At 42.3% G+C, this 144,179-nt stretch overlaps 1 protein-coding gene across 2 annotated transcripts; it reads right to left on the bottom strand.

Moving 5' to 3' along the window:
* Positions 1-2,366: 2,366 nt before the first annotated feature.
* Positions 2,367-66,478, bottom strand: CPEB4 (cytoplasmic polyadenylation element binding protein 4). Of its 2 annotated transcripts, XM_082837165.1 has the most exons (9): positions 64,009-66,478; positions 46,815-46,896; positions 28,246-28,296; positions 17,399-17,572; positions 12,927-13,016; positions 12,443-12,561; positions 10,931-11,045; positions 9,233-9,414; positions 2,367-6,758 (listed from the first exon to the last, which is right to left on the bottom strand). In XM_082837165.1, exons 1-9 carry the CDS (start codon positions 65,131-65,133, stop codon positions 6,531-6,533), a joined length of 2,166 nt encoding a protein of 721 aa, XP_082693291.1. In that variant the 5' UTR covers positions 65,134-66,478; the 3' UTR covers positions 2,367-6,530. The 2 variants fall into 2 exon arrangements, with proteins under 2 accessions (XP_082693291.1, XP_082693292.1); XM_082837166.1 differs by lacking the exon at positions 28,246-28,296.
* Between the last annotated feature and the right edge of the window lie 77,701 nt (positions 66,479-144,179).

Here is a 144,179-nt window from a genome sequence, read left to right on the forward strand (position 1 = left end):
ATTTTCTGAATTCTTAAGTGTATTTGAAGCCTGTGGTCCCTATTCTCAGAGCATGGGGTGTGGGGTGTGTGCTGGGGGAGGTTGGCAAAGGAAATTTCTGATGGAGGGAAATGACATGCATTATCAGAAAGGTAGACAGTGCACCACAGATTCAGAGTACAGGTTGCTTGGGTGACGTGGTATTTGTGGCACTCGTGAGACATAAGGGTCAATCTGAGTCAGCGAGGAGCATAATCAAAATAGCATTGCAAGGTGATAGCTTCTGCTGCAGAGTAAACTCTTTTTCTTCTGGGGTGGGAGCAGAGGGAAGAGGGAAGAAAGGAGGTGAACTGGAAATGGGACAGGGGTCAGAGGCTAGGCAAGTATGTCGAACCCAAGTTCAATGCAGACCATAGCAACAGCCAAAGATATGACTCAGGCGGGGCAGGAACAGGAGCCCTTGCAGAATACAATCCAAAGTGGGGTTCTAAGGCTGACACCAGCAAACGTACTACCAAGTAGAGCAGTGCACCCAAAGTATGTGCCATGGGATCCTGCATTACCTGGAAACAGAGTCTACGGTCAAAGCAGCTCAGGGGGAAAACGCTTGAAACAAAGCAACTAGGTTTCTTCACTGTAGAACTTCTCAAAGCCTTAATAAGTCAATTGCCTATTTTCCAAGAAACAGGATGCTTTATTTTCAGTGCTAATTTAATGACAGAACTTTTTATTTTTTTTGTCCTTTTCTCGTGGTAAGGACTATCTTAATGCTCTGAAGATGAGAATCTGGGAAACAAATATTAAGAGTTTCTTGTTTATTATTCTGTCATTACATACTTCAGAAAAATAATTACCCTTTCAATGTGTTTAACTCACTTCATTGACACCTTCAATGTTCCTTAATTTTTAAAATCAGGAACTTATTTTCCCAAGGACTTTCTTTCTCTGACTTTAAGTATTTCTCAAACTTTAAAAAAAAAAAAAACTTATTTTCCTTCTGAACTGTGTATGAATACAAACCCATTACCAAAAGAAGTTATGACATAACTTCATTGTTAAGGACCGTTAAGAATGGAGTAAAGAGCTTTCCTTGTTGGGTGGGTTTAGGTAAGCTACCATTGAATAAAATAAGAAAATGCAGCCCTTATAACCTCACACAACCTTTCCAGATTCACTATTCCATGACTTAAGACACCAGAAGTACTACACCTACATATTATTTCAAGATACCATTGTTACATCACTTATAGTTGATATATCACTTGCCTAAAATAAATATTTCCTCAAATAAAGAAACGAAATCTACTCATTTTTTTTTCCACCCTCTGCTACAGTGCTGAAACCATGCCAGCATGCCCAGGGATACAGTAGAGGTGGCAACCAAATGTCACCCACATCTCCTATGTCCTTGGGGCTTTCTCAGGGGCCCTTCACTGAACTCTGACCTTAAGTTTTGGCTACTGCCAGCCAAAGCTTCTGTGACCTAGTACTCCTGGGAGGTCCTAGGCACTGCTGGTTCAGCCTGAACTCTCAGAAACCCCTACAGTTGGAGGAGTTGTATATTGGGAATATTTAGACAACTTAGAAGCAAAAGACCTCCAGAGTCCGTTTGTCTCAGGACAAGAACTGCTTCTTCTGGTCTTAGGAATACAATACCCAAGGTAAGAAAGAGCAGAAATTAAATTTGACAAAGCAGGATATATTCAGTGTTATGTTTTATGCTATAATAAACCCTTAAAAGCTTGGAAATGCACTCTAAAATACAAATGACTAACACATCACAGTATTCAGTAGTCCACATGATTTATGGACCAACCCAAAGATAATACTTTCAATTCACATGCTCTACTGATTTTAATCCCAGAGGCCACATCCTGTGATGTCAGGATCTAGGGAGGAACTAGGTGGTTAAAATTCCAGAGAGACTTGTTAACAACCCAGATCCTCTTGTTAGAGTGGCCAGAAATCAAGGTTCTTCACTGACAAAGACCCAAAACTAAACCTCTCAAATACTGACCTTCCCTATTAAGTAAACATGTGTTCCCTTACTTTCATTGGACATTTGGCCTCAAAGCAGATGACTGAACGCTCGGATCCTGGGCTTAGGCCTCACACACATGCTGAAGGCTACAAATGAAAAGACCTCTGCAGGGCAGCGTGTGAACTAACAGTGCAGGCCAAAGACGACCACCCCTGACATTTATGGGTTTACATAAGCAAGGCACACTTGCCAGGAGTACTTATACGACCGGACATCTTTTCATTTCAGTTTCTTCTGCTTTGGCCAAAGAGTACATTCCTCCTATTTTTAAATGTTATATCCCCAACCATGGAAGCATAATCTACTTATGTTGAAAATAAATAAGTATATTAAAAGAAAGCTGAGTTAAAAGTTTTATTCATTCAACATCTCACATTACAAATATTTAAAAATTATATGCATACTGGTATAAATAGTCATTTGCAAACTATTTAATAACATTAATTTTCCACTAGCACTTCAACAAATGAACTCTTTTAAAAAAGGAACTGTGTTATATAACTTAAGAGTAGAACATACAAAAATAGGAACTTAACGTGAAAATGACTTTAATAAAAAATGAATTACCCTTATTTAAAATGCTATAATAAATACTACAACCTCCCCATACACAGTAAAAACTATATGGAAATTCAGCCAAGTAGTACAATTAACTGACATACTTAAATAACTTTTCCTTCTGATAATATGAGCAATACACTGGAAAAAAAAAATTAGGGATTAGTAAAAACTAGACACCCACTTGCTAAAAGTTTCACTTCCAAAAAATATAACAAAAATCTGATGAAAATTATAAAAACTAATTATACTTTAAATTTTAAAAATATAAAAAATAAAACAGTTGAATACAATATTGTCCCAATTCTTACAATGCTATCAATCACAGTAGCTTTAAAATAAGATAATAAAATAAAGCAAATGACCAAAACCTCTTTTATTCCATTTTTAAAAATAATCTCAAATTTACATTAGTAGAAAGATTGAGTTCTGATTCTTTTCTTTAGAAACACCAGCAAGAAAGAGGATTACTCTTAACAGTAGAAAATGACATTTTTAAATGTCTGTAATTAAAAACAAAGAATTACACTGCAAAGATCTTTCAAAAGTTTGAAATAAGTATTGCACATAACTTGAAGTTAACTTGCCACAATTCATCACATTCAAGTTTTAAATCACCTTTTAACAGAAGATTCAACTCTTCAAAACAAAAAGGGTGAATTATCAAGTCTTTCCAACAGCACTCTCATAAAATGCTAAATTCATTCACTGCAAGTTTTATTTTGCATTCTGCAGAGGTCTGTGTATGGAGAAGTATATATATTTTACCGAAGCTTGGGGACCAGAAGGGGAAGGGAGAGGGTTCCTTTACATAGAAAATAATCAGAAACACTTTATTTTACATTGCAAAAATAACCATGTAATTACTCTGTAACTACATTGTAAGTACATGGCTGGTGCCATGCTAGTGCGCTAGAACTACATGCTTGGTACATTGAAGTGATACCCTAAAATCTGTAAACTAATTACATGTTAATTATGTTTTGAGTTACATGGTAACTCCCAACTACAATCCCATGTAATCTGAAGGACATGTAATCAATAAAGTCCAGAGTAATAGATAATAATTGTTTATGCCCTGTAAATTGAAGTGTAACCAAATAATCTGTAAACACGCTTGTCACACAATCACAAGTAAATATTAGTAGAATAACAATTTCTTACATTAGTCATGCATACTAACATTACACACCTGTCCCACGGCAGGCTATTTTTTTTTCTTTATATATAATTTAAAAGAGCAGACATCTCTGAATCAAACACTTAACACCAATTTATTAATATTAAAAATGGCTAAACATTCACCAAAAATGTCTGCGTTATGAATAATTTTAAAAACTTAGTAAGAAGCTGTAGACAATTTTGTTATTTTAAATTTCTACCCTATGCTTATGCATTTCATTTTTTTTTTAAGGAACTACAGTGTTATCTGTCATTTTCATGCGAATTTTTTTTCATTAATTTGTGACTTTACATAGACTATTTCTTAAATTATAGGTACACCAATAGCTGGTGCTGGGGAAGGATGTTTAAGCAACATGCTTTCTCTTCTCTGCAGACTCTAAAATAGCATTGCCAGTGCACAACATTCATAATTTAAAATGTATGCAGAGCACTGAAATGTATAAAAAGCAGAATATAAGAAAATAAAATTTATTAAAATTATTTATATTAAAAAATGAAGTATATGAAGATCTCTCAGTAATAAAAGTACAAAAAGCTACTCTTTGCAATATGAAAAATTGAGGTATTGCATAAAGAGATATCCCGTCAGTGAAAAGTGTGCCTAAAAATGTTCACTGTTGGAAAAACAAGATATACAAAAGTAGTGCATAACAAATATACATTATGTGCATGACAAAATAAGTTAGCTACAAAAACACTGTACCGAAATTCAGCAGGTCATGTACAAAGGGAAAAATTATTATTCAAAGCTAGTTCTTATTTCTTGTTAGCTCATCACACCTGTTTACTGAGTAGGAACAGCACGATAGCACACCCCAAGCCACCTACAAGCACTGAAAAGAATAAGAAGAGGCAAATGAACATTCCAATTAGAATTGTGTCGTTCAGGAGAAAAGAAAAAAAAGTCCCTGACCAGCTACGCAAGAGCACCCTCCATTCACATGACCGCTTTCAATATTTGCAGGGGATTCTTTCAAAGCAGCTCCCTTTCTGTATCTAACAGACAGCAAATGCCTCCATTTTGACCTTTGGAACTTAATAGGTATATAGTTCATTAAAGCCTGGATTAAAAATAAAGGACTGCTTTTCCAGATCAGTAGGGGTCATCAGCCAGGTGGTTCCACCGCACTCCTGGGGCAAGTCTTTGGTTTTGAAGGATCCAAGATGGTACTGTTAGGTAGCACAACTAGCAAGATTGCCATTAGATTTTTTTTTTTTTAATGTTTTGCACACTGATGATAATCCTTTTCATGGTGGATAGGGCATTTCATAAGAGAATGTCCATAAAAATAAAAGTTACTTCCATGACCAGGGCTTCAAGAGACTATTTTCAATTTACCCCTGAAGCATACTGTTCAACACATCATAACGCCTTTCAAAAGCTAGTTTTATTTATAATAAAGCATGCATTACTTGATGAAGTTGGCACTTCAAACACTGACTATGTCCCATGCTAAGTTCTGAAACTGTAATGTTATTTTATTTTATAGGAAGAGTAAGATAAACAGACGTACCTTTGCACAGATTTACACAGTTACTTAGTTCAACAGTGCAAAACACTTTGCAACTACTTAACTTTTTTTAAACTTTTTTTTTTCGTTTTCTATGTTACAACTAAATTACAGGATACCCAAAGTAACTTTAAATCTAAAAGTAAGCCAATCGGCAGCCAATTTGAATATTGGTTTTGTCTTCCAGTTTGGGCTACACACGGTAGTCGAACACAAAATCAAAAATGATATCCTTGAGGTATCTCTAGATCTGTTTTTTTTTAACGTCAAAATGGAGAGCAAAGGCTGACACCTGATGAGTGTTAGTAAATTAGGATATAGAGTTTATATATAACATCAAAAATAAAATTTATATATTTGTTCTTTAGGAGAGGAAATGCTAGTTTTCCCACCAGTTGTCATTAACTCTAGCTTTGGTAGGTTTCCTGGGGCTGTGACCAGATAAGTAAAAGTTTAAAAATAAATAAGTGCACTCCCCTCAGAAGTAAATGTACCCAATTTTTATATTCTAAATTTAAAAACCTGTTTAAAAGAAAATAAACCTAGCTCTGCCTACTTTACTATTTTTTTTTTCTGATGTGGTAGTAACTTTGCGGCATAACGAAATCACATTCCGCCTCTAAACCCTTAAAATTAGTTATAATGCTGCTTCAATCTTGCTCATGCATTTGTGTTTGCTTTAACACGCTCTCTCCTGTTAATAATTGTTAACTTCTTCCATTGCTGTTAAAAGAATAAAAAGGGGACGGAAAAAAAGAGAGAGGCAAAAAATATGAAAGAAAAGAAAGAGAAAGGCAAAAGCACTTCCCTGGGGGAAACCCCGCGTCAGGAGAGATTGATAGTGTTATTGTTATGTGGTTATTTTAATAAAAGTATTCTTATCTGTTACCTTATTAACAATAATTTAATTAAAAACCCAAAATACTCTATTGTTTCATTTCTCTTTTAATATTTCTCTCTCTCCTCTAAGAAAATGTTGCGGGAAGTTTGGATCCTCTTGGTCTCCAGCAAAACAAGAGAATGAAACTTCCATGCAACATGATGGCAATACGAAAAAGGAGTTCATACATATTGTTTTCAGTGACACGAGAATCTACAAAACGCCTATATTATAGGTCATTCTTTCCATTAGACTTATTGTTAAGTTACAGACTGCACAAAAGGACATGCCAGCATGAAGAGGTTGAGGAAGGGGGCAGAATTAACAGAAGAGTGCACTTATTCTGAGGCCTGAAAATGAGCACTGTAGTTATCCTTTAGTTCCAGCGGAATGAAATATGTCGAGGACGGTCACCGCCTTCCTTCACCAGGGGCTTGTGGAATTCCCTGCCAGCGCGAGAATGAATAGCAGCCCAGCAATATTCACAGTAATACTGCAGACAGGTAACATTAGCACAGAAAAATGGAGCAAATTTTCCCCCACAACGGGCCCCCTGACATTCATCACACAGCTGATCGTCCAAGACATATGGCTTAACTTCCACCTGCAATCAAAAATAAAACAAGGGTGTTTACATTTCTCAGTGAATGGACCAGGCAACTCTTATACCGTGTACGTACATTTCCATCCACTGTCTGAATGAGTCTGTGCCAAGGTACCCCAAAGGAAGAGTCAATAATTCTTTTACTGAAATTAGCTGCCATCGTTTAAGAAACTGGTAAGGCTTTTATGCCCATTGTTTTACATTTTTGTCTTATTAAATAAACAGTTTTCAAATGAAAAGCAAGATCCCAGCAGAAAGTTAAGAGTGAAGCCAAGTTAACGTTTACGAACATTATGAGGTTAAACCCACAGGAGAGTTTTCATAGACACAAACCGTCACTTTAATTAGTGGATCTGGATTCTTGTCATATGTGGAATTATAATTTACACAAGACCAACTGAGAGATTCCCAGTGCCACAAAATAGCGCTTCAATGTACAAATCAGAGGGAAGCTGCCTGCCTTCTGCATCACAAGCCTCTGAGTTGTAATAAGGTTTGGGTCATGGTTTCTATTTACAGTGTACACATCTTGGGTTATAATCACAAACCTCGAACTCCAGGAAAACACGATGCAGCCATAGTACTCATAATCTAAAACCTTGCTTTGTTCTTTGTCAGGAAGAATGGTTTACTTCAGTCTAAAAGTCAGAGGTGAATTTATAAAACTGGGTCTGTTCCAGTGTTCAATAGGCCAATGTCATTTGAGCCTCTCAAGCATTAAAAATAACCTGGCTATTAATTCTCCAGTGGGAAAAGAGTTGGTTATTTTTAGTCTTGGAGAGACTCATGATTGAAACTCCCTTATACCAGGCTATGACTACCACTGGTGCCATCCACTTCTGACAAGGAATCCTGAACAAGGTTAGCTGTGAACAAAAAGAGAAGAATGATATGGAAGGCAGGAAGAGCAGACGTAATCAGAGGATTAGGCTTCTGGCCCCGAGGCCATTCCATAACATCTACAGAACGGCAGGAACACTGGTCAAAGAATTGGATCGTAGAGGAAAACAAATTACGTCTGAATTTCTAATGGCTAACCTTACAACTCTGAAACCCATGATGGAATGAAGCGATGAGGTGGGAGTGTCCGTTTACTCAGATGTACATATTTTTTAGTGTGAATAAAAAACAAGGAGGCATGTTAACATATACTGCAACTAATCCTGCCCCCCTCCTCCATGTTTACAGTAGAATGTATACCTTTCTCCTTAATATATTCACAGTATGATGACCACTACCATGGGAAACTTTCAGCTGCCACCGATGTGGAATGTACATGAAATGGAACATAAGCAGTAAGTGTAAACCACTAGTGACTTGATAGTTTCTACGTACTGAATTGAGAAAGGCACAATACAGTCAATCAACAAAGACTTTTCTGAGCACAATGCCTTGGAGTGTTGGATACCTAAGTCAGCCCTAATGAAAGTGCCAGTCTGCCATGAAATGAGGAGCTGACACCAGAATGTAAATCAACACATTGCTTTCTTCATCAAGAAGGTCTTTCTATGAAAAAATCTCAACTGAACTATAAACACTGTGCTTATTAATGCAGCAGATTCACATTCTGGTGTAAATTCTTATGTCACCACAAACTCCTAACAAACCATTTACCAACTGGCAGTCGGTTCACAAGCCGTATTTTGAGTAGTACTGGTGTAGGATAGAGTTCCATCCACCAGAACATAAATCCATGAGGACAGGAACTTCTTGCCCTAGGCACTAAAATGTTTGTTGAATGCATGAAACACAAAAATAAGAAATTCGTGAATGCAAAGAAAAAAGACATATACTGGAACACACAGTCTCAAATACAATACATTAAAAAACAGAAGAGTTAACTTTGAGGGTTTTTTTCCAGGCTTTTGATTCGGAGGATAAACACAACAAAGAGGAATATAAAGTGTGAAAATAATGCTAATGAACTACTACCTAATTTCAGGCAGTAAAATAGATTACAGATGAAAGGATTCTGAGCTCTTCTACTTAATCTGTTACAATGAAATATTTCTCATACATGCCGTCCTAGAAATGAATTTACTCAATCATTTGTTACATAGGAAAATAGGGCTTGCTGAGGTATTTTTGATATCCCAGGTTTAAAAAAAAAACCGTGAGGAGATCTCAAGGGTGTTCATGTTTGTATAGTTGATATAACATAGTACAAAGGATTCGGTAAATATGCACTGAATGACTAACTGAGTAAGTGAATGGATGGAGGTGATACCTTAGGAAAGATTAAATGGACTCAAGCAAAGTGACTGTAATGTTCTGGTTAGGCTATTCAGAAAACTAAGAGACAGAAGAAATTCATATGAAACTCTTAGATGTATCCCAGAGCATGCATCTAATGGGTCCTACGGGAATAACTATCAGCTGTCAGTTTACTGTCACATAAAATTCCCCCACTCCAAGCTTGGTGATGACATAGACGGCCATTTCTAGAACTTGCCAGAATGTAGTCCAGGACTTACCCGTTTATCTATCTCTCCATGCTGCAGCTGCACGAAGCGGGCACTGATAGCAGCTATGTAACTCTGTTGATTAGAGAATGCGACTCGCCCAGCTCCTTTTGGGTATTTCAGCTCAGGGTCGGTATCAATCCCAGCATAGCACACGCCTCCATACAGCCGGTCCATTATCATGGCAAGCTCCACTACATACGGAAGGAGCAAATGGGACATTTGAAATCAGGAAAATTCATCTGGCTCTTACATCGAAAGCAGTTCATCTGTCTGTCATTACAATAATTATTAAAATGAAACTAGTTATTATAACCAGTTGTACATGTGTTCATCTTTAACCTACTGTAACTAAGGGCAGGGACTCTGCTGAGTATTTCACATATGTTCACTTTTAATCTACACAACAACCCTATGAAGTAGGTAGTAATTTTCTGGGGAAACTGAGGCACAGAGCGGATGATTCATCTGTGCAAAGTCATGGGTAGTTAAGTGATTGTGCTGCACTTGGCACCCTGGTCTATCTGCTCTACGCCACGATGCACCATATATTTACCAGTTAACAATGTACTGCTTAATATAAATGATCATTTGAACACTAGAAAGCTGATTGGCAGGCTCTTTGGGGGTCCTTTGAGCATATTTCCAACAAAATCCTTTTTACCTTTCCTTACCGTGTAGCTATTTGCCAATTTTTCACATAGAAGCTTGAAGTAGTGCTTCCCTGGTGGCGCAGTGGTTAACAATCTGCCTGCCAATGCAGGGGACACGGGTTCGAGCCCTGGTCCTGGAAGATCCCACGTGCCGCGGAGCAACTAAGCCCGTGCACCACAACTACTGAGCCCGCGCTCTAGAGCCCGCATGCCACAACTACCAAGCCTGCGAACCACAACTGCTGAAGTCCGTGCGCCTAGAGCCCGTGCTCCGCAACAAGAAAAGCCACCACAGTGAGAAGCCCGTGCACCACAGTGAAGAGCAGCCCCCCTCGCTGCAACTAGAGAAAGCCCGCACGTAGCAACAAAGACCCAACGCGGTCAAAAATAAATAAAAAATAATCAATTAAAAAAAAAAGAAACTTGAAGTAATAAATGCATCTTCTTCTCCATGAAATGTTACAATTTTGAAACTGCATTCATGTTCATTTTATGTTCTTTATCTCACTTATACTATTAAACCTCAAATTACTTGAAGTTGGGGATGAAATTTCTTCTGTAAGCACTGCTCTGAAAACACAATGCACTGCTAAGAACCCTGCTGTATTTCAGAGCTCAGTAAGCAGCTGTTGAGCACATGGGGACATGGAAAACAAACAGCAAACATCTCGATACCTAACCCATCCCTGAAGGGTTTTTTTCTCTCAGATGATGATGAGAGCGATGAGCATTAGCATTACAAGACCGTGCACTAAGCACTAGGCATCCACAATCTCATTTAATCCTCAAAGCAACTCTCCATAAAGGACATACTTATAACTCCACTTGACAGATGAGGAAATTGAGAATTAGAGAAATTAATTTGAGCAGGGTTACTCAGCTATTAACTGGAAGCAGAGCACATGAATTCAAGCCCAGTTACTTGGATTCCAGAACTCTCACTCCTAGACATGAACTCAAATGCTTATGGAGAATTTATCCTGAAAAATCTGTATATTTCTTATGCTAACGGATAAATAGGGTTTTTTTGTTTGTTTGTTTCTTTGTTTAATCATACCAGCTCGCAATGGTCGGGGAACACCACCAACAAATATAGTTTTTCGTGGGTCAAGAGGCTGTGAACCATCCATCACAAAGTCACTGTCACTGAGATTCCAAGGCCGAATCTGTACCTAGAGAGTGTGCAAACCAGAATGTCTCATTCTCAACACAGACAATTTATGGAGAAAGGAAGTTTAAAATTATTGCAGAGTATTTTACTTTTAAAAGCAATAATCCATGTCATTACAAATCAATAAAACTGGAAAACTAGAAAAGACTTACAAGTAGCATATTCCAACCTTTCATTTCACATTTAAGAGTAAACTAACCAAGGTGGAAAGTTCAATTTAGTTGCCTATTATAACCCAAATCACTTAACACTAACATGCCCTTAATTATCTGTAAGTTAATTAACTACTTTACAGCTTATTTGGGCCCCTCTCCTACACAGCACCCCAGTAGCCATATAATTTAAATTTAGCACGGTATTGGATGTTGATTAGTATTCAGTGCTATGTGAACTAGGACTGTGTGTCCAATCCTATGTCCAGGAAATGCAAACTACTCCTGATACTAACAAATCTGTTACATTGTTTCAAAAAGCATTTCAAAATAAAAATATTGATGATATCTGCAGTAAGCTTTTTATGATAAAACACTTCAGTGTGTCCATTACAACAACCAAGGATCAAGTACCTCAATTCAATTGTTTGCGTGTATAAACTGTTACCAATGCCCACACCAAAGGCTAAGGGGTTGATAGTGGGGTATTCCCAACAGGTACACCAAACTAAGTCCCAAGGCCAGAAGGTCCCAAATTTAAATACCTAAATTTAGGGACTGGCAGGGAACAAGCAAGTCAAATAGAGTCTAGCCACATAAGAATTCTGGGACAACCCTAAGACACTAAGAGGAGCTCCACAAATCACTGTTTGAGCTGAGCCCACTGGCGCCTCCATCCTGAACTGGACCCCATCACTAGGTACTGGCTGAGTGATACCAGATTGTTGGTTTGCCAGATTTGTCGAAACAGGCTAGTTGCTACTATTCCTAAAGACTAAATTTTATAATAAAGAAAAACTTCTTCAAAAAGAAACAATATGCAATGTACATTTATGTATATACATAATTCATTTTACCTGGCGAGTACCATATGCAAAAAGTTAAGGATAGTATTGGGTAAAATCTTGATCAAAGAGAGGCAGGAGAAAGACAGATCTATTTGTGATTTGAGTTCTGTCATTCAGAGGAAATTCAGCTACTTTATATTTACCAAATGCATTTCCAGGTGAAGTCTTTTAATAGAAAGATTCACCAATATTTTAACTAACCAAAAATTCAATGTCAAAATAATGTGCACAAATATACAGAATGTCAATGTAAGGAACCTGACAAAAACAAAACTTTTTCATTTCGATTCTACTTAAAATGTGTCAATTAACAGATACATTAAGATGTCTGTGGGTTTTTCAGAGCTAACAAATAGAGGCAAAGATGAGAAGCTATTTTCATGCTAGACTGCACTTACTGGCTTGTCTTTGATAGTGGGACTTGATACACAAAGGTAGAGTTTTCCATCTTCTTCAATACATGCATCAATGAGAGCCTGAACAGAGCTTTCATCTTGAAATAGCAGGAATGCATAGCCTAATAAAAAAAAATTTTGAAAGGCTTATATTTTTCCTATTTTTTAAATAATTCTTCGAGGGAAAGGAAGCATAAAACTAAGGAAGGGAAAAGGTGTAGAAAAAAATGAAAACAAACAGAAACCCCTAAAAGTTAAATCTCACCCTAAATCTGATAATATCAACATAAAGTTCAGTTTGGTATTATCTTGAAACCTCTTTTAGAGTAAAATTAAATCTGAATTGAAAGTACATACTAAATACAAATTTTAAAGACATATTTGGGAAAATGTAAGTTTAACAATGAAAAATTGTACAGGGAAGGTAAACATTTATGAAAAGAACATAAGGAGAAACTATGCATGTATATTGAATATTGAAAATTACCTTTAGGAGGAAAATAGGATTTGCTCTCTGCTTTATGAGGCCAATCCACAATCAAAGGGCCAAAGCGACGAAAACTAGCTGTGATCTCATCTAATGAACAACAAACCGAAAAAGTAGATTTAAATATTTTTATGTTCATTTTTGGGAAATAGTTTAGAAAAAAAGTTTCCTATCTACTATTTACAAGAATAGTACACCAAGACCTCCCACATCTCCTTCATCTGGATTCCCCTTACTGTTAACATTTTGTGTGTTTGTCTTCCGCCTCTTCCCCTTCTATCTATGCATGAATCTATCTACCTATCTACCTATCTATCTATCTATCTATCTATCTATCTATCTATCTATCTATCATCTTTTTCTGACATGACGCTCTATTACCCCCAAACACAACTACTGGTACCTGCTCAAAGCAAGGTCACTCCCTTATGTACCACCAAACAACGCCGCTTCCAATCAGGAAATCAACATTGATGCAACACTCCCAATTCACAGACTCCATCCCAATTTTAAACTATCACAATATATCTCTTTTTTCCTTTCTGATCCAGAATCCTATCCAGAACCATGCTACATTTAGATGTCATGTCCCAGGTCATCAGTCTTTTTCAGTTTACAATAGTTCCTCATTCTTTCCTGTCTTTTACATGCTTAGTAGCTTTAAAATATACAGACCATTCATTCTGCAGGATGGCTCTCAACCTGGGTCGGTACTGTTTCCTCATGACCTATGCATTCCAAACAGGAAAACCACCATAATGATGCTATGTCATCCTGTCCTTTCACTAGGTATGTTAATCTTGTTCAGCTAGTCAAATTGATACCTGCCTGGATTCTCCACCAAAAAGAAACCATTTTCCCCTTTGAATCTGATTAGTATTTTGTGGGGGAATATTGTGTTATCCATTAATATCCTGTTCCCTCATTAGACTTGGCATCCACTGAAGACTCCTACCTATATCAACTACCACAATGATTACTGCCAAATGCTGATTACCTATTTCTATCAATCCTTCTACATTTACTAGTTAGTATTATACAATAAGGAAGAGTTTTCCCTTCTCCCCCATTTATTTAGTCATGTATTTATTTATACCAGTATGGACCTATTTTATTCAGTGGGTTGTAATCTGATTCTCTCCTCATTTATTTTGATGTTCAATCTGTCTTCAAAATTGTCCCTGATTTGGCCAGTGGGGGTTCCTATGTCCTTTTGACCTATCCCCCCATCATCCTTCAAGGGCTTCCATACTTCCTGGCCCAAGAAGATACTCCAGGCTTTCATCTTGTTCTTTCTCTGCCCTACCCTTAGAATTAGCCGTTTCTCCCCCCACACCCCAAGAAATCCTCATTCCTTTCAGTGACAAAAGATATTCAGAAACTGAGATATAGTCATTGCTAGTGGATATTTATTATTTCTAATTCTTCTCAGAGGACCAAGCTAAGAAATACATGAATATACACACAGATATATTTACAACTGTTTCTGTATCTGTGTACATTTATAAAAATGAGTTCATACTGGCAATTGCAAAGTCCACTCCAACACCCCATGTTTTTCTCTAGCCTTCCCCCCTCCCCATGTTTGTAAATTCCCTTCTCGCTATGAGAAACCAAGTTCTCATCATCCTCAATATGTTGGCTTCCTTGCTCAGCGTAACCCATCTTTCAGCTAGCTGCCCTGGCTGTCTCCTCTACCTTCCACCTCTGCACCCTAGCCCTTACTGCCCTGATTTATTGGGCACCATGCACACTGCTGCCGAGGCCTCCGAGCAGGCCCCTCCATGTGTATACCTACACATGCCCTCCACTTGGCACCCTCTTCCCCCTCACCAACCATCTTCCTTGGACACCAATATCTCTGAGCCTTATGAAGAAGGTAAAGGAAGGGCACGTGGGATGGACAAGGAAGACTTGATCATATTTTCCTATTAATGTAAATGATACCAGTTATGCTATATTATATATTTGGAGAACTAATGAGTAGACCATAGGAAAATAAATTTCCAGGGAACTTCTAGAAAGAGTAGGTAAGCATATGTAGATAAGACCTGGGAGTAGGGCAGGAACAGAAAAGAGAGATGAGAAACACGTTCAAATTTCAGTCTGGTAGAACTGTTCTCATCTCCTCCAGATTGTGAAACAGTAGTCTGTTCGAACAGCTATGATGCCTGTTGCTACGGTACCATTTAGGTCGTGTGAGACTGATAAATAGGGGAATGATGTCAGTGTAACCTAGACATTATACGGGTTCACAAATGACTTTTCCTAAGCAAGGTGAGCTAGCATAGTGGGAGAACCATAACCTTCAGCAGGAAAGGAAAAAGCCCCCAGCTTGTGTGATGTGCAGGTAGGAGCCCTCTCAGCTCTATTATAAGAAAATAAAAAATGAGCACAGCAACCAAGCCTCTCTGGTCAGAGAGGTGTCCCCCCAACCTTGCAGGGCTCTTATCTCCTGCGAGTTTCCGTTCCTCATCTGCTCAGAGGTCCACTTTCATCTGCATTGCCTCCAAGCTAGCAAGCCAGCATTTCTGCTCTATTGGTTTTGTGCATTTTCAATATTCCTTGAGGCAGCCTCTAACCATACTGAGCTGCTTGCCTGAACTGTCCAAGTTATTTCCAAGGTACTAATTCTCTTTTTGTTAGTGCTTCTGGTACAAAATTCATTAGGTTCTAAATGATCTGCCTCTAGCCCCTTTTGCCCCATAAACTCTGTGATTCTTAGTGCACAACTCTGCAGAACACAGTATTCTTCATGAATAGGTATTTCACATTTTAATAGAAAGGGCTGCCTGCCTAAATTGCTACCAACTTATCAACATACATGGTCTTGAGGATAAAGTAAGATGACTAACACAATTCCCATTAATTTTGCTCAGTTTAAACCACCTCCTTTGCCAAACTGGTCAAATTTACCTGTGCCTCTAAGAATTTTAGGAACGATACATTTAAGATTGCTTAGTAATTTTCCTAAAAGATACAGACTAACTAGGCCAGAGAAGGAGCTTATCCCGAGCAAGGTCAGATAAAATTCAGTCTCCTCTTTCTGTATACAAGCATATAATTTCCTCATTGAAGTCCATCCAGGGCTCAGGAGTGTTAAAGATTTGACCTCTAAAGGCTCATAAAACCTAGAATCCATAATGCTAAGGAAAGTGAAAGTGACGATTCCAGCTAGAGAAAAGAAAAGGTCACACTCAGGAGCCTACTGGAGTGAACATCATGATGAGGTGTTCAACCCAGGATGAACACTTTGAACAGAAGCTATGCCTTCTGACGACAGAACGGAGATTGAGCCAGTCTGGCCTGAAATTTCAGCACAGCTTCCTCCAGGACATTTTATCATAGACACACATACACAAAAAAACCCTGTGTTTATTTCAATCTTTGGCTGTTTTGAAGCCATTTTTGTTTCAATCTTCCAAAAGACTGATCATCTTAAGGAAAATGTAGTGGCTCAGTAAGTTTAATCTCAATCTAAATGGGAAGTTATTAAACCTCATTATTAGACCTTATAGATTTTTAGAGAAAACTCTTCTATCCTCCGTAACATTTCTTTCCATTTCCATTCAGGAAACCAAGACAAAATAGATCAGGAACAAAGAGCAAGCAAGGATGTATGGTTGCTATATGGTCGCTACTTTGACTTTTGTCAGGGTCACTTAGACCCACAGGTGAATAAAATACTTCTGGACAATAGTCTTCTATGTCTTTTTGCATGACTGGCTCCTTATTCAGGTCTCAGCTCAAATACCATGTCCTCAAAGAGGATTTCTTTAACCACCTAATCTCACAAGTCTCCCTTCTGAGACTTCACTACATCACATCAACCTGTTTTCTTTTCAGTACTTATTCTCTAATATTTTCACACATTTTTTATCCCCCTTCCCCCGCTAGAATGTCAACTCTATGCGAGCAGGGGCTTTCTATCTTGTTTACTACTTTAAACAATCCTAAGAACAGTGCATAACATTCAGAAAGCATGTAAATATTTGACAAGTGAAAAAATACTCAGAAAATGATACGACTCCAGGCTATATTTTTCAAAAGTTCAGGCTTATTCTAAGATTTTAAACAATTAAGTGTACATTTATAGAGCACTCATAAAAGGTAGAAAATAGGAAAATGAATAATTGAATTTGGCCAAGGAAGGACACACAGACAAAAATGCAGTTAGCATCTGTGTTTGCCCGCAGCAGAATCCTTGAGAGGTTTTCCCAGTGATGTTTGCTCTTTTTGATTTAGTCCAGCCACTTGCTTCAGCGGGTTCCCAAAGTCCTGCTCCCTTTCCTTCCGTGAACTAACCTGACGTGTTGTGTTAGGAAGACAGGACAAGAGAACAATGCAATCACAACTGAACACCTGGAGCCAGATAAGACTGTTATTATAATAACAGCAACCATTTCCTATGCATTACCTACTATGTGCCACAGTCTGGGCACCATGCTATAAACGGCTCTTTCTAAATATACCTTCATCGATGTCAGGAGGTAATCCGCCCACAAACACCTTGCGAGAATATCGTTCTACTCTTTCTCCATTCTGGTGAGTGAAGCAGTGAGGTGAACCCAGGCCACTATGAAGAGGTTGATCCCCACGGCCATCATCCAAGAATCCATCTTCCATTGGAAACAGTGAAGACTGACCTGGAACAGAAAGCAGGAAAAAAAAAGCTAACAGAAAATGTTCCTTGCCACTGATTATCTTACACAAGAAACAAGGAAAACAGCAGATCCAATAAAACTGCTGCTTTTATTTTTCTCACTGAACAACAAATCACTTAGACATGCTCTTGAATTTCCATCACCTTAAGGTCCCAATTGAGTCAGGGAGAAAGTACATGGTTCAACAGAGGGCTGCTCAACCATCCCACTGGGATCTGGAAACTTGAGTGAGGTGAAAGTACAATAGGAGACAGCACTCTTTTGAAAGCAGTTGGCAGCAGACTGCACCATCTTGGCAGGGCCCCATGGCCACTGGCAACCTACACATGTACACTAAGGATTAAATTTGACCATCAGATGCTAGATCACTTAAATTTCTTTAAAACATCATACAATATAGCCTGCCCAATTTCCTCTAAGAATGTCCCTAAAATGAACAAGTTGATTTTCAAAGTGAGCACTCAGTTTACCTTAACTAATGGCATGCCATCAAAGTCCACTTGATGCTGTTATCCAATTTTGTTGGCTAGTCTTACAGAATTTAAGATTTTTAGGCATGCTAAAGATAAATTTTCTTTTAGTTGAGTAATTATCAGCTGGTACAGGTAGTGTCTAATTCGAAAAACTAGTCATTACGTTTGCTGTTAGAAAATACTATCATACAGAATATAAAAACAGAAAAGACCAGAGATGCCAATGTGGTTAATATTCTTCCCATACTTACCTGTCAGTAAACTATGAACGTATAAATCATAAGCAAAGCAAAGAGCTACAAAGAACTGTAGAATCTCTCAAGCACTGTTTTGTCACTTTTCAGGCTGCCAATTTACTTCTAGGTACTACATAAGGAATTCGTTAATGGATTCTGCAGAAATATATCTTAAGTGCTCTTCTTTTACTGAAACATTCCAATATCCTTTTGTCACCACACTTGTCTTCCTTTCAACTTTCATTATTAAACACAACTGACAGTATATTTGTTATGAATTTACCCTATAAAACCACAGTTCAAAAGAGTTATATAATGAAGATAAAAAGTGACTCTAAAATTGGAGGTTATTTCTGGATCTTCAAAAGTCACTTATATTTTAAAGCTACGTTATTTAACTGTCTAACTTACTTTCTTATAAAAAGGCAAAACTATAGTACAGGAGGCAAAAAATAAAGTTTATTCAGGCAGGCACTCTAGGAAATGATTCTTTGAAATTCTCTAAAATGTGTAGAGCTTCCCCCCCAATGTTTGAAATTTATAGGATTAGTCATCTATTTAGTTAGTCTCATTTTATTATGCTCAGTAATAAATAGACAAATAAATAAAAATTTTTGAAAGCAGATTTAAGCTATTCAAGCATAACTGAACCTCCAATATAATCAGGTATTTTGGGACCAGTCATACTATATTCTCCTTTTTAAAGATTCTTAATTTTGTTCTCCTAAGAAATTCCTTTCACAAAGAAAAAGGGAAACAAATCTTCAGATATAAATAAGGTGAGTTTGAAATTATTTCAATTCAAACCCAAATCCTACCATTCTGACTCCTTCAAATTAGAATGTCTATAATGTTAACTATAACACATAAAGTATGTATTGATCACAGCTATGTTTCATTCCCCCTACCCGCTTCCCAACAAGGGTTAGAAATTGAGCAAACTTGGGTCCTCTCCAAATACAACTGATACATTCAAAAGTTAGAAACAATAATGTTACCTCTCCTTCGCCCATATGTCCTTGCTGCATGTCAAATGAGAAAACAAAAAAACAAAAAAACAACCTTTCAAACATTGTCAAAAGAATCAACTGTGATTTCATCTACCAGCTTTAGAAACTGAAAAAAATTGGCTGTATTCCTCATTTCCTGGTAAGCATCTCAAAAAAAATATGGAATTTGGATGGTGAGAGGTCAATTTAATGCATTCCTTCTTTTTTAAGTTCTTCAAGGACACTGTAAAAAGTGTATTGAGCCTTACTTGTTTTAAGGGAAGCTTTCTGCTCTGTCACCCAATGTCCAAACTAGTATGAAACTAAGGGATATGTAACATGATCTAAACCAACTCCTACCATATTGATCTTAATTTCTCCCAGAATTCCCTGCTAACTAGCCATTCAGTAGATATTTCAATATTTAATTCATGACTTTTTCGCCACTACAGGATAAACAGCAGTTTTATACTATTTCTCAATTATTCCCTAATAAAGAAACTCATAACAAATGAAGTCTTTAGGAAATTTATAAACTTCCTTTTAGCCAGCTTCTTGTCCCTAACCAAATCTTCCACCATGGCCCAAATGTTGAAAAGTAAAAAGTTTGGCATTTTATCACAAAGTAGGTTCCAACCAAGAAGAGAAGAAAAAGAATATAATATAGTATAATACAATATAATATAGACTTATAATTATTATATGTATATACCTGAATACTCAGAAAATGGCAGTATAAATTTCAAATCAGGAAACTTCTGAGAAAATGTCTTCCCTCAAACAAACTGGAACTTGTATGTGCAGTTTGTCCAAATACCCTAATTCTATTCAACAAACATTTCTTGAATGCATGCCTGATCTTGCTAAACACTATGAATGAATTGCACATGGGTCTGACTACATGGAACTTAAAGGCCAGGTGGCCACATAAGCAAATAACGGTAATGTAACCATTACAGCAATAGGCATGTTAAGTGTTAGGTGCAACGGAAGCAGAGGAGGAGGAGAAACTCGTTCTGATTAAAGAGACAGAGAGGGGAGGGTGTGGCTCTGAGATGGACCTTAAAGGGAAAACAGAGAAAGGGCATTGCAAGACCTGGCAGTGGCATGAATAGGGGTGCTGTAATGCTCAAGGAAAGATGCCGAGAATAGCAGCATATGCAACAAGTGAGGTCTCTTGACTGGAAAGGAAGTTTAAACAGGAAGCTGGGATAGGTTTTCCAGTTAGAAATTATAGCACATTTTAAGAGATCACTACACTAACTGGTCAGGGTTTTCATTCTTAGCCCTCTCGATAAATGCTAAGTAAGCACAGCTCAGTTATAACTGAGTTATAACTTAGAAGTACCATGTACCTATTTTCCAAAATGAAATTATGTCTCATACCAAAATAATTTCTATCATTACTAGATAACATTGAATTTCACCAAAGTACTTAGGCAAATGGATTAAAACCAGTAAAATCTCCCTCAGCTGTTAGATTTTCACTTTAATAGTTCTTAAATTTGGGGTGGCAGTGGATGTATTTTCTCACTTAGTGAACCTGACAGAGGTTAGAAAGACAAAAATATCACAGAAGTAGTTGTTTAAGAATATTCTATTCATACAACTGCTTCAAAGACAAGGGAGTTTGGGGAAATTACTTATTTGAATATCTTGGTTCTGTCAATCTTAAAAAGTTGATTGATGCTTCTTGGATTTCTGAGAAAACAGATATTTGAAAAGAGTGGGCTTTTAAAAGCTACAAAATTAACATTAAAAAATCTCATAGCTTCCGCTATTTCAAAAATAAGTAGAGTTTCAGGAACAGTAAAGGCTATATAGATCAAAAGCAAAAATCAAATACTCTCCAAGTCTTCAAACGTGTACTTTCAAACTTTGATTCTGTACCACAAAATTAAGCTGCTTAATATAAAAGAATTCATGATTAAATTCCACGATTAGATTCTAAAAACTATATTTAGAAACATTTTCCCACATTTAGGGAAAACAGGTTACAGGTGTACAATGCTTATAGCTACAAAAACTGCCTAATCAAATAGGCAAATTAATATAAAGTATTACCAAAAAATAAAAACAATGACATTCTGGAGCACAGAAAATGAGAATGTTTAAATTTTTTATTTCCACTTATTATAATGCTATACATTATTTTAATGTAGATTTTTGACATATGACACATATACAGGAAAGTTGACAAATCGTAAGTGTACAGTTCAATGAACTTTCCATACCATGAACACACCTATGTAACCAGAACCCAGACATTAACAGAATGAATGGTAAGTGGTACCACTTCATCTATGTACAAAAGCGGTACTTAAGCACAATTCTCTCACCTATTTCAAATTATACTTGGTGAAACACATTATGATGAAATACTTGTAACACAGAGCTTCACCACTTTCCTGAGGAAAATGTCAGATTTCCAATCTTATGATTGCAAGTGTTGCACATTATTTGATGTTTTTCAAATACTGGAGGAAGCGGCAGTTAAAAAAAAAAATCACTTTAAATATGTTTAAAGAAATCTATATTTTGAAAAACTTCTGGCTAAATCAGCTAAAATAAACCCTGCTTAGAATTTTCCGTGAATTACCAAAGAGTATATACACTGTTAAAAGTTTTCAAAAAAGCATACTATTATTAAATAAAAATCTTCTAGTTCCCATCAGAGTTAAGATTAATACTATTTATATGTTTATCTTTTATATTTATTATTTAGTTTTGATTTATATAATTTAATGTTCAGTATTAAAATGATTCAAGAATTTTTTTAATGGGCTGGAAACATTATGGCTATAAATTTTTATAACTTCTGGATGCACGTTGTTATTAGATCTATGATAAATACTTTATTTCCAAAGTGTCTTTACAAGATTGCTTAAAAATGCCCTATATTCATCAGTAAATTCCCTCTAGTAAAATTTCAGTAGTCTGGCATTCTAGACTTGCAAAAAGGTACAGAAAGACTTACCGGGTCTTTTTCAATACACATTATATATATATTTCATTATAAAACTGAAAATATCATTTATTTATCTCTTTAAAAGTATCTTTTTCTCACGTTATAACATTTGTTAGGCACAAAAGGAACAAATTATCCATAATAGTGATATGTTCATAACAAAAAGTGCAGCCATTTAAAAAATATGGCACATATTCATGTGTTCATATTAAAGCTCTCTAAAATGTAGTTTGCATGAGGTGCCTAAGTGTGTATTGTATGATTCTTATTACGTGAACTTAAAAATAAAGGAAATATAAACAGATATGTGGGAATGTACACAAATGTTTTTTCTAGAAACAACCACAAGAACCTTTGAGGATACGGACTGGGATGGGGAAAGAAGGAATGATTCCACTTCTTGTTTTATCCTTTTCTGCACCATTTAAATTTATTACTACTGTGTACACTATATTACTATATTTGCTAATGGACCCTTTTGGGTTTTCTTCTTGGTACTTACATTAAAAACAAACAAATGATATATTAAAGAAAAGCATCCTTTCCTACACGAGGGCATCTAATCAACTCTGTAAATAACAGGACTTTATGACTAGCTTTTAGTGGGCAATGAAAGACTGATCCTATTCACACCACCTCTGGCCTACCTCAGGCTCTCCATCTACCTCTCACTGCCCCCATGTTGAGAAGGCAGATAGCAATGCTACTTGGAAAAACAAGGGGAGAGGGCTCAGATTAAAAGATGTTATCAAATAACTGACTTTTCCAGTAGCACCAAAAAAAAAAAAAAAAGTATGTGGGGGAATCAAATTAGTAAGTCAGTTAAAAAGATATAAATCAAAGGCTGGAAGCTAAAAGGAGTTGATATGTTAACAAAAGAATAAAGGTGGTAGAACCCAAAAGCAGAAAATCATCACAAAGACCAAAGCATACAATTCAACAGAGATGCGAAGAATCATTTTAAAGGATTTTATAAATCACCTCCTAATTTATTAACGGGCTCATTGTCACAACATTACTTTAGATGTATGCTTAAGAGAATTTCCTATGTCACACTGGCTTCTGTTTATACTAGCCTGCTGGCATTAACAATATTCAAAGAATATTGATAAGGTATAATAAAGATACGAGAGGATTATTTATAAAGAGCTATCTTACAGAAGGGCAGAGTATGAATGTAATTCTAGTTTCTGTATATCCCTAATCCTCAGTTTCTTATTTATAAAAATGGAGAAATGAAGAGAGAATCATAAAAGATGCCACATGTATATATGATGGTCAGACAGATGCTCAGTAAATAATTTTCTTCCTCAAAAGTAAACTCATATGTATAAATTCTTAGATTGGTGTTCAACAGTTACTTTCAGCTTTCCATTACTATTCCAAGGCTAACAACTGTAGAGCACTTTAGAGTTTATAGTCTGCTTTCATATTGTCTTTCTCAAGAAGGGATCTCTCAACATGCTCCTTACTGTAGCAACTAGAACCATATTATATACATTTTCAGCAAGTGACTATAATCTACATTTCTCCTGGGTAAATTTTCCCCTCCCTTTTCATAGATTTCTGCCCCACCCCCGTCCCCTTTAAGCAAAAATCTTCTCCCTTTCCTTCCAAAGAACTATAATTAAGAGGTGTTGTTCTATGCTAACCTTTAAAAGATCTCTTACTAATCTTCTCTTCTGGGAGGAGCAAACGTTTTAGCTGATGCTTCTAAGGGAGACACATCCACAGAGGCTAGGAAATACATACATACATGCACCTGTTCGAAACTAATTTACTGGATTGGCCAAAAAGTTCATTCAGTTTTAAGTAAAAATGAAAGACGCATTTTTCATTTTCATGAAGAACTTTATTGAACAACGTGTTCACTGACTGAATGAACTTTTTGGCCAACCCAATATTTTGCTGTTCTATAACTTTCCCTGCCACAAGGTTCATTTTTGAAGCAGCTAATCCTAAGGGCTAAAGCAGTGAAATGGGAGGTTAGGGAAAAAAGTACCATGCACAAGCACTTTTATACAGAGGTAGTGGTGGTTAAATATTAGTTTTCTTGGATAAAATAAAGCTTCAAGTTGGGTAAAAAGAATATTAATCATTTAATCTGATATCTATCTCAGAGCTAAACCAAGACACACCAGAGGAATATAAGGTGAGTCTGGCCTATGCTTAGCACTCCTTTCGGACTTAGCTGAGAAACTGAGTAAGTTTCAGCCTTGCTTATCATAACATAAAATGGATATTCTAACTATCTTCCTACTATGTACAAGATTAACTAGGAAACGGCATCTGTTACGGGATGAATAGTGCTCCCTCCTCAAAATTCATATGCTGAAGTCCTGACCCCCAGAACCTCAGAATGTGACTGTATTTAAAAGAGGACCTTTAAAGAGGTGGTTAAGGTTAAATGAGGTCACCGGGGTTGGCCCTGATCCAATGACTGGTGTCCTTACAAGAGATTAGGACACAGACTTGCACACAGGGGAAAATCATGTAAAGACAAGGAAAAGACAGCTACCATACAAGCCAAGGAGAGAGGCCTCAGAAGAAATCAACCTTGTTGACACTTTGATCTCAGACTTCCGGCCTCCAAGACTGGAAATAAATTTCTGTCTAAGCCACTCAGTCTGTGGTACTTGTTAACAGTAGTCCTAGCAAACTAATCCCATATCCAGAAAGTAGCTAGAAAATTGTTTTGTTTTGTTTTGTTTTAATACATTTAAAATCCAAGGATTTTCCCCAAGAATGCCCCTCAAAAATATCTCTACGACTAATAACAACAATAATAATTCCCTAGAACATGCAATTATTATTTGTTGAATTATACTGGCAGTGTCTTTTAAAAGTCATGAGTGGTAATATGAAGGTAACTGCATAATCTGAAAACTGATGACTGAGCATAGCCAAGGGGAAAAAAGAAAGCAATCTGAATCTGATCCACTGGATAAGTAAGCTCTTTTTATCTTTGTACATGCAAATTCCAATATTATTCCAATATAAATTGCTGAAGCTAGTAGACTGACTACTCTGAATCTTTTTTTCTTTTTATTTATTTAGGATTTAAACCCCACTTCTTTCCAAAACGCTTTGTGATTGCTTGAAAATTTGAAAACAAGTTATACAATAAAAATCATGTCAAAATTCAAATGTCGATGTGAGAACCGTCTTTCACATTTTTATTCAAACAAAGCAAGAAATGGTTCTCAACTCAACAGAGGCTTGGAAGAAAAAGCTCTGAAAGTTATAGTTGAAGCAAAGTAGAGTACAGCTATATAATCACCTTTCTAAAGGTTTTTAAAAGCCTGAGTAGACTATTTAGGTGGACAGGAAAGAACAGCTCCTGATGGTTCCTTAAAGTCTTAAAATTGAATAATGAATATAAAGCAACACAACATATTTGGCTTTTATTTTCAGTTTTAAGAAAAAGCTGAATGGATGTAAGATGCAAAGGGACTGTATTTAAAAGTAAATAAAGTTTCAGGTTATTGCTCTTAATAATAGACAAAGAAAGCATGTTCGTTCATAGACAATCATAATCCCTTGTTTTGTATTTTTTTCCCTTGTAAATCTTTAGCACTAATATTCCCAATCCCCCCAAAATGACATTCTAATTATTTAATTTGACTACATGCCAGGTGCTATGCTAAATGATTGCACATGCACTTAAATCTCCACCACAGTCCTGTGAAATGGGTAGCATTTGTGATTTTTAAGTTTATCTTCATTAAACATAATGAATGGATTATACTAGATTTTCAATATGGGGATCCCCAAAACCTGAGCTATACTGAGAACAAAGCTACTAAGAATCAACATATGAATGAGATCAATTTATCTATAGAAGCAATCCACCATAGAAGATGGTTCATACATTTGACTGAAGAGAATGGGCAATGCCTAAGGACTGTCTTAACATCCCTCCACCCCCACCTTGCTTTAATTTCAAGATTTTTAAGCAGTCTTCCAAAACCTGCACTTTGCTATCAGAGAATGGGTCTATCAGTAAATTCTAGCATCTGGTCTACCCAGAAGTTGTACTCCTCATTATGAATGCATAAATTGGCACCCGGTCCTAGTTGGCTTGTTATTAAGAACTACCACTTGATCAAATCTGACAAAATCAAGTTCCGGGACCTTGCAAAGCTGAATACTGGATCTGAGAGCATGGCAGCCATAACCCCATATTCTGGGTCTTGCCTGAGGAGCCAGCAAGTTTCCCCTCTTTGACATCTCTTTGTTCTTTGTCATCCTATCTTTCAGTCTGAGGTAATGCTAACCTCAGTCAGTATACTTCTATAACAAAATTTCCATGTCTACAACAGTAAAAACCATCTAGTCTCCTTCTAGAATCTATGGGCCAATAAAATTTCAAAACATAAACATTCAGAGGGGAAAGTTACCTTTCTTTTTTCTTTGCCAAGTAAGGGTTGTTAAAACATAATCTATTCTTAAAAGAAAGAATATTAACGGGGCGGGGGGGAGGGGAGGTAAAAGGAAAGAATCTCATAAAAGATTCAAAAAATATTAAGTGAATTGGGCTTTAAGGAAAACCCACTAGAGAGTGTTTCTTTTTCTCATCTCAACAAAGATGACCCCAGGGGCAACTGATCTAATTTAGCGACTTCATGAAGCAATTGGGACAACAAAGAGTTGATCACTTTGCCTAAGATCACACAACAGTATCTCAAATCTTGGTTCCCTGCAATTTCCAGCACTTGACTCTGGAACTCGTTCCACAGGAAAAGATGAAACCATGCTACAATGGCAAGCCTTATATTACCCCCCCTTATCCTGATGCCACCGTCACCACTGTGTTTGGTTTTCGGTCTACACACATTTACACTGAGATATTATATTTTGGCATTATTTCTGGCAAATGTAGCATGAAAAGACGAAAGACTAATGAACAAGTGAGGTTTTTACAAACCATATAGTCTCCAGAGGATCTAATGCACCCAGCAACTCTCATAAATCAAATCTCCTTCTAACATTCTTGGCTCAACAATCTTACATTCTACAGAACACTGATTTTAAACACTAAGCAAAAAGAAATCCAGTCATAAAAGCAATTTTTAATTCCTCATTCATACTATAGCATGGACAAGCAGTAGGATTTTTTGGTTTTGCTTTGTTTGGGGAATGAGCAGAATATAGTTATTTGGTCAAGAGTAATTCACAGAAGTGGTGGGACTGAAAATGAGTTTTGGCAATTGGAAGGCATTAAGAACACACAAATTTGAAATCCATATTCAACAGTAAAAGAGTGGAAAAGAAGTAAACAAGACTTCTGTATTCCACCCAATTATTTTAAACTATAGTACTACAAAAAAGACAATTTTTAATTCTTTAATTCCTTCTGTGAGTAGATGGCCCCTCCTTCCGTGTGAAATTTAGTTTGCTTCAGAATATGCACATAAAAAGAGAACTCAACAGCGCAGTGGTAATATTTAGAATAGGCAAGGAGAATTTACCGAAGGCACTGCAAAGGCTAATAAAACTTCATTTCTCTTGTTGTCATTAGACAGCAAACAGTGAATGACCTTGTCCTTTGCAGTGTCAAGCCCTGTGGTCTCAGGCTGTTTTGTCTGACTTTCGATCTCTGATTATCTCCCCTTTCTCCTGGAACACTTTTCCAACTACATGGAAATGGTTTTTATGTTGACATTTCAAAGGTCACTCTACAGAAGCTAACATTGGATTAAGCCATTCTTTATGTGTCATTATGGGAGTCTCATTTATTCTCATTGTCACCAGTTTCAAGACAGCAAACTAGCTGGCTCTCAAAGTTTAAAAAAAGTTCCTGCTCTAATTTGGAGGAATAATAATTATCCATAAAATAGGTGATAGATTAATAGCAACTTGCATATTCATTACAGAGCAAACTAATGTCATTTCTCCACCTGCTGAGGCTTAACTACTGTATTTTCTACCCAGTACTAACTTGTTACAGTTCTTTGAACTTCACTAAGGTGAATCAATTATCACTTACCATTAATAAGCAGAGAGCTATCGGATCCTGGATATGAATAGTTTAGACGACCTGAGGGTAAAAGAAGGCCGTTACTAAATTTATTTTTTTTCATAGATGGTTTAACTGTATTCAACAAAGCTGAATTAATTGTTTAATAGGTATTTAAAAAGCCGTATTATGAGATAAAACTTAGCTGTGCTAATAAACACACAGAGTCAGTTGACATATCAAACAGCATATTCACAAACATTCAAAAAGGGAAAGTTTCAAAGTGGGAAAATAAAATACCCCTTATATTTAACTATTCGGTTATTCTAATTTCCAAATCCCCATCCAAAGGAAATTTTTTATACCATTATGTTCTCATACCAACTCATAATAACAATCTTCATATTTTTTCCCCATAAATGTGCAATTTTTCTTTCATGTGTAGTTTTTCATAGCTTTTTAAAAGTATGTAGTTAGCAGTAGCATTTTTTTATATAATTCGTAACAAAAGTGCCAGTCTTATGCCTACATGTACAGACACACTAATGGGTTTAAATTCAAATTTCAGGGAGTAAGTACAGAAGGTAAAGAGGCACATTTCATTGTACTTACACATGAAGAAAATATCAAAGCACATAGCACAATGCCCAGAGGCACAATAGCATTCAGCAAATGCTGGGTTAATTTCCTTCGAATTTTGAACCTAAAATGGGCACCCAAGACACCCTCCAGAAAAGGGTTTGTGAAAGTCTAAAATTTTGGGAGGATGCTCTACCTTCCAAATTGGTAGCCACAAATAAAGGGGGGGGGGGAATGCATTTCTGTTTTGCAAGAGTTTCTACATGCAAGTTGAGGTAGCTAGACTACACATCATGTAACTAGTTCTATGCTATAAGTTACAAAACTCACTATGACAACATTTTCATGTCTCCATATTCCCCATGCCCTTCATAAGAATGGTGGAGAACCCTCAAGTCTTATTCATCTAAGGAATGGATAGGGGAGCTTCACTGTTAATTACCCACCACTGTCTAGCACTCTATACATCAGGAGCAGTGTGAGAATTTAAAATTGACTCAGAATTACAAACATTCCAATTAGGAAACCAGCAGTCTAAACTCTGACTCCACAGAACCACAACAGACTCTCTAAGACAATGAAAAGGTGGGTAAGCAGAGGCTCTCCCAGGCCTGGAGGCTGGGGCAAGCCTTTCAAGATGCCAGGAAGACTCCACCTAGTTCCAGAGAACACTGCGGGAGCCAGATCTAATACGTGGTCCTATCAATCCACCAGCCACACATTTACAACTCTTTAAAAAGGAACTTTAGACCACAACTATCCTTCAGTCTCTCAAAATCCTACTTCTTTGAAATAGTCTCCACAGAAATAAACTCATGCCATGAAAAGAGAAAACTGTTCTCTGTGGCTAAAAGCTTTAATTAATCCACGTGCAAACCTTGGAGTCTCATGTGAAACAAAATCTGAACTTAATTTTTCTACCATTTAACACCAAATACAAGGATTTAAAAAATTAAGTTGTTAATTGCTCCACTTAAAATTTCAGCATGTTCCTACTTAGGGAAGAGAGGTAGGGATGAAGACGGGCAAGGAGGAGGTGAAAATTAATTTTGATATTTCAATTTCTTCCTAAAAATTGGCTTCATTATTTAATACTCATATGCACACAGTCAAGTATCCAAATCCAGTGAATTCCAGCTGAACTGCTTTAACTACAAGCCCAGATCATATGACCTGTCACAAGTAATATCTTTAATAAAGCATAGACTTGAGATGCTGGAACAAGAACATGACCTTAACTGTTAAAAACTTGGGAGGGAGGGAGGGAGGGAGTGCTGTTTCTGAATCACTTGACTCAAAGTAGCAGCTGATTTTCCATGATGGAACATTTGCATTAATTTTGTAGCTGTAAAACCCTCTGGTAAATGAATTAACAGCTATCACTCATACCATTTTTATTTATCATAAAACATGTTTTAAAAAGATGATATAAGTCAACACAGAAACAAAAATATTTAACAATATTAACTGAAGTTAAGAAAATGTTTTTCTATTTCTAAGAAGATACTCTAATTGGGTATCTAATTGAAGATACTCTAACACTCCAACTGAAACCAGGGCTGTTCCATATGAACTATAATGCTTCTTACTTGATACTAAGGAAGGATAATTAACGATGAGGATCCAAAAAACAAATTCCCAAACTAGCTGGCCCAGTTTAACAAATCAAGTTCCACCTTATCAGAAACTCACCTTTGGGGTACCTTTTACGGAGAGAGAGATAAGAATATTTCAACTTGACAGGCACAAAAATATCCCTTAACTCAGTTCTCTCAGAGTCTGCCTCAACACACACCTCCTAAAGAGATGCCACCCTCCACCCCCAAGGTAGGTAACGTTTGAGACTTTTTCTGATCCTTAGACTTCTAAATGCAGTAGTTCTAACCTTCAGCTAAGACAATAGAGCACTGAAGAATCAGTGGCAAAATTCACAGTTTAACTCTCAAAGTGATACTTGTTTTTATTTTTTGACCTGTTCTCATGAGTCCTGTCAGGCTGGAATTAGTTCTGGCCTCTGAGTAGTAAAGATACCTGTAATATTGTGTTAAACCAGCAGCAATGCCTTCTACTTCAATTTTAAAATATTAGCAGTGACATTAAGAAACCTTTGAAAAAAACTTTCATAATGCTTCCCTATCCTACCTGCCCTTTCCTTCTATAAATTTCTTCTGTAATTAAAATATCTAGAGTCATCCACTCTTGACATCTATTATGGAGAATATATATCACTTCCTTTCTGGAAATTCTCTGAAAGCTCCCATTATAAGTGCCATGGGACAAGTGCCTTGTCTTCTACAAGCCTTTCACCTTCTCCCTGTACCCCTTTTATTTCTGCTCTAATATTCTCTCTGCTCTACGGATGCTAATTTTCACCGGCATTTTTGCACTTTCTATTCCATGGCTAGATTACTGACAATCCCCTCCCTCCCTCTGAGACAGTGGCCCTCTTTCTTTGTTTCCAATGGAGGATATTTTCAAATCTTTTTTTGTTTGCTTGTTTGTTTTTCAAATTTTTTTCCAGGGCGCCTTTCCCAAAAAGGAAACCCCTTGTTATATTAACTCACCAGATTTTATTTCTATCTATATTGCAACAGCCAACCTTCTCACGTAATCATTTCAGCTACTGGCTAACTTTCTTATCTCTTTTAAGTAGTAGCCCCCTTTAGGAACTAGAGCTTTTTTTTTTCCCCTGATAGAACACAGCTTGTGGGATTTCAGTTCCCCAACCAGGGACTGAAGTTGGGCCACGGCAGTGAAAGCCCAGAATCCTAACCACTAGGCCACCAGGGAACTCCCAAGAGCTTTTTTTTTTTTTTAAAACGTAGGTACCTCGAGTTTCCTGTTTGGGCACCAGGTAAGCATTTAATTAGTTCATTCCACTGAACTTAAAACACCAGCACTTCACAAATGAATAAAGTGAAGTAAAATAAAAATCCCTGCGATATCTAAATATGAATATAACCCAGTGTTTGTGGGTTTTGTTTCATTGGTTTCTTTGATAACTCATCTATCTATAAACATACCTCAGGTTTGGGCACATCTAGAATTGAATTCCTCAAGGGAGAAGGAAGGCATTAGGATTTCAGGCAAGTAAACCTATTTAGTGGATAAAATTCAATCTTTGGAGGCTCTTGGTATTGATTGTGTTATAAATGCAAAGAAATACTGCCAGCTCAGCAGTCCTAACCTTAAGGGACGCAATTGACAGGAAAAGCAGTCATCTCTGGAGGCCAGCTGTGGCATTTGGAGCCAGAAGCCTGGCATACATCATGCAAAAGGCATAGACTATATTTGGTGACATGACTCAACCTAGCCAAATATAGGCAACTGATACAGTGTGACTCTGGGGAACTACACTACCAAATTCTACAGCCTAGAAAAGATTCAGACTCGAACTAGGCAATTGTATGCTAAGCATTTGCGAGTTGGAAAGAACCAATATTTATCAACCAGAATGACTAAGAATTGCTGGGGGGAGGAGGTGCTCAAAACAACAGTGTATATTATCATATTCTTTTAAGACACTAACTAAAGTAACTGAGTTAATGAGATGGAAGGAGAAAAGACTAGAAGGAAATACTCTAAAATGTTTCCATTATTTTCAAAATTAGGTAAAGTACCCTTGTTTTCTAAAATTTAACCCAGATACTATTGCTACCGATGATTCAGCAGTAAATGATACAATAAATGTTGCCATTTCAAACACACAAGCAACGAAAAATATCAAATGGTCTATAGCACTATTAGATTTCATGCTATGGCCTTCTCTTTTTCAGTCATGCCAGCATTGTTGGGGTCATGGTACAGGCCAAGGAATGATAACAGGGGATAACTCTGCAAGGTTGTCTAAAATATAGCCATGCAGTCCAAAGAAGTGACAAGAAGCATGAAATTCTGGGTTAGTATTTTTATTGACTCACAGTATAAAAACCTAGACACTCCAACAAAAAAGGAGAGGTTTTCAGTGGACATCGTTAAAAATTTCTCATAGGGAAAGGATAGGCATGGACTTAGGTCCATTTCTAAAACCGATTAAAAGGTTTATGCACATGACACAACACACACACACACACACACACACATACATACATACACACATATACATTACTTGTTATTGTTTAACTAGAGATGCTTCTCCTGATTTTGCTCCTGCTAATTTTATTTAGCTCATATCTAAGTAAGCCAAAGCTATACTGCCATAAATAATTTTTTAAAGGAGGTGCTGTAACTGCCTTTCTGCATCTGCTGTTTTTACCAACACTGCCTGAGACTTGCAGCAAGATGGCGCTGTGGGGGCCTGGATGACGCAAGCAAGGTCCAAGAAATGTGGAATAAATTCAATTTCTGAATACCAGCTTTATACTCACACAAACGCAGAACACGTATCAATATGAACTAATAAAAATGTGCTCACTATGTTCTATCATTTAATGATACAAGGATAATCATTTTTAATAATTTCTTCCAATGACCTAAAAGTAACTCCCCAAATCATAATCAGTAACCTTATTCTACCCCCTGACCTATCTGTGATACAACCGACTTCCAGTAAAGACGTTTCCACTCAAAACTACAAAGGAGATACTGGCTGGGGCTGACATCAACTGGATGGAGAGTCTTGCCCCCTCCAAAAGAGCCATTTAAATTACACACAGTTTAGGCTACACAAAACCCCTCTCCAGGACAGATTTGACTTTCAGTTTAAAGACCGGGGCTTGTAAAAACTACTTGACTTCTCTTGCCTACCTCTCTAGGTTCATCTCTCACAATGCCATTTCCCTTCCCACATGAGGTACTCTGCACGTTCAGAACTACAAGCCCATTAACTTTTACTTCTGGGTCCCTCCCTCTGTCTGGAACGCCTTCCTTTCTCTTTGGCCCCAGTATTTCACCACTCAAGCCTCTGCCGTTCTGTCCAGGTAGCTTCTTTCTTAGGCCTCACATCCTATGGAAAGTTCCTGCCTCAAGCCACGGGCTCCCTGGTTCAGACAGCCTTATGGGCTCCATAGAGCACGCTTTACACTTATTATACTATATATATATATATATATATATATATATTTTTTTTTTTTTTTTTTTTTTTTTTTTTTTGCGGTACACGGGCCTCTCACTGTTGTGGCCTCTCCCATTGCGGAGCACAGGCTCCAGACGCGCAGGCTCAGCGGCCATGGTTCACGGGCCCAGCTGCTCCGCGGTATGTGGGATCTTCCCGGACCGGGGCACGAACCCGTGTCCCCTGCATCGGCAGGCGGACTCTCAACCACTGCGCCACCAGGGAAGCCCTATACTATATTTAAATCACCTATCTCTAAGCTCTGTTCCTAGTCTAGGGCAACAAAATCTTTGAGGATAGATTTCACGTCTTGCATCCCGGAGCTTAGAGCAGAGAAAGGTACTCAATAAATAGCTGTTGAATAAGTGAATAAAACAAAGCTAGCAGCTGGTGGTCTCTCTGCCATGAAACACCCAGTGAAAAGTGCAGAGTCGGACCAATCCCATCTTGTGAGCTAGGTCAAATTACTCAGTTTCTCTGAAGTAAAACAGAGATATTTCTATTTACATGTGACAAATTCATGAGATAATTTTTGCAGAAAGCCCAGAAAATTCTCCCAGTATAGAGTATGTGCTCAATTAATATTAATTCCTTTTCTGTCACTAACTTATAAGCCAAAGATAACCAACAGTTTTCTACTTGTGAGAGAAAGAAAGGAAGGATTCCTCTTAGCCAAATAAGACCCAAACTGGAACCTTGGAGAAGGGAGTGGCTATCTGCGGGATTTTTGGCTTCAGAGAAATGAGAGTTTGCTAACGTTCTGAGTTACAAACAAGGATATCACTCTTCTCTGGGGGAGAGAAGAGAAAAAACCTAACTCTTTACTTTTATGATAGCCAAACAGGCAAAGTAGCAGAAATATTTTAGGAAATGTGAAAATTCAAAGGAACTTAAAAATGTTCCTTTTAACAAAAGCCAAGGAGGATCTCTTCTGTACCAATAGCTCAGATCTAATTTTTCAATTGTGATAGGATAGCTGAAAACCAGAATGTATAGTGGCCAAAAAAAAAAAAAAAGAAAAGAACCTCTATCTTTAAGGTAAGTAAAGCAATGGGATTTGTTTCTACAGATTGAGGAAGGGTTCGGAATAAAAGAAGGTTTCATAACAAAAGAAGGTTTGCTTTGACTATAACTCAGGGCAGGTGCAAAGATGGAAGATCTAAAAGCATCTAAGAATTTCAGGCAGAAGGGAATGTCTAGAGAGTCACTAGCAAAGAGCTGACCCAATTAAGGAATTTGAAAGATTTCCTACTGCCAGTAAATCCAACAACAAACCAGCAAGCAGGAAGGCAGGCTATTTTTATCCCTGCCAGAGGCCTTCTGACTCTGGATGCTGCATTTAGAGGACAGAGCAACAAGATAACTTGCCTTAAGAGGATGTTATGATACCAGTGATAAATGGCAATATTTTAAGCTTTAAAAAATTAGGCATAGCTTTTATCTGCAGTAAACCAGCCAAAGCCAGTTAAAAAAAAAAGAAAGATAATATAATGGAAAGAAAAGTGGAAAAACAGACCAATGGATAGTAGAAAAGCTGTAATAATCCAGAAACAAAGCCAAGGCAGTAAATTAAAATTCTACCTTGCAAGAAGGTTGATTAAAAGAAGCATGTGTTATAAGAGACATATTTTAAAAGAACCAGTGAATAAAAATAAATAATTGTAGAAGTGGCCAGAAGGTAAAGATGATGTTGAGCAACGGCTCTCTGTACTGACATGAAGAAGACCAAGACAAACTTAGGAAATCCCTAGGTACTATAAACTAAGTTACTTGCAAATGATTGAGAACTTTAGAGATGAAATAAGCCATTCTTAACACTGGTTACTTAAGTGCAAACCCCAAAAAGCCATCAGCAAAGTCAGTAGTTGGCTTTCTGCATACATATCATCAACCCTAATCACTTACTTAATATAAATTCTGATGACTTTATTGAACCTTCATGAAGAATGCACTTGGATTTCATGCCTAATCTGATTTCATCTTTTGTTGTCTCAAAAGGCCAGTTCTTATTTTCCTTTATCAATACTAAAGGCACTGAGTCTTCCTCGTATTAATTAGCCCTCAAAACTAAAAAGCAGGCTGTTCAAAGATAACCGCAAATTATTTGGAGAATAAGTTGCATGAGGCCAAGAGTCTTAGTTTTTATTTCCTGATATATCCCAACAGCCTGAAACAGTGCTTGATATTTATTTGTTTTAAGAACAGCCTCCCACAGCTTCAGACTTTACATACATATCTAAAGTGGTTCTCAAAGTAGAGGGAGGCTGAGGTTGAGGAGGGAGAGAGTCTATCTGAATCACTTCCAGAACACATATGCTTAAGTCTCACGACAGACCTGGTGAATCAGAATCAGCGAAAAGAATAAGCCAGCTTGAAAAAGTTCCCTCAGTGATTCTATTTTGACCTCCACCCTCCAAGAGGCACCCTTCAATAAGAAATCAGCAGGTGTGAGATCTGAATCTTTTACAGAAGATTATGATAAAATACAGATTTTAAATTCTGTCCCCAGTCTCCTACAGAGAAATTAAGAAACCTGAATGCCTGCTCTCTGTCTAAAGTATACTAAGACAAACTTTTTTAATGTTTGTTTCCCTCACAAATGCTACACAATAAATACCTAAGCTACTGAACCAGAAGTCAGAGGCTATGTGTTCCTATCTTGATTCTCTAGGCACCAGTTAGTCGAGTGACTTTACAAAAGCGGTTGTATCTCTCTGAACTGCAGTTTCTGCAACCGTATATTGGAGATCGCAAAACTCACATGGAAGGTTATTATAAGGATTTAAATTAGAGATAATTCTCAGAAGTGGCAAAGAATAAAAGCCAGAGAAATGGTATCAGAAGTAACTGCCCTTTCACTTGAAACTGGTTGTTAACACTGTTTCCTATACAGAATGTCCAGGTCTACCTCAAAAAAGAAATATGCAGCTCAGCATCAAATGTGTCCTGTGGTCTACTACTACTCAGGACACGGAATACACTCAAATGTGTGTGGAGCTGGAATACAAGCAGAAGCTAAAATGTAAGGTACTTCCAAACCATGTGGTTGAAGAAAGCCATCTCCCCCTCCTAACAAGGGCTACCATGTTACTCCACTCCAGGGTGCACCCCTCCTGTCACAGGGCTCCCCCTGCCCCCTGGCACTGTGCCAGATGTAGCCTGACAAGTCCACACTCCTAGACATGCCTCAAAAGGCAATAAGATGGCTTCAGATGCCAGAGACAACATTCCAAAATGCTACTTGGTGGAGATGATAATCTAGGATAAGGTAAGCGACTCCTCCTCACTCCTCTTTGTCCTCGTCCCCACTATTTCCTCTATTAAATTCCTTTTTTTGTTATGTTCTTTTTTGGTAATGGGGGACATTCTAATGGTACGAGTTTAAAGCGGAACAATTAGAGAAGTTCTCTACAGCAGTGTTTCATAACCTCCCATGATTATTAAGACCTACTTCAATCAAAATATTTCAGAGGCTCCCCACCATAACACCTGAAGCCCTCAAGCCCCACGCCAGTGGATACTACAAGTAAAACAACCACAACAAAAACCCTTAATAATAAAAGGCTACTATGAATTCAGCATCACCTTTAAATATATTTTCATTGTATTACATCAGCATCCATGTGCTTTTGGAAGATAATCATGTAACACATACATGACAAATCTATCATCTAACTAGAATGCTTGGTTCTAATAGGTTCCTAGACCCCATCAAGTAATTCCCATGGCTGAAGAGGCCCGTGGTCCACAAATTGAGAACAGAAACATTATATCAAGCCAAGTTTAAACAACTGCTTCCTTGACATAGTATTTTTGGGCCTATCTCAAAAAGAAAAAATGCAGTCTAGAAACAAAGCCTTCACTCAACTGAATAAATTTGATTGATTTCTGGTTCTATCCCTTCTTACAAGCTACTCAATATTAAATGCTGCCACACCCCAACTCACATGAAATCCATGATACTTTCAGTCATTCAACTATAAAAACCTTCAACTTTGTCACTGAGAAATACCATGCCAGAGAGACTGCGTGGAATTGCTGATAGCAACTTAAAGATCACTAAATTCAATCCCTCCATTTCCTCCTGCAGGTAGAGAAACCAGGATCTAGAGGGAAGTGACTGACTTAAGCCATGTAACTGTTAATGGCAAAACCAGGTCTTAATACACTCCTAAATGCTTCTCTTTATTTTTAACAATTTGGTAAAGTCTATTATAAGCTAACAACTTCTGATCTTTTACAATAAAGAGATCAAGTGGCCAATTTAAATATCTCCATTTAATTAACCATGCCAGACATTTATTATTTGGAATACTATAGCCAGTAGAAGTTAGACTTTTTTTCTTTTCTAGATTCTTTATACTAATTAACACTAATTACTCATGGCTGCTCTTCAGAATGAAGATCTGCACTTTAGTGCTGGTTTCTCAAGAATTAAAAAAGGGTCCTCTAATTGGTTGATTCCTCCTTCTCTTCCCAATGCATAACAACTGGCATCAGCCCAGTTGGATTCCAAAGAGATTATGGAACTGCTCTCCCTTCGGAATTCCACTAATGTTCTTAATTGACTGGTTACCAGGTAATACCCAGAATAAAACAAAGCCTTGCTTTTAGAACAGAGTGTGCTAGTGTGGGACTGAATTCAGACTCGGTCTATCAGACAAGATAATGAAGCCCAGAGGCAGCCTAGCCATCTCCATATCTGATTTGAAAAGTAGTAACTAGTTTAAAACTAGCTAAAAGGTATTCCTTTTGCAAATTTTTACTGCTGAACTGCAACAAATGCATCAAGTTTTTTCTCTTTTCCCTCTTGTAACTTAGGTAATGAGGATAGTGGCAACATGAGGGGAAAAAACTAAGGAGTAGTGAATAAAGAAATTCACAAATCAGGTATACACAGCTGCTAAGTGAATCAACTGCCTACAATATTCAGGTAGAAATTCCATGCCTGTCAGGAAGAAATAATTTTGTGGCACAATTGTGCAACTATTCTGCTTCCTGTTGTTAAATTGAATGCAAAGAGAATCTTGCATATTTTTATGACAGCTATGAATCAGGTGGCATTGCTTCCACTCCCTTAAAGTCAGCAAATAACATATTCCAGGATTATATAACAGGATTAAAGAAAGTCTTAAGACCTTCACAGACAACTCACCATTGTATTTACTCCATAATCAAAAAGGCTTTCATTATGCAGATTATTAGCATATAGGGCTGTTCTAGTAGCTGTCAGGAAATGAAACAGCAAGTCACCTCTCTACAGAATTTTATAATATAGAAGGAAAAAACAGAAAAATAATAAGTGACACTATCAAAAGGTACAATATATTATTAATTTGGACATGGTGCATGAACAAAACGGATCTCTGTAAATGTTCTGGACCTCCTTCTACTTTTTTACACGGTAGGGAGGTCCCTAATATTTGACACTGACAAACTGCTGACAAAATCTGAAAACCTTACTACTTGAATTTATTCAGATTTCATTTCTGAATGGAAAATATTTTTGTCTGTCCACATGGTAATATCTATACTTACTAAGCTGTACACAGTACTTAGTGTGAAAATGTACAAGATCACAGAAAAGCACTCACTAATGTGCTACCTGACTGCTGCTTGTTTTTTGATTTGGTATTTCTAAGTGTTAACTGTCACATATAGTTTATTCCTTTACCAATCCCTGCCCTGAATGTGAGTCTAACAAAATCAAGTTACAACAGCCATAAAGTACGTGAGCCTTAATACAGTTGTAAAGAAAAAAAAAAAAAAGTTAATGAGTTAAAAGCACCTTTGAAAGAAATCGTTAGGCTCTTCAACCTTCTAATAACATAAAAAGTTTACTGTCATTTTCCCCTCTGCCCCCCTTTACCCTCATCTCTCACCCAGGTAAAAGCAGAGTTGCAACAATGTTTTAAGATACCTACTCAGTTTTCCTGGGCTCAAGACTCTCTGTGCTCAATGTTCAGGATTAAGATAAGGGACTGCTTGAGTAATTATGGGCCCCCATCACTGATGACATACGACAAATTCCCCCTTTGTGACAACTGCTCGTATGATTTTCGGAACAAATAAGAACAAGGGTCAATATTCTATCACAAACACATGGAGGGCAGAGGACAGAGGACCACTACTTTGTACTTACGAGTACATATTATATTAAAAATAGGGCAGATGAGGATCTGGCCAAGGCACAGGAGCATTTAGTATGAACCAAGTTGGTTTCACTTCAGAGCCTAGAGTAAGGAAGACTTCAATCCAAGGCTACGAGCACATCCGTGTTCACAAACATCACATTTTGTCCTCCCAGGCATTGCCCTTTCCCCTCCTCCCCTTGAAAAATTTAAAACAAAATAAAACAAAACAAAAAACAACAGCAATCCTCAACGTGGAAAAGTATAGTCACACAGTTTGAAACCGACACCTCTGTAAACTCTGCCTGCACTGTGCTGTGAGGAATCAGAAAAATCCTGACCAACAGTAAACCAAAAAGGAGACAGTGGGTCCGAATTACGAATACACCCTGCACCAGTAATACACAGAAAATCATGCCCCAGCACTTTGCCCCCTTCTTCCTCACAAAGGAAGTTACCTCAACACAGAAGCCCAGGTCCCATCCTACGGCACAACTAAATCAAGCAAAAGAGAAAGAATGTTTAGGATGTTCCATTTCAGCAGTCAGGAAAGGGAGAGTGGGGAAGAAGAGGAAACCACCTCACTTCTAATAGCCACACGCGAAGTTCAACTGTAGCCACGTCTATGAACTGTATTCTTTGCTGTGTGCCTTACTCCATTACTCATGAAGCTTCTAGGCGTAAGGCAATTTTCTGCTCCCCAGAGACTGCAGCCACTCCCCTGCTATGCTGCTTTGAATTACTTGGTATCACCCAAGCAGAGCAAGAAAGAACCAGCCGAGTTCAGGAAGGCTCCAGCCAGGTTTACAGGGCTGCTGCCTGGAAGACTCTGAATCTTCAACACTTGTAATATTTAAAGATCCCCCAATTCACCAGAAGACATTTGATACCACATAATGGTAATTTGTTAAGAAGGAGAAATTTGATTATGAATCCAAGTAAAATTTAGCCGTTTTGCTTTATCCGTGTCTTCTTTATGGTACTTTGTATCATGGCCCATTAAATATCCCTTGAAGAAAAACGTCCATCTAATCCTTTAAAAAGGTGACTGGGGAGTGGGGTGCAGAGCAGTGCATAGTTGTCTCTCCTCAAATTGCCACAGGCAAACTGATTTAAATAGGAAAAGGTTAAATACTGTAAGAGATTACATCTCCCCACAACTATTTCAAATAAATCATTTAAATAATATTACAGCAACAGAACTTATTCGGTAAAAGTCCCTTTCATTTTTTAGAACTGTATTTACTCTGAAACTCAGATTTATAACTGAATGATATTGTCAGCAATTCTCATGGAAGGTTTCCAGAGCTATCTCAGTGTACACAAAGTCAGTATACAATATCTGTTCAAAACATCTGTATCGGTATACAACATCTGTTCTTGAAAATACCGAGCTAAGTGACTGCAATTTGGAGTATAGGAATATTAAAACAATTGTGGATCGAAGGAAAATTTAAGGTTTTCTGGTTATTATTTATGATATCTTTTTAAAGCAGCACTAACTTCATTCCTTCCCCTACTATAAAGATATAGAATTTAAATAATTATCCCAACAGTCACTCTCTCCCACAGTGACATAAAAAATCTTATAGAAAATTAACAAAACTGGCTTTGTATACTAAACTTTCAACTGAGTTTCATGATTTTCTTCTAGAGATTATTATAAATGGTTCTGCTTAGCAGCAAAGAAAAGAGGCACAGATGGAATCATCACTTGCCCACTCGTTGAAGCATTTGTTTCAAACAAATTCACAGCCATGAAAAATAGTTTGGAGAGGGCCCCTAATTTAATGTGTAGATAAGGAAAAAAAAAATCTCAGAAGTATTTTAAAATGCAAGGTCACAGTACCTTCAGCAGTCTGGAATTAAATGCATAGCATTTTTGGAGTAGGTCCAGCTCTTAAAATAAGTTCTTATTAAATTAATGCATGAGGCAAGTGAGGCAGTAAGGTCTAACACACTCCCACTACTTACTTGACTGACACATGCAATAGGTTTCTCGGGCACAACGGGAATATGTAAAAGACTGGCACTTTAAACAACTTGCATTTCTGAATGCAATCATCATTGCCCACATGCAAATTAAGTATTTAAAATGCCTGAAACTCAGAGGGACTGGGGTAGATATGCTGAGCTTCCCCTTCCAAAAACTGGAAGCAAGATACTTCCTATAACAATATGAAGAGTGGAAGACTCTAATTTCACAGTATTCTGAAGAAAAATAAAATGATATTCTGATTCATAATTTAGTTAATTAATATCTGAAGAACAACTATATAATGTTTTGACAATTTACAGATTGCCTTTGTTCTCTCAATAATTTTGCTGTCTCATTTGGCTTTCTAGTGAAATGAAGCAAACTGGATATTAAATTGTTTTCGTATATATGATTTAAAACACTCAACCACTACTATGAAACTCTGAATTGTTCTACTCTGACATCTGATAATTTTCAAATACTCGTTTTTGTCTCTTTATTCCAGTGCTGTCTCCCTCTGCTTCCATTCCATGAACTACTGCTTCTTGGTTTATACATATATTCCTTTATTCCCTTCACATACAGGAAAGAAAATTTTAAAAGTCTCCTTAATTTTTAGAGGTTTCTCCTACTGTACACTGAATGTAATACCACTTCATGAATCTTTATTTCACTGTGTCCAAACTATGCTTCATAAGGGCTGAAAACAGATGCACTCGCACGTGTTTTTAATCGATTTCATGCTGCTCCATTTCTAAACAATAAGTAGCAATTTCACAGGCAGGAAAAAACATAAATAACAGTAAGATACAATACCTCCCAAATAATCATCTCAGCATCTACAATAGTAAAAGATTTTCCTGTCCAGGTGAAGAAAATACTTGATAAGCCTAATAATTATAGTAGCAATGCACAAGCTGCCATCTCAGAGATCAAAATTCAAAAATTAGTCTACAGAGCAGGCTCTTAGCTTGTAAGACTGGGTGTGCAGTGAGGAAAATGAAATCGTTCTCTGGGGAAGAAGTGCTACAGACTGTCACTTGTGTTGGTTATGGAGAAGGCAGTACATAATTTTGTGGATAAAAATACTACATACAGACATGCCAGCTGATCAGTGAAAGGACATGGAGATAAGGCAGAGGGAGGACCCTTTTCTTCTCCAAGAGGTAAACCTCTGTACATGGAGAAAATGACAGTAGCCTTAAAATTCTTAGAAAAACTATTTTTAAATGAACTGTAAAAATATATATATATAAATTATGAAATGAAGGCTAGCTATTTGTTTGCACATTTCTTTAAAAACAAAAGGTTGCTAAACAAGCCAACTGGAATCAACAGCATATTCATAAAAGATAAACTCAAAAATTATATTTGGAAGTTCCTAGGCATATTAACATCTTGTCTGTTGATGGCAAAAATAAAATAAAATTTTAAACCCACTTCATTAAGGGAGATTTTTTTCTTTTTTCCCAAAAGGATAAGGCAAATTCAATTTGGGGTTTCTTTTTTTTAATTTAAATAAATAATACAGCCTTAACGACTTCATTCAATTGACAGGTCTTGTATCAATTTTAGGCTTCATTATTTAAACACATACACACAAACGACATATCTATGAGGAATTGCAAATGAAAATAAAAATAAATGAAAAACAACAACAACAATAAATAAATGAAGTCATTCATAATATATTTTATGATTATTTTTAAGATAAAACTAACCCAAATATAAAACCTGCCTCCATATGATAGTTTTTTAAAAACAATTTTCAAATTAATTTTTTGAAAGGCATATTATTCTATACTAGTCTCATAGAAATAATGCCCATTTTCTGTTTTATCTGTTTCTAAGGAAGCAGAGCTCATGAAGAGGCTATTTATTCATTTTCAAAATGGACAGGCAGTTTTATATACTTACTTTAAAAGGACAATGTGTTAGATTTTTTAAAGATATTCAGCTTTTATTATCACCTTTAAACAAAATTTCACAATAGAACCACTGTTAAAATCAAACACAGTTTTCCTAAAATAGCTATCTAAATCAGAGGCGAGTTTGACAAGAAATAAAGTATTCCCCTGAGCAAAACTGCACTGCGATAGACTACAATGGTATAAAGTTCATCATCTTGGTTTAAAAAAAAAAAAAAAATCAAACATAACTGCAGTCTGGCATTTTAGGACCATGAACTCATCTGTGAATTCCTTACTTCTCTTAGAAGGAAAAAATACACAAAGTTCATTTAATATGCTTAAGTCTCCTTGGCACTCATATTGAAACCGGTTTTCTCATTTCATAAGCATGAAAACAGACTTAATAGATGTTTAGTAATACTCGATACCATTTATTGAGTGTCTTCTCAATGAACTGGCAGTATGCTGTATTTTATAGACACATGATATCATTTAATCCTCATAACCACCACAAGACTATAGTGGCAGAATGGCAATTTATTTTTTTTTTTTATGGTACGCGGGCCTCTCACTGTTGTGGCCTTTCCTGTTGCGGAGCACAGGCTCCGGTCGCGCAGGCTCAGCGGCCATGGCTCACGGGCACGTGGGATCCTCCCGGATCGGGGCACGAACCCGTGTCCCCTGCATCGGCAGGCAGACTCTCAACCACTGCGCCACCAGGGGAGCCCCAGAATGGCAATTTAAATCCAGGTCTATGTGACTGCAAGACCCATGGTCTTTCCATCATGCCACACTTCCTCTTTTATGTCATAATTTCACAAAACATTTGTGTTCCCACGTTAGGTCAATCAGTTAATTTTTTCTGTCACCAGACTTAACTTTTAATTATCTCTACAGAATCAGCCTAAAGAAACCTAATTTAGGTAAAAAGTGGTAAGAATAAATTTAAAAGGGAATATAGAATAAAGGCAGAAGTGTACACAATGAGCCACTTAGCAAACTAGAAGAAAAAATAAACCTGAGTTGTCCTCACTGTATCCGATAAACCAAGGAAATGTTGTTAATTCTATTAGAATAATGTGTGCAAACTCTTACATAAATACTAGTTAGAAGCTTACTTCTTAGAAGCATCACATAATAAAGTGTTTATACTGCTGCCATTTGTAAACTGTTTTCTCTGATAAAAGACATAGGTACTTATCATGAAAATGAGTTCTAATTATTATCCCTATTATCTAGTACATAAGAGAAGAGGCTCTCAAAAAAAAAAAAGTTGCTGAGGAAATCAATTAAGGAAAAAAAGTGTCCTTTAGAAACTTTTTCTGTACTTAACTTTTCATTCTGAAACAATCATAGATTCACATCAAGTTACAAAGAGTAGTACAGATAGATTCTGTGTACCCTTTTTCCAGTGTTCTCAACTGGGAACATCTTACATAACTATAGTACAAAACCAGGAAAGTGAGACTGTATAATTCACAGACTACTCAGATTTCTCCTTTAGCTACTTTATTTTAAAGTGTGCAGTTTTTCTGGTGCTAGACAGGGCCTTAGACTCTCCTAATTTTTCTGATGGGAAAACAAAGGTTCGAAGAGGCTGAAGGACTAGCCAAAGTCAGAATGCTAAGAAGTGACCAAAAAAAAAAAGCCAATTCTGAGAGACCTCTTTCCTCAGAAACAAAGTATGCAATCAGATTACAGGCCATCAGAATTCCCTGAGGAATTCAGTCAAGCCCTTCAAAATAATCCCACTTCAAAGTTAGTTCATCAGATGGACACATATTTTTTCACATATTATTTTTCATTTCTCCAGACCTCAAAAAAATTCCTCATAAAAAAATTTATTGTTATAGGTTTGCTGAAAAATAGTATTACTGCATCAGTAATATGATAAACCAAACTCAAAGGAAAACTAGGCCAAGCTGGTTACCACTTGAAGTCACAGGCTCTTTGCCACCTTTGATCCCAGCACAAAGCTGTGTTGGCACAAAGCAGGCTCAGAAACATTGGATGAATGAATGAATGAATGAATGAGCGAACGAACAAACAACTTGTGACAGGACCAAATATATCAAACAACCCAAATGTCTTTAAAAAATAAATAAACTCTTCAGTCTAGTAAAACGAGATTTTTTGCAGAAAAGTATTTTATTTTGTGGGGTAGTTTTCACAAAATCAGAGCTAGAATGGCCCTTAGAGAACATCTAATCTGCTCATTCTCAACTCTGGCTACACAGGAACATCACGTGAGACACTAAAAAATATCATAAGCCCCACCCCACACTTGGGATGGGGTCCAGGCACCTGTATTTTTAAAGCTCCCCATTATTAAGTCCCTTACCATAAGAGTGGTTCTAAGTCCCCTATTAAAGATGAAGGAATTGAGGCCTAGTCAAACTGCAATATCTTATTCAGGGTAAAAGAAGTGAGACCAGAATCCAAGTGGGAATAGCACTACTTTTTTTTTTAACATAATACAGAAAAAGTATTTCAAGAACTACAAAGCTTCATTTTAACTTTGAAACTGTTGGCCATTTTAAAAAACATGAAACTAGGCCAAAAAATCTATCAACATTTGAACTCTTCCTAGTGTATAGGCACTGTCATTGGTGAACAGACATAAAGGTTTTGCGGCACTTAGCAGGTTTTGCCTGAGAGATAAAAAAAAAAAATTAGGAGTATGGTTCCCATCTTTCCAGTTAACTGCCCTCCCTTAGCAATTAGTAACTCTTGTAGGTAGTTCCTTAATTGGTATTGTGAAGGGCTTACAGCGGATGCGCATAAAATGTTTGTTTTTGAACAAAAAGAGGTACATGTATAAAATTGATGGAACTGACTGGATATAAAATATGAATCTATAATATTTGCCATATTGCTCATCATGTTACATAGATAATACACATTTTAAACTATTTACTAAAATCAAATAGTTACATTTGGAAAATTACCTTTAATCGAATCATTTTCAGCTCTCATTATGTCAATGAGTGAACTCTCCAGTGAGTGCATGTCAAAAGTCCTGGGACGATCCTGTAAACACAAACAGCCACAAACCACTTTTAAGACAGCATTTAATTATAAAAGAGGATAATAAACTGTATTTGATGGGACACATCAAAAAGTGGCAATTTTCCTCCCTCTCTGTATAAGGCACATTATTACTACATTTTATTTTTAACACTTCCAAAACACCAAAACCACAAAAGTTAGGTACCCAGGGCTCAGCAAAGATTGATTTGATTTCTAATAATAATTTCAATAAAAGCATAACTTTCATGAACAAAGCAAAAACAAACTAATTTTCATATGATTAAGAATATTAAATAAATGTAAAAATAGAATTCATAATCTTTCTCTGTCACTTAAGATTGCAGTCATGTGGCAAAGCTTCCCAAACTTGCTCCAGCAGTAATCAGTACTGAGGTGGCATCTACATGTGCTATTCAGAATAGCTATATTTACTTATAAGCCAAGATCTGAAAATAATCATCAAATGTCTGTAAGACCACTAAGTGGTCTTACAAAGTATTCTTGTGCAAGTATGTGCAAAGTATGCTTGATTTTTCTGCCATTAAAGGAAAGACAGGGTGTGGAGAACACTGCTGGTCTAAACCCCGGCTTAACGAAATGCACTTCATGAGTGGGTGAGGAATCTGAAAATATACAACCACCCCAACTGCTGGGGCATTCTTCAGGACAAAAAGTACTAGAGATAACTAAAATTAAAGTTTAGCTTGACAGTGAAAAGTAGATGAAAAAGTTTTCAAGTTAAATACTGAAGGAGAAGAAGTAATACATGTTTCTGACCCACCTTAAGAATAAATAAACACATTAACACATATAAAGACCACAGCAACGGTATTAAAGAAAAGGAGGTTTCCAAAGCCCTCTTTATTACATTTTCTCTCTCATTACTTTTTTTTTTTTTGGCGGTACGCGGGCCTCTCACTGTTGTGGCCTCTCCCATTGCGGAGCACAGGCTCCGGACGTGCAGGCTCAGCGGCCATGGCTCACGGGCCCAGCCGCTCCGTGGCATGTGGGATCTTCCCGGACCGGGGCATGAACCCGTGTCCCCTGCATCGGCAGGCGGACTCTCAACCACTGCACCACCAGGAAGGCCCTCTCTCATTACTTTTTAACTCAAAGCTTTGGCTTTGTAAAAGGATTCGCCTCATTTTATCCCTTATTTTTTTTTCCACACTTGTTGGGATCTCACTTTTCCACCTTCCAGCTTCTCTAGAACTTTAAGGTTGATAGGGCAAAAGTAGTCCTTTTGATCATCCTGACATTTCTCCTTTGTCCTTCCATAACACTACTCACCCTGTACTATTATTATCCTTCCATAAAATAGGGACCACCCCTCCTGACCCCACCCACCACACAGATATCCAGTAATATTCACTGAATTGTTTTACGATACAAACTTTTTTTTTTTACTTCTGCAACCTGAGGGGTCCAAGGGCAGTTACACTGGGATATAATCCATATTTAAAGTAGAGAGCATTACAGGTTTTTTTCCCCGGGGTGCTGGGGGATGAAGATGGGAGGGGAGCAGATGCCTTAACATGCTCTTCGGCTCCAAACTGGTATGGCTCTTCCAGAATATCTTTCCCACTTTTCCTCCTGATCCTTTCCTCATTGTCCTCATCTTCTCAATACGGTCCATAGAGAGGCAGGAGGACGGGTGGCCAGAATGAGAATTTCTAAGGTTAGTGTTCATGACAAGGAAAAACTCTTCTGTTTTTATCCTTCCTCATCTCAAGCCATGAATTAAATCAAAACCTTATTGCACATTCTTTCGGAAGCCAGGTGGATTTGAGGCATAACTGGAGAAACAAGTTAAGACAAAATTCCGCTGTCTCTTTCTGCAGTAGTTGGATTTGTCCTCCCTCCAACAATCTATGCACCACACTCAAAATCAGGCCAGCCACTATCTCTTCTCCACAACAAAACCAGTCTTGGAGACACTAATGCTCAGTGTCTGTTCCCTTGCCTATGTTCTCTGTCAGTTTCCCAAGGGTAGGAAGTATGTCTTACATCAAAAGTTCCCAATGTTTGTAACTCCCAAAGGGTGATGGGTGTGCCAAGATATCATCTCCTCAACCCACAGGACTGCCCAGAGGGCCTGATGTGGCAGGAACTCCCTGGCAGATGATTTCTATTTCTATATTATCATTTTCTATGCGTGCCATGATGTGAAACAGGTTGAGAAGCCTTGTTCCACACATCTGTATCACTGTGCCTCACACAGGGCCTGGCAGCTTAGAAAGCCTGCGTATGTTTCCTCAACTGAGGAATGAATGAATTCCTTCAAGTAGTTTATTTTAAATGTTGGAAATATTTCTTTTCTCCTATTTCCTTATCTTGAGGTTTGTTTTTATACATCCCCTTTCCGGCTATAGAGTTGTAGGGGGTTTTCTGGGTCAAAATGTAATGGTGGTGGGGAGAGATGGAAGAGGAGACCTCAGCCTTTTTTTTTTTTTTAATGCAACTAAAGTAGTAAGCAACCTGTGAACTTCCAGAACTTGCATTTTGCCAATCACTGAATGACAAGAGCACGCAAGAGAATCAGTCAATAAAGAATATTATACAGTGTTTTTGTTTGTTTTATGACAGCTGTTTCCATCCAGTAAGTAAAGAAGCCTCCTTTTCACGTATAATTTAGCGAAGCCACTTCATACCGCCCCCCCAGCCTATTGCCTAGAATATAAAGATTTTTGCTAAAATAACCACTGACTTCTAATTGGTACCTTAAAACTAAAATCCTAAATGAATATTTAAATTTTCAGTAATGCTTTGTGGGATTAAAAAACAAACAAACAAAAAGCCCTCTATCCTTTTTACACTTATACTAGCTTTCCTTTCATTCGTCACGGTTTAATACAAGGATGATAAATAAATACCAATATACAAACTCTGATCAACTGGTACTGACTCTCAGATGCAATGTGTTGAGAAGAATTTCAGGCTCTGAATGGAATTAGAAGAAAACAGTGTCTCAACAGACACTTGTAAGTGCAAGATACAGACCCAATGGCACAAGCACCACATTTTTGCCAACCCTGGTCTAATATGTACTCCTCCCCACGATCCAACCTTATTCGCAATTACAATTATTATAAACTACTTTACGTTTGTATAACACTTTGTTTCTTATGATGCTATGGTAATTCAGAGTTTCAAGCCACATATTTTGTCAAGTAAACATTCTGTTCTCAGAGAGGGTCCAAAGTTTATCATTCTTGATTTCTCCCTCACTGACTTTTTTCTGTCTATTTTAAGTATCTAATTTTACAAAAAGGACCAAAATGTAAATGTCTGTGTCATTAAGAAGTAGGTGGAGGGGTACAGACACAAATAAACCCAAGGAATAAGAACAGCACGAACAATGTTGGTTTTCCTGCCCAAGAACCAAAGTGACAAGTCAAGAGTGCTTTGATTGCTGTATTTCATCCTTTGATTTTTCCTTTCTGGCTTGCTAATTGAGCCAAATATCAAAACCACTTACTTGTTTTCTAGAATCCATTTCCCAGAAAGTAAACTAACTATAAAATAGAAACCTTGTTAAGTGACAGCTCTTCTTGATTGAACTTGAGCTGATGATCAAAATATGAACATCAGCCTAAATCAGTGGAACCGAGCATTAGGCACTAGGAAGCCTGCAGTGTCATGTGAGCTTGGCATTTTCATCCTCTAGACCCTTTTCCTGATCCGAAAAAGGAAAGAGTTTGATTAGATCTCTAATATTCCTTTCCCACAAACAAAATACACTTGTATTCTAGCTTTCCGATATCCTAAGATAGTCTGTGCTCTTTCAAGATTTGCAGTTTAAATTATGATGAGTATGGAAGGAATCAAAGATGTGAACAAGAATGACTGATCAAAGTTTATCACTTCTTGCCCACAAAAAGGTGGGGGGGGGTCAATGACTGATTAATAAGAAAATGAACTTTTATAGTCTTAAAAGGACAGTCACTGCGTTTTCATTATGCTAAACATAATGCAAAATAAGAAGCATTTTCCAAAAAACTTACTTAAAACAATTTATTGAAGGGGGATGTCCTGATTTCCAATAAAAGTCCAAAGACTCTATTGTAAAACAAAAAAACACTCATCTGCTTCAACCCACTGCTGCCAGTTTCTCTTGGCAGACTACAGAAATAAAAAGCAGAAAAGCAGAGCTACCCTTTACTGAGCATCTACTGAGTACCTGACATTATTCTAGGTACTTTTTAAATACTGTCTTAATTAATGTTCAAACCTCCTTTTAAGTTAGATTGTATTATTCTCTTTTTTTTTTTTTTTTTTTTTTTTTTTTGCGGTACGCGGGCCTCTCACTGTCGTGGCCTCTCCCATTGCAGAGCACAGGCTCCGGATGCACAGGCTCAGCGGCCATGCCTCAAGGGCCCAGCCGCTCCACGGCACGTGGGATCTTCCCAGACCGGGGCACGAACCCATGTCCCCTGCATTGGCAGGTGGACTCTCAACCACTGCGCCACCGGGGAAGCCCTATTATTCTCATTTTAATGACAAAAACTAAGACTAGAGAAAATCCACAGTTTACTGCACAGACAGGTTACTGCCTAGTTCAGCAGCTTAGTCAGGATGCAAGCCCAAGTTTCACTCCAAAGCAAATGGGCTGCCTTGGGTAAAGTAATGGTCATGGCAGTCAAAAGACCACATTAGTTAAGATATATATTAGAATAAATGAGATACTCTGTCTGCCATAAGGGTCCTAGGGGCAGGAATGTGCTGGCTAGTACCTGGCAAACAGTAGGCACTAAAATATTACTCAATAAATGAAAGAAAGAACAAAAATTATGTATAAGAGTAATATAGGATAATATCGGAGATACTAAAAACATAAGAAGAGATAAAGAAGCTTTATCTTCCTTCTTCCTGTTGAGATGACAGATAGATGTGGTCCACAAATTAAAGACCTAACACAAATGCATCTCTAGGTTAACTACGGCCAACCACAGGAGCAGAAGTGGTAGTAATAGCAATAATAATAGTACCAGCAGCTAACGTTTAACAAGCTCTAATGCTTTACATGCATATTCTCATTTATTCCTCACAAAAATCCTATAAGTTAAGTGTTAAGTTATTATTCCATTTCACAGATGAAAAAAGTGAAGTTTAGCATGATTAAGTAACTTTACCAACATCAGGTAATGGACAAGGCAGAATTTGAACCCAGGCCTTCTGACTCTAGAACATGTGAGCTTAATAATCATGAATGAAAATAAAAGACCATCAATTATTTTCAAGGCTCAGCAAAGCAAACTTGATTACAATGTGTAGACCTCTTTTTATTTTGTAAAAATTAGTTGTATTTAATATATTGAGTTGTAACTTGTTGGTTTCAGTTTCTGTCATCTCTACTTCACAGGACAATTTCTAAAGGAAAAACCACACAAGCCACTATGAAAATCAAAGTTGATAAAAATAACCTTCTGACAAAACAAATTAGTATTTCAAACAGCAGGACCTGTCCTTTTAATATACACCTGAATAATCCTGACTGCCACAGCAAAATAGGAAGACCTACGTAAGCAAAGAACTGATGACACGTCTTTTTATAACATCCCAGAGTAGCCACAAGAAGGACGTGAACCTGTTGGGTCTATTACAATCAGGATGAACAACCAGATTGCAATTATGCCACAAACCAAAATTATCATTTTTGTAGCTTTTAAAAAAAAAATCCAGATGGATAATGTAAGCCAGTGTTTCTCATACTTAAGAGTATATCAGAATCATCTGGAGGTCCTGTCAAAACAGACTACCGGGTCAACCCGCCAAGTTTCTCATTCAGTAGGTCTGGGTAGGGTCCAAGAATTCACATTTCTAACAAGTTTCTAAGTGAAGACAGGGACCACACTTTGAGAACCACTGAGTTAAGCAATTCCATTCCACAGGTTAACTTCATTAGATACTTGGGGGTGTGAGTTGTAGCTTACATCCTGTTGACAGCTGTGATGCAGTCCAGCTTAAATATTCTACATCAACCATTCTAAGGTTTCCTTATGAAGAGAAAGGGCTTTGCTCTCAAAACCCAAATCAAAGCCCTCTCTTCCAAGCTCTAAGATGCATAAATAGGAAAAAAGATTACAATTCAGTTCAGTTTCAACAGAACAACCACCTTGACCACTCCACTAATTGTTCCTGTCTTCTTATACTTGAGTTAGTATGTTTTAGCATTACTAGACCTGGTCTAAAACACAAAATGTACTTAATTGAACGTGCCCACATTATTAAGAACCAAAGCCAAAATTCAGCTACTCCCTTTACTCATTGCCCTCCTATAAAGACATACATTACTGTGAGCATCACTTCTCAGACTGCTAGGTATCTGTATCAGCTTATGGAAGTTTCTCTTTCCGGCTTAAACTTTCCCTGGTGAAGAAGGGAAAGGAAAATATTTTGGTTTGAAAGGCAAAGTCTATGCCAGTGTATAGCTGCCAAAATAAATAGGAAGTCTGAGATGCCAGCACAGCCCATAATTAATCAAAGGTAACTCTGGGAGTTTTAATCCAAAATTTGCCAAAATGTAAGTATTTTTCTTGGATTAAGTATTTAAGCCCACAGATACCAAAGGTTGGCGATATAGTCAGCTTTCAAGATTCCACTATCAGATGACCCTTCCATCCCTGTGCAGGCACAAGTCCCTTTTTCCCCATATCCCCCGAGAACGCTGACAGCCCACATGATATTGACAAGTTCTGTTACAGCTACCCACCCCCTCTGCCACTGGACTGCGAGCTCCACTCACCTCCACAGCCACAGACTGTAGCAACTGTGCAGCATCCAGTAAGTCCCTCATCATCGTTACCATCATCATTAAAGCGGCTAACATGTCCCTCCTGGCTCCGTGTTGTGTCTCAGATGAATGATGTATGATTTATGTACATTAGTTCCTCACAACCATCATGTAAAGTGGATACAATTATCACCCCCATTTTAGGCAAATGAGTTCTGAGAAGTTAACTACTTGCCCTCAAAGTCACAAAGTAAGTGGTGGAGTCTGACTTCAGAGCAGAAGCTCAGAAAAGTGGTCCATTTAAATGAGCTTTGTCATGACCTAGAAATTCCAGTCTATCAACACCTGCAAGGTATGAAATCCTTCACTGTATACAGGGTCTGAATGCAGAGAACAAGTGTCAGAGGTTAAAGTGAAAGAGGTAATTACCTGAAGTAGGAGAAACCACATTTAATAGCATCTCATATTTCTTAGCAGGATCCCTCTTCAGTCAGTGCTTTCTCATTAGGACCGCTTTATAATGAGGCAGAGTCTTCCAGATCTTGGGCTACCAAGTGCTTCCTAATAGAATAATAAACTATAACAAAATGAATCAATGTCTTTGGGGTATTACCCTGACTGGATCAATAGCTCCATTTTCTTCCACATGAACTGATGAATCTGATCTCTCCAGAAAGCCTTTGAGAAAATTTTCTTTTATCCCACCTTTACTAAATAAACCACATTCAGGTTCACCATTAGAAATCCTTAAAGTGGTAAATATTTCTTGTCACCACTTGACTGTATTAAAAACACAACTTGGCATTCTAGACTTGATTAGTCAGTTCCTAAATCAATAGACCCCTTCCTCTTGTTAACTATTTGCTCATTTTCACCTTGCCTGGCAGAGGGAAATAATTAAAATCTAGTCCAAGACCTGCGTGTAAATCACCACTTAGAAGACAACTGATCTTGACACTGCATTGTCTCTGAACCTTGATTTCATCATGGAAATAAGGATCCCACCTCCCTTATAAAACTGGGGTGCGGAGAAATGAGACAAGGTCCGCACCACACCTGCCAGCTAGGAGATCCTCTCAATAAACATTCCCTCTGCCCCTTCTCTCTCTGGTGAAATGGCAAAAGAGCCCGAAACTAACATATTAAATTAGGTATTGTTTGTATCTGAATAATTCAGCTGTTCTGTGCTATTTCCTATAGCTCATTTTCATAGAGAAACAAAAAAGGGGAAAAAAAGATATTTCCTACCTAATAAGCTATTCGGGGCAAGAGGTCATTAGTTCAGGAAAGTGGGAAGAGCTACTAAAACTAGGCCCTAAGGAATGAAGTCATTTAGACCCTCTGGCCATTCCTCTATCTTTGGCTGCTTACTGGCAGTCAGCAGTCCTCTGCTATACATCTGCTGGGCCTGATCAGGGTCCGGAGTCAGCAGAGAGAACGGTCACCCAAATACACAATCTTTATTCTTAAACTGAGGCTTGTATCCTATAACCCATAACATCCATAATGTCTCTTCTCTTTCATGAGCCTTGACAGCAACGTCAAAAGGCAGCCTGTGCCCAGTGTCGGCCTCTGGGCCCTCACAGCTCCCCCCGCCACATCCTTAGCTCTCCAGTCTCCGGAGCAGAAGGCACTTCTCAACACGCAGGCACAGAGCAAGAGGTCACCAGACTGTACAGTTCACGAGGACGAGCATGTCTGCCTTGGTCATGTACTCCTAGCACACAGTCCATTGAAAGCATCAAACATTTGTGGGTTGAAAAACAGCAAGAGATGAAAAAAAATGTGATGCAGTCCAAAGGCCTGCAAAAGACCCCAAACCTTTAAATTTCCCTTTGGAAAAACAAAAACACATTAACAAACAAAAACACAACCAAAACGCTCTCAGTCCTGTCCTGTTCTCTCTCCTTTTGGAGATCCTTCCCCCAAGTCCACAGAAGCCTGAACCCAGAAGAAGGCTGAAATGAAGAGAGGAAAACTGAACAATCTCCTCCCAAATCTGTGGTCATCAGCTGATGTTTTGGTGTCTTGTTGGATCTCTTTTTTTTTTTTTTTTTTGACGGCCATGTGACCACCAGCACCCTTCTTGACCTAGAAGGGAGATGCGGCCAATAGAGGTTTCTTTAGAGATTAGCATCAGGTTGAGCGGTGAAACAGGCTGAGCAGGTACAACAGAAATGTGGGCCTTGCTTCAATTTCTCACTATCTTTCTTTAAAAAAAAACTAGAAGATATTTTTGTATGTTTTTAAGGGGGGAAAAAAGACTATCTTTTAGAGACACATACTAAACCATTTACAGATGAAATGATACAATACCTGGGAAATGCTTCAAAATAACATGAAAGCAGGAAGAGACAGTTAGGAAGATGGATGAAAGAGGACTGTCCAGGAGCTGATCATTGTTGGAAGCCAGGTGACATGTATGTACATGGGAATTTGCTATATACTACTCTATTATTGAATATGTTTAAACTTTTCCATAATAAGGAATGAAAAAGACTTGGGGGGAAAAACTTTATCCAAAGAGGAAACAAACAAACAAAAAAACCAGTTGGTCACTAAATTTTCCAGCAATGTTCAAGAAAATGGGAGCATCATCTGGGCTGACTCCCACTATTAAGTATTGAGTTTATTAAACAAAATTATAGTTCAGATTATAAAATTCTTCTTTAGAGTTAAACTCAAATTACCATACACCAGTTACACAATGGTTTTCACCTTTTAAGAATCTGTGTTATTTGCAAAATTTTGAATTAATATTTCTATTTGATGACTTTCTTATACCAAGAGAATCTTTTGGAAGCCAAATATTAGGCATATTTCATTTTACTTCAAAAACACTGGACAAAAGAAATGTGAAAATGAAGGATCAGGAAAGTTGAGGAGCTTGCCTTAGGTCACACAGCTAGTAAGTGGCAGAGCCATCGTTGAAACTCAGATCAACTCAGATCTGACTTCCATATGATAATTAGGAGGTTTTTCTGAGTAGCAACTGTTCTTACATTGTTTGGTTCTTTTTAAGGTTCTTAGAGACAGTAAGGCTACAGCAGTTATTTTACTGACTAGCACCAGATGCATTCCTCAAAAACACCTGGGAAAACTATTATTAAAAGTATGTTGCATAACATTTAAATATAAATATGGCTTTAAAGTGTATAATACTGAGGAATTAACTATAACTTATTTTAGAGCTAAAAGAAAGCAATGACTGGGATATATCTGGTAAATATGCAGCAAATAGAAATTGCCCAATCTAAATACTCTACAATATGAAAAGTACTTCTTCAGCTTAAGACTTTAAACTTTAAAAATTCAGTTTGCAAACATGAGGGAGGACCTGTAAGTGACTGATGGAGTTTTTTTCCTTGACATGTAATGAGACCTAAATTCTGTGACCCACAGGCTAAAGTTTGCCTTTTGTAGTACCATTTTGTCACAGAACTTAAAAAAGCACATGTTGTGTACAGGTGTATATTTATAAATGTGACCATTAATAAAATATTTGGAACTGTCATTTACACACTGTTTCTGTTATACCTAAAGTTGAACCTGTTAGTTTGCCTTTAAGTTTAAACAGCTCATGGATTAAAATGAAATATAACTATTGGGCTAGTTGCTAATTTGTTTACAATGATAAAAAATGCATGTTCAGTATCATTCAAAGATTAGCACAGGTCAGAAATACATTATGAATCAAATCAAAACAATTTTTATGAGATATCTACCTATGCCTAGTCCATAACATAGCAGGTACTCAATAAATATATGCTAAATAAATTAATTAAAATATAAAAAACAGAACTTAATTCCAGGATAAAAGCTAAAATATATTCAATTCAAATCTATGGCACCTTTTCCTGTCTTTTAATGAACAAAATCATAAATTCTTCATTAAAGTACAGTCTCCTTCTAAGTGTCCATCGACAGATAAAGGGATAAAGAAGATGTGGCACATATATACAATGGAATATTACTCAGCCATAAAAAGAAATGAAATTGAGTTATTTGTAGTGAGGTGGATGGACCTAGAGTCTGTCATACAGAGTGAAGTAAGTCAGAAAGAGAAAAACAAATACCGTATGCTAACACATATATGGAACCTAAAAAAAAAAAAAAAAAAAAAATGGTTCTGAAGAACCTAAGGGCAGGACAGGAATAAAGACGCAGACGTAGAGAATGGACTTGAGGACACAGGGAGGGGGAAGGGTAAGCTGGGACGAAGTGAGACATATATACTTATATATACTGCCAAATGTAAAACAGATAGCTAGAGGGAAGCAGCCGCATACCACAGGGAGATCAGCTTGGTGCTCTGTGACCACCTAGAGGAGTGGGATAGGGAGGGTGGGAGGGAGACGCAAGAGAGAGGAGATATGGGGATATATGTATATGTATAGCTGATTCACTTTGTTATAAAGTTGAAACTAACACACCATTGTAAAGCAATTATACTCCAATAAAGATGTTAAAAAAAAAGTACAGTCTCCTTTAATGTATACAAAAACAATCAAATGTTCTAAATTTCTTAAAAATAGGCAAAATCTTTCAAACTACTGAAAGATGCAGGCTGCCAATGCTAATAAATGTTTAGGTATATAAACAATTATTAAAACTTCTCTTCAAGAAAACTGATAATTCTGCTAAATGTTTTATCTGTCCTGGGTTGCATCTAGCTTATTTAAAAGTAGTACTCTGAGAAGTGGAGCATATATGATAAGATAAGCAAAACTAAGGACTGCTCAAAATCTTTCATAGATACCCAAGCTTTTTGTAGTTATTTTAATTTCCTGATTTTACTCAATATTAGAGATTTTAATTTTATTTTAAACAAAAAAATGTAAGCTACCTAATACGGCCACATATTTAAAGTACCTTAGAATAACCCTTCACTGCCAGGTCTGTGTTCTCAAATTTAAGTGACTTGCTCAAGGTCACACAGCTAACTAGATTTCAGATCAAACATAAGTCTGTTTGGATCCAGGACCTGTGCTTCAGTCTACTATATTTTTGGCCTCACACAATAGCCTTTCTCAGTAATTATCCAAGTGTTAGCTTCAGAAATTGATTAAAAATAGAATCTATATAGATCTTTTATCTTTCTATTGAGAATTTTCTGAAAACCTGAAAGTGTAACTCCTTCTGTTCCAATATTATACAATATGATGAGAATCTACACTAACTTTGAAGTAAAAAATTCTACACTGCTATAAATTTATCATGGTAAAAATATACTTTAATTTCCTCAAGAACAATTTTGTTTGAACAATTAAATACAAAATGACTTTTGTCAGGAAAAATTTAAATGAATGCTCATGTTACAAGCTCCCTGCCTTAAATAGAAATATATTATCTCATCTGTGATGGGACCAAAAACTGAGGTAAAATATAGTGCTGAAAAAATGTGATAATGGAACCTCAAGCTTATTTTCCTTAATAGAAAGAGCAAAAAAGTCGTAAGGAAAATAGATTTAGACTGTAAAATTCAAAATAGGCATATGTTAACTTTAAGACTACTTTTCCATTTCTTTCTCGTGAACACCAACAAAAATTATTCTCAAAAGCATAAACTCATGAACTAAATAACATCTTTCTAGTTGCAACTAGCAACAAGCACATTCACTAGGCTTGCAATAACCAGGTTTTTCCTGAAAGATGTTGGAACAGTGTGTTGATCATATTCCATGGCTTCCCTGAAGACACATCAAAAAATAATCAAAAAACTACCCTGCCCAAGTTTCAATTCCATCAGAAAAGCAATTAAACCTAGTTAAAAGGCTTTCTACAAAAAGGTGTAAAATGGTATCTGGTAGCCTTTTCCCAAACTTTTCCAATATTTCAATTCTGCTGGAACCAGAACCATCCAACCCATACTTTACAGTTAAAAAAAATTACTTTCCCATCTTCTAATATAGATAAATACAAAGTCAAAGAAAATGTTTCCTATATCCCTCCTGGGACTATATGAGAAAACAAAAAATGTAACAACGTTGCACTTTAGATAATTTTAATATTGATAATTCACCATGACTTTCAGACCTGAAGCGATGCAGTAACTTTTTGTTTTCAGATATAAGATGCCATATATAAGTTTGAGGATCAATAAACTGAAAACACAAGGAGAGTTATTAAAGTAACATAAATTATTTGCCTGGTTAAGACAACTTAACAAATCCATGGTGACCAAGTAAGAGCAAATGGGCTCCAAATCCTAAAATGTCTCCCTATCAATCAAGTTTTAGGATCATCTTTGTAACAGATTTTGTCTCCCCCCTTTCCTTTTTCTTTTCTCTTTTTTTTTTTTTCTTTTTGGTCTTCTTCTTGGTTCTTAGCTAATGGAGATGGGGGCATAACTGGGCTGAATATAAGAGAGTACTAGGATATAGAGCATACAATTCTCCTTTACATTCCTGTAAGGACAGAAGATCTAGGCACCCCTCCAAAGAACTGCTATATTCAAATTAATTACTGGCAGGTGCCCCAATATATTATTTGGTTTGGACATCAGGATTCCAGGATGTGTTTGGCAGGATGGGTAGGATTTTCCTCCCCTTAATGTAAGGGTCAAATCATGCCTTTAGTCACATAAACATGGCCCTTGTTTCTTCATTTTGAAATTAAGACAATAAAACTAAGCCTCATAGGGTTGAGAAATCCTATACACGAAGTGAGATAACATATATGAAAGCACGTAGCTCAGTACCTAGTATATAGTACGTACTAAAATCAAACAAAAAATATTGATTTGAATATTATTTGTTTAATATTTTAAAGTTGACAAATAAATATATTCTATTATTTTCCACTTTTCAAAACTTTATAATCAGCTTTTAATCATCAGGTATCAATGATTCACTGTAAAAATTTTTCTCTCATCTTACACGTTTCCGGGAGGCATTTACCTCCGCCCCCATCTGTAACATGTCTATGTGAAAAGACACTGTAGTATAATGGTTAAAAGCCAAATCTCATGTGTGAATAGTAATAATAACAATAATAATTTCTACTTCATAGGATTGTTGAATGAAGTAAATGAGTTAATGCATGTAAAACACTTAGACTATCAAAGGCATGTTAGCTATTATTAAATACATATTAGTTTAGTTGTATCTGAAAACTGGATTTCAGGCATGTTATCTGCATCCACATAATGAAAACTTTAAGCTAAGCAAAAATAACTTAGAAACAAATTTTAATACAAAGAAAATCCCAAAATATAATGCCTGTCATATCAGTTACTTAGAGGATTATTCACATATTTGGAATCTTTGCTCCTGCTCCATAAACATGGATAAAAGAGAAGGTTAAGATTGGCCCCCAAAATTAATTTAAAATGTCATCATGAATTTTAATTCACTGTATGTACCCAAACCTATATTAAACAAATGTAAAAACCATTCTGATTCATTTCAAATTAAAATAAACACTGCCCAGTATTAGTTACATTTCAGATAAATTATTTCCTTTTAATATAATAATTCCATGCTAGCCTTTGATTGAATACCAATATTATAATATAGCCATGTAAATTCTATCCTGTAATTTCTGTGGTAAATTTTAAGATCTCTCTATAACACCTAAGGAATTCTTTCTAAAAGCAACGGAAATTGAATTACTAATCTATAAAATGTCTTTCCTAAAATTAATAGTGTTTAAGGCAATAAATTTAAATAAGATAGCAGTGTTTAGAAAAAAGTATGGACTGTGATTGCAGCAGTTTAAATTTCACAGTAGCTTGCTTTAGAATCATAAGGAACTTAGGAATCACCTAGGTCACCACCACCCCCAATTTTATGAAGAAATTGAGGTCCCCAAATGCTATGACACTGATAGGGCCAAGACCACAACCTAGGTGTCTGGGCTCCCAGTCAAATAAATGTTTCTTCAAATCTTTTCATATCAGATTTAACCAAGTAATTCATATCAACTCAAAACAGTATTTTTTGCCAAAAAATTATTCAAAAGAATAATTCTCTAAAACACACACACACAGAACTGCATTCATTTAAGTAAGCACCACAGTACTCAGTTTACTAACTTCTTATACTTTCAAAACCCTATTAGGAATTTCTTGTCATAAAGATTCTTTTCAAATCACTTATTTTTATTGTGACTTACAACTCAACCCAATGCTTGCTCTCAGCTCCCCATCTCCCAACCTCTCACTTTCTCTCTCTTCACTCTCTCACACACAGAAATATACACACTCTCCTAAAAATGGTGGGGATGGTGAACAGAAAGCAACAACTTAGTTTCTAATCCTACCAAATTTCAGCCAGGTACATTGACTCATCCATTTTCCATTCTCAGCATAACAGACAACAATTCTAAGGGAAGAGTTAGTTTCTAACAGTATCTTTTAGTATCAATCTTAGTCTACTATTATTTCATACACCAGCTTTATCTCTAAGAAACCATCTGATTAAAAAAATTTCACATGTTAAACACATCCCATTAGCTCCATAAAAATATTAATAATGTGCATATACATATAGTTCATACATTTTCTGAAATTTTCATTTTTCCCAAAGCAAACCTTTATCAAAAGTCAGTAAACTGAGAATGGAAAACAAACTATGAGGTCACATAAATTCATTCTGTCACTTTGTAAGTAGCAAAATAGAAAAGTATTTTTAATTCTGAGCCAATCTTAACCCAGTTAAAATGTTGAGAATGCCGTCTTAGATTTTTTCAATTAGGAATATATAAATAATTCATAAAAGTTACCTTTGCATTAAATTTCCCTTAAATTTATGTTCAAAGGAATATCAAAACCAACTTTTTAAAAATAGACTTCATGGGATTGCCAATGTCTTCAACAGCCTTTCACCTGACCACTAAAGCATGATAATTGCTCTCTTCAGTCTGAGTAAAAACCCGTTCTAAAAACAAAAGCCAACAGCTTTTTTTATACCTGGGCAAAAAAATTATTAAAAAAAAAACTAGATTTCACCAAATATTTTAAGATACATCCTAATCATTATACCTGAATCCTTAGAGAAGGGATATTTAATTCCTTGGAATGACACAGGGTTCTCTTAGCAAACTTCCCCTCCCTCCGAGCAAATTATTAATTAAAACAGATAATTCTACTTGTGTTGACATCATATATGGAGACATTGCAATTATTTTGAAATCTGTCTGAGCCTTTGCCGAAAGATCTCTAAAATAACCCTCTAGATATAGCACATGTGTATGCCTACACATGTATGTAGCATTTTTTAATCCTTGCTTTTTAACCTAGAGTTTGTACTCTTATCAGCTGTGTGCTCTTGGGCAAGTTATTATATCTTGCAGATACTCAATTTTCTCATCTCTAAAATGGGGATAATAACAGAACTTATCTTGTGGGGTTTGTTCTGAGGACTGATTCAATGTTAGCTTAAAACCCATATAAATTTCCTAAACACATATAAATGATCATACCCCCAAAGTATACAAATTTAGTGGGGCATCTGATGTTCAGTTAACTATGAAATTCCCTTTATCCTATGTCTATCAACTAGACTGGCTGCTCATTAATTAAAAACATGAAACAATGTGACTCTTGCAGAATAAGGATACACTGGTGGCAAAAATGACAAGCGATCTTTGCCTGGGTCTATTTTTAGGAATGGTTTAATTATCTACACCCCCAGTGTTAACACTGGAAAATAAACAAATGGGTGAAAGGCATCATAAAAGACTCACTCTGAGATCAACAGTTTCATAGTATGCAAAAATAATTGGGGATGAAGAAAATATTTAGATCATTTCTCTAGCAGTCCTTACTGACACAAGGCAGGCCAGAATTTGCAAAAAGGTTTAACAGGAATTGCCGAATTGATGAATTCAAACTGTTCAGACCGCAGGGTTCAGAGAGGTTTCAGGTTTAAAATATAACCAGTGAGAAAACTATAATTCAATAGCTGGTTTTCAGTGAATCACTACCTTACAGTGGACAAAAATTAATTTGCGAGGTTATATAGTTATGCAAACGGGTAGAAAATGCTCATCAGTTTCCACAATGAAATATATTTATATCTACATTATTTATTCTCACTTAAATAAGTAGGGAAAAACCAACCACGATTCTCTTGTCAGGCTAGAAAGGTATTATAGTTAATAATCATGACATCACTAGCTACCTGGTATTCATAATTATGATAATTTATACGATCATCTAGGGGAAGATAACAATTAGAAATTTACCAAAAAAAAAAGCTGAATATTTTGTTCCAAATTATACTCCTCTCCTGCCAAAATCATGTCTGGTAATTAACTCATTTTCTAAGAAGAGCTCTGATATGAATACAGACAATTCAAACTCTCTTCGTTACATACATATTACACCCTGCCGTTTCCTTATTTCATCTTAATCTATTAATGGAACATAATCTTACCGGAAAAGGAAAAATGTTGTCAGCCCTGTTCAAGCTATCTTCCATCCAGGATTTAGGAGCAAAGGCAGAGCTGGGGCGAGCGTACTTCTGGAGCTGAATATGATTGCTTGCAAAATTTTTCTTCAAAGGCGAGATGGAGTTCAGGGGCGTTATTCCTCCATTCAGCCCTCTGCGGTGATCTCGGCCTTGGGAACCTCCCCAGCCACCATATCCACCACCTCCTGGGCTCCAGGAAGAAGACGGTGTAGGAGAGGGACTCTGGTAGCTGCTCCATGGAGAGGGGGGCTTGTTAAGATTATTCGCCAAATGAGGCAGCTGGTTAAAAGCAGCATTTCTATGTGTGAAAGGTGGGGGATGGGGACTGGCAGGAGACCTCCTTTGCTGCTGATGCTGGCTGTGATGATGCTGGAAATGAGGGTGATGGGGGTGGTGCTGTGAGAGAGGCCCGATCTGAGGAGAGAAACTGCCTCCAAAGCCAGGGCTGACATGATGGGGAAAATTTTGAAACAACAGAGCACCGTTATTAGCTGAAGCAGCCGGGACCCCTCCCTGGTGAAAGAAACTTGCATCTTCATTGATGATTGTAGAGGAAGAAGGCGCTATCGCTGCTGACCAGTTACTGAAACCAGTAAGAGACGACGCGCTAGATGTCAAGGGTTGGGTTGAAGTACCCAGCCCCGGGGCTTCTTGATAATCAAACCCTGTCAACACTGGTGATTCGATTCTTATTTTCTCCTTCCCGTTGCCATTTTCTGAAGAATTGTCCCCTTGATTTTCTTCAGATTTTGCCTTCTCAGTTTCAGGCAGTATTCCAGCTTCCTGACCTGGACTGGGGGAGAGCTGCTGCTTTTCTAAAGGGTCTTGCTGTTCCTGTTGCTGACTTTTTGCCTTTTCTGATCCCAAGATCTCATCCTGAATGTTATGGGTAGCCGGGGCAGGAAAGAGCCAAGCTGACCCGGCACTGCTGCCATTGGCAGCTGTGTTATTATTTATAAAAGCAGCGGGGCTGGGGGTGGCATTTTGGTGATGGTGTGGAGGCTGCAGATGTGGATGGAATCTGACTGGAAAAGCAGATTTATTCCCAGTATTGCTTTGCACTAGCACTCCAAACCCGTAATCCCCCATTTATTATTTTTAGGCTCAGAATCTTATGATAAAAAAAAACAACAACCTGATGTCTCACGCCTTTGTATCCTCTACCCCAAATTTAAGTTGTTTGTTTGAAATGTCTTATTTTTAGCTAGCTCAAAGATCGCAGCTTATCACCCTAAATAGTTCAGATTTGGAATTCTGGTCTCTGAAAGAAAAAAACTAAAAAAAAAAATGTCTTAAAACATTGACATGAATCCAACTTATTCTAGGAGGGAATAAAAACGAAGAGGGTAAAAATCAAGTCTTTGGTTAGTAAAATAGGCGCTTTCTTTTTCCAAAGGAAAACGTACATGAATGACAAAAACACAGCTTCTCAAGCATCTATGGATGTAGAAGAATAAGCATTGCGCGGAGTAAAAATATATATATATATAATTTAACAATCACATATGGTCTTCTTCAGCAGTTTAGATTCACTCACATAAAAATTAGAATAGGGCTAAGGGGAGAATACGTTCTTTTCTTGGCAGCTTGGTTAAAAAAAATCAGGAATAATTTAAGAACATTATATATTATATATTTATATATATAGATTATATTAGGTTATTTGGGGTGGGAGGCGAATTCCTGGTTGCGGGAGAGGAAATCAGCATTGACTAATGGAAAGATGATTGCAGGGAAGTTTCTGCTGTTCCTGGTCCTGTTTCTGATCTTTCACGGGGTGCAGTTTTGGCCTCTGGGGCTGTTCCTGAAGCTCTGGGTGCAGATCTTGCTGCGGTCGCTGTTCCTGGGGCTCCCCCCGGCCTCCTCTCCCCCATGAAATGGGTTGGAAACACCCGTTTCTCCCTCTTGGGGGTGTCGCGATCAGGACGGATTAGAGAGACTCGACGAGGACAAGCTGGCGGCCCCGGGGTGCGGGGACCAAGGGGTCGACCTGGAAGGTCCTGCGGTTTCGGCCTCTACCCCTCTCTGCGGCTCCGGGGTTTTTTTCCCTCATGGGACCCAGGGGCGGTTTGTTCAGTTCTCTCAGTTCGATTCTCCGCAGGGGGGAAAAAAGAGGAAAAAATAGGAAAACCCCACCAGCGTAGTTACTCTAAAAGAGAAGGGCCTTCCCCCCTTTGCTCGCTCTCTCTCTTTTTTCCCCCAGATTTTTTTAAAAACTGTAATTTAGAAGGCTTTTGTTTCTCCTCACGGTTGCTGGGCCGTCGTCGCCGCCGCCGTCGCTTTACCCCGGTCCCGCAGTCCCCGCTGTCGTAGTTGCGGACTCCGCCTGGCTCTTCTTCTCTCCTCCTTCCTCCTCTGCTGTCGCCGCTGCCGCCGCCGCCGCCGCTGCCACCGCCTCCCGGTGCCCGGGTTCAGCAGCCGCGGCTGAGTCCTTCTCCTTAGGACCGAGCCGAGTGAAATGACAACCAGCTGGAAAGACCGAGAGACACTTCCGGTTCGAAGAGGGAGGGGTGGGTTAGGGCAGACACCCCGCCCACCTGCCGAAAAGCCAATCAGCTGCTAGAATTCAGATTAGGCCACACCCCCTCGGCTCAGGCGCCCTCCCAGGAAGGTCGAAAAGTTATCTCGAGAGACGCCCCTTCCGTCTGCGCCTCGCCCAGTGAGGCCTGGCGCCTGGAACCCGCTCCCCCGACCCAGAGTGAGCGCAACTGGTCGCCATCTTTAGTGTGGGCAAAAGGTTCCTGCGCTGTTTATCTCGCCTAACCACGCTCTGCAGGAGGAGTATAGCGGGACGCGTGGAAGAGAACGGATTCCTCTAGCACTGCGGTAAAGAGTCCAGGTGTGGGAGATCGGTGGGGCAACCCCTGAAACCGCGGATGAACGGGAGGACTGCCCATAGTAAACGTGGTTCCCCAGGCATTTGACCGGAGCTCCTCCCCAGAGGGATCTGGAAGAGGAGGCGGGTTTTCCCGGCAGCTGTGCGGTGCCTGGAGTTGCGTATGTCCTTGTCCTGAATGTAGACCTCACGCGGGACTCTCCTTTCACCTTCCATTCCCCCACCCCCACTCCTCCTGCTTAGTTTAGGCTCCCGTCTGGTGCAGTCTCAGGCACAAAGATACAGCTGCTGTAAACGTTTGTGGCTGAGCCCTCATCCCCATCCGGCTCTAGTGCACCCTTCTCGCTTACTAGAGGGACATTTCCAAAACGAAAAGCTTGTTAGGGTCCTCACCTGCTCAGACCTCTCTGCGACTGCCCACTACCTCCTTGAAAAAGACCAAACTTTTTAGTCTGGTGTTCAAGGCTTTTCCACTCTGGGGGCAGTATATCTTAACACCTCGTCTCCCTCCAACCGCCCCACACCAAGGTGCTCCAAATACAATCTCAGCGCCTTTTAGCCTTCCCTTTCCTCACTTCTCCACCTGGTAAACTCCTATTTAGTTTTAGGAATCGGTTCAAAAGCTGCCAACTCTGTCTTCCGAGCTCCCTCTTACGAACATCCATGGCCCAGTGTACATCTCATGCTTCTTTATCACCCTCTATTGTAATGGTTGCTTATGTCTCCTGGACCTGTGGTCAACTGTGGGCTCTTTGAGGAGGGAATCTTGTAGATAGGAGTCATCAGTGAATGAATGCTGAAGAAATGAGTGAACAAACCAACTACAATGAAATCTTTCCTGAATGACAGTCCCTTTTCCAAATCTGAATAATTTCATTCCTTATGCCATTTGGTTTGGGACTCACATCTCTCAAACTTTAATCATTTAGGTTGTTCATTTGCTGCTCAAGGGCTCCATGTCTTGTTCATATTTGTGCGTTCTCACCACTACGACCACCATCAGGACCTAGATTAATGCCTTGCTCTCAGCACTCGCTCTAAAGATGTTGAATAAGTGAGTGTTTTCCTTTAGTAGAAAACGAGAAATGAAAAGAAATCAGAGGAGAGCCACGGGTGACTATGGCAAGAGTCGGGAATAAAAAAGGGAGAGATCAAAGACTTTTAAGAAGAATCTCATGAAAAAAGGTGGCTTCCATTTCATTTCCCTAGTCTTTCTTCAATGACCCCAACTTCTGCTGTTTAAGTTTGTCAATCCTCCCATACTTCCATGTAGAACACCTGTTTGGGACCTTAATCGGTGATTTTTTTGTCTTTTCGTTGTGCCATGAACATGAGTCTTGTCTCTGTAACTCTACTTTGAGTTCCTTAAGTGTTAGGGATTGGGTCTGATTCTGCTGTTTATTCCCCACAACTGGACATACCTTGAGACTTAGCTGGTTCAGTTAGGTGTCACTTCCTCCAAAATGAGTTCCCTGACTGCTCCTTTTTGTAGCATCTTACAGATTCCTCTCATTTACTCACTGCTGGTTGTCAGTGAGTTAGTTTTTTCAAGAGCAGAGCTTGTGTCTGATTTATCTGTGTGTCCCCAGTGGCCATCAGAGGGTCTGGCACAGAGCAGACTCAGGACATGTTTATCGAATGAATGAATGAATGAATCTTCAATGTCCAGTAGATGGTTGAGAGTCTTTTGGGGCTGCCAATTCTTAGTGACTAAACTGGCTGCCATATTTGAAGGAAAGAGGGCTATCTTTAGAACCAAACAGGTAATTTGAATTCCAGATCTGCTACGTCCTAGTTGTAGAGCTCTGGGCATCACCACTACAAGCCCCTGGTTCCTCATAGATAAAATGTGAATGATATTCCTCCCTGGCTAGGAGGTGGTAAATTACATGAGATACAAGTGAAGTGCTGGGCTCATAAGAGGTTTTCAAAAATGTCAGTTCCTTATTAACATATGAAGCGCAGAGAACCACTTCTCAAGTGCCTTTTGCCTAGAAGCTGCATGCATGAGTGAATCCAGGAACCTATGTTGGTTTGTAGAGGGAGGAGACACACCAGAGCCATAGTCAGGGTGCTGCTAGGTCAGCCTGATCTTTTAAGGCTAAATCAAGCATGGGCAGTAGGTTTGGGCTGGGCTGAAGCTAAAATGATCTCTGCAGACATCAGGTTCCTGGCTAGGGATTAGGAGCATGGGAGAAGGAAGCGGGAAGCAATTCTCTTGAGTCAGTTGCCTACTCAGAAACCCAGGATACCCAGCTCAGGGCTGCCCTCCTTGAAAACATTCTGGCCTCAGAAACTGTCCCAGGTAACCATGACAACAATTCAGCAGCTCTATTTAGGATTTCCAAAGAGATCAACAGTTGCAGATGAGTGCTGGCTTGAACACTTTGCTGGCAGAAGAGAGCACCTCCCATGAAACATGCTCACTGGTAAGCCTCCAGGTTGCAGAGAAAGCAAGCTCTCCCTGGACATTAAGGTGCTACCAGATTTTTTTTTTTTAATTAAAAAGATTTTTTTTAAAACCCTCCCTCCCTGTCCATTAAGGGCTGACACACCTTCAGAAAAGTTGTAGGCTAGTGAATGGACCCTGCTGGCTACAGCCCAGCCCCCTCTGGGGTTTGAGGTCAACCACACCCCAAAGTCGGAGCCTCCCAGGAAGCAGGGCCCTATTATTTCCTTCATCGGCCTCTCTTAAAGCTTGGCAGGCGATATAAATCTCACCTCATAATCACACAGAGTGAACTCTTCCCCACGCTAGCTAATGTCCTCCACCACTGCTCTTGAAGCACACACTGTCTTCTCCCAACAGCACACACCCAAGCTCCCCAGGGGCCTGTCTAATGACTTTAGCAATCAGGGCCACCACCCATCGTTGCCCAGGTTGTGCACTGTGCAACTCCATAAGGCACCACAGACTATGATGTGAATACCCATCCCCCTGTTGCACAATGCAGTGGCCCTGCTTTGGTTCATTTCCATGAGACACCGAGGCACATTATGGAAATATGACACTCATACACAAAGCCACCAGATACTACCATAAATTACATGAACACATGCTCATCACATGGAGAAATATGTAAAGCAGTTGATCTTTTTAGATTTGGTGGCCCAGGAGCTTTCTCTAATGGAACTGAAGGACACCGTGTCCTTGGTGTTGTTTTGGGTAGGGAGCTGTAGTGAGAAGACAAGTCCGGGCAAGTACATGGTCCAGTCTCCTAAGAGATTAATAATACCCAGCAGTTATTTTGCTTAGCAGCGTTAATAAGGATTCTAACATAGTAGAGGAATATATATGTTACTGAAACGAAAAACATATAATATTAATATTCAAAAGCAGGTCTTGTGAAGGTAGGGGAAGAGGGAAGGATGGAATTACTTTTGCAATATCCTCTTTTCCAAAACTACTTGAAAGCTCACTACCAGAAGGCAAGACAGACAGAAAGAGAACCACGTCCTGAAGGCAGGTTTTATTAAACCCACCTCTGATCTTCACCCTGTTCCAGTGTTGGAAAGCAGGCACATTTACTTAGAAAGCACCATTGGTTTTTTTACAGTTAATTGCTGGGTTACATTTTCTCCTTTTGTTTGTTGTTTTATAACCTGCAAAAGCCCTCTGCATTTTAAATACTGTTTTCTTCCTGCTTTCCCACTTAAGGTGTTGTCATTAACATGGAGTCCATAGTTAACAATCCATTTTGGTGGGGAGCGGTGAAGTCAGTTCTTCCAACGCAATGTCACTGAACAAAAGGTTTGGAAAGGTCCAGGACAGAGACGCGCTTCACTTGATTTCGCCATATCCCGGCAAAGATTTAGGTGAGCTGGAATGGAGGGTTGACCTTCCAAACTGTGACATGTATCACATGGGATGACTTGGATTCTTTTGTGGTTCCAGCCACATATGTGGATGGGCTGTTGACCTAGATTACCCCTGGCTGTTTTGATTGGACACAGTTCACTTCCCTGTATCAAAACCATGGCCAGGCTGCCAAACAGCCACCATCTCACACTCTGTGGCTAGACTAGAGGATCTTCACCTATGATGCTGGAAAAAGAAGAGCTTTTTGGAGCTCACAGGGAAGCTGCAGAGTCCAGAGATCAGAGATCTGGGAGTCAGAGACCAAAATTTTAGCCCCAACATAGCCTTGAGCTCACAGGCACTGGTCCAGTTTGTCCAATGATTTCCTTTCAGCCAGAATTTTTACTGCCAAAGGAGTTTCACTTTGGAACCCGTAAGCAATAAAGTTTCAGAGAAAGTCATCTATATAAAAAAACACTAAAGATGGTCCTTTCCTTTTATGTCCAAATTTCTTGCTTCCCTATTCTTGGAGTGTATATATATATATATATATATATATATATATATATATATATATATATATATATAAAACTAAAGAACAATTATAAGAGTTGATTCGTAAGCATCCAACCTCAAACTTTAGCATGCAGTCCCCATGGGAGCCCATCAAATGCAAATTCCCAGGCCCTGCCCCCACGATATTCTGATTGTTTTCTCATAGTATTTTCTCATAAAGTTATAAGGTACTAAAGATTTTCTCATAATAATGCAAAAGCACAGAAAATCCAAATGACACATGCCTAAAAGAAGTGTCTTTCTCACATGAAAGAAGTTTGCAAGAGTCCATATAGCGCTGGTGGGGTAGTTTCAAGAAGTCATCAGAAACCAGGGTTCCTTTTATTTCATTGCTTTTCCCTCCTCAGAATTCAGCTTCTACCTAGGATCTAAGATAGTTGATCTAGCTCCAGCTATCACGTCTGTATTCCAGACCAAAGGAAATAGAAGAAGATGAAGAAGGACACAGCCGTTCTTTGAGGGAACTTCAGAAGACATACACATCACTTTTGTTCTCTTCTCATTGGCCAGAATTTGGCCATATGGGCACACCTAATGGCAAAAGAAGTTGGGAAGTATAGTCTTTATTTCATGCTTTATGTATTAAGCTAAAAATGTATATTCTATTATCAAAGGAGCAAAGGGAGGTGGCTATTGGGGGTGGGGCATGTAGATCAGAGAGGTTTCATGACTACCTGAGGTCTTATAGCCAAGTCAATGCCCTCATTTTGCAGTTGAGGAAACGGAGGCCCAGGGAAGGGCCTTGTCTAAAATAACTCAGTTATTTTGCCCAGGTATCTTGACTCAAAACTCTTCCCTCTACTCGGTGGTCCTCAAATTTTAGTAAGCATCAGAATCACCTGGAAGACTAGTTAAACTGGAATTTCTGATTAAATAGGTATGGGATAGAGCCAAGAATTTTCCTTTTTTTCTTTTTTTTTTTTTCATTGCCCTATTACTTTTATTTTTTTAAATTTTTATTGGGGTATAGTTGCTTTATCATATTGTGTTAGTTTCTACTGTACAGCAAAGTGAATCAGCTATACGTATACATATGGACTCAATTTTTTAGAACTTAACTAAATGAGTTGGAAAGAAAAATTCTGTTATCACCAATGTAAATAGAAAAATCAATACACCATGCCATAAATGGATGCTGTCATTTATTTTTTCCTAACCCACACTAAAATAAATGAGTCAAGCAAATGCCTAGTAATAGAAATAAGAGTTCTTCTGTGCCATCTAAAGACATCTCAGAAACCGTCGGTGGCACTTTTAGGGAAGCCTGGCTTACTGGTTGAGTAATACGTACCTTTCGAATCAGGCAAGATTGGTTCAAGTCCCACCTCTGACATTTGCCAGCTGAATGACTCATGAGCAGGTCTTTTTGTCTCTCTGAGCCACAGTTTCTGCATCTGGAAAGCGGGGATAAAAAATTGTTGAGCAGTTAGTTGAGAGGATTATATAGATAATACATGTAAAGCTCTTAGGATGGTGCCTACCTATAGCAAGTGTCCAAGAAATGTCCCCTATGATTATTATTCATTTGTGATTGGGGAGATGTGGGTCATCACAGAGAACCAACCACCAACAAATTCAGTCCAGAACAGACAAAATGTGCTAGGTGTCTACCATATGACAGGCTCTGTGGTAGGCCCTGGGGACATGGAGGTAATTCTTGAAGTGACAGACGTGTACAGAGCTAATGACAGTGGTACATGGGAAGTGCAGGGAGAGGTAGGTTCTCAGGTTATTATGGCAGGCCAGAGGAGGACACGATGAGAGTCAGTGTCAGGGAAGAAAAATGAGCAGATCCCCAAATCAGGCCTTTCCTGATAGCTTATGGGGGACATACATCAGTACTAGGAGGTACCAAGTAAATTGGATTTCTGCTGGGGAGGAGAAAGTGCATGAAATTCAGACATATATACAGCAGTGGAGACATACCATTTACTTATGGGCTTAAGTGACATTAATGAATTGGTGAATATCATTTTCAAAACTAAATGGTGGTCAAGCAACTTGTAAATGGAATTTTAATTTTCTTTCCTTTCATAGAGGCCACAGTGATTCACAGATACTTTTTAATTTGGCCAGCCAGATGACTTTTGTGTTTTTTTCATTATTATTATTACTTGGTAATATAAAAACTATGCAGTTTCATAGGAAAACCCAGATTTGTGTTCTCTCTTTAAAAAAAGTGGAAGATGTAGCCATCTGAATCCGTTCCCCACATATGGCAAATTAGGGCTGGCATTGAGTAGCTGCTGCTCTTGTACGATGGGGCATTTGCTCTACAACACTCCCAAGGCGACAGTGCTGCCCTAAGACTCCGGCAAGTGGGGCCCCTGCCCTTGACCCCATGCAACCAAGGGATGCCTGCACTGCCTCGTCTAGACCAGGCTGCTGGGCCCTGGCCACGTGACCCAAGCCTGCTTCCAGAGCCTGCAGAGACCTCTTTCCCAGTTAGTTCTCCCAAGGGCGAATAGCACTGCTAGGGAGTATACCCCTTGCCCAAGGGGTGGCCAAGACAAAAGCTGGAGGGAGGGAAGGGACTGAAGCTTGAATGTGCAGGCCCTGGTGTCCATCCACCTGTACAGAGTTCCTTGCTGTGGGGGATGGAGTCAGGCATGGGAAGAGAAGAAGAGCAGACGGTGTGTTGAGTGGGGTGGGGAAGCCCTTGGCCTGGGGACCAGTTCTCCCCATCATCTTCAGGTAAGGAACCCTGAGGAGTCTGAGAATTCTACATTGAACTTGGCCTTCCAGGTCATTATAAAGGTACATTTGTCAGGGTAGGAGACTAGAAGTTACTTCAATTTGTTAACTCGATTTATAGCTTGTAAAGTATTTAGCGATCTGGTAGATGGACTTCCATTTAAACTTCTTCCCAGGGCCTGCAAAATACGAGGAGTGGGCCTGCTGGTGGATTTCACTCCTTTCTCCCTGCTGCCTGACCCCCATTAGTGCTGAGTTTGTGGTTCCCAGTAGACTGTGAGCTTCGTGAGGGTGGGAAGTATACCTGATGTTTGCACTTTATCTCCTCACCCCTAGCACAGTCCTCGGCTAGGGTACCCAATTCATACTGAATGAGTGACTGTCTAACCTGAGAGTTGATAGTTCAGGTTAGTCCCCTTGGAATTATCTTCTGTCATAGATGTCCACACATCACAGATTATTTAAAATTGTCTCCTTAGCAACTTCATTAATTGCTAGAAATGATTTTGGTTATTTGTTTTTCTGATGTAAAATGAATTTATGTACACGGTAACATAATCTGAAAGGTTTTGTAAAAAAAAGTAAAAAGAAGAAAAGAGCATCACACATCACCCTCATTCCACTGGTAAAGCCATTATTAACATTTTGATATATTTATTTCAGTCTTTTTTCATATGTTTCTTTTCAGAGTTGAGATTGTACCCAGAGATTGATGACAATAAGCTGCCATGTTCCAAACTTCGAGCAGCTTTCTGGCTGCTGTTTGTCACTCCCCGCGATGCCTTTTAAAAGATAAATTGCATGAGAAACTTCTAGATTTCATGGAGAAATATTGAAGTGAGGAGCATTACAAACATTTTCCCAAGAGGTGAGTGATGTGGTTCTAAAATTTTGTGCGTGCGAGAGTTTGTGATTTACCCTACTTAGCGATCATTCATCATTTTTATCAACATCATGATCACTGTCAAGGGTCAAATATTTGCCATCTAGTTTTTTACAGCCTTCTTCTGTTAAGCTCGATGTGAAGAATACTGCCCACACTTGGCCCCCTCTCTTTCAAAGCCAACAGACTACCATGCATACATGCTTGTTGTGCTGCCAACCGTCCCCAAACCCTGATCAGGTGATGCCTAAATACCATGCACCACTGAAGTGCTGAGACTGTCCAGCGTAACAGGGGAGAGGTGACTAAATTCCAAATTGCAATAAGCATGACAAGCCTATAAATAAGGGTGCCATGGGGACACGGAAGAGAAGCTGCCTTACTCAGCCTGAGCTCCAGGGAGGGCTTCCAAGAAGAGGGGATATTTGAGAGCTGTCTGGAAAGCTGAGCTGGGGGTTGGCAGCTGCAGAAAGGAATCAGGTGTTGGGTTGAGGCCCCTTGAGGGTGTGGCTGGTGCAGAGGAGAGGACCTCAGCAACATTTAGTGACTCTGCACTATGTATCAGGGGCCATGCTGGGTCCTCAGAAGACAGAAATGGCTAGGCTGGTGAATGAATACATGAACAGACCTTTGGGTGACATCCTACCTGATAGGATACTTCAGAACTACATCCTGATAATTAAGCCCAAATCCAAGGCATTCTACATGATCCCTAATTAAAGTAATTTAAAATGTCCTCTACAATTCGGCAATATCTATTAAAATAAAAAGTGTGCATATCCCACGACCCAGAAATTCTATTTCTTGGTTCCTACTGTAGAGACAAAACCTGTTCAAATCACTTGCTTGTGTAAAAGGGTATATATTGCAGCACTTTTTGTCAAAATGAAAAACAGTTGGGATCAACCCAAATATTTATGCATAGAAGAATGGCAGTCAAAACTAGGCTGAATCTATCCCATAGAAATGTATGGAAAGTTAGAAAGAGTAAAGTTGATTTATATATACACAGTAAAGGCTATGAGACAGATAGCTGAGGAAAAAAGTTACATAATACGCATACAATATATCATTCACGTAAAAAAATTCCACACACAAAAACCACCCTGTTTTCTATAGTTACAGAGACATGGGAGTTTTTATTAGTTCATAGATATACATTTTATATAAGCACACAGATAACTAATTAAACGCATTGATTAAGGGCTTTTTAACTGAAAACGGTGGCTGCCTTTGAGGGGTTCAGAGATTGGAGGAAGTGGTGATAAGAGATACGGGCCTTACCTTTTAAATCTTTTTACAAGGAGCGTGTATGCTGTGAATGACTTCTGCAATTAAAGGTTAACTAAAATGGTGAAAATGTTCTTTCAGGGTAAATCAGTACCACTTATTCAGAATCGAACTGAGCAACATGAAACAAGACACTAAATTGTTCCTACCCTATGACCCAGTAATTTTCCTCTTGGGAGTCCAGCCAAAGGAAATAACCCCAGAGAGTCACAAAGATTTTCATATAAAGGTGTTCAATGCAGTATTATTTATCAGAGTGAAAAAAAAAGGGAATCATCTGAAATGTCCAGTAATGGGTGACAGCTTAAATGGTAAGTTTGCATAATGGAATGCTGAGTAGCCATCAAAACCTGTTGCAGAAGAATTTTGTTGACTTGTAAAAATGTGACCAAAGTCATATTAATATAAAAAGGTGAAGGTAGAATGATCTCAAATATGGTATAAGCACAAATACACATATATAAGACCCACAGGGGTGAGGTAAGGGGCCCAGGAGAGCTATTTGACTGTGCCTCATGTTCACCTAAGGTCTCAGATTTAGATTTTTGACATCATCTCTAAATGCAGTTCTATAAATAATCATAGGGATACTCGCACATAGTCACAGATATACTCTTGCTAATATCATGTGACTCTGATTGTTGCCTGTAGATATTTAAAATACAGCACAGTTTTTTTCCATCCTGCTTTAGCATTTGCTTCACAAATAGAGGAAGCCAGACTGGTCTCACTGGCTGGGAGAGAGAGACCCCGTTCTGCCACAGGTACAGAGGATCAGAAGGAAATACCCCGCACGGGAGTATACAAGCTGGTTGCCTCTTGGCAGTGGGATTTAGATTTTTTTAATGGCTAGTTTTCTGTTTTTCTTAAATTTTCTACAATGAGCATGACAAATTAGGAGTTTGGAGTAACATATACACACTACTGTATATAAAATAGGTAAACAACAAGGACCTACTGTAGAGCACAGGGAACTCTACTCAATATCTTGTAATAACCTATAATGGAAAAAATCTGAAAAAAAAATATATGTGTATAACTGAATCACTTTGCTGTACACTTGAAACTAACACAACATTGTAAATTAACTATACTTCAATTAAAAAAAAAAGCTCCTAGAATAAGAGTTTTGAAAACAAACGGGAGAAAAGCAAAACAAAACAAAAACACAGAAGAGGAAGCGTCCTCCTTTAAAACACAAAAGCAGCGCCTGGCTGGAACATGTGCCACATCAGGATGTCCCCGGGCGGAGTCCTCGGCAGGCTGGCACCAGGGCTGGACAGAAAGAATGCGGCTGGACCCTGCTCCAGTGTGTCACGGGGAGGCCAGCGCGACTCCGGCCCCCGCCCCTCCCCCCGGGGTCCTGCTGGGTGAGGCCAGAGCAGTTCCGCAGACCAGAGGCGCAAGAGGATTCGGGTTCAAAGCCGGACCTGGGGTTTCGAGTTGGGGGGGGAGATTGTCCCGGCTCCTGATCAACCAGGCGAACCTGCGTCCGTGGCTCTAAATCAGAGTGCGCAAGAGCGGGGAGGAGCAAATTTGCAGGAACAAATGGGACACTCAGGTCGGGCCGATAAATAAATCCCTTTATCAGGGGACTTCAGAGCGGAGGATTTATTTGCATAGCCGGCAAGCTGCACACTGGTTGGCAGGCACAATAGGGTGAGAAAGACAAGAATCACTAGATTACGGTGGAATCTCTTATTAATAGATTTGGGCCTTAACTCTTGACAGGTTCACGGTGTGTGTGTGTGTGTGTGTGTGTGTGTGTGTGTGTGTGTGTGTGTGTGTGTGTGTGTGATGGTGTGTTATAGTCAACAAAAATGAACACTCCTTCCCACCACCCTCCTCCCCCAGGCTTTTACTTCTCACTAACAAAGCGGGTGTAACTGGTTCCATCAGTCGAACAAACACAAGGCCATCAGTTCTTCCCCTGGTGAGGAAATCGCTCCTGCGTCCTCACCGGAGGAACACGTGCTCTGATAGGTCAGGGAGCACATTGAGTGTCTGGTGGTGAACAGCTGGGGCCAGGAGCCAGCACCCTCATTAGAGGAAGCTGCTACTATTTCCAGCCCGCCTCTATTCACTGAAAGCAGGTCATTACAAACACAGCGCGTTTTTGCATATTAGCCAAATTAAAAGAATAATATGTTCTCTCCTTTCATGTGCTATCCTGATAAATCCCAATTTATGAATGAAACATGCTGATTAGTTAGTTAAAAAATAATTAGTCCCAGAATGTGTTTCGGAGTCGGAGACTTAATGAAAGCACACACAAATACTGTTTCCCAAGTATTCAGTACATGTCTCTGAAAGAAAAATATTCATAAGATGCATCTATGAGAGACTAATGATGAAGTAGCCTGATTTTATTTTTATTTCTTTCTCACCATGTGGGTTAACATTTGGATGTTATTTGGTGCCTGACAGGCTGGGTCACTTTAGAAATACGGGTGATGGCTGTTCTCCTTGACTGAATCTCGATTTTCAGATTGTCAAGAGAAAGGGTCTCAGCTCAGAAGCTCCATCTTGCTCTGGAGAGAACCTTCCAACCCCACTATGAAGCTTTCATTTCTGGGTCCAAAGGTTAATTACAGAAAGACTGGCAGTGGAGAACCAGGGGGTAGCATCCAGTGGGGTCCATTAGATTTTCATTGTGTTCCCACATCTGGGAAAACCAATATTGGGTTTCAGACAAAATCTGAGTGTTTTGGCCACTGAGAATCAGAAGGTTCCAGTCACTCCAAGGACATAGGGGCATAAGGATGACCGCCAAGCCAAGGACCTTTAACCCAAATACCAGCTGACCATTCCTAACCCTGGAGGCTGTACACAGCACAACTGCACCTTACCATATACTACAGCTTGTACTACAATGTATATTATAAAAACCACCCTTGCAAATGCCTTCACTTGCCTATCCGATGTATGTGGTACAGTAAGATGGTTTAGCTTCCATTTTTGGACCAGATCACGGTTTCTTCGATTGAGCCCCCAAAGGAGTATATGTTTGCATTTAGGAACTTGGCTGTGTGGAAGTCACACCGAGATGCTTTGGCCATGAGAGGCCTGTGGGAAGAGAGATGAATCAGGCTTCACCCCATAGTTACTTCAGGGCGCAGACCATTGAGAATTAAAATGTTGTGGTTTTTTTCGAATATGTATAGTGCAATTTACATAAGTGAAACAGTCCTACTCCCCTGCAGGGTATGGGCTAAGGGAATAAGATTTGGTGTCAGACAGGCCTGGCTGTCCAAACTGTTATCATATTTCTCTGAGTTTCCACATGTGTATCTGTAACTCTGGGATAATAATAACTAACACCGATATAACACTTGCCATGTGCCAGAGGATTTTAGGTGATGTGTGTTCGCTCCTCTAATCTTGGCAATTCATCTCCCTCTGACAGGCAGCAGGGAACATGTAGCAGACTACAATAAATGGCAGCTCCATTATTGTCTTACCGCTGCTCTTCAGTTTCATCCCCTGTGACTACCCATCCCACAGCCTCCATTTCATTCATTCGTTCAGCAAACATCTCCTGACCACTCTGGGCCTCTAACGGACCAGAGATAAAGAAGTCTCAATAGCCCCCTAACTGACTCTCTCTCCTGTCTCTGCTCTTGAAGTCTGTTTGCCTAATGACCAAGCCCTCACAACTCAGCTCAGGCATCTCCTCCTCTGTGAAGCTCTCTCTCAATCCACCGCGAGCTGATATTCACCCAATTCCATGTAAAGGCTGGAATCTGTTCTGATGGGTTAGGCAACCATTCTGCCTGGTACGTTAGTACCAGTTGTAAAATATCTGGAAAATCCCCCCGACCTCCCGCCCCATCCCTCTTTCCCTTACTCCACTCTGGGGTCCCACAGCACTTTGCATGCATCTCCATCTTTACTTTATTATCCCGCATTTTCATTGTTGGTTTTTCCTCTCCTAGCTCCCCTACCTGACTGTGAGCCCCTGGAGGGCAGGGTGGAATATCACTCATCTCCAGGGCTGGCCACTAGAAAATATCAATAATGGAGAGAGAGGCAGAGGAGAGAGCAAGATGGATAAAAGGTAAGAAACATGGGGGGAAAGGGAACTGGTATATTTTTGGCCCATGTGCTGATCACCATGAAGAAGTGACCACAGGCTATAAAGCTGTCTTTATAGACACCTCCCCCAGCCATCTGCCCCAAAACTCTGGCACAAGAAATCTCTGCCTTTCCTATAAAAATGTCAGCTCATATGCAAATTGTATATAAATGTTGAGTATTATCTGAGTTTTTACATTTGGAAAGGGAAAAAAAAAAAATCTCTTGCTCTTGCCTGTGTCTGTTTCATTGTCCGGCCCTTTGAGGCGCTGGTCTGTGAGTGTCTGTGCCAGTGTGTGTGGCTGAGAATGGACGCTTTATGTGCAAAGGAAGCGAGGCTTTTCTTTGGCTGCTTCTCTGAACCCAGCTGCCAGTCACAGGGCTGGCTGCCTCGATCCACTTCAAGCAAGTCTCCCGTCTGTGTTTTAGCTCTGTATTGAGGAGGCTGCTGCCTTTTCAGGCAGGCCTTTAGGATATCCCTTGAGTCAGGAGTGTCTTGGGGCCATGGAAGGCCCACAGCCCAAGTGCCAGGTAGCACAGGGCAAGGGCACAGAGCCCTGATATGCCTTCTTCCTCGGGAAGCTGTGCTACAGTGGAAAGGAGTCAGGCAGATAGCACCAATGTGGCTCTAAGTCTTCAGCTGAGTGATCTAAGACAAGCTCTCTGACCTCTCAGTTTCCTCATCCGAAAAATGGGGAGAGCAGAATTGCCACCTCGATACAGTTACTGTGAGGAATAGGTGAGATAATGCATCTGATCACATTTGGTGAACGGAGAGGTTAGATGCACATGTCAATTCATTATTAACAGGAGGTTCAAGTTGAAGTTCTAGCTGAGGCACCAAGGTATGACAGCTGCTGCATTCCACAGGAGGGGCAAGGCCAGCCAAGTGCAGAATTTACAAAAGAAAATTCCAAAAACCAGTCAAACCCTTCTCAAGGCTCTCCACCACTTTGGAAGGTAGGAAAGGGGTGGGCTGTTGAAATTTTGGGAAGGTTTTGTGACGCCTTCTTTGGAGAAGGAGTTTGTGCTTTCACCCTGAGTCTTAGCCCATTGGGACTCTCAGAGAGCTTGTTTTGTGTGCCCTGCAGCTGGAGGACGTGGTGGGCCTGGGCCTGACCTGTGCTCAAGGGAGCTACAGTGGCTGGTGGCAGCAGAGAAGGGGAAGAGGGACATGGCCCTATGATGGCAGGCCAGAGATAGGTGAAACGGGGGCCAGGTATTGGGGACTGGGGGGTCATCACATTCAGAACCGCAGTAGGAATGTCAGCCTGGGATCTTTGTGAAAGAGATCCTGTCCTGAAGGAAGTGCTGGAAGGGAGAGGCCGAGATGGGGAATGGCGGGGACTGGCCAAATGGAAAACCTGGACTTGTCATCATGGGTGGTCCAGCAGGGATATCTCCAGAAAACCTAAGTGCGAAACTGTCAACTTCAAACATCTGTCAGACTCAGAGAGGGCAATGCCAGCCTTTGACAGTACCAAACAATTGAGAACTTTCCTATCCCCCTTACTTTCCTTCTCTATCCGCATGTGATCCTTGGAGGGACCAGAAACTAGGTTATCATGCTAGTGGGGGAGCAGAAAGACCCAACCCGCAGGATCCTGCTGGCAGCAGGCCCTGGTGGAAAGAGGGGAGAAGAAGTAAGTAACGAATTGAGGCAGTTGTCCCTGACTTAAAGTGACCACATGACCTTTTATTACCTAACAGTGATTAGAAAACTCACGGGACTGCTCATAATCTCATTCAGGAGTGAGGAACAGATTACTTGCAATGAATAGGTTTAAAGGGAAACGGGAGACAAAAATTAAGTTGTTTTTATAAGAATCCTGCTCGTTCAATGTATTGGATACATTATTTTTACTAAGCTAGCACTAAGCATGTGCTAAGTACTGTGCAAAGCACTTTATAGTTTCAAAATAACCACAGAGGTAGGTGCTATTATAATGTCCATTTTGCAGGGGAAGAAACTGAGGTTCAGAAAAGTGAGATAATCTGACACAGGTTGCAGGATAGATGGCGAGGGGCCGGGATTGGGAGCCAGGAGTCAGGCTCTAGACTGCCATCCTGCCTTCCCACTTCTGTGTCTCCGTAGGCAGATCAGACAAGGGCTAAAGTTGTCCAAGTATACGCAGCTAAAAATACTTCAAGGATTCACAGGAATTTTCACAATCCCTTTGGGGAAGGACTTCAAGGAGGCATGTTTTGGTTAGAATGACTTGGTTTTAAATCCCAAGACCCACTCAGGCTAGCTTAAGGAGAAAGCGGGGAGAAGAACATCGTCATAAAGAACAGGGACATATTCTGGAAGCCTGTTTGGCCCTCTCTGCCTCCACCCCTCTCCTTTCTGGTTCTTATTCCTCTTCCTTTACCCTCTGCACAGTCCTTAATCCTTTTGCAGATTGTAGCTGCCTCAACTCTCGGGTTAAGGGTCCCTCAGTGCCAGGCCTGCAGAGGACAGTTGGCTGAATTCTGATTCCAAGTGCAGAGAAAGAGTCAGTTCAATATATACTGTGCCTGGCATAATCTTAGGCACTTGGGATTTAACATTGCACAAAATAGGAAAAAAAGAAACAAACCAAAACAAATGCTGCCTTTGGTGGTGGTGTCCCTTCCAGTGAGATTCTGATTGGTCTATCTCAGGTCAGCTGACCTCTTCCCCCAGCCCAATCGAATGTGCCCAGGGGCGGGATCACAGAGGATAGCCTCTGTGGCTGGAAGCCCAGCCAGGAGGCTGACTTGGGTGTGGAATCCAGGGCATCCGGTTCTTGAAGCCAACCCAGCCAGAAGATGTCAACCTGCCTTGGATCTGGTTCTAGCAAGGCTTCAGCCCTCCATAGTGGCAGCTGCCAGCTGCTAGGTCCTATTGGCTTTCCCTTTCAGCAGGGCCCCTCCCTCATCAGCTTTGTCGCCAGTCTCTTTCATGCTGGGATTGACACACATTGTCCCCCTTTGGCGTTGGATGAAGCCAGATCTTATTTTCCTGTTGCTTTTTGTCCATCTCTCCTCTGTGAGTGAAGGCCTTTAAGGAGGAAGCAGGGTAGTCTCCCCCTGCCCTGGTACAGACAGCCAGGGGAGGCAGAGGACAGACTATATACTGGGGCTCTTGTCCCCCCAGATGGTCTCCTCTGAGGCAGTGACACTGCTGTGTACAGCTGGGCCTGGCTGTGGGCGCCTGGCTGAACCGGGCCTTGTCAAAGTGCCCTCATCCTTCATTGTCCCACAGGCAGGGATGGTGATGACCTCAACAGTTAGGGTCCTCCCCTGCTTCCTGTTTGATGGCCACCGTGATCAGCTTGGATAACACCAGCCACTGCTTTTCAGTTGTCTGGGTTCTGGGCCTCCCGCCTTCCTACCATTTCTACAGCCTGTTTTTCCTTTCTTTCCTTTTATTTATTTATTTTTTTTAATGTGAGCTACTGCGCATTCAGTAATGGAATAGATTACATCAGATGCTGTGTTCGCCAGCCTCAGTGCTAAGCTACGCATCTCACTGCTGCAGCAGAGGATGATGCCAACCTCGTTTATATTGGGATGCAATTCACAGGGCAGAATCCCCCCACACAGGCTTCTGTAGGATCCCTGAGTTTTGTCAGTTGAGAAGCATGGTACTGTCTTCTTGGTGGTTAAGAACGTGAATGTCTGAGTCAGAGCAGACCAGGATTCCATCCTGCCAGAGCCACTTAATATGCATGACCCTACGTGTGTAACTTAACCCTCAGTGCCCCAGTTTCCTCGTGTACAATGAGGTTTCCTTGTTGCATCATTGGAAGTTGAAATCGGGATAACGTATGGAAGATGCTTAGCACAGTTCCTGACAAGCATGGTAATGACCCAACACACGGCAGCCATTGTTAATATCTTCATTACATCCCTTCTCAAGCTCTGTCCCCCAAATAATCCCTGTGGCCATAGAAACAGTGTGCTGGAACCTGGCTTTGGAGTCAGACGGATCTGCAGAGCTCTGACAATCACATATAGCTCCTAATCCTGTGAGGATAAAGTAAGTACATCATCATAATAAGCACATATAAGTGCTTTACGCAGCTAACTCACTTCATCCTCACAACAAATCTGGGAGGTAGGTACCATTATCGTATACACTTCACATATGAGGAGACAGGCATTAACAGGGGCCTTAAGTAACTGGTTCAAGGTCACAAGCTGGTAAATAAATAAGGCGGGGAGTGGGTAGAGTCAGCATGTCTAGTCACTGTCAATTCCACTCTATACCATAGGAGTTCAAAAAAATGTGAATTATATTTCTACATGTTGCAGATGTAAAATGACAAGGCGACAGAGCAGAATGGATGCTTGAGACAATGTCTGTGTGGATCTGTGAATCATTAGGGAATATAGGCAAGCCGATGATACAACCAAATGAGGTTAAGAGTGCCTACTGTATACCAGGTGTTCTCCTGAGGGTTTGGCGTGTGTAGCTGCAAATTAATTCTGAGAACCACCATGCGTGGTAGATGAATAGGCCCTGGTGGCTCATGTGAATTCTGTCCACACATATATTCGAGGTTCCTAATCTCAGATGAGGCTTGAAAACCACTTTTCCTTAGAGCTGGGGAAAAAAGCGACTGGCTGGTCCAAACCAAAGAGCAAACAGGATGTGCAGAGATTCGGAAGGGCATCTTCATCATGGCCAAATTTCCAACCTTATTTTCCACGTGGGCCAGAAAAATATATGCGCAGAGCAAAGTGATCTCCAGGCTGAGAACCTGGAGGTGTCAGTCAGGGGCTGGCAGGAAACAGATGGCATGCTCAAATTAGGCAATTCGAGGAGCGTTTAATAAAAGAGCTATTTACAAAGGTGTGGGGGAACCACAAAGATAGCCCAGTTCCCTGGGACTGGTAATAACTGAGTTCTGTCACCTCCCCTAAGGCCTGAAGAGAGAGGGGGAAAAGTGGTGACCAGAACCGTGAGACAGAGTACTGTGTGGAGAGTTCCACCTGGCAGGAGCTGTGGCCTTGGGTAGAGGGACTCAGCCAAACCACAGAGGCCTAGCAAGGCGGAGGCAGGGGAATAAATACCCCAGTCTCACCTTCCTCCCACCTTCCCATCTCCTGTTCAGGCTCCCCATTGTTTGAGCCTAACCAGGAACCAGAGGGTAAGGGGCTCCATTGATTGAATCCACCAAGGTCAGCCTCCCAGGGGCAGGCACAGAGCAGGGTGAAAGTGGGTGGCGTATGGGTCTGGATGGGCACAGGGAAGATTTCTGGGACACTGGTTCTCAACTGGAACCACAGAGAGGCCGTTGCCCACCCTGGGACTGGAGATTCAAAGGCAAAGAGAAGTTTTGGATCTTAGGGATGGTGGCCTGTTCCAGGGAATGTGGAGGTGGATGGCTGGTACCTGACTAGACTCATGTTGGCCCAGCTAGGAGCCTGACATCACCTTCTGTCCCTCCACACTTTGGATGGAGTCTCTCAACCAATTCGAATTGAATCAACTGTTGAATCTCATTTTGCTCTGTGGCTATATTCTCTTAAAAGCCAGAAGTAGCCAAAGAGGACTTTGCAAACATAGGATGTCTCTGACTACAAACCCATTTGTGTCCTTCAAACGTGGCATACATTTCCCTTTTGTGATGTCTCTCATGATGTTTGTGTGCATGTGTCCCACTATTTAAATACAGACCCCACAATGCCATGTTGTTTTGTTTGTTTGTTTTTTGCAGGCCTCTCACTGTTGTGGCCTCTCGCATTGTGGAGCACAGGCTCCGGAAGCGCAGGCTCAGCGGCCGTGGCTCACGGGCCCAGCCGCTCCGCGGCATGTGGGATCCTCCCAGACCGGGACACGAACCCGTGTCCCCTGCATCGGCAGGCGGACCCTCAACCACTGCGCCACCAGGGAAGCCCCTGACATGTTTTATTCATCTCTGTATGCCTGGTACCTGACACGAGACTGACATACTGTAGGATCCCAAAAATATTCGTTAAATCTTTATGTCCCTATAGTCCTCAGCAGATTCCAATTTAACCGGCATTTATTAAACCCCTACCACTTTCTAAGCACTGTGTCAGGTCATTTTCATATCAGTTCTCTAATTTAATATTCCCAACAGCCCCTGTTATTCTCCCCATTTTTACAAATGAGGAAACTGAGGCTCAGAGAGATGAAAGAGGCAGAACCTGGATTTGAACAGAGTTCCACTTCCCTGGTCTAATGCTCTTTCCTTTCCTGCTCAGAAGGTGTCCTCTGATTGGTCATTGAACAGTAACCTCCTGCATATGCATGAGCTGACTGCATGAATGAGCTCAGCGGAGGCTATGTGTGTGTATGTGGTTTGTGAAGCTCTGAACATCACTGATGGTGCTGACCTGTTCACAGTGCTCATCCCAGGTTGATGGCTGCTGCCAACTAAAGCACTCATGGATATCCTCCCTGTAAAGCCTCCCTAAACCCACCCTGCAATATGACCATGAGATCAGATCCGATGGATGCTGCCCCTGAACTCAGCTCCAAGTTGGATGCAGGAACCTGGCTCTCTCATAATTGGCTTGCTCCCATTGATTCAAAGCACATCTATTTCTGACAGTTTCCTCTGTCAAATACTGAAAACATGAAATTGTCAAGTGCCTACCCTTCAGTTGTTCTGCAGTGGAGCTGCCAAAATTCTAATTGCCCAATAAAATCCACCTGTCTTAGAAGATCCCCAAACACACCCCCACCCACCAAAAAGAGAACAAAAGTTAAAAGCTGGTCCTTGTTATGCATATTCCATATGCCCTGAACTTGCATATAGTTCTCTCAATCCTCATAGCAACCCTGAAGATAGCACTATTTATTGTTAACTGTATTTTACAGGTGATGGGCCTGAGGCTTCCAGATGGTGAGGTGTTTGTCCAAAGTCACACAGCTAGGAAGTGACAGAGTGCGGACTCAGGGCGGATCTGGACTTCTGTCTCTTGCCCGTGGATGAGACCAGCCCGAGGGACCTTTCTGCTGCTTTTAAACCTGCTGGCCTCAATCACAGGTAGTATCACCTCGATTCCTGCTCATTACCTTCTGCCCTATTTTACTGAAGATTCAGGGCAGATTTGAATCTGGCCTAGAAAAACATCTTCCTGACCCCTCAGAGAGGGAGAGAGAGAGAGAGAGAGAGAGAGAGACGAAGGAAAGTGTTTCTAGGCTGTTCTATAGAACCGAAGGCATTTCCATGACAATGCCTACCAGTCCTCAGGACACTTTAAGTGTCTCCTCCTATGGCCCTATCTCCCCTTCTAGGCAGGAGGCTCTTCAAGGGCAGCGTCTGCATCTGATCCTTTTGTCTCCTCTCACACTCAAAGTCTCAGTGCCCATCCACATTCACCGAGCACTTTCCCCGTCAGACACTTTCATAACTGTAACCATCTTTCCTGTTTGTGGCAACCCATGTGGAATCGATTGTACAGTTAACCCATTTTACAGATGAGGATATTGAGGCTGGGAGTAGGGAAAGAAGTTGCCCAAGGCCACAGAGCTAGTCAAGGGCAGAGCTGGGAATTGAGCACCAGCTGTGTAGCCCACCGTCAGTGATCTTTGTGCAACATCAGCAGCTACATCTGCTGAGCAGGTGCTCTGTAAATGTCCTCCTTGAACGACAAAGGAAGGAGGCAAGGAAGGAGAAGAAGGAGGGATATTGAAAACTGTTGAAGATAGCAAAATAAAGAGAAACCACAGAATTTTTCAAAGCAGTAAATTGATGGAAGATTAGAGAAATGGGTCCAGGGTCTAACTTCCTTTCTTCTAAGGCCACGAAAAGACAGGCACACCCCCAAGATCAGAGAAAGGAAAGCACGGAAGCAGCTGGAATTTGAGCTTCCCAGTGGACCATTCACTGGGCTCTCTGTGGGGATAGACACGCTCAGAAGGTCCACCTCACAGCATCAGGATATGCCTCATAGCTCTGTGTCCAAAGAGTAAGATTCTTTTCAATGAACTTGAGCAACTTATAGATATGAGATACATATACCTACACGTGCAGTGAAGTTAGAGGTCTCTGCCCTTGGAGTTAAGTGACCAAGGATCAAATTCCAGGTCTATCCTTTCCTAGCTGCCCAGCCTTGGATAAAACTTCTTATGTCTCTTTAACCTCAGTTTCCTCATTTGGAAAATTGGCATGTCCTCATTTCACAGGGGGCTAGTAAATCAAACTAAGTAGTGAACATAAGCCCCTAACAGGGGCCTTAGTTAAATGTTTCCCACATCATTCTAATAAATTCTTTTTTTTTTTTTTTGCGGTACACGGGCCTCTCACTGTTGTGGCCTCTCCTGTTGCGGAGCGCAGGCTCCGGACGCGCAGGCTCAGCGGCCATGGCTCACGGGCCCAGCCGCTCCGCGGCATGTGGGATCTTCCCGGACCGGGGCACGAACCCGTGTCCCCTGCATCGGCAGGCAGACTCTCAACCACTGCGCCACCAGGGAAGCCCCTAATAAATTCATTTTAAATGAGGAGAGACAAAGTAGCCCCCACTGCTGCAAGTTCCAGCTCTCTGCCTCGGTTAGCACACGGAGACAGTACAGAGCAGAGAGGGTTTCCAGGGACTCTGGAGCCAGACTATTGGGGTTTAAATCTGGCTTCACCATTTGCAAGCCAAGTGACCTGGGACAACTTAACCTCCCTTTGCCTCAGTTTTTTCACCTGTAAAGTGGGAATAATTATAGGACTTCCCTCTTAGAGTTCTTAAGAAACATGTGGTCCCTTGGAACCCTGCCTGGCACACAGCAAGTGTTCAGAAAATGATAGTTATGACAGTATTGTCATTATTATTATTCTGTGCTGCGTGTTTTTCTTATGGCTGTTGCATTGCCCCCTCCCTCACTTCCCTCATATTCCAACTGCCGAGCTGCAGGACCCAGATCTGCAGGCCAGAGAGGCCTTACTTAAGCGAGGAGAGAGCCTCTTCATCTTTCACTGATGTCAGGAGGGCTCCTTATCAATTATTGAACAGTTTTTCCAGGAACCCAATCTAGAGAGTGCAGTGCCCTGGCTGCTGCAGAGCCTGGCTGGCGGGGGCTCCCGGAAGGCTCTGGGCACAGTGGGGATTGTTATCTGCTTGCTCTGTGGGCAGAGGGGTCTGGTGGCTGCTGGAAGGACTCCTGCTGCAGGGTGGGACTCAAAAACTCAAGCCTCCCAGCAAGGTCCTTGACCCTCCCCCGGGCCCCGCCCTCACGGACCCGTTCTAACAGCCCCAAATTAGAAGACCTATTCTGCACCTGGTGTGTTTGAGCCCAGAGCCTGGAAGTCATTCTGAACACCTTCCCCTCCCTTACTGCTCACTTTCAGGCCATCCGTAAGTTCTGATCATTTTGTTTTTCAGCATGACCCAAATCTGCCCTCTTCTTCCATTCTTGTTGCCACAGCCTGGTCCAGGCGCGCTGGGGCTCCCACAGCAGCATCTCTCTGGCTTCCCTGATCCCCACCCCCAGTGCGTGTATATGCATGCGTGCGCACTCACACACACACACACACACACACACACACACACACACACACACACACACACACACGGCGGCAGCAGCAACAGCAGTGGCGGCAGCTAAGAGTAATGTTTCTAAAATGCAAATCTGGTCATGTCACCTCCATGCCTAAAAACTTCAGTGTCTCGGTGTTGCTCGTAGGAAAATATTTAGCCCCTCCATGTGTCCTCAAGGCCTGTGGTTAACCCAACTTCACCCCAAGCCCTTCTTGTCTTCATTCATGACCTTCTGGCCACACTACCCTGTCCCTGTCACAGAGCCTTCGCACCTCCAGGCCCTCCCCCGTCCTGTTCTCTCTTCCATATCTGCCTCCTGCTTATCATGCAGTTCTCAGATAATGTCACTTCCGCAGAGAAGCCCTCCCTGACCTCCTGTTTAAAGCAGTGACCCCACACCCTCACCCCTTCTTCCCTCCACAGACCCTGCATATTTCCACCATGAGACTCATCCCAACCACAGTGATTGTCAATTTATCAGCTTCCTTCTTTAGAGTCTCCCTCCCCCACTAGAAGGTGAGCCCAAGAAACACAGATCCTGTCTGTCTTGCTCACGGCTGCATCCTCATGACATCCAATAGCTCCTAGTGCCTGGTAAGTGGGCAGCAAAAATTTATTACATGGGTGCACAGCAGCTAGGCAGTCATGTTGTGTTATGGGGTGCGTGCTGGACCCGTGTCCAGAGCCTTGGGTTTGAGTCCCAGCACTATGACCTCTGTGTGCTGTTAAGCCCAGCCTTGGACCCCTCTGAAGCTGCAATGGAGTCAGGAGACCTGGGGTCTAGCCCAGGCTCTGCCACTCGCAGGTTACGTGAGATTGGACAGCTTACCTTATCTCTTTGAGCCTCCGTTTCCTCATCTGTCAAAGAGGAGTATACTGTCTACCTCACAGGGGACTTGTCAAGATTCCTTGAAATGGTGTGTGTGGAATCTGGGCAGGTAGACAGAGACTGACACATTCTGGCAACGATGGGAGCGGAGCCTAGGGTCTGTCAAATCCTACAGGCATTCTGCACTGCGCGAGTAGACAGATCCTGTGTTCATGCCGGGGAAGCCACAGCCAGAGGGGTAAAAAGTAACCAGCCCAAAGCCTGATAGACGGTGCCCACTTCAAAAGAGCCAAGCCAAAGCACCAACACCCTCCGGACTTCACCGAATTTCCCTTGGGGAATGGGCTGCCAGGGAGCTCAGAGAGATCTTGGGCCCTCAACCATAGACTTTTCTCCTGTAGTGTGAGTGTCCATTGTGCAAACTGGCTATAACCCAATGGATTATTTACGGTATACAATTGGCCTTACCGGGCCCCCTGAGGGAACCACAAGGGTGATAGGTGAATGGCTTTGAAGTTATAACATTTGCTTTGAGAGACTTCGTCATAACACTGGCTGAAAAAGACGATAAAGAGGATAAAAAAATACCTAAGATACTTTGCCCCGATGTCAGAGCTGGTGGCCGTAAGGGGAATGGCACATGATCCAACACAGCAGGAGCTGCTGACATTTAGGTTTTAAGGCTGTGAACACCCAGCTACAGAAACACTTCTACTGCTGGGACTCCTGGAGGAAAAATTATTTGTGTTATTGCGACGCTAAAGCTCTCTACTCCAAACCCCCTTATTTTTTTCTGCCATCGGAACAATTTATTTTATAACCATGGCCCTGAACTCGGGGCTGCGCTGGCATTAAAACCAGAAATGGGCCACCAATGCTTAGCAGGTCTGCTTTCACCTGCTTGCCAGAGAGTTCCTTTTTTTTTTTCCAATCTTTGAAAAAACATTAATGTGGGTAAGGCACTTAACTCAGGACCTGCTATATAGTAAGCGCTCTGGAAACATTATCTGTTATTATTCCTACTCCTGTTTTATTGACAGGAGTGTATATAAACACACTATGTAGTCAACAGCCTCAGATCCTTTTGAGGTAGAATGAGGTGAATGGTAAAGAAATCCTAGGAGTCTCGAGTAGATTCTAAGTGTGTGGATGGAGTGAATTTGGTTCCATTGCCAGGTGACCCAATATCCATCAGGTAATGCCTGGCTGTCTCTTAAAGTTGACCTAGGTAAGAAGCCCCGGATTGGATGGGAGGAGGAAACTTATATAAAGTAAGAACCTACCAGGTACCTCCAAATGATCTTATCACATTGAGACCTCATGGCAACACTGGGAGGTAAGCCTTATTTTCCCCAACTTACACAGACAGAAACTGGGTCTCAGTATAACTCAGTAACTCGCCAGGGGAATAGAGCCAGAAAATGGCCAGGCTGGATTTGAACCCAGATCTTTATGACTCTAAGGACGGCAATCCTCTTCTCTCTGGTATCGGTTCTCAGGTCTCGGCCACTGTTTTAGGAGTCTGCAGCAAGTCTGAACTTGCAAAGTTTGCGTTTGTTGAAAAAGTAGCACCCTAAATTGCAATTTCTTTCTAAGTGTTCATTCTCCATGTTGCAGGCAGCCCTGCTTCAGACCTCCGACTTCTCTTAGCTGGTCAGACCTCTCATCTGTAATCCAATCCACGATCCTAGCAGAATCCAGTCAAAATAAGTTATCTGCTGTCAGGGCTGCTTAAATATTTCATGGTGGCCTGGATCAAGCTGGAGGACAGATCTCTCTGCTATGGGGGCAGGAGAGGCAGCTAATGGGTCAGCTGCAGGCACCAGATGTCTGGGAGCTGGGGACATGGCTCGTCAGATGAGGCAAGCAGAAAATGGATGTTTCAGGTTAAGCATCTTTTAAGGACACTGATGCATGTTTATAAGAGGTCAAATTTTTAAATGCCTGCTTTAGATGGACATTGAAACTGGCCTTAAAGAAGAAGCTGCTTTAGTGTTTTTATAAGCATTATATCAGCGCTTGCACGATCTCCTAAGAAACACACACACACACACACACACACACACACACACACACACAGAGCCATGAGGCTGGCTGAGCACACTAATCGGCAGATGGGTAAACAGAGGCTCACAGAATTTAAATGACGTGTTCTAGGTTACCCTGGACGTAATGGCAACTCAGGCGTCTGATCTCCATTTTCTCTGTCTCCATCTAAGAGAAGTAACAGGTTATTGAAAAGATCTTGGAATCTGAAAAGAGAGGAAACCAAGGTCATCTTCCACTCACTGCCTGTGGCCAGATCATTTTCCCAGTCTGAGCTAAAATTTCCATCATCTGAGGAATTCTTGGGGTCCATTGCCAATGTGACCTTTTTCCCACTGCAGCAGATCAGGTGGGGTGCTACTGGCAGAGAAGGCAGGGAGGTGGACAATAAAGCCATTCCAATCCTGGGCCCGGCATCTCAGTCTAGGGACCATAGGCATCAATCCTGGGCAGAGAAACCAACTGCAGGCCAGGAAGTTACTTATGTGTTGGTTGTCTGTTTCTTAAGGGTTCAAGTGCAAAGGGAGAATGCTGATCATTAGGGGGAAATGCCACGGAGGTTAATCAACTGGAACTTGCCTCTGCAAGTTAGGGAGCCCACGCTGCTAGGGAAACAAGGAACCTGAGTCCGAAAGGAGGGAGGAGAAGGGTTCTGAAAGGTGGCGTCTAGCAAAGTGGGAGGTGTCTCGGATTAGAATGCCAGCTCTCCACTTCTCATTCACCCGGAGATGATTTCTTGAGTGCTTACTGCATTCCAGGCACTGGGCTAGGTCCTGGAAAGCAAGATGAATAGCCCTCATGGGCCCTATGTTCCAACACAAGGGAGGATGGTGCTGTCCCTAAACAAGAGAGGTTTCATGAATTCCCAAGCGTTCTGCAGGAAACCGAACAGGATGGGATGGGGTGACTGGCAGGAGGCACATCCAACAGGGAAGTGACAGGGAGTGACCTCAGAGGTGGACCTGAAGGATGGGGTGGAGCCAGCCAGGGGGAGAGGGTCAGGCAAGAGGAAAAGCCTTGAGGCTATGCACACATTTTCAGCTGAAAGTAACGGAAAACCCAACTCAAGGTGGCTTAAATGATAAGGAAGTTTCTGACTTCCCTGCCTGGGAGTTCTCAAGTCCAAGGGTAAAAAGCGGGGAACACAGCAGTGTTCAAACACGTCATTAGAATGTGGGGTCTTCTGCGTGTCACTGCTCTGCCAGTCCCAGCATCCCAAGGCTGGATCCCCTTTAGGGTCCTAGGATAGCTGCCTGTAGTTCCAGGCACATTTAGACCTGTGTCTAGGAGAGGGAAGAAAACTTCTCATGGGTCATTTTGAAAAGAGAAGATGATTTCCCCGGGAGACCCCACCCCCCACCCCGACACACACACAGGACACTTTTTCTTAAACCAGAACTGGCTCACAAGCCCAGCCCCAAACCAATCACAAGTGAGAGAAATGGCATTATCCATGATTAAATTGGGCATCTAATTGCGATGGGCTACGATAACCACCGCCCACCCACCACGGGTGGACATGTCTATCCAAATCAGGATTCTGTTAGCTGTGGTGGGAGGTGGAAAGAGTGTTAACCAGACAACCAACAGTACCCAGTATAAATAGGCACAAGCTTGTGGTGAGAGGTGGGAAGAGAAGGCAAATGTAGCAAGAGGGAGGTGTCCTAGGAGGAGGGTAGGTCAGGGAGATGGGCAGGAGACCCCCGATTTACTTGTGAGCAGGCTATTACTCATCCATGAAAAATGAAGGTGATAATCATGTATTCCATAAATAAAGGCACCAGCAATTATAAAGCACACCATTATCTTATGAACTACTAAGAAAGAATCACCACTGTCAAACTATGACATGCTATTAATTGTAAATTCTGCTCTGATTTCTCAGATGTTAAAATGCAGGGAAAAAAATAAGTGTGAGTTCAAATCATTGAAATATGGTGGCAGCAACCTCCGGGGCAGAGGCAGAACTGGAATTTAAATCCAGGTCCCCTGTTTCTCTTCCTATGTGGTGGTTTGATTTCTGTTTATCTTCCAGTATGGTGATACAGTTCCTGTAGGGGTTGTTATGGCCACACCTTAAAAGTAGGGCCGACATGTTTGACTCATGATGGGGTGGAAAACATACACAGCAAAGAATGAAAACAACCTAAGTTTGAACTCTTCTTGGGCCACTCAGCTGTAATGGGACCTTGGACGAGACCCTTGTCCTCCCTGGGTGTGTTTCCTCTTCTGCCTCTCCTCGTGCTATGAGGATTCGCAGAAGCAACGTGCAGGAGCCTTCTAGCCCATCACCCAACACGTTTGCAGGAGCCCAGTTATTTCCCTTCCTTTCCGTCTTGCAATTGGGTAGACTCAAATATAATTCCCCAGAAATAGAAAGAGCCCTTGCTGTCAACGCCCCTTCCAAGCCCACTGGCCCTAATGTTGCATTTTTGCCTTTGAGTCCACAGTGGCCGGAAATGGACATCACCATGGACTCCTCTGGATGGTGGCTGAATCAGCTGTGTCCAACCTACCACGTGCCACCAATGCGCTTGCTATTTCAGTCACAGTCACTAAGTGCTTCCATCTAAACCTCTTGAGGCTACAGGGTACCAAATGTTTTGAATTAATTGGCTTCTATTTTCTTCCCGTACGTGTGCCTCGGTGCCTTTTTAGGGCAAGATTGACTAGAGGAATCCTTTCTGAATTCTGGCAGCCCTGATTCAACTTGGAGTTAATTATCTCTTATATGCTATACAATTCCCTCTGTACTTTTTATGACATGGAGTGGAGGCATAACTTATCCAAGTCTATCATTTGAGACTTTTTTTTTTACAAAAAGAAAATTATTACGTGTGTGCCTTATAAAAATATTCATTCTGCCATCACTGCACATTTACGAGATGTTTATGGAGGACGCACCTCTGTGCCAAGCATCGTGCTATGTCCCTTAAAATTCATTACCAGGTTAACTACTCACAAGCCTATCAGGTCAGTGGTCTTATCCCCCAATGGCAGAGGAAAAAACTAAGTTTGGAATGAAGAGGGAGTTCTGCCAGGAGCTGTGTCCCTCCATGACTAAATTTTCCATAACCTCCAATAACTCAGTTTCCTCCCTTTGTCCTCCAGCCCTAGGGCTGCTCCCAGCTTCCCTCTGTTGCCTCAGCATCCCTGGTTGTCCCCTAACCACGTGCTGTGAATGGTCTTTCCTCCAGGGCTCTGACTGGTCCACTTGTCCAAGAGCACACAGCTGATAGGGAAGGGGTGACTCTGAGATCCCACGTTCTCCCTCTGTCTACCTTCTGCATGATTCTGCTCTCTCGCTCCCTGTTATCCTGAGAACTTATTTTTTGAGGATAAGAAAAAAAGAGCCGTGTTGCATCTTCGAATGTCTCTGTATTTTTGATAGGACATTTAGAGGAAGACAGGCCATTTTAGTATCCGGTGAAAAGTGAATGTGTTTCGCTTCCAAAATTCTATTCAAATTGAGCCAATTGACATCTATCACCTAGTTCCTTTTGAAAGACTCTTGTTCAGTGGTAGATTCGAAGACAGCTATGCGGAGCTGTGCTGAGTTTCCCAGGGCTGTCGTAACAAAGTACACACACTGGGTGCTTAGAACAAAAGAAATTTGTTCTCTCTCGGGTCCAGAGGCCAGAAGTCCTGAGCCATGGCATCAGCAGGGCCGTGCTCCCTCTGAGACTATGGGAGAGTCCTTCCTCGCCTCCTCCCAGCTCTTGGTGGTGGCCAGCAACCTTTGGTGTCCCTTTGCTTGTAGCTGCAGCACTCCAATCTCTGTCTTCTCCCATGTGTCTATGTGTCTCCTCTTCTTCTAAGGCACCAGTCTTATTGGATGAGGGGCCTGCCTATTCCAAATTGACCTCATCTTAACTAATTACATCTTCAACAGCCCTATGTCCAAATATGGTCACTTTCTAAGGTCCTAGGGGCAGGGGTCTGGATTTCAACATATCTTTTTGATTGACGCAATTTAACTGATAACAGAGCTGTCGCGGAAGACTGGGGGGGGGGTCAACTTGGTAGGGGTCTGACTGCCACTTGGAGATGGGTTTAGCAAAAAAGATTTAAGAAAAGAAAAAGATCAGGAGCCACAATAAAATTTAAGGGCAACCTTTTTTTTGTTTGTTTTTTAATTACCTTAAGCAGTGTTTACACACTTTGGCTTACACCCATTCCTATTGGAGGGGCGAGGATGGTAGTGGTGGAGACCCCAAGGGGTGGGCGATTAGACAGATCATTTTCATAGAACTAACAGGACCTGAGGACACACGCAGTGTTGGGTGGGGGTAGCGGAGGGTGACTGGGAGATGACAGTAGGCTTTTGAAAAATCCCCTTTTCTTGTGTTTCAGGGTAACATGTACCTATCTGCACCAGTCAGTGTGACAGGCAAGAGCAGGGGACTGCAAGGGCAGAGGGGACAAGGGAAGCCTGGGGCAAGGGGCAAGGGTCTGGAGGAAGAGAAGCTTTGGAGAGGCTGTCTAAAAAAAGGCAAGAATCAGCACCCTTCCCTCCCTCCCCCCCTCTTTCCTTCTTTCTTTTCTTCCATCCATGTTTCTTTCCGTCCTCCTCTCCCTTCCTCAGTTGGCTCCCAGTATATCCCACATCATGATCTTGCTAAATAAGTTTAGGCATTAGGCTGCCTGAAAGTCACAGATTAGGATCCAGCCAAGCAGAAGCAGGGGCCACCAGGGAGGGTGTGTGGCGAGGAGGCTGTGGGTGTGCAGATGCATCGTCTCCAGCAGTGATGGGACACAGCCCAAGCTGTCTGCAGTCTGAACAGGCACTTAATGAACAAAGGCAGAAGCACTTCAAGAGCATTATAAAACAGCGATTCCCTTTTTATAACTTTATTTTCTGTTTAAAAAGGCTGCAGTTCTGATTGCAGCAGGAACCCTCACTAACAGGAGCCCCTGCCCTACAGAAATAGAGGGTCCGGGAGGAAACTAAGTCAGGTGAAGAGTCCCACTCTGTGTGCTCTTTTCAAGCCTTCTTGTTATAGGGAAAATGGGATTGATCTTTGTGTTTAGCTGTGAGTTGTATTAATGACCAGCTATGTACTCAGCAAAATAATCATGACCAAAGAGAAATTGTTTCAACGTTTGAATTTCCCATATTTAAATTCTTAATTTTTTTAATGATAAAGACTACATGTACATGAGGAAAAATATCTAGACAGTGCCAAGGAGTAAGCACTAAAGCATAGCTTTTCCCTCCATCTCTAATTCCTGGTCCCCCAGAGGCAACCTCTATTATGGGCTTGCTTCAATGAACAATCTTTATAAAGTAAAAAGTCAGTGTCTTCTTTGCTGATAGTGTTCTAACTGTTCCAGATGGTTTGCTTTCAAGTAACATAAGAGGTTTTTTTGTTTTCTTTTCTTTTGTTTCTTTTTTCCCCCAAATAAACTTGTTTCTCTGGAGACTAAGCTTTTCTTCTACTAGGTCATACCACCTCAAGATTAACCAACAAGGCTAGGACATTTCCAGTGAAACCTGGAAATACCTTGTGAGGTGGGTGTTGTTATTCTCATCTGTAGGTGTAGTTATCCCCATTTTACTGATGAGCAAACTGAGATCCAAAAAGACTAAGTGACTTACCTAAGGTCATAGGAGAAGCAAGGTCTGACCACAGGTCTGGTGAGCTCTCTTCAGTATATGGAGCTGCCTTCTCACTTATTCCAAGAAGACTGTTAACCTATTTCAAGGTCAGTGATTCCCAAATAAATAAATAAGTAAGTGATGGAATCAATTGATCACTCAATTCCCAATCCTACTCCATGTAGGTGATTCAGGAGGTTGTGCAGGTAAGGGATGGTGCATTCAAAGATGGCTGCACATTTTTTGCCTCTTTTCCCATGAAGAGTCTATTTCAAATCTGGATTGACGTGTGACTTGCTTTGACTAAGAGAATTCAGCAGAAGTGATCATGAGGCCGGGCTTTAGGAGATTTGCAGCTTCCACTTTCACACCTTTGAGATACTTCCTTTTGGAATCCAGCTGCGCATGCCACACGGAGAGACCATGTAGAGAACAGAGTCGTCTGGTTGACAGCCCCAGCCGAGTTCCCAGCTGACAGCCAGGACCAACGACCAACCACAAGAGCAAGCCATCTCAGCTGAGCTGTGCCTCTAGATGAAAGTAGCCTCTGCCAGCACCGTGTGGAGCTCAGCAGAGTAAGTCATGTCCTTTGCTATATGATAGCTTACAAACAAACTTCTGATGATTTCATGTGCTGCACTGTACCCTTTTTATAAATTTATCTTCTGTGTAAATGGGCTGGAGCTCTGATTGCAGTAGGAACCCTGACTGATGGGAGCCGCTGAAGGCATTTTTCCTAAGCAGTGTCAGGATAAGTCTGCATTTTACGAAGACCACTTTGGCTGTGACTTGGAGAACGCCTGGGAAAGGGAGAACACCAGAAGGCAGGGAGACCAGTTAGGAGGTCACTAAGGGTGATGATGATGTCAACTTGGCAGTGGCAGGGAGAAAATAAGCACTTTGGGAAGATACTGAAGGTGTAGTCTTTATATGTCTTGGTGATACAGGGGGTAAGAGAGAGGTAGGAGGTAAGGAAGATGTCCAAGTTTCTGACTTGATCAACTGGGTGGATGGAAGTTCCAGTTACAGAGATCAAGAACCCTGGAGACAGAAAGGTGAATATTAATTTCCATCTTTCCTTAGTAGGCAATAGTACTGAGCAGTTGCTGGCTTCAGATCCACACTCTGATTTATCCTCCCACCTTAGGAGATCTGAAGCCTGGGTGATTATTCCAATAAGCACGTCTGATCATGACACATTGATACTTAAGACCCTTCATGGCATCTCCATTCTTTTAAGATGAATCCACAGTCCTCACTGGCTTGCTCCTTACTCTTCCAGCCTCCTCCAAAACCTTTCCCAACAAGTTCCAAGAACACGTAGGTCCCACTGTGCACCGTGCTCTTGTCTATTTCCAGACCTTCGCTCCCACGATTCCTCTTGCCTGGATCATCCTTCTCTTCTTTGCTCTGCTGAATCTTTTGTCAAGATTCAGTCATCACCTCCTCCAGCAGCTTTCCCATCTCAGGGTAGGCGTCAATCCTCCAAGATCCGAGAATACCCTCTGTTTACTTTTGGAGCCGCCCTGCTCGGATTCCATTGTAATGGCCTGTTTTATGTGTCTGGCTCTCCCACTGGACTGAGAATTCCCTGAGTATTTGTGTCCTCAGAGCTGGCTCAGAGCTGGGCTAGGACTTTTCCCCTGCATTACCTCATTTCTTAGCTATACTACCATCAGCAGCATTTTTATTATTGTTTTTGCTTCACCTCTGTAAGGGAGTACTCTTGGGGCAACCCTGTCCAGAGGAATTCATAAATGTACTTAAGAAAAAACAAACAACAAGCAAACAGCATTTCAGAATTGAACAACTAAAGAAAGAAGCCCAAAGTTTATACACAACTTCCTGTGGTAGTGGTTTCAACAAGAGGAGAATGAGTCCCCGGGTAATGTTTTACAACTCAAACAAGTCCCAGGGGACATATGGAGAGTCTAAGGCATGTGAAATTGCACAGGAAAATCGGAGAGCTTCAGCAGAAGCCAGCTTCTGGGAGCTAAAGCAGCCTGGCTTGTCCCTACTTGTTTGATCCCAGACCCCTTGCCCAAACTGCTCGTGGGCTGGGACTTCACACCCACACCATACACCCCGGGGGCAATGCCCCAGGCCTCCTGCCTAGGGCTGTGGCTTGGGCTGTAGAGCAGTGCCTGCGAAGAAGTCCTAGAGTCCCCGTACTGTTGGTCCCACGGGAAAACTCAAATTCCCTCCAAATGCTCCCACTGTCCCATCCCTGCCCTTCTTCAAGGACTCCTGGCTGCAAATTCGGGTGGTTGGAGTGAGGAACAGATGCCATCGGATCCTACCATCAGCACTGCAGGCATCAGATCCGTGGGGGAGACTGCAAAAGGCCAACTGGGACAAGGCCAATGACACAGATAGGTGCACTGGCCAAGGGTAAGGCGGTAGAGAAAGGTGGGGAATGAGGCAAATCAGGGTGCCCTGCTCCATCCAAATGCAGCCGCTGCTACGCAGCTCCCAGTGACTTTTGCCAGGAGGGAATGTCAGGTTAGGGATGCCAGATCTTCTCATGTTTCTTCAGCTATACCCAGAAACTGGAATTTTAATGTGGAATCTCTCCCAATGTTAAATATCAAACATGAATTTATAAAATTTAAAAAGTCTCTTGCCAAGCAAAGCACAGGCAAGGTGTCCAGTTGGTGACCTCTCTTCTATTGACAGCATGTGTCCAAATTATAGTCTGTATCTGAATGTTTTCTACTGCAGGAACTTTCCCAGGTCTGGGTTATTGATAAATCCACGGGTAGAACAAGGCAGTGGAAAGATTTTTGGGAGTCAGAAAAAAAATGGGTTTGAAACTCAACTTCATAATTTTCTAGGTATGTGGTCTTCACTGAGCTTTACTTTTCACATCTGTAAAATGGGTGCAATAATTTTCCCCATTGCAGGCTCTTGGTTGCCTGCAAGCGGTCATCTCCTACCCCCACCCCCTGATTGGCTCTTCCTAATAGGAAATAACTTTGTTCAGGCATTGGAGGGGCAGCAGTGAGCTTACTGCACATATTTGAGAAGATTATGCCCATTCTTGGAGATACCTTATGTATCAAGCAAAGCCATAGTGCTCAGGAAGACCTTAGTTTCTTTCGTTCTGTCTTTATTTTCATCTGAAGACATCTGAAAAGGTGTCATTGTCCACCCAAGCCAACTTGATACAGGTCCAGCTTGAACTAACAGTCTGAAATATACCTGGAGAGCTGCTCTCAAAAAGTATTCATTATGCAAATGGAAAGGACAGTGAAATTTCCCCTGTGTAACTTCCCATAGAACCTCTCACCTCCAGCATGTTTGAGAAACCTCCATGAAATGTGCAATATGGGACTGGCTTCTACCTTCAGTACAAACTGTCAGTTCAAACCTTTGCAGTGGAAGGGCTTGAGATCAAGAATTTCCCTGTACAGCTCTTTTCAGAAGCCTCCCACTTGGTGACTTTGGATTTCTCTCATTTACTAAACACCCACCTAATCATGCCCAGAAACCAGTGTAACTATTTACCATTATCTCTCATTATAGTGGAGTCTCTTCAAAGCTTCCCTCCCCAGACCTGCCTCTTGGCTTGCTGTCCCCTTATGACCAGGCTTTTTCTTCTGCTTTCCTTTTCACGTCTCTACTCCTACTTCCTATGAATCCTTTTCCTATACCCAAGCCCTGCACATTTTCCCCTTTCAGCCTGTGCTGGTGTTTTCTGCCCAGCTGAAAGGGCTCAAAGGGAGGCAGTGTGGATCAGTAGAAACAGTCTGGCAAAGCTTCCCTTAAGAGGAACCTCTGGGCTTCCCTGGTGGTGCAGCGGTTGAGAGTCCGCCTGCCGATGCAGGGGACATGGGTTCGTGCCCTGGTCTGGGAAGATCCCACATGCCGCCGAGCGGCTGGGCCCGTGAGCCATGGCCGCTGAGCCTGCGCGTCCGGAGCCTGTGCTCTGCAATGGGAGAGGCCACAACCGTGAGAGGCCCGTGTACCGAAAAAAAAAAAAACAAAAAAAGAGGAACCCCTGCCCAGCCCTCTCTCAGTGGAGTCAGTGGGTTCAGGGGCGTTTGGTAGCAGCCAGCTTCTCAAACTTTAATATACATATCCATTGCCTGGTGATCTTGCTAAAAGGCTGATTCTGTCTAGGGTGGGGCCTGAGATTCTGCAGGTGCTGTGAATTCTGCTGGTCCCCAGACCACACTTGGAGCAGCAGGGTTCTAGACCTGCACTGCCAAACAAGGCAGCCGCTAGCTATTGAGTGTCTGTCAAGCATCTGAAATGTGGCTGGACTTCACTGAGATGGGCTGTCTGGAATTCTAAGGCTTAGCACAAAACAAAGGACGCACAATTTCTCGTGAATATGTTTTTACATTTGCTTACATGTTAAAGGGATAGTATTTTGGATATATTGGGTTAAATAAAATGGATTACTAAAATTAATTTGCCCTGTTACTTTTTTTTTTTTTTTTTTTTTGCGGTACGCGGGCCTCTCACTGTTGTGGCCTCTCCCGTTGCGGAGCACAGGCTCCGGACGCATAGGCTCAGCGGCCATGGCTCACGGGCCCAGCCGCTCGGCGGCATGTGGGATCTTCCCGGACCGGGGCACGAACCCATGTGCCCTGCATCGGCAGGTGGACTGTCAACCGCTGCGCCACCAGGGAAGCCCTGCCCTGTTACTTTTTACTCTTTGTTCCTAATGTGAGCTAAGAGTGAATTTTATTTTTTTTAATAAACTAAACCTATTTGTTTATTTATTTATTTTTGGCTGCGTTGGGTCTTCTTTGCTGCGCACAGGCTTTCTCTAGTTGCGGAGGGGGGGGGCTACTCTTGTTTGCGGTGCACTGGCTTCTCATTGCAATGGCTTCTCTTGTTGCGGAGCACAGGCTCTAGGCGCACGGGCTTCAGTAGTTGTCACACGCGGGATCAGTAGCTGTGGCTCGCAGGCTCTAGAGTGCAGGCTCAGTAGTTGTGGTGCACGGGTTTAGTCGCTCCGCGGCATGTGGGGTCTTCCCGGACCAGGGATCGAACCCGTGTCGCCTGCACTGGCAGGCGGATTCTTAACCACTGCGCCACCAGGGAAGTCCTAACAGTAAATTTTAAATTCCATACGTGGCCAGCACCTGTAGCTCATGTTATTTTTCTATCAGATAGCGCTTTTCTAGATCATGCTCCATGCACACATTCTGGGGACCATGGAAGCCTTGCCCAAATGGCTAAAAGCCCAGTTCTGGGCCCTGCATAGACTCCTTCCCCCGTCTGTCCTCCCAAAGGCTGAGCAAGCTGCCTATGTCCAAACCTGAAAGCCCAGTGGAGGTCAAAGGGCAGCTGTTGGAGGGGAGAGGGTGTAGATGATGGGGCTTGGACATGAGGCTGGGGTACTGTCAGGTGTTTGCCTACACAAGGCCCATCTCAGGACAGAGATCAGGGTGGGGCAGGGGCCAGGCCTGGGGCTGGGGACCAGCTCTCCTAACGTCATCAGACTGAGGCACAGAATTCTGAGGCGTGTGAGATTTCTCAATTCCATCTTAGCTTCCAGATTGTTAGGCAGATGTATTTTTCAAGGTATGTGGATAGGACATATTTTATTTAACAGTTTGTTAGCTTGATTTATAACTTTCAATATTTAGACCTATGATATGTGGGCCTCTGTCTGTGTTCTTGCCCTGGGCAAGTGAGGTAATTACCACAGAGCTTCGTAAGGGCTGATGCAGGATGTCTAGGGTGCAGTCGGAGCCCAGAGGAGGGCCACACTCTGCCTGCTTCACAGGGACCTTGAAGAATGTTGAACTTCAGAGGAAAAAATCATAGCTGAAGGACCACTAGTAAGTACAGTGGGAAGAAGTTGAACCCATTTATTTTTCCATGGCAGAAAGGCAGGAGGAATGTCCTGGGCATCTAGCTGCTGAGCTGGGGATCCCGGTGAGCAACACAGCCAACCAGCTTTGCTTGTCTCCACTGCCTTACATTTGCAGCCACGGACCATCTGGTTGCGACACCATCCATCTGCTTCCTTAGGGGAAACAGAAGATAGATTAAGTACCGTGAGGGCCCAGGCTGCGAACTTAGTTCTTCGAAGCCTCCTGACAGCAGCATCACATTGCAAGATGGAGGACCGCTGGGATTTGAATTCTGGGTTCCCCTCTCTGAGTCTCAGTTTCCTCATCAGTATAAAATGGGCTTGATGATACAGGCAGACCTCAGAGATTTGGGGGGTTTGTTCCCAGACCACCTCAATAAAGCAAATATTGCAATAAAGAAAGTCACGTGAATTTTTTTTTGTTTCCCAGAGCGTATAAAAGTTAAGTTTACACTATACTGTACTCTGTTAAATGTGCAATAGCATTATGCCTAAGATAACAATGTACATACGTTAATTTAAAAATACTTTATTGCTAAAAAATGCTAACTATCATCTGAACCTTCAGCCAGTTATAATAGTAACATCGCTGGTCATAGATCACCCTAACGAATATAATAATAATGAAAAACTTTGAAATATTGTAAGATTTACCAAAATGTGACACGGTGACACAAAGTGAGGGGATGCGGTTGGAAAAATGACACTGAAAGATCTGCTCGACTCAGGGTTGCCACAAACCTTCAATTTGTAAAAAAAAAAACGCAGTATCTGCAAAGTGCAGTAAAGTGAGGTATGCCTGCCTTATGAGGTACCGTAAGTGGGTCCTTAAGAAGATGAATTGAGATACTACTTAGAAAGGACCTAAAACAGTGCCTGGCTCTGCCCAAGCACTATACAAACACGGGTTATCACTAAGTCCATCTTACAGATGGGACACCGAGGTGTAGAGCAGTGAGGGAATCTTGTTTAAGGACACCTAGTTCAGTGGCAGAGCTGAGGTTCAGACCCAGCTTTCCTGCGCTTCAAAGCCCGTGCTCTTTCCTGCTGTCACGTTGCCTCTCCCATGTGAGCATTTCTCAACCACGAAGATAAATGCGTCTCCTCTTTCATGTGGGGTGCATTCGCTGAGCTGGAGAGAGAAGGCTAAAAATACCACCGGGTGTAAATCTGATCCAGCGAGAAGGGGTGAGTTTGGTTGGGTTGTATGGGGAAGGAAAGGCCCAGCGGACAGAGCATGAGACCTTACAGTGGCTCCACCGTTCCCTTCAACCTCCTCTCCTGTGGCCTCCTCCCGGCTTGCTCCCTGGGCGCCAGCCCCACAGAGCACGTCCCTGATCCTGGAACAAAGCAAGCTGGTGTCCTCCCCGGGACCTCATGCACATGCCCAGACCCAGATCTTCCCAGGGCTGGCTGCTGGCTCAGATGTCACAATCAAAGTGGCCCTTTCCGACCACCTTCCCTAAAGTGGCCTCGGTCACCTCCTCACACCGACCCCTCACTCTGTAGCCCAGAGCCCCTTCATAGGCTGTGTAGCCCTTAGCACAATCTGAAATCCCCTTGTCCATCCCCCTGCCCCTCTAGAATGGGAGCCCAGAGACTGCAGGCACTGTGCTGCGTCTCTAGAGCCTGCAATATGCCTGATGCCTATTCATGTTTAAAAATATTTTTTGAATAAACAAATGTGCACCTGTAGGAATGAATGAAACCTCAATTCTGGTCTTTATTGTGCCACTCACTTGCTGTGTTATCTCAGGAAAGTCCCAAGACCTCTCTGAGTCTCAATTATAAAATGAGAGGGTTGTACTAGATTAGGAAGTTCAAAGGTTACTTTGTGGGTAACACTGGGACCCAATAGGAAGTGGATCAAATGTGCCCATTCTGGAGCCCAGGGAGTGGCCAAGAGGCTGTGACAGATGTGCAGGCCAGAGAGAAATGAGTCACCCAGGCTTATCAGAAGATAGCATGTAAAGATCACAAACTGTCTCAGGTGACAAACTGTCACCAGGACCCAAGCCGACTATAGACTATAGAGTTATATATGCTGTGGTTGAAACTTCTCTGTCTCTCTGTCTCTGTCTCTGTCTCTGTCTCTCTCTCTCTCTCTCACACACACACACACACACACACACACACACACAAAACCCCTTCCCCCATCAATCTGCTTCATTATCATCTGGGTTTACAAGATTATGTGATAACGGCAGATTTTTAATATTTTGAGAAATTATTTTCCCACTAACAATTTATATATATCTAATTGACCCCTTTCTATGTGCATCTGACAACAACACACACAATATTATATATGTACAATAATACTATACAATACAATAATACCATAAAGTAGAAATTTACAAATAGAGACCAAATCAAGATTACGGAAAGATAGATTTTAACAGATTCAGACCAGGAAGAAAGTTAGAACATAAACAAGCAAACAGAGGATTCTAGGCTTGAGTTTTGAAATCAATTTTTCCTCTTGGTAGAAAAATGAATAAAAAGAGCTACAATTTATTGAGTCTTTTTTATGTGCCCAGCTCTACGCTAAGCAGGTGACATACATGAGCCCAGTCCTCCCCCAGACCCCAGAGGATGGATTATCCCATCGACTGATGGGCTTAGCGGGTTCTCACACCTTGCCAGAGATCAGACAGCCCTTAAGACTAGTCCTTTTGACCCCAGGTTTCTACCCCAGAGCACGAGACTCTTCCTCTCTGGGGAGTCTGTGACGTTTGCTGAGGATGTGGGTATTGGTCACAAAGCCAATTTTATTTCATATCAAACCCCAAAGGGAGACTCTTACAGGAGATTTCATCCCAAGATGAATGCACAACAATGTCCACATCAGTTTCAGAGGCAGAAACTGATCAATCCACAAAGATGCCGCCAAGATCCACCAGATTGCTATAACGCGGTGACGTATTATGTACAAAACATAAAATGGTCATTATCAGGTGGCAAATACGTTGCCCTCACAACTGCTTGCGGGAGGCAGAGGGGGACAAGCCTCGGGCAGCCCGCTGTTCCGTTTTCCTTGATTTTGCCCATCTTGCACCATAATGCCATCCTTATTAGAAGACAAATACTGAAAAGGACAAATCCTGTTGTTTGGAGAAAACATCTCCAGAGCACTCTTCGTCCACATTGTCACTTAAGTGTAAGCCTGGGTTCTGGAGTGTGAAAGAATCGAGTTCAAGTTCTGGCTGTGCCCTCACTAGATTCCCTCGGCCAGTTGTCTACGTCCTCTAATGATAACAGCTCTGACCCCGTAGGATTGTTGTGCAGGTAAAGAGTGAGATGCCGGCAGTTTTGTCCCATGTCTGGCACACAGAAAGTGCCTAATAGATGGGAGTTATAATCATTCAGTAGCTTGGATTACAGCCCATCCCTGGACCCGTCACGCTGGCCAGAGGGATGTCGTACTCTCCTTGGCCTGGCTTGGGTCACAGAGTTACACTCTGAGAGATGATATTGATTGCAGCGTGGGCATGGACCAGGGGTTGCAGAAAGGAAAGCGTGGGAAGCACTGATTAGGAGCCTATTGCAGAGATCAAGGCAAGAGATGGTCGTGGTTTGAAAGAGGGTGGTGACTGTGGTGCCAGAGGTGAGGTCCAGGCATTGTGTTCCTGGCAAGCTGTGGGCAGTGAGTAATGCGTTCTCCCAGCTGTACTAGTAACTCTGCTTCTTCTTATCCGTGTGCATAGGGACAGAGGATGCCAGAGGGACCAAGGTGAGGCAATACACACCATGGGGGCATCTGCAAGGCTGAATAACAGGCTATCCTTCCTGTATCAGGTCAGGCCGCCAGATAATGCCTTCCTTTGATCTTGGATTTCTATAAAAAGGAACCCCATGGAGGAAGGGCTTACTGCAAAGCCAGAAGCAAACTCAAGAGCACACCACCAGTCGTGTAACCGCGGGTGACAGGCAGTCCTTAGGCATGGGGAGTTGGGAACTGTCTTCCCCACGCCTCTACTGCTCATCCTTATTGCAAGCGAGTCCCTGGGTTTCAAAACAGGAAGCAGCCCAACTTGGGTTGCTGTTCTTCCTGGCAGCTCCCCTTCTCAGCAGCCCCTCCTTCAGACAGAGGCAAGGCAGCTGTTCCACAGTGAGACCACACCCTTCGTGGAGCTCTGGGGCTGGAGACATGAATGGCCCCGGACGGGGGACCCTGGGAAGCATGGCAGAGCTTCGACATGGCCCTCTACCGCTCTACAAGGCACGCTTGGGATTAATCAAGCAAGAACCGCATGAGAGGGAAAGGGACGTGATAGGCATTGAGAGCTAGCCATGTGCCAGGGGTTGGGTTAGGATGTTTTATCTTGGAGATGGCTTTCAGTGACCCTGAGAGGTGGGCACTGTATCTCTCATGGGATAAGCTCAGAGTTAGTAAATGGTGCAGCCAGGACTCCCATCTCTGTCGGACTCCAAAAGTCTGTACTTTCTTAGTCAATCACCTGGTCGTCTTCACGTTCACAGTGAACCCATGACTCCACGGAGTTGGAGAAGCACTCAGACCAGTCAGAGACTGCCAGCATCTACTGCCAGGAGATAAGAACAGCCTCGTAGTTGTGTATACACATACACAGATATGCATGCACTTTGCACATTGTAGAAGGTAACGAAAACGTTAGGGTTTATCATTATGAGCAGCTCTCCTATTTATCATACTGATTCCCCTCTTAAGTTAGAACAGTCTAATTTCCTTGAAGTCAGGAAGCACCTCTATCTGTTTCATCTTGTTCACCCAAAGGATGGTACCCCTTTAATATCTCACACGTGGCAGGTGCTGGCTGTGTTATGCTTAAAAGGAAATGAATTGAATTGTATGTTTTATCTGTGCTTTGCAGTTCTTCGGAATTTAAAAGGGAGCCGGTAGTCCACAAATTTTACTGTTTTGTCAATGGTAAAGAACTTTTCAAAAGGGAACATTTTCTTTAAACTCCAAAGGGGTTGGTAAACATGGGTTTGAAGGAGTATAAGGGCACGATATTCCCCCAGCTCATTTCTCAGAAGGGGTCTCACGTCTCACACGTACGCAATTGTGCTGTGTCCAAGACTCTTATTAAGCTTTTAAGTTTGGCTTTGATGAGAGCCTGACCAACACCCAAAGGCCTCTCCAGCCTAAACTAAGGCTTGTCTTGCCAGAAACCAAAGTTCCCAGCCATTAATCAATGTCTGGTCCCTATCAGGATGAGAATAGACCACTTGCCTGTAAAGATGTTCAAGGAAACTGCCAGTGGCTTCCAGGAATAGGTGGTATGAGTGGGAAAAACGTAAGTTATCAGGGCAGGGGGGTCGCTGAGTGGATAGACACTGAGGGACCATTGTCAACGGTTTTATCCAGGCAGAGTATGATTTTACAAAACATTAAAATAAAATAAAAGGAATAAAGTAAGGTCAGTGTCACTTCCTAGTTCATTCTGGGTTGGACTTCAAACACTGATTATTTGTGTTCAGTCTTATCTATGAGGCAAGATGTGGCTGCAACTGAAGTACATTGATTAACCCAAAATAACTTTCCCTCATTTTGCTGGATGCTCGAGAATACCCTGGAGACATCGCTTTTGTTTTGAGTTAGCCATTTGGGAGCTTGGCGCTGATCCTTGCGCAACCATTCGAACTGAGTGAACCAGAAACATGTCAGGAACTACACAAGGACATATAGCATAGTTTAATTAGTTTAGAGAGAGGGTGGGGGGTGGGTCCCCCCTTCTCCTTAAACATCACTCAAGCAAATTGTTTTTTTTATGGTACTTGTTAAAATAATTTCATGGTTGCAGTTTTGTTCTCATGCTAACTGAGCAGGGACGTGTGGGTTATTAAAAAGGGTAGTCAGCCTGGCAAAGTTGGGTGCATTCTCTCTGCTTTTAAAAAACAAGAGGGGTTTAATCACCTGGCTTGTGCAATGGCACATGAAAGAACCCAATCTTGAATGTCAGCGCAAGGCTGAAGCGCCTGTTAATAATAGTCACTAGCTAGGAAATTCTTCTGCTGACTTTTATCAGGAATTTTCCATAGTAAGCGAGGCTGCCCACGGCAAGCTGGCCTGTGGGATTTTCATTCCATCACGTACATTTTTCTGTTCATCGTGGTAAGGAGAACATTACTTACTGGAACATGTGACCAGAGTTATGCTCTCTGGGAATGGAAACCTTCCTCTTCCTCCTCCTTGGGACAATTCCTCAAAGAGATTAGAAAACTGATCTCTTTAAAGGAAGACAAGCCACACTGGTTTCCAAATATTGGTCTGCTGCATTCATTCTAAGCCCCCAAGTCACTCTGTGTCATTCTATCTCATCATACACATCTTGCAGTCATCAGGGCAATCAGGGCAGCCCTCCCACCTTATGTGGGAACCAGGTTCAGAATTGATGGCATAGAAATATCACTCCCCTGCTGAAGAAACTTCCATGGCTCCCCAGGGACCACGGGATAAAATTCGACTTTTAAAGCCTGATAATTCAAGGTCGTTCATAATCTAGCCACAAACCATTGCTGGCTTCTTTTCCCTTTCCCCATGCTGCCCCAGCTAGACCCCAGCCACTGTGAGTGGCTCTTTTCGGCTCCCTTAACAAAGGCTCTTCCCAACCTCACACCCATTAGGGTAGCTACTATAAAAAAAAAATACAATAAATAAAAACAGAAAATAACAAGTGTTGGCTAGGATGTGGAAATATTGGAACCCTTGTGCACTGTCGGTGAAAATGTAAAATGGCACAGCTGCTATGGAAAACAGTACGGCAGTTCCTCCAAAAATTAAAAATAGAATTATCATGTGATGCAGCAATTCCATTTCTGTGTATATACCCAAAAGAACTGCAACCAAGATTTCAAAGAGATATTTGTACATCCACGTTCACAGGAGCATTATTTACGATAGCTAAAACATGGACGCATCCCAAGTGTCCAGAAATGGATGAATGGATAAGCAAAATGTGATATATACATGTAGTGGAATATTATTCAGCCTTAAAAAAGGAAGGAGATTCCACAATACGCTACAACACAGATGCACCTTGAAGACATCATGCTGAGTGAAATAAGCCCGTCACAAAACAATAAATACTATACTTCGGTGAGGCACTTGGAAAAGTCAAAACCCTAGGGACAGAAAGCAGAGTGTGGTTACCAGGGGCTGAGACGAGAGGGGAATGGAGAGCTATTGATTGATGATATAGAATTTCAGCTTTAAAAAATGAAAAGCAGTATGGGGAATGGATGGTGGTGACGGTTGCACAGCACTATGAATGTATTTAATACCACTGAATTGTACACTGAAAACCGGTTAAGATAGTAAATTTTATTTTATGTGAATTTTACCATAATTTAAAAAGAGAAAAAGAATGTCCTTCTCCATGTCTATTGGACAAAATCCTTTTCATCTTTCATCTGTTGAGGCAAACTCAAATAACATCTCCTGCAGGGCCTTAAAGGCTGTGCAATGCAGACAGTGAGGCTGCCTCAACAGCACTTTTTAGACCTATCTCCGACTGAAGAATTTATAGATTTATAGAAGGGTATGTGTGGGTTTCTGTGCGTGTGTGTGTGTGTGTGTGTGTGTGTGTGTGTGTGTGTGTGTAATATAAAACTGTCTTTTTGGGCTTCCCTGGTGGCGCAGTGGTTGAGAGTCCGCCTGCCGATGCAGGGGACACGGGTTCGTGCCCCGGTCCGGGAAGATCCCACCTGCCGCGGAGCGGCTGGGCCCGTGAGCCACGGCCGCTAAGCCTGCGCGTCCAGAGCCTGTGCTCTGCAACGGGAGAGGCCACAACAGTGAGAGGCCCGCGTACTGCAAAAAAAAAAACAAACAAAAAAACTGTCTTTTAAGCCATTTACCCGTCAGAGAAGCTGGTGACTCCCTAGAGCTTTGCTATTCCAAGTGAAGTTTGCAGCCTCACGTGAGAGTTTATTAGAAATGCCTAACCTCAGGCCCCATCCCAGATCTACTGAATCAGAGTCTGCACTTTTACCAAAGCTTCAGGTAAATCATTTATGCATTAAAGTTTGAGAAGCCTTGGTCTCCAGGGCCCAACTTCATGAGGGTCATCTTTCATTCCTCCATGGTACATGGTTACACAACAGAATCCGTATGGAACTCTTCAAGCATCACATACACCTAGGCCTTACCTGATTCAGTAGGTCAGGGGGTAAGTAAGCCCTGAGCAAGTATAGATTTTTAAATTTCACAGATGATTAAGATGCATAGGTAGGGTAGAGATCCATTGACTTAGCCCAGTGGTCCTTAAATTTGAGTGTTGTATTACCTGAAAGGCTCCTTAATTCAGGTTGCTGGGTCCCACCCCAGAATTTCTGATGGAGTAGATTGGGGTGGAGCTCAGAATTTGCACTTCTAACAAGTTTCCCAGTGATGCCGCTGCTTAGGGGATCACACTGAGAGCCACAGGCCTAACACATAGGAAATATTTGCTGGATGTATAAATAGAAAGGACGATTAGAAAAAAATTTAGATTCAAGAAATGTCCAATGTTTTAGTTATAAGTGGTTGTACAACTAGCCATCCCCAAACGTAGGGGCTTAAAGCAACAGTAATGTATTATATTTCAAAATCCTGTGGGTTGACTGGGCTCAGCTGGGTGGTTCTTTTGCTCCACATGGTGTAACTGAGGGCACTCATGACCTGCCTTCCACTGGAATCTTGGCTGAGCTACACTGCTCAAGGCAGCCTCTCACCCTCAGGGCCTCTCTCCACGCCTTGGCTTCGTACCCTTCACTAGTCTGGCTGAAGCTCCTTTAGAGTATGCAGCTGGCTTCCAAGAAGGAGAAGGCAGAAGCTGTCAGTCTTCTTTTTTTTTTTTTTTTTTTTTTTCGGTACGCGGGCCTCTCACTGTTGTGGCCTCTCCCGTTGCGGAGCACAGGCTCCAGACGCGCAGGCTCAGCGGCCATAGCTCACGGGCCCAGCCGCTCCGCAGCATGTGGGATCCTCCCGGACCGGGGCACGAACCCGTGTCCCCTGCATCGGCAGGAGGACCCTCAACCACTGCACCACCAGGGAAGCCCTGTCAGTCTTCTTTTTAAGGCCTGAGTTTGGAAACCCCAGAACACCACTTTTGCCATATTCTGTTGGTTATTATAAACCAAGCCTCAAGGCCAGCTTATATTCAAGGGGAGGAAAACTAGGTCTCCATCTCTTAATGGGAGGAGCAGCAAAGAAGTTGTAGCCATCACGAACCGCCTGTATCTAGTTTCTTACAGAGGACAAATTAAGAGACTGAAAGAGAAGTACATAAAATCCCATTAATCTGTCAGCTGGTCAGACCAGCAATGTCTATCCCAGGCATCTCTTGCCCTCCACGCTGGATGTCCATGGCTGGGAATGCAGTGGTGGGTGTCAGCTTTGCTCAGCATTCCTGCTCAGGCAAGCTCTCCTTGTGATCTCGGTTTTTTTTGGACCCAGGCTATTTTCCTGTTTCATCTATTATGCCAAAGATGGAAGGGGCTTGGGAGAATCAGTCTGTAGGTATAAAACCACACTTCACCGAGGGTTCTATAGGACTCAGATACTGAGGTAGTGAAAGCTCCTAATTAGTGCAATGAAACACTGATGAATCTCTTAACCTTTGATCATCAGATGGCAAAAAAAATAAAAAAAAATTTGGGGAATGAATGAAAACTTGGATGACTCTGCCCACGATCCATTCAAGTGGGAGTTGTTATTAGTAAAAATATTCTTTTGGTTTTTCTTCCTTGAATAACCATCCTTTCTGGACAGTCTACAGAGCCCTGTCTCAGGGACATTATCACATCATCATTCATCAGGTGGTACAATTAGCCTCATGCTGCCCATGAGGAAGCTGAGTTTCTAAGAATGGAAGTTGCCTGAGATCATGATAACTAAATAGCTGCTGGAGTTCAAACCCAGGACTCCTAGCCACGAACCCTTTCCATGACTCTGTTTCAGGAAATTCCTTCCAGGAAAGAACTTAAGTGAACATCCTGTTGTCAACCTAACATACCAGGAGGGAATATAGTACAATTTCGATCTCTGTTACTTAAAGTGTATACTCAAACCAGCAGCGTCACCATCCTGTGAGGGCTTCTTGGAAATGCTAAATCTTAGGTCTCAACCCAGAAGCTACACTTTAACAAGGTCTTTAAGTGATTTTGTGTCCCCCAGAGTTTGAGAAGCACAGATCTGGCACGGTTTTGGAGTCAGAAAGGCTGGGGTGAAATCCTGCCTTGGTTACTTACTAGTTGCGTGACTTGGGCAAGTCATTCTCTAAGCCGCAGTCTCTTTATTTGTAAAACAGTAATTTAAAAAAGCACCTGCCCTCCCAGCATTATTGTAAAAATTCTATAAGTTAATGCACAGAAAGTGCTTTGCAGACTTCCTGGTTCATAGTAAGTGCTCAGTAAGTGTGAGCTACTATTATTGTTAAAAATAATCACCTTCCCCATCAGCCAGCCAGACGGCTCATGACTCCTTGCTGTGAAAAGCAAAATTCTCCACCCATATTCAGAAACTGCAAAAGAAAGAAGAGACAGAGACTTTGCCCTTGAGATGCTCTCGGTGCAATGAGAAAGGGAGGGCAGCTGCATCGAAAAACAGACAACAAACTTCTCCCACGGAAACATCCCCATGGAGCCCGCACCCTCGCAGCCTAGATGGGCTGTTTGATGAAGTGTCACAGGGAAGAGGCATGGTTCTGGAGCTTGTTAACTAACTGATGAGTCAGGGGCAACAGCCACTGAAGCGTGAAGGTGGAAATACACAAACAAGGCTCAGCATAGCCAGCGCTGCCAGGGCACACGTCCCCTCCCTCGTCCCCCCCCTCGTCCCCCCACGGATGAGAGCGGAGAGGGGTGGCAGGCTGGAGGCGAGTCTGGAAGGGACGGGGGTAGTGTGGGGTCAGGGCTGGTCCTACCTGGGGACACACGGGACACGGGGGCCTGAGGGGCTGACTCAGCCAGGACCTATAGGGGAATGCTGGGCTCCAAGTCCTGGGGACAAGTACATTGATTCCAAATCCAGAGTGGATAACGGCAGGATAGATGTCAGCAGTCCGGAGTCTCCAGATACGTGTTCTATAAGCACTAGGAGCCAGAGAGGGTGAAAGTGAGGGTCAGAGTCCTGAGGGCTGCCTTGAATCATGATCATCATAACAGTAACAACTGACATCATCATAATAATATAATAATAACATACATCAAGGGCTTAGTGCATGTCAGCAGTTCCTCTGTGTTACTTCATCCTCACAAGTATATGAAATCAATACTTTCTTAAACAAATGAGAGGACCAAGAAGAAGAGATGGTAAACTACTGGCCCACAGTCACACAGCCAGGAAGTGGCAGAGCCAGGCCATTGGGCTCTCAGAACTGGATCTCTTAACTGTTAAACTAGACTGAATATCAGCTGGTCTTTGATGATATTTTCGGGGGTGGGTGTGGGGTTGATGTGTGAGTTGGGTCTACCTGGCTTAAGGAGCCTAGGGGGAGAAAAATTAGGATAACTTATGACACTGTCTTTGGAGGGGGTGGCCACCCTAGAGATGAGGTCACTCCTAATTTTACTTTATCTTAAGTTTCAGTCCACATGGGGCAGATATGGTAAGTGCCCATCTGGGTGACACACGGAGCCAGGCTCTGGGAGACACAGCTGGGTCCGGCACTGTCCTGGCCCTGAGGAGCTCAGGGTCTCATAGCTGCCTGTTGCAGTAACATGTGTCAGAGAGGTGCAAACTACAGAGAAGCAGGGGAGGATGCTGTGGCTGTAAACTTTCTTCTCAGCCAATGAAACCTAGATGGTGGAAAGGTTGGCACTATTCTTCCTGCTTCTAATTTCCTCCATGTCCTGGGTCTTTGTGAGCCTTTCCCCCAAACCCAATTCGGTTTTTGTTTTTTTTATAGATTTTAAGCTATCTAGTTTTATTTTTTTTAATTAATTGATTTATTTTTGGCTGTGTTGGGTCTTCGTTGCTGTGCGTGGGTTTTCTTTAGTTGCGGCGAGCGGGGGCTACTCTTCGTCGCGGTGCACGGGCTTCTCATTGCGGTGGCTTCTCTTGTTGCAGAGCACGGGTTCTAGGCGCGCGGGCTTCAGTAGTTGTGGCTCACGGGCTCTAGAGCGCAGGCTCAGTAGTTGTGGCGCACGGGCTTAGTTGCTCCGCGCATGTGGGGTCTTCAAGGACCAGGGCTCAAACCCGTGTCCCTTGCATTGGCAGGCGGATTCTTAACCACTGCGCCACCAGGGAAGCCCCCAGTTCGGTTTTAATTTGCTTTACCTCCTCACCTTCTCTGATTTCTCCACACACCTCCTCAATCTCCTTATTTATGAAGTTCACAGATGTGGTCCCCAAATAGGAAGATGCTTTGGCAAAATCCCAAATTATACAGCATGTGGTTAGAAATTGAAACTGTGTGCCTCGGATTGGATTTGAACCTACGCAGCTGGGACTCGAACCCAGCCAAAACCTACAGTCTTCCAAGTGAGATCACACGCCTGGTTTCAGGACTTAATGAAACTCAGGTTCTTGATGTCTCATCGCAGAAAGAATTCAGTGGGAGACAAAGTGGTAGGTAGAAGTGGGTTTATCTAGAGAGAAACACACTCCACAGACGGAGTGTGGGCCATCTCAGAAGGTGAGAAAGGCACCAGGGTATGGGGTTGTCAGTTTTTAAAGGGGTGGGTAATTTCATATGCTAATGAGTGAGAGGAGTATTCTAGCTATTTCAGGAAGGGGCGGGGATTTCCAGGAATTGGGCCACCGCCCACTTTTTGATCCTTATGGTCAGTCTTGGAACTGTCATGGCCCGTGTGGGGGTGTCATTTAGCTTGCTGATGTGAGCATATACCGAGGCTCAAGGTCTAGTGGAAGGCGACTTGTCCACCGTCTTAGACCCATTTGGTTCTAATCAGTTTATGTCATGTCCTCCGGCTATGTCATTCTTTCAAACGTCGTGCCCAGCCTCCTTCCCTCCTGTTTCAAAATGACCCCAGTGGGACAAAACAAGCCATGAGCAAGTCTCTCCTGAAGAGATTGGCTAGGACCATTCAGCTGAGGAGGCAAAATGCCCTATACATCAGTGGAAAGAGACTTGGTCTTGGCTTGGAAGATCTCTGTATAAATCCCAGCCCTGACACCAATTAGCAGTGGGATCCTGGGTAGTGACCTGCCCTCTTTAAACCTGCCTTTCCCCTTCCTGTGCAAAATCCTTGACTTGCCCCTATTGCCCTGCATGATCTAGGCCCTGCTAACCTCTCCAGTCTCACTTCTCACAACTCCCCATTAGGATACTTTTGACTACAAATAACAAATGAGCAGTCTTTTAAATCACAAGGATGTATATTGTTCACTTGCCAAGAAGTCTGGGGGGACACGCTTCCAGAGTTGCTTCAGCAGCAGCTCAAGGTCCAGATATTGGTTCCATGTCTCCCCAATTCTCTTGGCCTTCCCCTTATTATCACAAGATGGCTGCCACAGCTCCAGGCATTACACTCACAAATAACAGTGAGGAGCTCTCTCTCCCTTTTTTTTCCAAAGATTTATTTATTATTTATTTATTTTTAATTTATTTTTGGCTGTGTTGGGTCTTAGTTGTGGCCTGCGGAATCTTCATTGAGGCACGCGGGCTCTTCGTTGTGGTGGGCAGGCTTCTCTCTAGTTGTGGCATGGGGGTTTTCTCATCTCTAATTGTGGCACGCAGGCTCCAGGGCTCATGGGCTCTGTAGTTGTGGCGTGTGGGGTTCAGAGCACGTGGGCTCTGTAGTTTGCGGCATGCAGGCTCTCTAGTTGAGGCGTGCGAGCTCAGTAGTTGTGACGCGTGGGCTCAGTTGCCCTGCGGCATGAGGGATTCTATTTCCCTGTCCAGGGATTGAACCCGCATCCCCTGCATCGTAAGGCAGATTCTTTACCACTGGACCACCAGGGAAGTCCCTACAGTGAGGAGCTCTCTTCGTTGGCTTCTTTACTTTAATCTGAAATTTCCAAGGAAATGTCTCCTGACATCTTTTTTGGATGATACTGTGTCACATGGCCTTCTCTAGCTGCAAGGGAGGCTGATAAATCATATACCTTGCTCTCTCTCTGTAGTGTAAACCTGGTAAGAGAGAAGTAGATGGCAAATATATGTTGAGTAACCAAACAATATTATCTGCTATATCCCTAACCAAAATCTTATCCCTCTAATGCACCAATTCACTCAATGTTCCCCCAGAAGAGCATATAATTTCAGCTTCTATGTCATTGCATATGATGATTCCCTCTGTCTGGAATGCCTTTCCTCACCTTCTTCATCTGGTAAACCCTCACTGACCTTCCAAGATTCAGTTGTGCAACAACTTCCTTTAACATCACTTCCACTCTAAAATCTGGGTTCAACAGACCTCGCCTCTGTGAACATAAAGCTTTTCTGATTGATTTCTACATCCTAGAATCTAGCATATTACCTAACAGAAAACAGGTACCCATTAAATGTTTATTGACTAAATAAATGAGGATAATAATTACCACCTCATAGTTATTATGAAGTTAAAAATGAGATAATTTATGAAAAAAAGTTTTCATATTTTATTTCATAAAAAATGCTATTATTTTCATGCATAATAATTGATGTAATAAGTAATATCAGCTAGCATTCACTGAGTACTTAGTATATTCCTGCCACTATTCTGAAGATCTTACACACCTAACTCATCTAATCCTAACAAAAACCCTATGAAGTAGGTTGATTAGTTAGCATAAGCTAGATCTTGCTGAAGTAACAAATAATACTTCCATCTCACTGGTTTAAACACCAAAAATTTATTTCTCACCCATACTAAACGTCCATTGTAAGTTGAGGGGATCTCTATTCATTTCAAGAATTTGGGAACCCAACCGACCATCCTGTAATTACAACATCCAGGGCACATGGCCTCCTTGGTCTAAGTGGCAGAGAAAGAGAGCATGGAAAACCAACCCCAGCTCTAAATGCTTCTGTCTAGAAGTGATACACATCACTTCCACCTACATTTCATTGCTAAGGGCAAGTCCCCTGGTCACGCCTAAGTGCAAGACAGCGTGCGTAACTGAAGGAGTTGGTGAGAGCTGGTAGCGTCTACCACATAGACACTACCTTTAATTAACAGATGGAGAAACTGAAGCAGAGAAAGGAGGTAATTTGTCCAAGATCAAGCAGCTGGTAAATGGTTGATCCAGGATTCAAACTTGGCTTTTGTGAATTAGAGCAGAGGTTAGCAAACTTCTCTCAAGGGTCTGATGGTGAATATTTCAGGCTTTGCCGGCCACACAATCTCTGTTACAGGGCCTCATCTCTGCCGTTGCAGTGCAAAAACAACCACAAACAATATGTAAATGAACGGGCATAGAGGTACTCCGATGAAACTTCATTTGCAAAAATACAGGGTGGGCCTGATTTGGCCGGTGGCTGGCCATGGTTTGCTGACCCTTAAGTGAGAATTCTGGCTCATGACCTCAAGGTTACCCTGAGCTCTGAAGATTGTGAAATGATGAACAAATGTGAGATATCATAACCATTTGCTACCAAATATCTGCTGCATTCCTCCCTAGCCGGCCAGAGTCCGATGACTTCACACACTTTCATGGGTCACTGAGCTTTCATCCAGCCAAGGTTAAAGGTAACCAGCTTCTCTTTGGGGGCTGGCTAATTATTACTGTACAAGTTTAAAGGGAATGACAGACACAGGTAATTGTCTTACTGAAAATGAGGACAGGAACCATACCAAGGACCAAGCAAGCCAGTATTAAACCCCCATTAGCTGCGTGGGGTCATTCCTAATGGCACATTCACCGATGGGACAATTGTTCTGCTGGCCTGTGCTAACCAGCAATTGAAATCAATGGGAGGCTCTGGGCACAGAAGCAGGTTTTTTTCTGGGCCACCTAACACAGACCTTGTTTTTCCAGCTGACACTCTGCCTGTGTCAGCTAATTCCCGCTTTGGAAAATGCATTCCAGGGCTCATAAAGACTTTAAAGTCACACTATTTTCTCACCATGTTATTAAAACCTAAATGGCTTTGCTTCTTCCTAATATGACCAGATTTCCTGGCTAGCTTAGAAAAAAGGCCCGATTGTCACAGAATCTGGGTTTCCAATTGGAAAGACAAAGCCCGAGGTTTATTTGTGGATTAACTATTTCTAAATGATTCAAGCACTGCGTTGGGAAGAGAAGAACATGGAGGCGGCAGTTTTAGGAAAATGCACGTGTGTTTGAAAATCTGTAAGGCAGGATTCAACTTCACCGCTCACTTACTGCCTGCGGGAACCTGGGCAGGTCACTTCACCTCACTGAGCCTCAGTTTCCACGTTTGTAACTTGGCAATAATGAGACCAGTTTCTCAGTGTTGTCCTGAGGGTGGCAACAGGGTGTCAGTGCCCAGGAGGCCCTCCCAGAATGGCAGCTCCCACGGAAGCAGGAAGGTCCTGGGTCTGGCCAAGCCAGAAATAGCTGAGAACTGGCTCTGGAAAACTGGCAGAATCCACCCCAAACTGGGCTTCCTGGTGCTAATTGGAAATTAATCAGGAGAAACAATCCCCAGCCAGAACAATTAGGAGAATGAGCTAATGGAACCTGCCCACCCCAAGCCCTGCTCGTTCTGGGATGGCAACGAGTCCTCCCCCAGGCCAGTCGGCAGCTACCTTGAGGAAGGCAGGCTGCGTTGGGGCAGAGGGCGAGCGTGCCTTATTTCAGTGGGGCTGTCTTCATCTCCACCATCAGTTCTCACGGATGCTGCACTTAGCTCACCAGAGAGGGCAGCCAGGGCCATCCCTCAGAGGCCTGGGGAGGCCTGTGTGTGTCCCCAACAGGGCAAGTCACCAAGGAGCAGGGAAGGGCCAGATGTTGCCCTGGGCCCCAGCTCTCCCATGGTCGAGCTACAGGCAGGGGCTCAGACTAGAAGCTTTAGAAGCATGGATGGGCTTTTGGGGCTCAGCCCCACTTTATATACCCCTTTTTCAGATAAGAAAACTGAGATCCAGAGAGAGGTCAGGCAGTAGGGTTGTAGCCATGCTAGGAACTGAACTCAAATCTCTGCCTACTGACCTATCTGCCTTGAAATCCCTTTAGAGATGGGACAGGTACCAGGGTTAGGTTGAAGAGGCTGGGGCTGTATTCAAAGAGAAGGGAACAGTGTGAGGTCAAGAGAACAGATTTCAACAAAATCTTGTAATAATCTATAATGCAAAAGAATCTGGAAAAGAATATGTATACACATACGTATGTGTATATACACATACATGTGGGTATATACATATGTATGTATGTATATATAGCCGAATCACTTTGCTGTGCACTTAAAACTAACACAGCATTGTAAATTAACTATGCTTCAATTTTCAAAAAAAGGATTGCATAATGAATGAATAAATAATGAATATACACTGACCAGATTCAAAAAAAAAGAAAACAGATTTCTAAAATTCTGAGCTAGGTAAAAGGAAGAAGATTTCCTCATGATGATACTCACGTTGGAACAAGGGACCCTCTCAATCCCATCACCCTCAGACTCTACTCAAGTCAAGCTAACCCCCGGTGAGAAGGGTTAGCCGATGAACTAGAAGACTGAGCACAAACACTATTTTTGCCCGATTTGCTTTGTGGAAAATTTTCTCATCCTGGCCCTGCCATGTCCTGGCTATGTGTCCTTGGGCAAGTCACTTCCCCTCTCTGAGTTCCAAATTCCCCACCTGCAAAACTGGAGTGATGCTAGAATTGACTATCTTTTGTAAGCTGCAAAGCATTGGACAAACATAAAGCTTTGGCCAAGAGGCTTTTAATTCTTTGTAAAGCAGATTGACGCAGAGAATTCCCAGCTGGTAGCTGGTGTCTCCATTCCTTTAAAAAGGGTAGAGAAAAATGCCAGGCAGCCATCCTGCAGAGCCTAGAAGCTCCTTCCTGTTTTAACAGCCTCCCTGTAAACTGTCCAGGGGGTGACCGGCTCTCCTCCACGGAAATCTGCAGTAAATTGCATTCCAGGCCGGCTCACCAATCATCAGCCATGCGATCCTGTTTATCCTGCCCCAGCCTGGAATTTGGCCTCTTACGAAACCCCAGCTCACAAAAAGGAGAACAGGTTGGACCAAAACTGCATAGCCAGTGAAGGAAGCTTTCCAGAAGGCTAGGGGATGTTTATTAAACAGACACGGACCAGGACCCACCCATCAGATCTCAGCCCCAGAGTCCCCGCTGACCTTTCTGTTGACACTGATTTGAGAGTTTGAGGTGTGATCTGACCCCCCCGAAAGGACAGCTCCCCAATTCAGATAATCGCCTAGCCCCAGGTCTTTACTGCCAATGACGGCATCACCGCCTTAAATTATTTGCTGGTCACCTTCGGTGGGGGCAGGGATTGTGTAATCCTTACAGTCTCTCTAGAAAGGTTTTATAGAAGTGGAAGTTGGGCTTCTGATTCATTGAGTCATTTGCCCAAGGTCACTGAGCCAGGAGGGTGGTGCAGACAGGGTAGCTGCTGTTTGTGGGTGCTGGCATGCTTCCCTGCTTCGTGGGGTAACAGATCCAGCTGCCTGTCCACCTGAGCTGGGCACAAGACCCAGGCTGATCCAATCCTAAGACCACATCCTCCTGGAAAAATGAGAGAGGAGTATGTGACCAAGCGGGACCGAACAGACACCGTTTTAAGCACTTTACATCTCTGCACCACTTTACGCGCCTCCGCCTCGTAACAACGCAGTGATACTGATTCCCATTTTATAGGTGAATAAACTGAGACCCAGAAAGTTAAGTAAAACAGCTGACCTTAAGTGGAAGGGCTGAGAATCAAATAGAGCAGTCTGACGCCAAAGCCCATACTCTTAACCACTAGGCTGGCCTGAGCCTGAATATATCTGGTGTGGACTTGAGCTGTGTGACCAACCATCAGCTGGCTTCTCTCACTTCCACTGCACTGCTTCTCAGGGCTTTTGTTTTTTGTGAGACCTCCCAATCCCTCCTCCACTTTGCCTCTAGGTATCGTTCTAAACATCTAATCCTGTCATTCTGCCTCTCACAGCTTCTGAATCAGTCTCTGTCTCCTACAGACTCAAGTCCAAGTACTTAGCCTGCCACTGGGTCTGCTCTGCCTCCCCTGATAGCTCGACCACACACACACACACACACACACACACACACACACACACACACACACACACACCCTTGCAGGTAGGCCAAACCACCTACGGTTTCTGCAAAGTGTTCACTTTTCTTCTTAGGACAACACTTTCCGTACATGTAATGGGAGCCACATATGCAATTTAAAATTTTCTAATAGCCCCATTAAGAAAACTAAAAAGAAAGCAGTAAAAATAATTTTAGCAGCATATTTAATACGTTCAAAATATTAACATTTCAGCATGTAATCAATATAAAACAAATTATTAATGAGTTTCTCATTTTTGTTCTAAATGTTCACAATCTGGTATGTATTTTAGACTTACGGCACATCTCAGTTTGTACTAGACACATGTTTCTAGCGGCTACTGAATTGGACAGTGCAGCTGTAGAGAAAGGCTTCCCAAATGTTTTCAAGTCACAGCACATGTCAGAAACGATCATGCTTGTACGGTCGCCTGGAGTAAATAGTTGACCATGATTAAGGCCAGAGGCAATAGGCCAGGTATCCCAGTGTTCCCCCACCCTGCCAAACCCCCTTACGGGCTGGACCATATGCATATCAGGGAAAGGCATCTTGTCTGGGGGTTTCAGCCCCATTTCCCCTTGAAGCTGAAGCTGGATGCCCTTGTCTTCAGGATCCTGCTGAGGATGAGGGATCAATTTCTGGGCACACACATCTCCAGCCGCGATACACGGGCTGGGAAGCTCTGTGCTGGAACTGCCAAGCTTTTGTTGCCTTTCTTCCTTCACTTCTTTGCACCACTTCACTGCCTTCTGCTGAGCACCACAGCCTGCCCTGTGGCTTCATAAGCAGCAAGTTAGGCCAGTGGTTCTCAAAGTGCAGTTCTCGGGCTGGCAGCATCAGCATCACCTGAATCTTGGCAGAGATGAAAATTCTTGGATCCTACTAGCCCAGACCTACTGAATCAGAAGTTCTAGGGGTAGAACCCAGCCGTCTGTGTTTAAGAAGCCCTCTAAGTGACCCCGATGCTCTCTAGGCACAAAAGTAATAATAATAACATCAACAACAATACTTTCCATTCACTGAGTGCTTTTTGTGGCCATTCACTTACTAGATGGCTTACAGGCAATCCTATGGTGCCATAACCAGCCCCATGTTACGGAAGAGGAAACTGAGGCATAGAGATGAGTGACTTGGCCAGGCCACACAGCTATTTCACATCATGGACTGGAAAATGACTTTTTTTTTTTTTTGCGCTTTGTACAAAATATCAGCTGATGACAAGCAGTTAAGTTAGGTGAGTAGATTTTAGTGGAAATTTAGGGGTCAAAGGAAGGAAGATTAGCTCAAAGCACACAGCCTTCCACCATCTTTCTGGTGTTTAAGTCGTCTCTTCCCTTCTGTTATGGCCGGCATGCTTTATCCCCCCAAATCCATGTGTCAAAACCCTAACTTCCAATGGGATGGTATTAGGAGGTGGGGTTGGGAGGTGATTAGGTCATGAGGGTGGAGCCCCATGATGGGATTAGTGCCTTTATAGGAAGAGGAAGAGAGCTATTCCTTTCTCTCTGCTCTGTGCCATAGGAGGACACAGAAAGAAGATGGCAGACCAAGAAGAGGATCTACATCAGAACCTAACAATGCAGGCACCCCGATATGGACTTCTCAGCCTCCAGAACTGTGAGAAATAAATGTTTGCCATTTAAGCCGCCTAGTCAATGGTATTCCATTATATTCCCATCTATCTCCGTTACTTTCTCCCTCCTTCCTAGAATTCCTAAAATTCAGAATTCTAAATTCTTTTCCCTTTGTTACCCGAAGTAGTTCAGCATCTTCTCCCAAATATGGGTGGCATGAAATAGCAGTTGGTGTCAGGGTTGATGGAGCCTTGTAAGACTTCTGTGGTCTTTTTTTTTTTTTTTAACTTTTATTGGAGTACAGTTGATTTACAGTGTTGTGTTAGTTTCAGGTGTACAGCAAAGTGATTCAGTTATACATATACACATATTCATTCTTCTTATTCAGATTCTTTTCCAACATAGGTTATTATAGAATATTGAGTAGAATTCCCTGTGCTATACAGTAGGTCCTTTCTGGTTATCTATTTTATATATAGTAGTGTATGTATGTTAATCCCTCTTCTGTATTCTTCTTGGTGTCCATTCTGCTGTGGACTGCCTACTTTAGTCTGGTCTCTGGATTGGTGCCTGCCAAGGGTAACTGTTCTCACTGGCCTTTGGGGCATTGGGTGCCACTATCGCTGAAGTCCGTGGTCCAGCTATTTGCCTCTGGTTTTAAAGCCCATTTACACTAGCCCTTCTCTGTGTCTCAGTGTCCCTTGCTGGGGCCCCTGGGAACTTGCCAAAACCTCGCACACCTCATGCCACCTCGGGTTCATTTATCCAGCTGCCCACTCCTGTCCCTGCACTGTTGGGACATATGCTGCTGTCCCTGACAGCTGGACATGACCTTGTGTAGCGTCCCCCTTCAGCTATGCAGCCTGCTCACCATGCCCAGGAAAGCAAGTCACAAGCACGCCTCCTCCCCCACCCCATCCCCTGTTCTCAGCATCCTCCCTCCCACCTGGATGTGTCTACCATGTCCTCCTATGGAGGTCCTCTCTGACCTGGAAAAACCAGACACACATCCTTCTGGCCTCTTCATCTCAGCATCTTCTTCTCCATGGAACAGTCACACGGGACCAGAAGAAGCAGGCCTCCCCTTCCTTGCCTCCTTCAGCTCAGGACTTCATGGCAATCTCATCTTCTCCTCTGTCCTGGGGTGGCCTTCACACTGTTCCTTCCCTGAGGCCGTGATAGATGGAGCAGGCAGAGAACTGCAACACTTCCAACAACTTGCCAATCAATAGTGGAAGATCCGCAAATATTATCCTGCCTTCAATTGCTTTTCCAAACATTTCCCAGGGCTCAGCGGAACAAAGGGCTGCTATTCAACAGTCCCCACCTTCCTGAGAAGGCAGTCAGGGTTAGAAATGACAAGTTTTTCATACATTGTGATGCTTACATACAGGAGTGAGGATTACCATGTTAATGACTCATTTAGTCTGCCATGGAAGAGAGGGAAAATACAAGCAATGCAATTAAGAAACGCACTTGGCGTTGGCTTATAAGCCACCTTCTCCTCCTCTGCCTCACTGAGGCATGGCAGAAATCCGCCTCTCTAACCCAGTCCCCGCCGTCACAATTTCCTGCACTCTCCTTCCCTTAGATCTACCCAAGACACTCGTTTGCATTCAATTTCCCCCACCAAACAACTCATCACAGAAATGGAAACAGAAACAACACTGAAGTACCAACTTTACCTGTTCTGACAAAACACATAAAGTGATGATCGTATTCAGTGCGTGAACCCGTTGACAACAACTTGGCAGTGAGCTGCCGGAGCTATTAAACAATGTTCATCCCCTTTGACCTAGAATTTATCCTACAGACATAATTCCTGAAAGGAAAAACTGTCACACCCATGTTCATTGTGGTGATATCTCTAATAGCTCCAAATTGGTAACCTCAGAACCAAATGACAGGGGAAAGGTGAGGGAAAATACAGTCCTTTGAAGCAGTGTAATATTATGCAGTCATTAAAACTGACGGGAAGATTAGGTAGCAACATCTAAAGTGCTTGTAATTTAATGTTCAGCATAAAAAGGCAGAATACCAAATTGTCTCCCTGCAATTTCTCCCAGACCCCCGACAGCCCGTGTTAACCAGATCCTTATCAGTCTGGTCTTTCCTCCCTAGCTTCCTGTCTAGCCCAGTTCAGGCCTCATCCTTGCTAGCATGCATGCAATAGAAATTCTCATTTTCTGTCTACATGTCCACCTCTGGCCCTAGATGATGCATTTTAGGAGGAAAGGCACTCTTTAGGAGGAAAGGCACACTTTTCTCTCTCCTGCTGCCTGACCTTAAAAAATGCTGAATAAATGTTTATTGAATTAAAGAATCAATGACAGTAACTGACTACTGTTTATTGAGCACTTACTATGTGGCAGGCGTCGTGATCAGCATTTCCCATGCATTATGTCACGTTATTTTATTCTGAGATAATCTTTTGAAGTTGATACTATTATTACCCCCATTGTACAGATGAGAGATTGGAGTTCAGAGAAGTTGTCACACGTTCAAGGCCATGCATTTGATAAGGAAAGGAGACAGGACTTGAATCCAGCCCTGTCTGACTTCTGAGCCAGTGTTCTATTTATTTTAGGATACACAAGTGTGTACCTGTGTGTCTGTGTATCTATATCATCAGAGCATCCACAGAGAACATGGGAAGAAAATCTGGTTGATTTACTTGGCTGGCGAGCAGTGAGATGGGGGGTAATTTTTTTTTCTGTTTTGTATACCATTTCTTTCAATGTTAGGGTGGCCTGAAAAGAGAGGAATACACTGAAGTTTCCAAGCCCTTGTAGGGTTGAGTCTGGGTAAACTGAATATCTTAAAGGGAGATACCGTGTTGGTCACTTAACTCCTTTTCCGCTGTCAGGGCCCAGGAGACATTCAGCTGCAAAGAGACAGTCATGTGTAAGACCCAGGCCTGTGATTGGGAGTCAGGAGCAGAAAGCATCAGCTGCCCTGTGGCACGCTGCTGAGCGAGTCTGGCTCGCCTGCCCACGGCACAGGGGCCAGTATTTGCTCACCGCCCCTGCTACTCTGCTCTCGCCGCCTTCAGTGGGAGCTGCCCGGCTGATGTTTCGGGGAGCATCTCATCACTGGGGTGTGAGTGCTGCGCAGAGGCAGGGGCGCATGGAGGATGGAAGCACACTCCATGTCACCCTATTCATGGAAGTCCCAAGGGCTAGAAGGCTGATGCTACCTCTAACTGAGTTGAGACAATTTAAAGAAGATATTCATCGTAGTGCTTTAAGCTTGCATCTCATTACTGTACCACTCTGCCTGTGTGTCATGAGTTAATATATTTAATAAATCCTGTAATTATCTTGTGAATAGCATAATTATATTGCTTTGGAATTTTTTTCAGTGTTGAAAGCATACATTTGGCAAATGCAAATGTTTAAAATCTATCTCAATTTTCCTAAATTTTGTTTCAGCGTATCTTCATTTTTTAAAAAATTTACTCAGAAATACTGAAAAAATTGAAGTGGCCCAGGGCTGTTTTATTTTCTGAGAAATCCAGGCCCCTGGTGTCTGAGTTCGTATGGTTTAGAGAAGCTTGTAGCTCTTCGTGCATTTTGGACCATTCAGGGTGCTTGCAAACGGATCCTATTCTTCATGTTGAAAATAAAATAAGAGAAATAGAAAAAAGCCGAAAATAAGATGAAAAGAAACAAAATTTAGGTTTATAAAAGAGCAGTGGGGAACTTTAATTTTAAAATAGGGATCAAATCCATTCATTTTCATCTGCTTTTTCCTCAAACAGCACTAAAATGACAAAGGAACATAAAAGGTATAGTTTACCAAAAAATAAGAACTCAGATATATCAATTAATTTTACGAAAAGGGACAACATACAGGTGAATAGTAATCAGCTTTGCCAACCAGAGGAAGCTTTAACCTAAGCCTACAAGAGAGAAGTCAGAGGACCCCAAAACATTGCAGGAATTGGATAGCAGGTAGCTTGGAGATGGGGTGAGGAGTGGAGCTGAAAATAATAGGAATGGTTGCAGAAGTAGGAGACAGCAAATACCACCAGCACCAGCACCACAAGCACCACCATCACCACCACCACCACTGTTACCACTATCACCACAACCACCATCACTACCACCACCATTACCACCATCACCACAACCACCACCATCACCAGCACCATTACCACCATCACCACAACCACCACCATCACCACAGCCACCATTGCTACCACCACCATTACCACCATCACCACAACCACCACCAGCACCACAACCACCACCACCAGCACCACCAGCACCACCAGCACCATCACCACCATCACCACAACCATCACCAGCAACACAAGCACCATCACCACCATCACCACCACACCACCATCACCACCATCACCACAATCACCATTGCTACCACCACCATTACCACCATCACCACGACCACCACCATCACCAGCACCACCAGCACCACCATCACCATCATCACCATCACCACCACCACCACCATTACCACCATCACCACAACCACCATCACTACCACCACCATTACCACCAGCACCATCATCACCATCACCACCACCACCATCAGCACCAGCACCACCAGCACCAACATCACCACCACCACCAGCAGCACCAGCAGCACCAGCAGCACCACCACCATTCCCTCCCTCAGCTGGTAAATGCAGACAACAAAAGCCTGGACGCTTATCTTTGGGGGGAAGATGAATTGGAGAGAGCCTCCTACAGCTAGGTCAGGTGCAAAAGACTATTTTACAGAGGTATTAAATGAAAGTCTCCCTATTGAATACAGAGATCCCTCCTGGGTACCAGGGTAATAACCCCCAGGCAGGAGGTTCAAGGACTCCTCTCTAGGGAAGCTAACTAGCCTAAGAGCAAAACCAATTCACCACTTTTTTGCACAATAGTGAAGCTCACCAATCAACAAGCCTCACCGATGAGTCTTCAAACAGCTTTTCAGCTCTTAACCATGAACAGCAGCCAAAGCCTCTGGAGCAAAACAAACAGAAAAGAGGGGAACACAACAGACACACAGACATGATGCTGAGGGCAAAAGAAAACTGCCAAGGAACAGGAAGAAGAACAATAGCAATGATATCCTCAGAAAGGGAGGGCTGGCAGCCCCATCCCTAAGACAAGAATAAGAGGCTGTATAAATGAAAGGTCAGAGGATAGGAAAGAGCCCTTTTGAAAAAGGAGAACAAAATAGGGACTCTAAAGGCCTTTGCCCTCCCAGACGTTAGCGAGGATAACACATCGGAAAACTAAGCCACAGCTTTGGGCAGCAGGGCACCTTGTTCCCATCACTCTCTGGCAAAGATGCATTTGCAAACTGGTGGATTTGGCTACCAAGCTAGGTCCTGGTATTTATTGTACATCTGTACAACAATCCTTTAGGTACGAATTATTATCCTCATTTGATACATAGAATCTCAAAAAGATACAGTTTTAGATAGAAACGTGAAATAGTCAGTTTTGCAGGTCATTGCAATTTCTATGGTTCAACCTAATATTTGGTCTAAGGTCACACTACGACGTTTTTGGCCAAAGACAAAAACGTTAAAAGAGAAGACATCATCATCCGGGGGTCTCAAATTGCTGCTTTTCTCGCGTGGTGTCCTTGAATGTAAAAGGAAAAAGAATGTATATTTTGGTAAAGGTTGCCGAAACCCTCTTTCCTAGTTTGACTGTGGCTGGTTTGCAGCAAAACCATAGCGTTAATGGTGAGTGAGTCCGTGTATGTGTAGGGGGGAGGGGCAGGGGTTAGGTGAAGAAATCAAACTATTGCATTGCCCAACGTCACAAAGAGACAGCGTTTGTGTGTTGGTGGGAGTCTGGGCTGGATACAGAAAGCTCTCTGCTAGATCTTTTCTTCAGGTTGACCCTGTATGGAGGTGCAGTTCTTGGTAGAAAAGCACAGCACTTTCGGTGACAGGCACCAACCAAGGAACTTCTTTTTTCTTCTGACTGCCCTTGTAAACTGTTAGCTTGACTCCTTTTTCCCAGCTATCTTGGATAAAATCTTTGAGAGGTGGAAATTCAGCCATCGTTTTTTCGGTCACTTATCCTACATGGTAACAAATCTTCCCCAGACACTTATGTTCCCAAGCATAGTCTAATTTCCATAATTAAAATTTCCAGTCTGGATAATTAAAGGAACTCCAAGTTTTATTTAAAGTGAAGGTGTGTCTCCTCCCCCAAGTTGGGGGTCTGCTTAGGGCCCCTGCCCAGGCCATCTTTGGCCCCTCCAGGTAAAATGGAGGGTGGGGCTGGGTAGAGCTCATCTTTCTATGGTTCCTGGTACCCATGGTCCCTGGCTTTGGTTTCCCCTGGCTCTGGCAGAGGGTTAAGCCTGACTCTTTCTCTCCTGGGTATCCCATGGGTGCTTGGAAACCTTTATCACTGGGGTTCTCCCAGCGGCAATTACTGTAAGGCACAGATCATCTCTGCTGGCTGGCTTTGTACCAGCTTCACCTCTTGTAGACTCCTCATTGGGGTCATTGCACCTGGGTGGCCTTTTTGGACAAAGCCTCCAGCCAGCTCTCTCTTCTGCACGCTCCCCACATCCATGGGAAATGCTCATGCATTTTCTGCCCACCAAATGTCTGGAGTGATGGCCGTTCCCAGCTCAGCACCCCTCCTCTCTTCTTTCCCCAGCCCAGCCTCGTCTTGACCACTGACTTCTTGGATGGGGTGCAAACACCAGCCCTATATGTTCCCCCAAACTCCAGGAGCAAAGGCCAAGCTCTCCAAGTGGTCCTCTGAAGGTCTCAGGTGAGAAGGAAGTACTCCCTCCCATCTCTTGCCTTGAGGCAGGGCCGAGAGCATTCCGACTTCTCCCAAGAGGGTCTTTCCTCTCAACTTTTTCAGTCTCAACGCTTTGATACCCTCCAGTGGGTGTTGGGCTCAGGGTTACAAAGCTAGATTTTGTCCCCCACCTCTGTAGGTCCTGCGTAGGTGGAGGAGTTCATCATTTTGCGGTAGAATGGGTCCTCTTTTGGTAAATTGACATTCCACCAATGTGCTCCATGAGCAAATATGTGCTTGGTAGGTGTGGGAGTAGAAGAAAAGGCTTGTATGTGGGTCTGTTTGTGCCTGTGAGAGTATGCAGGGCCGGATGTCTGTACGTAGATACACACTGTGTGTTCGGCGTGTGGAAATGATCTCAGGAGGTGTACGCCTGGTGTGCGCATGCACGCATGTGTGTGTATGTGAAGCGTGTGCTTGAGCTATATGTGCACATCCAGATCTCATCTATAAACACCAAATAGTGGGTTTTCCCCGTGGCCTCACATGTGCCAATACACGAGGCTCCCTCCATGACCCCTCTGGTAAGTTGTGGGAAGCCAAAGCGCCTGAGACCAGAGCGTGGGTCCTCACCAGCCTGGGAGGCGGACATACCCTTCTTACAGGCAGGCACGCTGGGAAGGAACAGCAGTCACAGCTTCCCTTAAGTAGAGCAAGGCACTGATCTCCCTGCTAGGAGACCTAGAACAATGATTTGATTTGTCTTAGAGCAAAAAGGCAAATTCTGGTTTTGCCGCTTTGTTGAATGCAAGGGGGAGAGAGCAAGAGATTCCCGCAAAGATTATGGCATTTGTGAAGCGAGCTTATTTCCCCTCCTCTTTGCACGTGAGCCACACGAGCAGTCCATGTGAGTCTTAAGTCCCTGCCATGTGACTCTCATTCTTATGTTGGTGGTGTCACGGAGCAGCTAGAGCCATTGCACCAAGGTTACTCTGTGTGTGTGTGTGTGTGTGTGTGTGTGTGTGTGTGTGTGCGTGCGTGCACGCATTTTCGGACCCTCAGAAGTGCCAATGAACGTCGCTGGAATATGTCTTTCCGGAGAGCCAGGGACCCATTTCCATAGCAATGTACAGACAAAGCCAGGGACTCGGGGAAAAGTTGCCAGATGCCATGACCAGGGCAGGCTTGCCACAGTGCACAGGAAGGAAAATTCCCAGGTTGGGTGTAGAGGGTTCGGAGAGAGGTTCGTGCTCTGCTTGTAAAGAATTTGCTGTGTGTTCTGCTGCATGTCACCGGCAAACTCAGCATCCCAGGGAGAAGTGTTTGCATTTCTCCTATCCTTTCCCCAGAGAATCCAGGAGTCCATCCTGGTACCCTGGGCACACAGCAACCCTTTTAGTAAAGGTGCCAGCTAGAGGGGCTGGCTTTAGACAGGGACTTGACTGCGGAAATGGGGAAAAAACCCAGTCACTCTCATTGTCCAGGTTGGGCCAGGCCATGGGATTACCCAGTAAACTCATCTGGAGTGTTTAGATTTGAGGTGATTAAGACAGTGATGCTCTTTCTTCTAGGAAAGACACAACACAGTGAATCTCAACCATTCATAGACTCTTTTCTTTCTTTTTTTTTTTAATTTATTTTTGTCTGCATTGGGTCTTCTTTGCTGCGCGCGGGCTTTCTCTAGTTGTGGCGAGCGGGGGCTACTCTTTGTCGCGGTGCGCGGGCTTCTCATTGCGGTGGCTTCTCTTGTTGCAGAGCTCTGGCTCTAGGCGAGCAGGCTTCAGTAGTTGTGGCACGCGGGCTCTAGAGCGCAGGCTCAGTAGTTGTAGGCTTACTTGCTCCTAGGCATGTGGGATCTTCCTGGACCGGGGCTCAAACCTGTGTCCCCTGCATTAGCAGGCAGATTCTTAACCACTGCACCACCAGGGAAGTCCCCATTCATAGACTCTTACAGCTTGAGAACCCCTGCAGGTCACCACCTCTTTGCAGATGAGCACACTGAGTTCATGCATTCATTCACTGGGCACATATGTACCGAGGACCCACCATGTGCTTGAGATGGGCTCTGGGAAGACAGTAGGTCATCCCAGACAGCAGGCAAGATCCCGGCCCTCACAAAACTGACATTTCATGGGGAGAGGGTATTGATGATGATCAAGATTAATAAGTGTGACACGTAGCATGTCAGATGGTGATAGATGCTATGGAGAAAAATATAGCAAGGTAAAGGGCATAGAGGGGGAGGGGCGGTCCTAGAGAGACATTCCCCTTCATAAGGGAGGCAGAAAGGCCTCGCTGATAAGATGACCTGTGAGGAGAGATCTGGAAAAGTGGAGGGAGCACACCATAGAGATATCAGCAGGAAGGGCATTCTGGGTTCCGGGTGGGCAAGTGCAAAAGCCCTGGGGCAGGAGCCTGCTAAGCATGTTCAAAGAATTGCAGGAAGTACAGGGAGGCTGGAGCAGAGAGCCAGTGGGAGGGTGGTAGGAGTCAAGGTCACAGGGGTAACAGGCCAGTGATGTGGGCTCTGAAGCCCTCTGTAAGGGCTTTGTTTTGCCCTGAGTAAAAAGAGAGGTCATTGGGGGTTTTGATCACAGAAGACACATGATATTACGTACATTCCTTTTACAAAAAAATTTTTATTGTGGTGAAATACACATAAAATTTACTATCTTACCATTTTTAAGTGTACAGTTCGGTCGTATTAAATATATTCACAGTGTTGTGCAACCACAGCCAGCACCCAGCTCCATGATTCGTTTCATGTTTTAAAAGTGAAACTCATTAAACAACAACTCCCCATTTCCCCTCCCTACAGCTCGGCAGCCACCACTCTACTTTCCGTCTCTACGATTTTGCCGACTCTAAGTACTGCATCTAAGTGGAATCCTACAGTATTTGTCTTTCTGTGACTGGTTTATTTCACTTAGCATAATGTCTTCAAGGTTCATCCATGTTGTAACACGGACTGGAATTTCCTTCTTTTTCACAGCTGAATAATATTCTACTGTATGTGTACACCACATTTTTTTCATCCATTCATCCATCAGTGGACACATGGGCTATTTCTACCTTTGGGCTATTGTGAATACTGCTGCTGTGGATGTGAATGTGCATGTATCTCTTCAAGATCTTGCTTTCAATTATTTAGGATATGTGCCTGAAGCCCAGATTCTTCATCAGTGCCTGTCAACACGGTGATGCCTGGGCAAGGGGCGGTCTTGCCTTAATGGAGCGTGTCTAATAGGCACTGGACGTGTAGCTCCAGGTGTTAAGGGACACAGATGGCCGAGCCCACTGTGTGACCCAAAGGGGGAAGAATAACAAAGGAGATCCAGACTCTGCCCCTGAGATGCTCACAGAGTATAAAAAAGGAGCCAACCCGATTAACCAAAGGGACTTAATTTATAATCTTCTGATGAGGATGTCTCATGGTCCTAATGTACCCAGAGCAGAGTGAATAAATGTTTTAGATCTACAGGAGCAAAATGATGAGGATGAGGATGCTAATCGTTTTTTTTTTTTTTTTTTTTGCAGTACACGGGCCTCTCACTTTTGTGGCCTCTCCCGTTGCAGAGCACAGGCTCCGGAAGCGCAGGCTCAGCGGCCATGGCTCACGGGCCCAGCCGCTCTGCAGCATGCGGGATCTTCCCGGACCGGGGCACGAACCCATGTCCTCTGCATCGGCAGGCGGACTCTCAACCACTGCGCCACCAGGGAAGCCCGAGGGTGCTAATCTTTACTGAGTGTTTACCCTGTGCTAGATACCGTGCTAAAAGCTTAACACACATTATGTTACTGAATCTTTGCAACGACCTCCCAAAGTAAGTACGGTTATCATGCTTTTACAGATGAGGAAACTGAGGCTAAGGGGGGTGAACTCTTCTGCCCAAGGCATGACGCTGGTGCCAGAGTTGGGGTCAAGCCAGCTCTGCCAGGCTCTCAGACCCGTGCTCTTGTAAGCCACTGCCTGCCTGCTCTTGGCCCTGCCATCAGGTCACTCACTGTGCCTTTCCCTCCTCTGGCAAGCTGGGTTAATCAGGCTTACGGAGGGGCCGCGTGGGCCAGGCCCCGTCCCCAGCAGTGAGGAGCCTTTGCCTCTGACAGAGGCACCAGCAGATTTCAACACTCTGATTTCCTCATCTTCCTTTCCCAACATGTGGCCCACTGGCCCCATGACGCGGCAACAGTCAGGGAGAGGGTGTCGGAGGGTGACATGTGTAAGGAGATAGACTTCACCTGTTGCCTGTACTGCCCTATCGCCTCCCCACTGTGCCCTCGGCATCCCCTGGCAATCTCTGTGCCACACAGAGACCTGAGTGGTCTTTTGAAAGTGTGAAATTATGTCGTGCCAACGGCTACAGTCCTTTTGCAGTTTCCCATTTCTCTTGGAATAAAAGTTGCGCTCCCTATCCCAGCCTACAAAGTCCCACGTGGTGCTGCCCTGCCCCCCTCTCCCGCATGATCTTACCCCACTCACCTACCATCGTTTGGCCGAGCTGGCTGGATCCTGTTGCCTCCTCCACTCTGATCAAATGTTCCTTCTCCAGAAAGGCCTTCCTCAACCACCTTAGGTAAATTAGACCTCCCATTCTATCATATAACTTTTTTAAAAAAAATCAATATTTTTCACTGCGATAAAATATGCATAACATAAAATTTACCATTTTAACCATTTTTAAGTGTACGCTTCAGAAGCATTAAGTACATTCACAGTGCTGTGCGGCCGTCACCACCATCCATCTCCAGAACCTTCATCATCTCGAAAAGGTACTCTGTACCCGTTAAACAATAATTCCTCATCCCCCTTCCTCTCCCAGCCCCTAGTAACCTCTATTCTAATTTCTCTTTCTATCAGTTTGCCTATTCTAAGTAACTCATATAAGTGGAATCATTTTCTGTTTGTCCTTTTGTGTCTGACTTATGTCATTTAACATCATGTCTTCAAGGTTCACGCATGTTGCAGTCAGAATTTCCTTCCTTTTTAAAGTTGAGTAATATTCCATTGTGTGTCTGTTCCACATTTTACTTATTCATTTGTCTGTTGATGGATACTTGGGTTATTTCCACCTTTGGCTACTGTGAATAATGCTGCTATGAACACTGGCGTACCAGCATCTGTTTGCGTCCCTGCTTTCAGTTATTCTGGGTATCACAGAACCTTTTGAATCATCTCTATAACACACCACTACCTGAAACTATTTTGTTTATTCCTTTGTTTGATAACTTGATTTCCATGTCCCCACATGTCTCCTTGGATTCAGGAACATTGTCTGTTTGGTTCCTGGTTGTTATTACAGTGACCCGCTGATGGTAGGTGCTCCATCATCATTTTTTTAAATGAATGAATGAAGGGATGGATGAGTAACACTGCGGATGGGCCAGCCTGCTGGGCACAAGACTGGTCACTTCTAAAATGAGGACATGTCTGAAAGACTAAAATGTTGACAGGCATTCACAGACATTATTTTTTAAGATTTTCTCTTTCACGAAAGCAAATTTAAATCAAAATCTACGCAAGTGACGTGTGCATCAGAGTCCATGGAAATGAAAAATGCCCGCACCACGGACAAAGCGTCAGGAAGCTGGAGAAATCAGGAAAGTACTGCCGATGGATCCGTGTGTCTCTGTTGCTGGCGTCAGGTCAGGTGAAGGTCTGGGGGGCTCTGGCACAGGGCCCAGTCTCCCCCCAACTCCCTCCTCCAAGTGAGCACATCTCTTTGCAGGCCCCAATCATGTGGGCTGCTGTGAGGAGGAAGAGAGTTTCAGGAAAAAGACAGCAGCCCCTTACACCCGAGTGAAACCACAGTGTCAGTGAAGCAAGGTGAGGGGAGAGCCCAGGGTCCTCAATTCAGCCTGCTCTCCTCTCCCTGTTTGAGAGTGGAGCGGCGTCATTTGTCCCCTTCACTGTTCGTGTCATCTACTTCTTCCAAGTCAGCCGTAGGTCCAGTCCCCCATAATACGTCCCCTGTACCCTTCCTTATGTGTGTGTACATATGTGTGTGGGGGCGTGTGTGTATGAGTGCAGGTATGCGTGCGATATTGTGCTTCATAATAAATATGTAGTTGGTCTTCATCCCAGTTTCTGACACAGAGCTCCTAAAACCCTTAGAATTTCCTAAGTGATAAGAACAATAAAGTTGTCTTTGGATGTTTGTAAGAAGCCCCTTTCAACCACACCTGAGTTTGTTAATGAAGTGACTTTTGGAAAGCCCCTGAGAAGGGAGGCTGGTTACCAGGGAACCAACCAGGATTAGAAGGTTGGAATTTTCTTTTTCTTTTTCTTTATTATTTTATTCGATAGACAGTTTTTGAGCATCTACTATTTACCAAGGATTCTAGAATAATTATCCTCAAACTTTAACATATGTATGAATCACTCGGAGATTTTGCTAAAATGCAGATTTTAATGTGAGGGGAGAGGGACTTGGATTTTATTTTCTGACAGCCTCCCATGTGATAGAGAGTGTTGGAATTTTCGGTCTCACACCCGCCCTCCCCAGGCCTCCATGAAACCCCAAAATGATGGGGTTTGGAGAACTTCCGGTTGGTGAACACGCGGACGTGCAGGTAGAGTGGGGCACTCCTGGAGGACGTGGAAGCCCCTTTCCCCATGCCTTGCCCAATGCGTCTCTTCCAGTTGGCTGTTCCTGAGTTACGTCCTTTTCTAAGAAACTGGTGATCTAGTAAGCACAATGTTTTCCTGACTTCTGTGAGCTGCCCTAGCAAATTAGTTGAACCTCAAGGAGAGGATCATGGGTTCTGATTCATAACTGACCGATCAGAAACACAGGTGACAACTTGGACTTGTGATTGGCATCTGAAAGGGAGACTGGACAGTCTTGTAGGACCGAGCTCTTAGCCTGTGGGATCTGATGCTCTCACCAGGTAAATAGTGCCTGAATTGAGTTAAATTGTAGGATGCCCCGTCGGTGTTCACTGAGATTTGAGTGAATTGCTGGTGGTGTTGGAGAACGCACCATGGAATGTGTGTGTGTGTGTGAATATGGGTGCGCACATTTGTGGATGTGAGTACAAAGCATACATACGTGTGTATACGTGTATGGGCGTGTTTAACTGCCTGACATTTGGACTCAGATTCAATTCTGACTGGACAGTGCCACTTATAAGCTTGGGACATTGGATAAATCACAAACTCTCTGAGCCTCTGTTTTGTTGTCCATAAAAACAGATAAATAAAAACTCTCCTGCTCTGGGGATCTGTGAATTAAATGAGGTGATGCCTTCAAGCATTGCCCACGGGGCCAGGGTCCGGCTCACAGTAAGTGCCGATAAATGACGGTTGTTGCTTTCATTCTTTTCACTTTATTACTCAAACTCCTGGCCAAGAATCTTTTTGTCAGGCACCAGTTAAACTCAATAAACTATATTCTGCTTCTATTCAGCTGGGGGTAGAGTGCCAAGAGGGGACATCAGTCAAAGAAATAAGAGAAGCTTTGATTCACCGAGCACATGGCAGAGGGGCATGTTTTCTAGCCATCCTCTGTGTTTTATTTATTTATTTTTAAAATATGTATGTATGTATGTATGTATTTATATGGCTGTATCGGATCTTGGCATGTGGCAATCTACTTCCCTGACCAGGAAGAGAACCCAGGCCCCCTGCGTTGGGAGTGCAGAGTCTTAGCCACTGGACCACCGGCAAAGTCCTTCTCTGTGTCTTATATCCATTTCCTCACTGAATCCTCACCTCAGCCCTATGAAACTGGCTTATTTACAGATGCCCAATTTACAGATGAAATGCTTAAGGCTCAGAGAATAAAAGGTCACACATCCAGCCAGCGTGGAGCTGGCATTCAAACCCAGGTCTAGGGTCTTTAGGGCAGTGTTCCCTGTACTCCCTGACACTAAAGGATGGCTCGAGGGCCAGCCGATGAGGCTGCTGCTGAAACAGTCCCAGGCAGAGGACCTGGGGAAGAGAGGAAAAGAACGCATGTGATTCTGGAGCAGAGAGTGAATGTGAAGTGGGCAAATGTGCGGATTGAGACTGGAACGGTGAGCAAGGACAGATGACACAAAGGGTTGAAAGCCACATTGAGGAGTTTGGGGTTGATCCTCAGGCCAAGGGTTTTAAACAAGGAAATGAGGTCAGATGTGAACTTTAGGGAAATGACTTTTGCACATCTAATAGCAATCAACCTAGAGTTACTCCAAGGAAGAATCCAGGAGCAATGGCAGTGACCTGGAAGGATGTTTCTGGGAAATGTGTCTGAGGAAGCAGCAACCCACTGGGGGCTGCCGGGTCCCCACGCTGACCACACCTGTCACGGCACCCCAGTCTCTAGGAAGTGGGCCAGGGGCTGGGACCCAGCTGCTGCCTCTCTCCCTCATCCCACGGAGCCAGTAGGTCTGTGCTCTAGGCAGGAGTTCCAGTGACCCACACAGATGTCAGTGGAGGAACTGGGTCCAGTGGCCACAGGACCACTCCTGGAAAAGGGAGGTCGGCAGAAGCAGTGGGCACCACAGCCATCAGGAACACACACCTGCAGAGTGTCGGAATTACCCACTGGGGTGTTACTTTGTGTTTTGTGCTCTTATACTCACTCCTCCTTTCTCCAGTGCCGACAGGTAGCCCCGTGCTATAAATAGAAGATGCTCAATGACGGTCTGCCTCCTTGGCTTCTGTGTTTCAAAAGCCTGAACTTGAGGTTATTATCCTACAGGGAAGAGAGGGCCAAGGGCCTTTGAGTGCAACGAGACAGCGGAGATTCTCCAAGACAGGGAAGGGAGCGGAGATCAGCCGTGTCAGTGGAGGCGGCTGGGGAGGGGGGACATTTAACTTATGGAGGCCAGACCCTGGTATAGAAGTAGCAGGGATGCCTTCCAAAAGGGGGACACACAGGAAGGACAATGAACCACAGCTGGAAAGATGCCCTGAAGACCCATCTCAGATGGGAGTCTACTATTTTGTGAGCTGCCCTAAAGAAGAGGGTTCCCCTCACCTCAATAACAACTGAGACCAAATTTCCAGTCACCTTGGCAAGAATGTGGACTCAGGGTCAGATTTAACTGGATTTCAAGGAAATACAATAATGCAACATTTCTTGCACAGTCAAGTTTATGGATTCACACCCTGTAACATTTATTAACAGGACATAATCATAACACTGAGGTTTTCATCAGGAATTGTCTGGTTGCTAGGAACAGACTTTTACTTGGAAAAGGGAGCCAATCATCAAGATAGAGAGCAGCCTGACAGGCTTGGGCTGTAGGAAATGCGCTCGGCTTCAGGGGAGCCAGAGCCTTCTTTCCACATGTTTCTGTGGCTCCATGCTTGGGGCGGCTTCTCTGATCATGTGATCCACTCTCCCTGGCAGAGCCATACTGTCTGCAGGTTTTCTCTTCCTGCTTCAAGCTCTGGTCCAGCTCTCCATCATGCCCTGGGGAGACAGGAGCATGAAACGATAAAGACCCAGGTCACATCCTATCTATGGAATTTTGTTACTGCCTCTGCCAATGGAGTAACATTATAGACAAATGGCAGCAATGTAGACAAATTCTACATCCACATACCTCCTTCTCCCCTCCCCACTGAATATAGCCAATGTGTCTATATTATTAATAAAGGCCCATAATGAAGACTTAAAATGACAGATAGACCTAATGGCATATGGTCACATGATCTTGGTGGAAGTCCTCCCCGGTATACAAAGCCCATGTTAAATTCATTTGTTACATTCTTTATCCTTTGTGCCAGTTCCAAGAAATGCTTTATTTCAGAATAAATAGAACTTATTTGGAATTTTTTACTGGAATTTCAGTATACAATATATTGTATTTACATGAACAAAATGAAATGGTTTCTTCTACAAATACCTTACAATTATTTTCAATATATGTATGAGGAAAAATATATTGAATTTTTTCTTTCCTGGAAAATTGGAATGTATCTTTACCAGCTGCATGCCATAACATGACAAGTATCGTACTTCACTGGAACTCAGTTTCTCCATCTGTAAAATGGGGATACTAACACAGCCTACTTTGCAGGGTGATGTGAGAATGAAATAAAGGGCACAGGGGAACAAGTGTGCAACAAATATTAGTTATTTTTCTTCAGAATATTGCATGTATACACTAACCCTATCTAATTGATCCAGGACCTGGATATCTTGGTTTAAATTCTCCAAAGGATCAATCTGATTGCTATGGAGTATGGATGGACTATGTCTCTTTAGGGTCAGGAATCTTTTAGAATCTGCTCCAATTAGCTTGGCCAGTGGGGAGAGGTCACGTGGCACAAACATGGCAGCCTAGGCTGACCATGTGGCTGGCTGGTGGGGAGGGTGATTGCCAAGAACCTGGATGGGTAGCTTTGCAGTGACACGTGTGTCTGGAATCAACAGTCAGAGGATTTAGAGTCCCAGAGCTGGAAAGGCAATTGAGATCATCTGGCCCAGTCGTTCCAATTTTATGTTTAGAAACCAAGGCTCTAAGAAACACGGTGAGCTCCTTGAGGTTGCATATGAACTGGAAGCAGAGGCTGATCCAAAAATACCGTTTTCTTCCTACCAGTCCCTATCCAGTGGGCAGGAGCCCGAAAGGGCATGGAGGGGAGCCATAGCTGACCCGGCCACCAAACCACCTCCCAGGAGCCTGTGAGTTTGATGACGTCACAGCCTCATCCTGTCAACAGACTGGACTCCCAGACTCCAGGAAGTATTCAGCCTCCTGGCCCTTTGCGGCCTAACCCCAGCCACCTGTCTAACAAGATTCCACCCGTTCCATCCAGCCAAGCAGGTGTTCCTTCCTCTGTACCTTTTCTCAGTGAGTAGTTCCCTTTACCTGGAATGCCCCCTTCTCCCCACCCATGTGAGTTCCACAGAACCTGTCGCAGGCCACCGCCTCTGGGAGGTCTTCCCTAAGGCGTGCCCCTGTCACACCCCCAACTCCCAGTTTCTGTGTCTTTTCCTGTCTCTCAACTCAAAGGACCACTGCCTGCTCCATCCAGGGGGCACATAGCTATATACTGCTGGCTAGTTTCAATTCTCTTTTATGTTCTCTCTTGAGCTTAGAAAGCTTGTCTTACACATTTTGCAACAGCAAAGCACCTGGTGCTGTGCTGGGTGTTTTGCAGGTGCTCAGTAAACATCTGTGGAAGGGAATGAGTGAGTGAGTGACTCAGTGAACGACCAGGAGGATGACTGGAGTGACCGTCAGGCGGGATCCCCTCCTGCCTCCACAGTCCTGTGAGTTGGACCAGCAACGCCTTCTTGGACCCTGGATTTCCTGGGAAAGGTGGTGAGGGCCCTGGTGTACACCAGTGACCGCAGCCCGTCCTGGAGGACTCACTGGGATGGGTCAGCCAGGAAGCCTCGCCAGCCACTGCCCATTCAGTCTCACCCTGTTATCACTCCCATTTCACCAATGCGGAAACTGAGGCTCAGAGATGGAAGTGACTCCCTGGGAGTCACACAGACAATCTGTATCTGACTGGGGACTCAGACTGGGGTGAGGCTGACCCCACGGCTCTGCCCACCTACCTCATGCACAGGCCATGTGTGGGCCCCAGGGATGCAGATGGGCAGGACACACCCCTGACCTCCAGGAGCTCCTCAGGGGCCTGGTGAGCTATGGCTGGAGACCAGCCCTGAGGACACTATTGAGGTCCCACGTGCCCAACGGGACAGAGGCTAAAACAGGGGTTGTGGGAACTTAAAGGAAAGCCAAAGAAAGCAAGTGACCTCTTTCTCTGCATAGCAAAATCTATAAGGTCCCCTAGACCTTCAAAACTTCCCCGTAAGACAGGTGGGATGAGGATAATGAAGCGTGATTTACAGGACAGCAAACAGAGTCAGAGATGTAAGTGACTGGCCCAAGGGCACGCGGAGACCAGCGGGGGAACCTTCTTTCCCAGCCTCCTCTCCGACTAACCACTTCTCTTTGCACTGTCCTGCAGGGAAATCCCATTCCAGAGCCTCAGCTCTTGGTTTTCAAACTCACCCTTCTTTATTTGGCTGCCCAGCCTTTGCTTGGGCCATTCCCGCTGCCTGAATGCTTTTCTCCACCTAAACTTTCCAAGGCCCCGGCTTTGCAGGACCCAGCCCAGATCTCACTTCCTCTCAAAACCTCTTCAGGTCTCCTCCAATCTGAATAAACCCCTCCATTCACCCCAAAGAGTCTCTCCCTATATCATGCTCTGATTTAATACTTCATTATTTTTTAAAATTATTTTTTAATTGAAGTACTGTTGATTTACAATGTTGTGTTAATTACTGCTGTACAGCAAAGTGATTCAATTATACATATTCTTTTTTAAATATTCTTTTCCATTATGGTTTATCATAGGATACTGAATATAGTTCTCTGTGCTGTACAGTAGGACCTTGTTGTTTATCCATTCTATATATGAAAGCTTAACATCTAACCCCAAACTCCCACTCCATCCCTCCCGCAAAGCCCTCCCTTGGCAACCAGCAGTCTGTTCTCTATGCCCATGATTCTGTTTCTGGTTTCACAGATAGGTTAATTAATAGTTCCTTAAATAAGAATACAAGTGCAGAGCACAATATCTGGCACACCTTCGAGGCTCAGACCGTGCTCTCTGGAGTGAAACGGCATTCCGTAAACTCTGGTGGAGTGAAGGTCTGAATGACTGAATGAACACTTCACTGCTGTGGAGAGGATTCATTTCAGTGAGATGGCCTACAAAATTCCCAGCATAGGGACTTCCCTGGTGGCACAGCTGTTAAGAATCCGCTTGCCAATGCAGGGGACACGGGTTCGAGCCCCGGTCCGGGAAGATCCCACATGCCGCGGAACCACTA

Source organism: Leucopleurus acutus (assembly GCF_964270905.1).
Source record: "Leucopleurus acutus genome assembly, chromosome: 3".
NCBI lineage: Eukaryota > Metazoa > Chordata > Mammalia > Artiodactyla > Delphinidae > Leucopleurus > Leucopleurus acutus.

Excerpts from the sequence above, each read along its gene's own strand:
- CPEB4 (XM_082837165.1), bottom strand. The coding sequence starts at position 65,133 with ATGGGGGATTACGGGTTTGGAGTGCTAGTGCAAAGCAATACTGGGAAT. Across the intron at positions 46,897-64,008 it reads ACAACATTTTTCCTTTTCCG|GATCGTCCCAGGACTTTTGA; the intron begins GTAAGATTATGT and ends TTGTGTTTACAG. Across the intron at positions 11,046-12,442 it reads CCACTATCAAAGACAAGCCA|GTACAGATTCGGCCTTGGAA; the intron begins GTAAGTGCAGTC and ends CACACTCTCTAG.